The sequence below is a fragment of the Fundulus heteroclitus genome, chromosome 13 (assembly GCF_011125445.2).
Source record: "Fundulus heteroclitus isolate FHET01 chromosome 13, MU-UCD_Fhet_4.1, whole genome shotgun sequence".
In the NCBI taxonomy this organism is placed as follows: Eukaryota; Metazoa; Chordata; class Actinopteri; order Cyprinodontiformes; family Fundulidae; genus Fundulus; species Fundulus heteroclitus.
The window spans coordinates 8,974,066-9,076,064 of NC_046373.1; the positions used below are offsets into that span (position 1 = coordinate 8,974,066).

Sequence of the window (101,999 nt, forward strand, 5' to 3'; positions counted from 1 at the left end):
CTCGAACACCGGGCGAAGGAAACATTAACACAACAACGGCACTGTTCTGGAAAACGAGTTTCTTCAGTGTTTGAAAGTTGTATATTTAAAGGCTGCCCTATGAGGGAAATATGTGCATGCATCTTTACATTGTGTCTTATTTTTCTCGCTATGTCAAAACTTTTCTTTTTAAGTGATGCATGGCTCAGCCCTAATATATTGCTGCGCGACTATAGTCTTAGATAAACCCACAACTTTCTATTGAGATATGATGAAAAAAATTAAATGATTTGCTGGACGTGCTGTGGTTAAAATCCTTTTTAATCGTGTCAGGGTAGGTTTTATTCCTAGAAATAGGCGTGCAGTTTTTTTTTTTCGTTAGGGCTATATTCGCACCTGTTGTAGCAGAGCGCGGGCGCATAATTGGTCCAACAATTATCACATCGATAACAGAAAGTTTCTCTCTGCCACCGTGTCCTCTGGCTGTTTCCTGCTCTGCAGCTGCAAGGCTTCAGCTTCCTCCCTCCTCAACGCACGCCACTGTACAACGGGTGCGCGCACGGCGTGCACAGCTTCCCGGTCGGGGTTCGCGTAGTGCTGAGTTGACTGGATCCCTGCCTGCCTGGTGGTTCGCGCAGAGCTTCGGCAGCCTTTAATGAGAGCGCCTCACGCATTCGCACGACTTGCGCCCTCTGTGCAGTAACTTTGATGGGGACCTCGACATTGAGCAGGGAAAATGCCTGTGATGAAGGGATTATTAGCCCCGCAGAACACGTTTCTGGACACTATAGCCACACGGTTTGATGGCACTCGTAAGTTTGATCTAAACTGTTTATTTTTTTAACTAACTACTTGATTCATTTTTTTTCATAGCTGGCTTGCTGTGTGTAGTTTGTGAAAAGGTTGACAAAGCAGACTTCATCTCGATCAATGGTTATACAGACACGTTTCCAGTAGCCAGCAGAAAAGCTGTGGTGTGCACACATGTGAAGAACAACAACCTTTTGTTCGCTTCAATTTCAGTTTTGTCAAATTAAGGCGGCATATTTATTAGCTCATCAACTGAACTTAATACAAGGCCAAAGCATGTAATTGTTTTCAACATTAAGTCATGAAGAAGCTGAGGACAGTCTTTGATGTGGAGCTTTCAGCACCTCGGACAGCAACAAAAAGGGTTAACTGGGCGCTCTCTCCGTCTCAATGGATTTCTTCTAAAGTTCCAACCTGTGTTATTAATAAGTTACATTTAATTTTCAGCATGTCCTGGTAACTCTTTTCTGATTTCATATCCAAGCTAAGATTCATTTTCTCTTTTTTTAACTTGAGTTATCTGTTGGGTATTGTTTTCTGTCATGAACGGCCTAAAACAGAGCCCACACTGATCAAAGTTTACCATTCGACAACAGGAAAACAAAAGCACTTCCCTTCTTTTATCTTTCCTGTAAACTGCGGAGCTATTTAACTAAGAATCATAATTTTATTGATCTGTAAACTATTTAAATTCCTTCAAATCTTCTGTTTCTGCTGGTTGAGTAGGACTTCCTCTGATTTAATTTATTGTTTTACTTCAAAGAACAGGCTGTACATCTGCTTTAAAGCTTAGATATTTGTCTGTTTGTAATTTAGATAAGGTGTCTGAAATAAAGTGCAAATGTATGTGAAAGATGTGAAACATTTTTACATGGTGCAATGATACAATAATATTTCAGTGTATCTTTTTTTGTTTGTTTGTTTTGGATCTATGCAACTGACACATAGCAGTTACTAATTGTGAATTGTCTCATTCTGTTTGTCCCAAATTGCTTTTTACATCTAAACAAGCAATAATCAATCTAGTTCAGACAGACTGATTGGAAAACATATTTTAATAGCTATTTTCAAGTTCTTCCAAAGATTTTCAAATGGACATAGGGCTGGACTTTGACTTGAATGCTCTACACATGATTATGCTGTGATCTAGATGATTCAGTTGTAGCTCCAAGTATATCTGTGGGATGTGCAGTTCTAGTTTTCACTACAAATACAGTGTTTAAACGTTGGTCAAAAAGTTCAGTTTTGGTCTCATCTGACCCAACTTTAAAGTGATAAAACTTTTAATGGTTTTCTTTCTAGAAAGATTTTCTTCTTGCCATTTTTCCATGAAGCCCAGTCTTGTGAAGTGCATAACCATTGACTGATGGCTCATTTGAGCTGTGGCATTCTGTAGATTCCCAAAGTTGCAATGGCCTTCTTGGTTGCTTCTCTTGCTTTGCTCTTCCCATCTTCAGACACTATATTGTACAGTATTTGATGAGACTTTTAAAGCTAGGGATATTGTTTTATGACTTAACCTTACTTTAAACTGCTCCACAATTTTACCAATTAGCTGTGTAATTGGTTCCTTGGTCTTAATGATGCTGTTTATTCACTGATTTTCTCCAACAAACCTCAGAGGCCTTTAGAAGACAGTTGTATTCATACTGAGATTTTTTCCAAATTGAATGCCCACTAAAGGCAAGGGCACTTCATTTCCTTCAAGGGCATCAAAGAATAGAAATACACACACCGCTTCTCTTGTTTGTATTTGAAAAAAAAAAAACCGTAAAAAAAACATTTATCATTTTTTCTGTTTATATCAAATCTATGTTATCTTGTATTGTTGTATCACATGACAGGCCAGTAAAATATATTAAGGTTTGTGGCTGTGATGTGAACAAAATATGGTAAAGTTCAATGTGTTGGAATATTTATGCAAAGCTCTTCGAATTTACACTTGTCGTATGAATTGCTAATTGTGTCAAAATGCACAAAAAAGGTTTAATTTTTTCTTCATGAACTAGTTTAAATCTACCACAACCCCCAATTTATTTCTTGAAATCATCAACCGTGTGGCAGTGTCTTCTACTTTTAATAAAATTGTTATATTCATGATAATAACAACACTGTTTTCTTACCCTTACCCTTTTGTTCAACCTTCCAAAACATGTTTCTAACACCCAGAGAAGCTTGATAATAACCGGAGATACCTATTGAGACTTCAGCCCCTATATCTATTGATCCAGCATCACTGTACAAGTAAGAGCAGGCTAGTCTTCACTACTGTATATCTAGTGGCAAACTAAAAGAAAGCCTCTGCTGCCAGCATAGGCACGAGCTCTGCTCCTACACAACAGAATTAGAGTGGTTCTGTGCAGCACAAGTAGTTTGTCAAGCTCCAAAGAGTAAGCTGCTGTCCTTGAGTTGGCGAGGTAGAGGAAATTAACGCTGGAACTGAAGTGCTAGATAGCGCGGACCTGGAGTCAGTAGAGCCTGACGATAGAGATTAAGTCTGATAGCCTGGTCAAGAGCAAATATTAGTGAAGAACTGGGGTTTTATCACTGTGGGATCCCCTTTGAGGTCATTCATTGCCCAGATACAAGTTGGAGAGTGTGATAAACGGATGGCCATTCTGGCAGGCAACTTTTTAATATGGCCTCTTTACCCCGCCTCTTGCCCGGTGAACGCTGGAGATAGGCACCAGCAACCCCCGCGACCCCATGAGGGATTAAGCGGTTTGGAAAAGGGATGGATGGATGGATGGTATTCGGGGAAAGAAAGGTTTATATATATGCTGTTGGATTGTCAATGGAGAGTATTTGGTTTCATGCTTACAGTAGGTTTTATTGTTCTCATTTTTCCCACCTCACCTATTCATGTTGTATAAAATGAGTTGCCATCTATGTAATCAAAGTCTACAGACACAGTTTGAAGTTCAAGTCTGTTCATGGTGTTTAGAATACAGTGGATTTGAGCCTACCTCTAAAAAATATTTTATTCAGGAAATGTATTTCCTATATTTGGAATAGGTAGGTCATTGTATGTTATTTTGCACATACAAACATGTGAAAACTATGAGTAGCTGTGCTATGTGGAAACTGTGTGAGAATGACACCTCCTGTCCCCCTTACAACAGTGCACCATTCAGGTGACTAATGTCACCACCTGTATGGTGCAGGAGTGATGCTTGTCACAAATGTTGTCACCTGGCAATTACAATAGTAATTTGAAAAGTGTCTCTTGTTTTGAAGCATTTATGTTTTTGATTTTGTAATGTCACAGGTAAAGTTTGAATGTTTGTATTAAAAATGTTTATGGAATTAAAAATTGCTGTTCATTATGCAATTGGGGAAAAAGTTGATGAGGTTGATTTTAGTATAGTCGTTGATTGACGAAGATAAAATAAATCCAAAGACTAGGTAGTGTGTCAAATATTATTGATTTAACATGGGTCAAACAATATCTACATCTAATTAGAGTGTAAAACAAAAATCAAAACAAAAGAGCAGACAGTGTTGTCAAAATTAATGATTAATCCTAGTGATTAATAGCAAAATAACAAATAATCCTAAAAATGCAATGTTCTACGTTTTGTTCTTCTTCTTAAGTTTTTGTTGGGGCGTCTGACAAACAACTCGGTGTAGTACTGCCTCCAACCAGAATCTGCTGTAAATAACACTTTTTGGTTAGCTATTTATCTGAATATTTTTCTTTTTTATTGACAAGACAGTACAAAAACAAGTTAAAATAAAATATAAGTAATTAAACTATTTTAAAAATGTAAGGAGCATAAAGTACGGATGATTACATGAAAATGTAAGGAGTAAAAGTAAATGTGGCTAATTTAATATGGACCATATAAGGACATTGCATAAACCAGATGCATTATTTTTAAGCGTTGTAGAAAAGTAGGCTTTTATCTATCCAAAAGAAAAGGTAAAAGAAAAAGAAAATAAATTAATTAATGAAGAGAAAATTATTAGATCAGTATTAAAAGGAAATTCATTGCATTTTTTCCATTAGATTTTTCCATTGCTTTAGGCCTCTATTAAAGATTTTCATGCTCAGTTTTAGGTAAGTGGGGAGAGAATTCCAGAGTTTGTGTTGCATTGAAATAAAAACAAGAATGTTTTAAAGTTCTGAACTATACAGTCCCCTCCGACAGAGGCTCAGGTCAACGGTCAGAGAAACTTTAACGTTAGGTGGTGAGAGCAGAAAACAGTGGCCACGCGTAATTATTCAGACCAAAATTCATAAAAATTTCAAAGGTAAAGAGTTTGTATTTATTAACAATATCACAATGGTGTCATCTAATGGGCTTCTTGTCCAAGACCTTAATTACCTGATTATACAACAGGCTTTAATATAGAGGGGGAGGACTGCCACTATGACATGGTACTAACAGGATCATTGCATGCATATAATGCAGCTTGGAGTAATAAAATTCTGATAAAATGAAATTAGTTAGGATTTGTTTTGACCCTCTTACATACAACCTCAATTTCAATTTGAAGCGTCAGGTTATGATCAATAATCATTCCGAGATATTTTATTTCTTTGACTTCTTGTATGTTGGTATGGGCCGTTGTGTTTGTTTCAAACAGATTTGAAAATGGTTAATAGTTTGCACATTTTGATTTACAGTCAAAATGTACAAACTATGATGCATTTAAATATGTAAAACTATTCAATTGGTACAAAGTTTTTGTTCTTTGTTTTTTCTTTTTTGTCTGGCAAGTTTTCTGTGCACAGGAGAGGCACTGCTAAGTTACTTTTCTTTTATTGGTTGTTTTGTTTTAAACGCGGGGAAAATGGTTACAGGCGCACTCAACATGTATGAGCAGCAACGAGTATTTACGTCCACCTGCACACAGGACACCCCTTCAACCAGATGAGCTGCCTTTAAGCTCTGAGAACTTTTTTTTAAAATACTTCCTGACTTGACTTTTCAGAGAACTGGTGATGTTCCTTACTAAGGAGAAATGAGCCAAGATTAGCTGTCTTCTTGCCAAATTTAGCAGACGTTTTAGGATATAAGTTACTAAGGGCGGGGGGGGGGGGGTGTTTAGAGCCTCACAGTGCGCTGCCTTCTCCTGATTTGTCATAGCCGTTCAGACTGTCACTTTCTAACTTCCAATGCAAACTAGTTCCACCTCAGCAAAAAGAAACGAGGGGAAATGTGTCGAGAATGTGAAGCACTTCCTGCTATTTACGTTGACGTGAGCATGTGTGTCTTTTGCCTGGTGTGTCTCTGTGTGTGCACAGCTGTCTGATAATAGTAAAATAGTAAAGCAGCTGTCCTGACTGCTTATTAACTCTTTTATGTGCTGACTTTCTCCAAAGTGGCCTAACACTGTAATTGCCGCTTGCTTTGGAACGGGCGTTTAAAAACCCAATTAAGAATGTCACACAATAGAGGAGAATCAAACTACAGATCGCACAGCGTCCCTGTAGCTTTTTGAAGCATCAACCCTTTGACCCTCCAGGAGGACAGAAAGAGAGATAATTACTAAGCATGAAAGACCGTGGAGGTGGTGCTGTCACATGTGTTTTTTAGCTAGGTTTACAGGAATAAACGTAGCCCAAACTGAACTGCAGTATCTTAAAATCCCTAAATCAGAGTTTAGTAGTATTTTGTTATTTAGAAAAATGATGCAAACTTGTGATGAGTCCAGTGTGTTGTTGATCACCATCAGAGTACGAGTCTGGCAGAAATAATGAAAGTAGTTATAAGATTTTGACGGCGTGATCAATCATCATTGACTGTGCTGCTGCAGGGTGCAGGAGGCCTCTCGCTCATTGGCAGTGAAATGCTGCTACTGGTCCAATTTTCTCCAAAGCTCAATTAAGCTTTTCAACGTTTTAGCCTAGGTAAAAAATAAAACCTTGATGGTTTAACTAGCTGCAATGCTATGGCCTCCTGAGATACTTTGGCACAAAATTATACTTATTTTTTAAAGAAATTCCTTTAATAGAACTGTAAGAATTAATAACAAAAAGTCTTTACTGTCATTATGTAACCTTAATGAAATATTTTGCGAAACACCAACTCAGAATTCCCATAATACACAGACACAATTCAACACCATAAAAGTTGAATGTACCAACAACACATCCTGAAAGGTGGAAAAAGTTTGCAAATGCTCTTTAGCATCTGATAAGATTTAAATATTCAAGTTAATTGATGTCCAAGTCAATAAAACACAGATAGCAGTCAGTTTACAGAACAATGTAAAACACTGCGATTGCACCAGACAAACAAATTAAAAAAACGCAAATAGTCAATAGCAAAAATTAAAATGTCCAAGTTAGTTGAAATGTTCTTAGAAACACTGTGCCATTTACATGAATGTCCAAACAAACACTCCTATACCTCAAAGTAAGTAGTTAATTTATATTTCAACAACAGCATGTATCCATTTTAGCAAGGTTTTATGCATGTTCACATATTTGATGTATACAGTAATTTATTTATTTGTAAGAAAGTGAATTAAATTGCAATAAACAAGAAGAATTCACTTTTTTCACACACTCAACAAATGATTTCAACATAAAGTTCTGACATCTTACCCACTATTACCTGCTGCTGACTGAAATAATTTCAGTGCAATACTTCTTGTTATGTTTAGCTATTTTAGTCAGGAATACAGGGCCCTATTGGCTTTTACCCTATTTTGCTACATTCCAACATGTAATTTAAATATTTTTTTAATTTTATTGTTTGCAACAGATCTTCACAAAATAGTTTTAGTTGGTGAGGTTAAATATGACAAAGAGTGCATATAAAATAAAAAATAAATTAAATAAAACTGAAAATTTGTGTACCATATATAAATTGTGTACCATATATAAATCCAGTTCTGGTTCGACCAGTTACCTTCAAAAGTCCCATAATTAGTGAATTTAAGTGCCACATGAGCTGTCAGTACAAACACACATTTTCTGCAAGGCTCTAGAAGCTGCAACACCACTAAGCAAGAGCCTTTACACCATGAAGACAAAGGAGCTCTACAAACAAGTTGGGCACAAACTTGTTGAGAAGTATAAGTCAGGGTGGCATTATAAAAAAATATACAAATCTTTGATACTCCCCTGTAAAACGATAATCTTAAAAGGGAAAGCACATGGTACCACAACAAAACTGCCAAGAGAGAGCTTCCCATCAAAACTCACAGACTGGGCAAGGAGCGCTTTAATCACAAAGGCAGCAAAGAGGCCAAAGGTTGCCCCGAAGGAGTTGCAGTCAGCGTCAGATTATTGAAAGCCAAGTCTGAGTTCATGACCTGCGTTCTTTGCCGCCTTGCCAATTTTGATTATGATCAAGCTTCTGGATTCCTTGTCTTGTCGTGAACCTGTCGGACACCTCATCGGCTTTCTGATTTTCTGGACATCTACATGTACAGTTTTATGACCACAAACCTTGCCACACCTTTTGATTATGTCTGCCTGCCAGTTATCAAGCCTGGCTTACAGATGTGTCTCAAGCCTCAGCTCATTTTGCCAGTCATGTCCTGCAGGGAGAAGCCTGCTTTTTGCTCCACCTCGGTCTGAACTTGAACAGACCCATACCAGGTCCTGTCTGTTTGTTAATAAAACTTTTAAACACAAACACGATGCCTGGCTTAATATTGGCTTCTCTGTCTTCTCTGGAATTACTTAGTCAACGTCAAGGCCACACTCTGTGGTTAGACGTAGTTGTCCATTCCTGAACATGAAGGTTCAGGAATGGACAACCATCCCAAGGCAAGATGTAGTGACCTCATAGAGACTTAAGCCAAAGCCACGTGCATCTGTAATTGTTGCAAAAAGTGGTTCTACAAAGTATTTATTTTGGGGCGCATGAACACTCATGCATGTTGAGGTTTTTTAGTCGTTTTATCCTATTTGTTAATTGCTTCATCATTGGACAAGAGATGGAGTACACCCTGTACAGGTTGCTAGTGTAACGATTTTGGAGGAACCCTTTAAGAGCCAGACACGGAGCTGATGCCAAAGATTTATTGATGCAGAAGATGGGCAGTCCAGGAAAAAGCAAAAGGGTACAGAGCTGGCATCCAAGTAAACAGGAGAATCTTGGGCAGACTCAGGTAACAGAAACAGGTTAAAACAGGTGACGGACAGGTAAACAGACGGATCAAAAAATACTGGACTGTTCTTACCACTGGCGGAGTGAGTGGAAGCAAAGCAAGACATCCTGGCAACAAACAGAAAACTAAGGTGGGCTTAAATAGGTGAACGGAACAGGAGAACAGGGCGGGACTAATTAACAAAAACAGGTGGAGGTGATAAAGGGAGCAACAGACTGATAAACAAAAACTTAAGGTAAGAAATGAGACTAAACAGGCAAGGGCTGAAATAAACTAACAACAAAGGCCAGATAACAAAAACAGGCTAAGCATAAATCTAACACAAGAAACAAAAATAATTCTAGACTGAAAAAATAACCAAAACCACAACAGAACATTACAGCTAGTTCCTAATGAGGCTAACAACCATGCTCTCACCCTCAAACCTGAGGGCAATTTAGAGAAATAATTTTACCAAACAGTGGGAGGAAGCTGGGGTAATTGGAGAAAACCTGTGCATGCACGGGGAGAAGATACAAACACCATGCAGAAAGACCCCAGGCCCAGATTCGATTTCAGGACCTTCTTGCTGCAGGACACAGTGCTACCAACTTTGCCACTGTACACAAATCTTGGCCAATTCCCCCTTGGAAAAGAGGTTTTTAATCTCAGTGGGTTATCATCTGGTTTAAATAAAGGTCAAATCACAGCAACGGGGCAGCAATATTATGGAATAAATAGGACTATAAATTATTTCCCTAAAAATACACATCTTTTGACTTTAGACTCAGCAAGCAATTTTTTCCTCCCTCAGAGAAGTGTTACGGTGAATTTAAAAGGAGATCAGCATCACCTTTCTCTCCATCAAACTTGCAAAATGTTTGAATGAGAGCCCGCCCGTCACCAAGATTGTTCTGCCTTGTTACACTAACTAATTAGCGAAATTCCTCTCCCAATTAGCATGTCTAATGGACTGTCCAAAACGATCGACAAATCGGGCTTCACCAGAGGTAGTCTGGGCCAAGCCCTCCCATTTTTAGACCAGGTTAATTATAGTTTTGTGACAAAGCGAGGGAAGCCCTGTGATGGGAGCTCTTCGGGGAAAAGGAAAAAAGAAGATATTGACAATAGGAAAGGGAATAGCTGAGTGCCGCCTGCAAATTACAGGAATTTAATGGCCGGTGTAATGTTTCATTTGGTGGGAGCCTTGGGGAATGCGTGATGAAGAGCAGAGAGCAGTGATTAAAGCTGTGGGTTTGAGTAATAATTTTCTCTTTGAGCTATACAGTGTGAAAGGATTACCACTATTCACAGTTCTGTGAAAAATTACTTGTCCTATTAAAGAGGGCTTCTGTTTGTGTTTTCTTGTCACGGTTAAACATTTTAGATCTTCAAACAGGTTTTAATGTCAGGCAAAGATAACATACGTAAATGCAAAATGCAGTTTTCAAATGCTGATTTATTAACTAGTTAAGTTGTCAAAACAAACCTGACCCCATTCGAAAAAGTAATATGGCCCTAAAAATAATAACAAATTGTATCACCTAAGTGACAACATCTGCCATCAAACTTTTGTCTTCATCATTGTTCACCAATGTTTGTCTGCTATTCTTTGAAGGATTGTTGGGCTCTTTTCCATTAGACCTCAATAGACCACCGTGCGTTTCTTTAAGGGAGATTCCAGTTTCTCCAGACTTTACTTTCACAGGAAAAAGGTCCTGGTCTGATGATAGGACTTTCCAACAAGTCTGGAGCTTTGCCTAAAGGTAGAGTTGCCGATATTTCCAGAACTGTAGACAAGAGACACCCAAGTCCCTTTTTGAATTACTGCGCATGCACAAGACCATCTTACCTTGCTCTTCTGCTTGTCAAGGTGGATCACATGAATTTTTTTCCCCCAAATCCACTCTGGTCTTATTTCTTTCTACTGATGCCTTCCTCTTCTTCTCCTAAAGTTGTATGCGGTTTGCTTCTTCTGACTCCTTTTTAAAAGCGTACGGTGAGAGTGACAGAGCTGAAATGAATGGCTAACTTTGAAGCTAACTGGATACATAAACATTAGAAGTGTGCAGACAGCAAGCGGAAACTAACAAGGGAAAGCCCCTTTGCTGCAGTGTTTAGTCGGCCAAAGTGTCCGTGATTTCCCACAGACTGGATCTGTTTGTCACTTTTTTTGGGTGGAGGGAAATTGTGAGACAGAACCTTTTTTTTTTGGTCAACAGTGGTTTTGGCCTGGGAACTCTCCTATTGATGCCATTTTGTCCAGTCTCTTCTTTTTATTCCAACCTTAACTGAGGCAGACAAGGTCTGCAGGGCTTTAGCTAGTTGTCCTGGGTTATTTTGTGCCTCCTCAAAGAGTGATTGTTGCTATCTTGAAGTAATTTTGGAAAGCTGGACACACTATGGTTTGCATTAGTTCCAAAGCCTAGGGAAAAGAACAACTTTCCCAGACTGATAGATGTCAATTTCTCTGTTTCTCATTTACCGTTGCATTTCTTTACATTCAGATGTTATGGTTTTATTTGTATTAATTAGCCTATTTCATGTTGCCAGACGGGTTTTATTCAATTTATTTTTTTAATCAGCTGATCTGGAAATTATCAGGCCTGGGTGTGGCTAGTAAAAGTGAACTTCAAGAATCTGGTTACTCACAGTTAAAACATGATTTTACAAAGGGAGTGATTATATTTTCCCATAGAGAAGGATTGGTTTGGATATATTTTCCCACCAAACAAATCATATTTTGAAACATGCCTTTCACTCAGGTGAAAATCTGAAAGGGGGCAAATATTTCTTCATGCCAATGAGCTCCTGTGACAGTTTTGTGTTGACGTGATCCGTTAACGTGTGTCCGACACAGAATCCAGGCAATTGATTCATAAACTTCAACATGTTAGTGATTCACATACAGTGATACATCTGCTTTTTTTTTTTTTTTTTTTTTTTTCACATGTTACTGTGACTGTGTATGCAAAAGGAAATTTGTACAGTTGCAACCTTGGTTTCCATGGTGTGTCGATGGTTACTGTGGCAACTGAATAGTGACTTGTGGTTATGTAACTGCCTTGTAGCTGTTTTCTTTGAGGACCTGTAGAAATTCAGACAAAAAAGGGGGACAAGGTCTTTCTATCCACCCCCCACCCCCCTTTCTCCACAAATTTCTATCACACTTTCCCTCCATCTTTCATCATTGTCCTGTCATCTGCTTCTTTTCCCGCTGTGTGACTCTGCTGGTAACATTTCCTCATCTCCTGTTCACTCTTTCTCTGTGTCCTTTGCTTCCCAGCGCTTGGTCACAAACCATAGGAATTATTCCTGTTCCTTAAATAGCCCCAGAGTGCTTCAGGAAGTGAGGGATGCTGTCAATGAGCTGGAGAATGTTTGTGCCTGTCAAGTATTTATTTCATGTGTCAGGCATGTGTAGCAGAGGCCCCTGGGAAAAAACTGTGTAGAGAGGTTTAAATGTAAATGTATTGGTACTGTATACTTTTAAAATGATTGAAAATGGGTGTGATTGTCTTGTACTGAGCTAAATTGGTTCACAATTGATTTGGCAGACAGGGATTACTTTGGGTCATCTGATATTTATGCAAACATTAATGAATTGTGGGGTGCCTCACAGGACAATTGTTTACCATTTAAAATATCCCACTAGCTCTGAATATAGAGTAATATAGCATCTCTTACTATATGTATGCCAATGTCACAACTTTATATATGTGTCATCGTACGATCTCCGTTCACTACACTCAATGAGGCAATGTGTCTATGATGAAAGTGAGTGGATAGGTCAGAATTTCCTCCAGATAAGTAAGAAACCATCATCTGTGTCTTAATGGGGCTACAGACCACGGAGCATCCAAAGAACCTGGGGCTATTTTTGGGCTCTGCTCTAAATTTTGACAACTTCATAAATAAATAAGCTAAGGATAAAGGGTTCCTGCCCAAAAAGGACAGAAAAACAAAAAACGGTTGTATACCTTTATTTTCAGTAGACTAGATAACTCCAATGCTGTATTTACTGGTCTGTGTACAACATCAATCAGACAGCTGCAGATCACCCATAAAGTGCTGGCAGAGTCCTGACCGACGCCAGGAAAATGGATCGTATCATACCAGTTCTTTAAACACTGCACTGGCTCCCTGTTGGTCTGCAACTAGATTAAAAAATTTTACTATTGGTCTACAATGCAATTAATGGCCTTGGACAAAAAATTTTTTTTTCTGAGCTGCTTGTCAATATAAGTCATGTACTGTAGACCTCTCTGGTCATTGCTTGATCATTGTTCTCAGGACTAGAAGTTAACAGGATGACGCAGCATTTAGTATCTATGCCCCCTCAGTCCTGGAACGAACTTCCTGATAACCTGAGATGTTCAGAAACCTTTGGTTTAAGTCAAGGCTGAAAACATTTCTGTTTATGGCAGCTCTTGATAAAATAAGCTGATAAATGTTTCTTATGTACCTGTAATATCTGTATTTTAACATCTTTTTCATTTATGCAATGCTTTTATGCTTTGTTCTTTACTGTATTTGCTTTGATGTCCTGTAAAGCACTTTGGATTGCCTTGTGTAGGAAAAATACTATATAAATAATCTTGCTTTGCTTTGCAAAAGTATTTTACCACTTGGATTATGTGCCACATTGCAACCACAAACTTCAATTTATTTTAACGTGATAGAATAAGACAAAGTAGTGCATAATTCTGAAGTGGAATAAAACTAATACCTGGTTTCTTTTCCTTTTTTTTTTACACATAGTCTAAAAAGTGTGGCATGGATATGTATTCAGCCCATTTTATTAAGTACTTTGTAGATCCACCTCCTGTTGCTGCTGCAAGTCTTTTGGGGCTTTCCTCTACTAGCTTTGCACATCTTCAGCATGACATTTTTCTGCCTTTATTGTTCTTTAAAAATAGCTCAACCTCAGATTGGGTGGAGAGAATCTTATGGATATAAATTTCCAAGTTTTATCGAGTATTTCAGAAACACGTGCAACATCCTCTTCCTACAGAAGGACATGTAAAATGTCACAATCTTTAAAATAAATTTGATCACTGCTGCTTTAATGTGACGTGTCAGCAGCGTGAGCACATGTTGAGATGATCAATGGGCTGCTACTGTGTAGCAATTGACCAAATGAAAATCAGAACGGAAGGAACAGGACAAAATTTGAAGTGGTAAATAAGAAATTGAAGACAAACTGATGGAAAGTTAAGTACAAAATAAAAAAGTCTGAGTCAAAGGTTCTGTGTCTAAGATGAAAACAAAGTGTAAACACAGGTGGATGATGTTATGGGGGCAGGGATGTGGGGAAGAAGGTGAACACCAGCAGGGAGTGAAGCAAACAAATGGAGTCTGGTTGAAATCCAAGGCTTAAAAAAGATGAAGAGAAATTAGGTGCAGAGATCCAAAATGGTAGGAGGGCACACGAAGAACAGCTGTATGGGGATGAAGAAGGATGTGAAGGTTGAAAGGTGAGAGAGTGAATAGTTGTAAAGATTGAGAAAAAAGGGGATATACGGAGGAACAAAGGTTGCAAACGGATAAAGATGGGGAGTATAGTCGGACATCTTACCGATGGGGTAGCACGGTAGAGAGGAAAGTGGAAGGAGAGAACAGGACATGCTGGAGCAGATTATCAGTCTTCCTAGTGTTGAAAACTACAACAGGCTTCGACTGAAGGCAACCAGACTTTCACTCAGAAAAATTGAGCAAAAGTCTGGTTGCCTGTAATAAAAAAAAAAAGTAGGACAGCAATGGGTAAGGGGGAAAGATAGATGAGAATATTTTAGAGTAAGGACAAAAAAAAGATACAAATAAAGGTTTATTAAGGTTATGTTTCATTTAGTAGAAGTGGACGGTGCACTTCTAGGTATCTTGAAATGCAAACACAGAATACATACTCTTACCCTTTTTTAAAATATTTAAAAATCCAATTAAGGAGTTACATTTATATTTAAATTAGCTCAAACCTCACAATCAGGCTGCATAATGTGTCTGAATCTATAATTCTGGACACAAAATCATTGCTGAGTAGAGGTCATACAACAACATATATTTTACTCCAGGGTATATAATAACGGTACAGAACCTTTAAGGATGACACAGTGGCATAATACTGACACTAATACCGTAAAACTAATAAAACTGTAAACATAATATATATTATTTATTTTATTTTTTATTTAGGTTCTGAAATTCTTTTGAGGTGACTTGTCTAAAGTACTTTTATAAGAAACTTGCCTTTATGAACAAAAACCCATTGGCTAAACCATAACCTTACTTCACGTAACGTGTTTTGGATGTGTTGATAGAAAAATTAGTTTTTAACCACCTGATATGCCAACATATCCTAAAATTGTGGTTTTAGAATCAATCTAGAGACACAAATGTTTCTTTATTGTCTATGTAGTCGTTTAACAAAAGAAAAGACCTAGAATTAAACCGGAAATCCACAAGATTTCAAATCAGTATAGAAAACATAATATTAGTAAACACAAATTCTTGTTGTTGTATACTTTTAAGCACAAAACATAAAAACATAAAATTATCAAATTTGGGCATACTTTTCCAACTGGACACTATTATTAAATTGTGACCTGAGTGAGTCTTTGAAACCAAGGACAGGATATTACACTATGATGATTGTCTTAAATTCAGTTTGCACTTCAAAATGGTCCAATTCACTAAACAACCCATAAGCTATGTGGTTATATCTTTGAGTCTCCTGCTTCCTCCAAGAACTATGAAAATGGAAATGTCAATATAAACTCCCCTGCAATAAATCCAATGCTGCCTGTATGTCTTTGTGAAACTTAGCTTTCTGTTGACATCGTCCTCCCTTTTCCTGGGAGTTGTTACCAGACATGGATGGTTCTAGACAGGGGCCAACAGGGGCCAACAGGGGCCGGTGTCCCTGTAGAACTGGCCCTGGCCTCTGTTATGGCCCATGTACTGAAAACATGATACTAAATTAATTTCTTGTAATAATATGCACTGGCACAGAAACTGTCACTGACTGGTCCCTTATGCAAGTAAATTTTACCTTTACAGTTTTACTTTAATAATGATTTAAAAATGAAGGTGTTGCACTTTTAGCTTCTGTCGTATTAAGGTAGGATTACATTTTTCACCTGCCACCACGAAGAAGAAAAAAAAAAAACACTGGCCCCACCTTAGCACCCCTAGCCCCACCTAGATTTGGTCTAAAACCACCACTGGTACCAGACAAGCATTTGTTAAATACTACCGTGGCTCCAGTAACGTTACCAGTCTCTCTTTCTTTCTGGAACCCTCAGACAGCCCGTCCCTGATCTGAGATCCACTCTTGTCTGCTTCGTCCTCTCGAAGCATCACTGCTTACATGACTTTTATTAGTGAGTTTTTGTGTCTGAAATTGATACAATTACAGAGTAAGCTGAGTATACCTTACAACGATATAACAAGCTTCCCTAAAATACAACTAAAACAAGAGTTTTCCAGTTCATCTTCAACAGACGGACTGAATGGAGATCAAGAAAACAAGCGTAGTTCTGATTCCTCTTCAGGACTGGGTACAACATCTTTGCTCTCTGATTTGGTATTCCTAGTTCAACTCGAAGGTGGTTTTGACTCAACAAAGCTTGACATGCGACATGAAGCAATTTAAACAACCAGGTTGCTGGGGGAAAAAAAAGGAAGTATTGATGTAGAAAACCGATTTTTGTAATGAAGTGTAATTGAAACAAGTCCTCCTGCTGGATGTCTCGTCTCGCTGTGCCTGCTTGTGTGTCCGTGAACGTCTAGAAATGTGAGCGTGACACATTCACTTACTGTAATTATACAAATGTCTGAAAATGTATGCCTGTTCCGCAATTACTGTGTCAAATGTTCCAGTGTACTTGTTTAATTTATTACCGAGGGTTTGCTGTTTGGCTGCTTATCAAATGGCAGCAGGATGCACTCAAATCCACAAGCACACGCTTCACACAATCTATCAAACCTTCACTGTCCACTGTCGTGTGTAATGAGTATTGTGCTGGAAACATTAGCTTTCTATCAGCACAGCTCAGCATTATGGCACTGTGAGTGTCTGTTGGTATACTGCATCTGTGTGCCATCATAGATAAAGGCAGGTATAAACAGCTGCTTAGCTTTGACTGGCTATCCAGAATGAGACTGAATCGGCTAATTAACTGTGATGAACGTCAGCCCTCATGTGGGTTTGCTTTTCTTTCTCTCGTCAATTCAGGTCATTTCTGATCATCAACTTCACTCGGAATCAAAGTTCCTAGATTTAAAAAAACAAAAAACAAACATTGGATTAGATGCAAATCTGCCAAATTGTTCGACACATATAAGGTTGGGTTCTTAGTGAGAGGAAGTATGACGTGCTGGGCTCCATTGGTCTTCGGTGGGCAGATAAATCAGGAGCTCGCCGAAGCACATGACCTCTATTCATTCAACCCACGCGGGCCTTCATCTGCTTGAGCAGAAGATCCCATCACGCTGCGTATCACTGAGTTAAAAGTCATATCATCGGTCCGGCGTCCGCTGAGAGCAGCTTGTTCGACGAGCTAGAGAGGCGCTACTTGACCAGATGCATTTGTTTCCATTTTTGAAGTTTTAAAAGCTGGTGTTGGGTGATTGGAAATGTGAGGTTAAACCATGTACGTCTCAAAGCCGTAGTTTTGTTGGCTGCTCACTCTAAAGACCTACTGGTTAATATTCAGTTTATGCACGGAGCTCCTGTAATGCAGCTTCCATGGGCTGTAGCTGAAAAATCACCACAGCTGCATTCTTAATTTTTCCGACAATGAGTTTATAGGGAGACAAAGAAAAAAAACAGCTTTTACAAATTCTCTTTTTTTCATCCTCAAACTATATTTCAGTCATTAAAATGACGCGATGTTCAGAGAAACTTTAAAGTAATCTATTAGAAACTAAATACAACCTCAGCTTGCCAGCTCCAAGACTGAATAAAACTTTAACACCAGAGTGAACATGAAACAAAAACAGCTTTTAGAATGACAGCGTAATGATGGCGATAAAACTGTATCAATCCCCACAGACACCGCGCTCAAATGCTAACCTTTTAGCACTATTAAATGTCAAAATTTATTGGACAACTAAACATGTTCAAACATAGCAAAAAAAATGTGTTTGTTGATCTATTAATCTATTTTTAGCCCCATTGTGTCCTGTTCTGAGCCGTCAACACCACTGCTTTAGCCCAATATGCAGGAGTCCAGTCTAGCTTTTATCATTTGAAGTTGATTAGCAAAATCAAACTGTGTCTGCCCTTTTGTGGCCTTGAAAGGGCGATACGTGCTTCTATTACCCCTAGACTGGTCTACTGCAGTTCTCTATATGCTGGGTTGGAAGACTCTCTCCTATGACGACTGCAACTGGTCCAAAACACATCTGCCCATTTGCGAACGGGTACTTAGTAAACTTTAGCCCCATTTTGTTCCCTGCACTGGCTGTCTGTCAGAGGATTGTTTTTCAATTTTGGCTTTCAAGTGTTAAAATGGTTTGGTACTCTCTTATCTAGCAGAGCTTTTACGCAAAAATGTTTCCAGGAGAGGTCTGATGTCTGAACTCCTCTTGCTTGTAGATGTTCCCAGGAGTTGTCTTGTGACCCGAGGACACTGATCCTTTTCTGCTGTTGCTCCTAAACTCTGGAACAATCTTAAATATTTTACTTGCAGTTTTCAACCCTTCTTATTTGATTTACTGTTGGTGTTTTAATCTTTTGTAGTGCTGCGCCGATGCCATTTTTTGGCCCCGATACGATAACCGATACCTGGCTGTGCAGTATTGGCCGATACCGATTCCATACCGAAACCATCTGTTTGAAATTGATGTGTGTGTATATATGAAGAACTGCATACTACTTGTCAAGCTGCTACCTTTGTAAAGCAGGAAAAAGACTAATACAAAGTGAATCCAGTAGAACTAGTGAGTGTCAGGAGAGAAAAGGCTGCATTCAAGTGACATACAAACATCAAAATGGTATCGGTGCCCTATTTGTTGGTACTCGCCGATACCGATACCACCATTTTAGTGCGGCATTGGGGCCCCGGCCGATACTGGTATCGGTGCAACACTAGTCTTTTGGTCTATTTTTTTTATGTATCGTAAGCTGTGGATTGTCACCTTGGGTGTGTAAAGCGCTCTATAAATAAAGGATGATTGATTGAACACTGTTGGTCTAATGACTAATACTGGAGAACCCGATAATCAGCCAAACACGGAGTGCATTTTTTTAAAAAGTTTATTGCGAAGATGAGTTGGGGTTGACTAGGCATGCAGGCAAAACCAGACTGGTCAGAAGAGTAGCAGCAGGTGAAGCAGGCAAGCAGAACCAGACTGATCAAGGGTTGCAGGCAGTGACAGGACAAACCAGATGAAGAAGACAGGGGCTGACCAGAACAGGCGATGTGTACCAAGGATCCACCAGAATGGGCAGAGCAAGCAGCTGGTACTCACAGGGAAACAGGCAGACTTTGTGCAACAGTGTGGGACTTAGAGGACATCAACTAGGATTAGTATTTGTCATCTGTAAGTATCTTTCATCATATCCATCATTAGGTAATCTTTACCTGCAAATTATTAGTTCAAAAGCATTGAATACCAGATTCCATTCTAAGAAGTTTATAGATTTCCTTAATGTCTCCAACAAGCCGCATGTTTGAAGCAAATTTTTTCAAAAATTCTTTATTATGGAGTAAATAGAGTAAGGAACATTTCATTTTAGATGAAGATAGACCCAAACCTGTATTTATATAAAACATCAACACAGACTTCAGTTCAAGGTTAAACTCCGCCATCTCAGTAAAAAAATAATATAGCTTTTTCGTGTACCTAACTTTTTCATTTTAGAGCCACGAAAAAGAAGCTCAAACATCATCCACTGCTTGATTTTCTGCTCGGCCTTCTGTGGTCAAAAGAATGCCAGAGAAACACGTTATACTTCCATTTGCTTCATGGCCTCAACATTACAGCCTCCTGAAAACGAATCAGGACAAAACAATTAACATTTACTTATTTATACATTTGTCATTTAGCCATTATTGCTACCATTGACTTTTATTTTGTGAATCTGTGTGTGCTAGGGTCTGTTCATTTGTGTTGCTTTATCAATTTAGTTTCAGTCGCAAAACTATTTTCTTGCATCCATTATGAAACTCTAAAAGCAATTAACTGAAGTCCCCAGTTATTTCTTTGAAATATGCTGACCAGAAATGTGAAAATAATGTTCACGTTCACTTTCCATTTTCTCTCCTATTGTTTTTTTTTTTGTTTTTGTTTTTTGTTTTTTGTAGACAGTAACTTCATCCTGGCCAATGCTCAGATGTCAAAGGGCTTTCCCATTGTCTACTGCTCTGATGGCTTCTGTGAACTCACAGGCTTTTCTCGGACCGAGGTCATGCAGAAGAGCTGCGCCTGTAAGTTCCTGTACGGGCCTGAGACCAGTGAAAGCATCATCCTGAGCATTGACGAGGCCTTGGAGGAGCGCAAGGAGTTTAAAGATGAGATCATGTTCTACACAAAAACAGGTAAAATGTCATGTTTGTTTGATAAGATTTTTTTTTAACTCCTTTTATTCTCATGTTGTCTTATGCTTACAGAAATTATGCCTTTAAAAAGTATTTATAACCCTCGAACATTTTCACATTTTGTTGTGGCCCAACCACAAACTCCAACTTGGTATTTTATTGGCATGTTATGCTGACGACCAACGCAAAGTAGCTCATCTTTAGCTGGGGACACACAGCACGACTTTGACAGTCTTGACAGAGTTTGAAAAGGCTGGGGGTTCACACTAACAGGTTTGGTGTCCTGACTGAAACACTGAGGATCACACACTTAAAAGTTTTCCCTGCTAAGGGATCATAGACTACAATTTTTTTTTCAGGCCAACTAAGTTCAACAGAGCCTATTGAAGTCTCGTGGAAACTTTGAAGGAAAAAATAAATATACTTATAGACAGCAATAATGGAAGGTATCTTCAAAAATCAGGTTATATTTCTGTTACTCCATTAAATTAATTAGAAGCTATTTAAAATATGCCAAGGTCATCCCACAAGTGAATATGATTCGTATAGTCTTGAGCGTATTTGTTACACTCATCTTGAGAGGTTGGGATTTTTATTTAAGGTTTGTGACTTTTGGAATGACTGTTAATGTTAGCAGCAATCTAAATATGTTTTTTGTTTATAGCTTATAATACAATGGTATCATATTTGGGCAGAATTTAGCAAATAAACACCAAAAATATATACTAAATGGGTTTGCTCTATGTGAAAAATGTTTTTTCAGAAATGTTTTTTTAAATGAAATATTGCATTTATGTTCAGTATGTGAAATACTTGTTTCAAGTTATTATCTTTTCTCACTACCTAATTGTAAATATGTTGTTGTGCTAAATGCTCTTTTGCACGTAGGTTCATAATGGTGTTTAGTTACAAATAAAGTTTATTTGTTCTTTTAAAGGTTTGCTTGCAGCTGTTGTTTTGTTCCAACCGCTCTTTTTTTACGTATTGGCTGTCAGCAACACGTGTTAGCAGTTGGGTCCCGACTACTTCTAGATTTGTGTCAAAAACCTGAGGTGAAACATGTTTGTTTGGTTATGACTGAAGTTGGCCAACTGACCACAACTAGCTAGATTGGCACATACTTTCCCGGACTGAGAATCGGGGGTGAAATCGGACATGTTATTGTCTAGTGTGCTCCCTGCTTTAGTGAGGCTGCAGCAAAAATAATACTAATAAGTATTACCTAATAATAAGTTTTTCTTAATTCTTTACAAAATAAAATCTGAAAAATGTTCTTGTGTATTTGCGTTAATGCCTTGACTTATATTGTTGTTGAATCTTTTCCTCAGTCTCAAGTGTTATGCAGCTTTTCAGAGCATTTCTTCTAATGTTACCCTGTTTTCAGTTTTATCCATCTTCCTCTTATCTCTGACCAGGTCCCCTGTCCTGCTGCGGTAAATAATCCCAACACATGATGCTGTCACCACAATGTTTTACTGTGAGGATAGTCCAGTCAGGCTGATGTTCAGTGCTAACTTGGTGCTGCACAACACCTTGCTTTTAGGCCACAAAGTTCTTTCATGTCTCATCAGACCACAGGGTGTTTCTTCACATGTTTTCTTTTTCCTAAATGTTTGTGGCAAAATGTAAACAGGGTTTCTTATGGCTTTCTTTCGACACTGACTTTCCTCTTTTCCATTCCTGAATGTCTGGAGTACATGGTTAAAAGTTGTGCATAAGTACTTTTTCAAGGCACCCTACAGAATAACTATTGCTCTATCATTTATCAAGTAGCAGACGGAGCCAAAGCCAAGCGACAAGCTTTAAGATTTATTAGAGAATATGCAAATAGTGGCTTTAATGTTGGACTTTATCTTTTATGTTCCTTATGAATGTGTTCTCCTGTATCTCAGGAAGCTACATTTAGACTAGAATATAGGTTGATAAATGGATGAAATAATGAATACAGAGATGGAAATAAAATGCATTTTATGAATATGTGCCCATTTAGCAGCGATTAACCAAAGTCATGAGTGAGAAACATCCCGCACTTATGGTTTAACTCCCAGAAACATTGCAATTGAAAAAGCTGTCAAGCCCTGACTGCTCAGCTTCCTCTCTATCTGTCACATTCAGCCCTGCCAATTGTGTGTTGTGTGGGTGCTGTGTGCCTCTCTGATTAGGCAGTGACCCAACGAGCAAAATGAAAATAATGAGCACATCAAGGCGTCATTAGAAACGTCTTGATGCATCTCAATAATCCAGGTAAAAAAAAAAAAAAATTGAGTAGGTCTTCTGGATTGGTTTTTAGTCGAAACGTTTTACCTCTTCTCCAAGAGACTTTTTCAGTCTAAAGAGTTACTGATAAACTCTAAGCCTTTTAAGCAGTACCTTTGTACTGTGGCACAAAAAAGTTAAGTGGGACAATCAAAACTTTTGCTCATATGCAAAAGAGGTCCATCAGGCTTGTAACCAGTCATTAGTGTGCTGATGCCCGTCCATTGTTTCCAGGGGGCTGAGTAATGCTTGCAATAACAGCGTTGTAAGGGACGGGGGAAGCTTCCTTCACTCCCATCTTAAACCAACGTTCCTCTCTGTCCAGGATGCAAGCATCTTTATCCCTAAAGAAGTGACTGCTGGCCTGCAGATGAGCGAAAACTGTAGAATCTTGACCCAGTGATGTTACTAATCTGTGCTGGGCCATCCTTTTGGCCAGTGGCTGCTTCGTTTCCCCGATGTATAACTGGTCATAGTCCTCCTGGCACTTATCAGCACACACAACATTGCTCTGTTTGTGCTGGGGGATTGGATCTTTGGGGTGAACCAGTGTTTGCTTTATTTGTATATTTGGGGTTTGAAAGCCACTGGGTGGTCATGTTTAGAAAATAATCTACTCAATTTGTGAAACACAGAAACAATGCAGAAACGACATAAAGAAAACAAAACAATAGTAAACTCATCAATCAATACAGAGTAACTAATATTAAATAAATAAATGTAGTAATAATAATAAAAGCAGTAATTTTTAACTACACTTTGCCCAACAAAAAAACATTTCTTAGATGGGTGCCGTTCATTTTACGTCCTTAAATTTGGCACAAAAAAAAATTATGCACTTTTTAAAATACAAAACCGAGCCGTCTATCAGCTGATGTTTTGACTCAGTTTTACATCTCAGACTTTGAACTGATTTCCTACCATCAGCATATAGTATGCTGTAAATATGGTTTTGCCATTCCAGTAAATATTTTCTACCTGCAGGAGGACCCTCGTGGCTATTTTGGCTATCATTCCTATTTCTTAAGATTTGATTGGCTCAAACCAAAGTCACAGCTACACTATATAGAAATAACACAGATATACTGATATTATCGTACATAAAACACTTAACTGCCAAAACAAAAATTATAAACTAATTTGCATTGATTAGGTACATGGGCACAAATCGGCTTGTACAAAAACTTAGCAAGAAATGACAAAAACCACTGTGTGGTTATAAAATGTGGGTAAATATAGGCAAATGAATGCTTTTACTCACGGGGCCTATTTTGTATGAAAGAGTAACACCCTAACCAGCAAGAAAATGGTTCCGGTCATTTTGTTCCATTGCCATTTCATGCCTCTGTAGTTTTGGCTGCATCACACTTGTGTGCATGTAGAGGGTCATTGTCAATCATCTGTCTCTGAGTGACCCAAATTAATTTCCATATAAGAGGGGAAGAGGTACTTCAAATGCTACACTGACCTTAATAAATACAGTCGGCAAACATCTGTAGCAGCCTGGGAGTTATGTCAGGTTATGATTTATTGATTTTAGTTCAGCTCTTCATTACATGCAAATGCACACATTGCTCACAAGGCTGGCAGCCTGTTCCCTCTCAGCCCTGAGATTTCTTTCTTTTAGATGTGTTATGTGTTTTTTTTTAGACTTGCTTGTACACAACATAGGGCTTATCGTTTTGTGGAAAATTGTTTTTTATACCGTGTTTGTAGACAACGTGGGTAGACAGGCTACCATTGTTTACTTCAAATATCAGTTGTTTGCTCTCTGTAGCTCCGCTGTGCAGCCTCCCACCAAGTGACCCAACATTCCCTGTGAGCTGAGCGGGAGCTGCTCGGGCATGGGATGTTGCAACTGGAGGATAAGGTCCGGACCCGTCATCCCATCAATCATTTTGGGAAATGGGAGATCCCTTCATAACAAAGTGGATGAATTGACGGCTCTAACCGATAATAAGCCTCAATGGGCTCCACTAGAGACAATAAAATACTGGATTTACTGTATGCCAACACCAAGGAGCCATACAGCTCACCACCTTTCCCTCTCTTGAGGGGGCTGAGATCCCAGACTGGTTCATATCCAGCCTGTGTATAAACCCCTTGTACTCAGAGAACTAGCTATGACATGCACGTTGAAGAGATGAAGAAGCCCTCCAGGCCTGGATGGCATCAACTCCAGGCTCCTGAGGTTCTGTCCAGATCAACTGTGTGGCATCATAGGATATATGTTCAACATGAGTCAGAAACTAGGGAAAGTAAAGCTGTGAAAGACCTCTTATGTTGTACCAGTGCAAAAGACCATACACCAAAAGGACCTCCGCAGTTACAGGCTGGTAGCACCTATCTTGTATCTGATGAAGGCCTGCGAGAGATTGGTACTCAATCATTCTCTCTGTTTCATGAGGTCTTCGTCAGATCTGTTGCAGTTTGACCACCTCCCTGGCTTCAGGGATTATGATACCATCATTCACCTTCTGCACCATCTGACCCACCTTTCAGTCAGGATCTCTGAAGAACAACCTGGAGTTGTCAGAAGTGAACCACCACCTGTTCAAGTGAATACTGGATTACCTCACTGGTAGAATGACTCAGAGTACTCAGGACTTTGTGAACTGGTGGCAGCTGAACCACCTCCTCATCAACACGGGAGCTGGAGGTAGATTTCTGTAGGCGCCTACCCATCACACTAACAGTGACAAACATCCAGGGAACAGACATTGAGATGGTGGATTCTTATAAATACTTGAATCTTCACCTAAACAATAGACTAGACAGGAGTCACAACACTGTTGGTCTTTACAGGATGAATCTGTCATGGCTCATAATTCTGGACTAACATGCATACACATGGGAGCAGCATGGTAAACTTGAAGGCTTTTTATTATCAATAAACTGCTATCTACAGTGAGGAAGAAGTTTGGGCACGGAGAGAGGAAACAAACAAAAAATTGTGAATACAAAGGCTTAAATAATGGGGAAAACAGGTGCAAGCTATTGGCAAAACGAGGTGACACGTGAACAGGATCAGCTAAATACTGTAACTGTTGGCTCTGGCAGAGGGAGAATGATAAACCGCCGCAGAAAGGGAGGAATGCAAGGAAGGAACTAAAGGAACCTAGCGAAAAGTACAGAACAAGTAATGAATAAAACAATGACACATGGCAACGCTGAGAAATACACAAGAAAAAATGGAGGCTAGAAAAACACCTGACAATAGTGAACATTAACTAATGTGGAAAACCTCAACGGGCAAAACTAACAACACAATATGGCAAGTATTATTGCACATAATGAATAATGAGGAAAATACTGAAAAGATAGAATGAAAACCAAAACCAAAGACCTTAAGATCATGACAGGATCAGAGTAGACGCCACCTGCTAAGGAGATTGAGGCCTTTCGGAGTGCAGGGGTCACCCCTGAAGACCTTTTGTTCTCTGTGGTTTTCTTTTGTGTTGTAGTTTGCAGGAGTAGCAGCATATCTAAAGCTAAGAAAAGTTACATAAGCACATAAGGAATGTCAATGGTGTCCTGGGATCCCCCCTCGTCCCTGCGCAGGTTGTCAGAGACAGAAGGATGCTGGCAACAATAACGTCACTGTTGTACAGTGTCTTCATATCGCAGATCCTTCCTCCCAGCAGCTTTAAGACTTCATAACCATCACTACTCCCGAAAGACACAATAAGTGTCAATAAGCTGTTCTTTCATTCTTGGAAAAAGTCTTTCTTTATATTCATAGATATACATGCACATTTTTGCACATTTTTAAAGTTACCTTACTCCAATACACTATTCTTTAACCTGAGTATCCTGATTTTAATAACTTCACAGCCCAACAAAACAATGACTTTCTAAGAAAAGACAACTGCCCATGAAGAAGAGGTTTCTTCTTTTATGTATTGTTGTATTTTGCACCTGGGGCCCACAGTAGTTCCAAGACAGCTGTTGTGGAGACTGTTAATGATGCTGTGTGACATCTGAAAATGGCTAATGTCCTTTGTGATAATATTAAATGTGTAGCTGTGATTTACTTGTGATTTACAGTTTTTCTGTGTATGTATTTGATTAGGCTACTTTTTAAATAAATTTAATTTAGCTTGCAGCTAAGTGTTGTTCTCTCTCTCTCTCTCTCTCTCTCTCACACACACACACACACACACACACACACGCACACACACACACACACACACACACACACACACACACACACACACACGACTTGGCTAGTACCATCGCAGAGGATCTGCTTTCAATCACTCCTGTATCACTCTGGTTTTATTTTTCGTGTTTTATGGTTCGCACCTCCACATGGTTCTGCCGATTCATCTATCTGCCTCCCACCATGCTGCCTCTTATGCCTTCTAATGCTCTTTTGTTTCATCATCCCCTTCTTTTTCCATCGGCCACAGCAGAGTCCTGAAGCAAACGAGGCTGATTGAATCAGTTTGTCCTCTGTCTGTCTGTGGGTCTAAGAAAAGGGAGCTCCGCATGATCGCAATCAGGAAAGCTCCTTCTCGTGCTGTGTGCTTGATAGTGCCGCCTTCTCTCACAGACACGCAGACTTTCCCTCTCGCATCAACACATTCAAAGACCAAAACACTGTGATTATCGCCTTGCAAGGAGAAGTTTAGTGAGTGGGAGTAATGAGAGGAAACTCCATGGGAAATCCCTTCTGATCAAGAATTCAATTAAACCTCCTGAATGAAAGAATTAAACCATGATCTTGTTGGAATGAAATGTCTTGTGGACACCCTATGAAAATGTGTTTAGTAAAATATTTGGACTTATGGACAATACTGATTTTAACAGTGTTATTGCATTCAAGTTTCATAAATATAAGATAAAACTTAAATAAATACTTTTCAAAAAGGCAGTTTTTGGTGAGAAATGAATTTGGAAACACACACATTTATCCCCACTTAAAAATATTAAAATCAAACACAGGTCTACCGCATTATGTCCACATAATAATGTTGTACTAAGGTGCCGTTTAAACCTTATGTTAGTTTGGTGTGCAAATGAGAGTGAACACATTGGTAAGATTGAGAACTGTCCGAGACCTGCAGAAAGCTAATTGTAGCAACATATAAATCTGGTGAGAAACTTAAAGAGGTCTCTAAAGAACAAGTGCCAACATGCTCAGGTCTGGCCGCCCTGAAAGCAGACCACAAGAGGCTAAAAAGCTTTAAAATGTCATCACAGGACCCAGAAGGCTCTTGGTACTTTTGATATGAAAGTGCATGCCTCTGTCATGAGAATGATGCTGCTCAAGTTTAACTTTGATGGAAGGTGTCCAAGGAGGAAACCTTTGTGTTTTCATAAAACATGAAAGCCAGAGTTGTCTGATACAGGGAATGTAGACAAAGACCATGACTACTAGAACTTTATTCAACGTCTTTCTTTATGCAAAGGATGAACATACCATCTTCTTATATGTCTCTAACTCTTTGTTTATTTCTATTTAGCTGCCATAGACACCCAAACTGTTCTTTATGATTATTTACAATACTGCTGTCGGCCATTTTGGGTGTGTGACGTGTAACTGTTTCTTCTCTTGTTTACTGTGTTTCCACTGTTATGTTGAGTACTGCCCCCTGAGTTGTTAGAAAGTATTGCACTTATGTCCGCATCAAGTATAAATGTCTACAGCGCATCTTTGGGTTCAGGTACCGTCCGCACAGGTCTACACAACAACCAAATGGACAAGCATAAGTCAGTCTTGACCCATCTGTTTTCTGATTGGGTTGTTACATTTGTGATTGGTATGACACTGACCAATCAGAGAGGAAAATAAATCCCGGTCAACATTTATACTTATAAGCTGAAACTCACAGCAGAATTTTACATTTTGCTTTGCATCTTTAATCAGACCTTTAAAAATGTGTAATTATTTTAAAGAAATGAAAATCTTTTTCACACACATAAATTCATATCTATGGATGCACTAAGATACAATTCTCAGACATTTTGGTTTACATTGTGGAAACCTTGATCTACAACTACACATTCTGATTTACAAGCAAGACATATATATGACTGGGATTAGAGCCCATACAGGTGAGTCCAATCAGGTGAGCAGGGGAACTGAGGAGATTAATAAACACAGAGAACAACCAACCATAATGCACACAGGAAAGTATACAATAAATTAGTTAGAAACTAAACACATAATATGCAAATAGTCTAATGACAATAATACATAACTGAATATGGCAAGAAATAGATAACAATAATATTCATTGCACAAACACAAATTAAAACCAAGACCCAACATTAGCTGACCATAATGTTAAAAAAACAAAACTTTTATTTCCTCTGATTTTTTTTTTTTGGAAAATACATTTCTATGCTGATAATACTATCTAAAAAACTGTATACTATGTGTATTTGTCCAAAATGAGCTTGTTACCTAATATTATGTCTGCTGTTGGTCTTCCATGGCTCTTACAGGAGCACACAAAAGCAATCAATTCGACAAAAATCTCAGAGATAGGTTCACTCCTGTTGTGTCTGGCAAACACTGGCTTGGGCTATTTTGGGCTATCAACCTCCCTCTAGTGAGTTCCAGCTGTAGACAGGCTCATTAGCCAGCACAGGAATGTATAGAACTGTAGGTTTGTGCGGGCACACACACACACACACACAGTAGATCCATTCAGAACATAACCAGAGATGGTGTTTATTAGTGTTAACAAGGCTGTTCTTCCCTTTCAGCTGCTCTTTTCTGGTGTCTCCTGGACATTGTGCCTATTAAGAATGAGAAGGGGGACGTGGTGCTGTTTCTGGCCTCATTTAAGGACATCACCGACACTAAAGCCAAAACCACCCAAGAGGACAAGAAAGAAGGTAGACATAAATGTGGATGCCAATACTGTTGAATGGATTTCATTTTTCTACACAGAAGATGGAAACAGTAGTATCTATCAATGTAAACCAAATCTTACAGTAGTAGACACATGTTTGGAGTGGATGGTTGACTGTAAATTGCTGCAAATACTGTACAATCATGAGAAAAAACAAGGTTTTAATGAATGCCAAGACAAACTTGGCTTTCATGGGCCATTGACACACAGTCATTATTTTCTTGTAAAGCCATCATGTTGTAGCCTTTCCGGTGTGCTTGGCTACATGTGGCAGCGTGGATAAAGCTTTGGCTGTTGCATGGACAGCATTACATTAGACTCTAATACGTTTGTTATTCAGAAGAGTTCCTGGCTAACTAAACAAACACAACGTGTGCACATCCTGTAGCTGCAAAACGAGCTCATAGTCTGTCATAAGGAGACTATCTTGTTTTTCAATGTTTAAAATATCCTATATGTGCCTTTTCTAATCTTGGATGAATGTAATATGTTCAAAATTGACAGTGGTTGTTGTCACAGTTCCCAGGTCTTTGATTGATTTTAGGTTCCTGGGGAGCGTGCAGTTCTGTTAGTGTTTTCACTTCTTTATTATTATTATCTGTAGTTTTGGTTCCTTCATTTTGATCCTGTGATTAGTTATTCTTCTGCTCTTTATGATTTTAGTAAAGTAGTCTTTATGTCAGAATCCCTAGAGGTTTGATTGCTTTAGTTTTAGGTTCCTGGGGGTTGTGCAGTTCTGCTTGTGTTTTTACCTTTTAGTATTGTTTATTATCTGTAGATTCACTTCCTGTTAGTCAGTTTCTGCTCATTATGATTTAAGTGTTGTTTTTTTCTTGTTTCTGTTAAAGGAATCATAACCTGGTATTTTACACATACTTTCGGAAAATGTCTTTAAATTTATGTCTAGTCATTTTTAGGAGAGTTTTTTTTTCATACCCCTTTTCTTTTTCGCAAGGGTACCCTCAAGAATTTGACTTGCGTGTATGCGTGTTCATGTGTTCCCATGGAGATCTTACTGGTTAGCAGCACGATATTAGCACTTTATGTGATAAAGGTCCTTTGCTCAGGCACACACAAACACATGAAGCAGTTTACAAAAGATACATTAGTATCTATCAATGTAAACCAAATCTTACAGTAGTAGACACATGTTTGGAGTCGATGGTTGACTGTAAATTGCTGCAAATACTGTACAATTATGAGAAAAAACAAGGTTTTTATGAATGCCAAGACAAGCGAAGGCAAATACGGCCAACACCAACACACAAGTTTTAACATGAAAAAGTCCGATTTCCAGGTGATGACTCCTTTAAATCCTTAATTTCCTGCCTGTCCTCTGTTCAGTCAGTGAGTTTATTTCATCCTTATCTCTTCATTAACCATCTTTTCCTGTGAGATTCTGCTCTCCTGTCAGATCATTGCAATCTCTCCTTCAGCTTATTTACAATTACACCGTTCATCTGCACTAATTGCTCCACCTGCCTTTCCCTCTGTCTCCTCCTATATTTATTCTGCCAGTTCTTTCACACTCATTGTTAGATCCTCCGTTGTGCTACCCTTGTTCTTGTTTCCACCTTGTTGTGTTCCTGATCCATGTCTCTCCTGCCTTCCTTGAAGTTTGTTATTTCCGTTACTAGTAAACCACCTTTCACCTCAAAGCACGTCCTCCTACCCCTTGTCTGCAATTTGCTCCATTTCCAACAACCTACATCATGACAGTTGTAATATATTATATGAGGTTTAGAACATGTGTCATGGTTGAGTTTTGGTTTGGCTTTGTTTTTCTGTTATTTTCATTTTTTCATCTCTTTTGGGTTAGGTTTGACTTTATTTATTGTTAGTTTTCAGTCATCAGTTATTTTCTGTCATTTTTCACTTCACCTCCTCAGCAGTCAGTCACACCTGTTATCATTTACCAGTCAATTAGCCAGATCCTTGTTCCACCTGTGAAGTGCTCTATTTAAACCTCCCTCTGCCTTCAGTTCAGCACTGGGCCGTCATCATTCCTCACCTATCCATGCCAGTCCCCGTTTTGCCTTGGAAGCTTGTTTTGCTCCTGTTGTTAAGGTTAGTCCTGCCAGTTACTCTAAAGACTGTTCGTTTCACTGTTTGTTCCTGGAAAGGCTCTGCTCTGTGCCTTGGTGTCTCTCTAGTTCTGCTAACCTGACTAGCCGCCCTGGAGAAGCTCAGCTCTGGACATCGGTTACTCTCTAGTTCTGCTAACCTGACTAGCCGCCCTGGAGAAGCTCAGCTCTGTGCCCTGGTGTCTCTCAAGTTCTGCTAACCTGACTAGCCGCCCTGGAGAAGCTCAGCTCTGTGCCCTGGTGTCTCTCAAGTTCTGCTAACCTGACTAGCCGCCCTGGTGAAGCTCAGCTCTGTGCCCTGGTGTCTTTTATGAACTGCTAACCTGAGTGCTATGAGGCCTGCTAGCCGAGCAGCTCTTAGCAAGTGTGGACTCTCTGTCTCCGGGCCGTCAGCTCCTGCCATCACCTTCACTCAGTTTCTGTGCAACCAGCTCCTCATCAGACCTCCACCCATCAACCTTGCAATAAAGACTCTCAAACTTTTAGTCCCGTGTGTGTGTCCTGAAGTTCATCGGTAAACAAAATCATGACAGTACGGCCCAGTCCAAAGGTGAACTCAGGCGCCATGCGGGGCTTACCTGCTGGAGTTGACGACCCGGAGATCCTCGCATATTTGGAGATGTGCGAACGCCAGATGAGGGAGAGGTATGCCAAGATGGCTTCCGCCCGGGACCCTGCGCCACCCGTCCGGACTGACTCCACTCCCCAGGTGGTTTACGTGGGCGTTGTTACGGCTACCCCGGAACCCGGGAAAGGAAGCCGCTCAGCCTCTCGTCGTCTCGGTCATCATCTCCATGACTCACAGCTGGCCCCTCGAGTAAGGCACATCGTTCCACCTAGCAGACCCCCACGCATCGAGGAGAGCCAGCTGTGGGAGTTCTACTACGGAGACCGAGACGACTTTCTGCCCTGTTGGCCAGCTGCCACCCCCGAGATTGCCTCAGATTCCTCATCTGTCCCCTCCCGGCGAAGACGGCGTAACCACCGGCGCGGAGGGTCCGTCAAGGTTCAAGAGGAGGATCCGCCTCCAACCTCGGCGCTCTCCGAAGCCTGTAGCCCGGCGCCGCTCTCCGAAGCCTGTAGCCCGGCGCCGCTCTCCGAAGCCTGTAGCCCGGCGCCGCTCTCCGAAGCCTGTAGCCCGGCGCCGCTCTCCGAAGCCTGTAGCCCGGCGCCGCTCTCCGAAGCCTGTTGCCCGTCACAGCCCGAAGTAGCCGAAGAGTTGGTTCAGTCTCCGCCCGAAAGCTTCGAGCTGCCTAAAACAGACCCGTCGGCCGACGAGGTAGTTGTTTCGCCTCAAGCCGAGGCCGACGAGGGAGCTGTTTTGCCTCAAGCCGAGGCCTCCGAGGGAGCCGCTTTGCCTCAAGCCGAGGCCTCCGAGGGAGCCGCTTTGCCTCAGCCCGAGGCCTCCGAGGGAGCCGCTTTGCCTCAGCCCGAGGCCTCCGAGGGAGCCGCTTTGCCTCAGCCCGAGGCCTCCGAGGGAGCCGCTTTGCCTCAGCCCGAGGCCTCCGAGGGAGCCGCTTTGCCTCAGCCCGAGGCCTCCGAGGGAGCCGCTTTGCCTCAGCCCGAGGCCTCCGAGGGAGCCGCTTTGCCTCAGCCCGAGGCCTCCGAGGGAGCCGCTTTGCCTCAGCCCGAGGCCTCCGAGGGAGCCGCTTTGCCTCTGTTCAAGTCCCGTGAGGAGGTCCAGGAGGACCTGCCTCCGCCCAAGTCCCGTGAGGAGGTCCAGGAGGACCTGCCTCCGCCCAAGTCCCGTGAGGAGGTCCAGGAGGACCTGCCTCCGCCCAAGTCCCGTGAGGAGGTCCAGGAGGACCTGCCTCCGCCCAAGTCCCGTGAGGAGGTCCAGGAGGACCTGCCTCCGCCCAAGTCCCGTGAGGAGGTCCAGGAGGATCCGCCTCTGGCCTCGGTTTCCGCCGAGACCTGTAGCTTGGTGCCGCCTCAGACTGATCTGTTTGGCCGGAGCCGCAGATTGCGGACTTCGAGCCGCTCGACTCTGCCTCGTCGGGGCCGTCCACCACGGCGCCTGCCTCTGACTCCTCAGTTTGGCCGGAGCCGCAGACTGCGGACTTCGAGCCGCTCGACTCTGCCTCGTCGGGGCCGTCCACCACGGCGCCCGCCTCTGACTCCTCTGTTTGGCCGGAGCCGCAGACTGCGGACTTCGAGCCGCTCGACTCTTCCTCGTCGGGGCCGTCCACCACGGCGCCCGTCTCTGACTTTCCTGTTCGGCCGGAGCCGCCGACCGTGGTCTCCGGGCCGCTTGACTCTGCCTCGTCGGGGCCGCCCTCCTCGAGGGTTTAATCGGGCGATGCTGCTCCGCCGCCTGCCTCGTCCAGGACGACCTCCACGAAGACTTTTTCTTTTTTTTGCTTAGCAGCCGTTTTTGCCTGAGCCCTTAAGGCCAGTGCCTTGTTGTTTTGTTTTGGGCTCGATTTCAGTTTTTGATTTACTTAGGATTTTTGGGGTTTTAGAGTTATTTAGGGGTTCTTGTTTTCTTAGAGTTCTTAGTCTCTGTTTTGCTTTTGTTTTTCCTGCTCCGTTTTAGGATTCTAGGTTTTGCCTTAGTTTCCAAGCTTTGCTTTGTTTCCTCATTTATAGCCTTAGTTCTCTGGTTTTCTCGTTAGTTTACTTATTCATGTTCTAGTTTTCTTGTTTTGCCTTAATTTGTAGTTTAGCCTTAGTCTCATAGTTCTGCTTAGTATTTTGTTTTGGTTTTGCATAAGTTTTATAGTTTTTCTTGAATGTCTTGATCTTTTTCCTAGTTTTTTTGTTTTATTTTGATTTTCTAGTTTTTTGCTTCGGTTTTTCTTTTGTTATTCCTACCCTAGTTCTTCTGGTTTTGTTCTATAGGTTAGTTCATGCCTGGTTTTCTAGTTTTTGGTTTAGATCTGTAGTTTCCCAGCGCTCTTTAGGTCCCAGCGCTTCTTAGTTTTGTTTTGGCCCCCTAGCTCTTAGTCCCCTGGCGTGTTTGACGCTCTCCATTCTCCGGAATTTAGACGCCCTTAGTTCCTGGTATTTTTGTTTCCTGGTGTGTTAGGACGCCCTCTGACCCCTGTAGATTTCGTGTTTTTCTGGCGTGTTAGAACGCCCTTTGTCTCCTGCCGTATTAGGATGCCCTTTGTTCCTGGTTCCCTGGTGTTTAGATTTCTAGCGTTTAGATTTAGTGTTCCCGACGTGCTTAGACGCGCTCTGTTCTCGATTCCCCGGCGTGTTAGGACGCCCTCTGTTTTCGGTTCCCCGGCGTGTTAGGACGCCCTCTGTTTTCGGTTCCCCGGCGTGTTAGGACGCCCTCTGTTTTCGGTTCCCCGGCGTGTTAGGACGCCCTCTGTTTTCGGTTCCCCGGCGTGTTAGGACGCCCTCTGTTCTCGGTTCCCCGGCGTGTTGGGACGCCCTCTGTTCTCGGTTCCCCGGCGTGTAAGTACGCCCTCCGTTCTTGTTCCTAGGCGTTTTAGATGTTCCTGCTTCCCTCATATCCCGACGTTCTCTTCCCCAGCCCCGGCGTTTTCCTCACGCCCCGGCGGGTTTCCCTTTGGCGCTAAGTACGCCCGTTCCTTCCCTTTGGCGTTAAGTACGCCCGTTCCTTCCCTTTGGCGTTAAGTACGCCCGTTCCTTCCCTTTGGCGTTAAGTACGCCCGTTCCTTCCCTTTGGCGTTAGGTACGCTCGTTCCTTCCCTTTGGCGTTAAGTACGCTCGTTCCTTCCCTTTGGCGCTGTCGTGCGCTCGTTCCTTCCCTTTGGCGCTGTCGTGCGCTCGCTCCTTCCCTTTGGCGCTGTCGTGCGCTCGCTCCTTCCCTTTGGCGCTGTCGTGCGCTCGTTCCTTCCCTTTGGCGCTGTCGTGCGCTCGTTCCTTCCCTTTGGCGCTGTCGTGCGCTCGTTCCTTCCCTTTGGCGCTGTCGTGCGCTCGTTCCTTCCCTTTGGCGCTGTCGTGCGCTCGTTCCTTCCCTTTGGCGCTGTCGTGCGCTCGTTCCTTCCCTTTGGCGCTGTCGTGCGCTCGTTCCTTCCCTCTGGCGCTGTCGTGCGCTCGTTCCTTCCCTCTGGCGCTGTCGTGCGCTCGTTCCTTCCCTTTGGCGCTGTCGTGCGCTCGTTCCTTCCCTTTGGCGCTGTCGTGCGCTCGTTCCTTCCCTTTGGCGCTGTCGTGCGCTCGTTCCTTCCCTCTGGCGCTGTCGTGCGCCTGTTTCTTCCCTCTGGCGCTAAGTACGCTTGTTTCTTCCCTCTGGCGTTGTCGTACGCCTGTTCTTCCCTCTGGCGTTGTTGTACGCCTGTTTCTTCCCTCTGGCGTTGTTGTACGCCTGTTTCTTCCCTCTGGCATTGTCGTACGCCTGTTCTGCCTGGTGGCGATGTTCGCCTGTCAACGTCGGTTAAACGCCTTTTGTTTTGCCTACCAGCATCTGTTAGACATCCTTTTTAGTTCGCCCTAGTGGGTAGTTTTGGTTTGATTTTAGCCTACGATCCTACTTTCCCTCCACCCACCCAGGATAGATCAGCTTGGTTATGACTCTTGCCCGCCATCCTGCCTTCCCTCCACCCACTCAGGTTAGATCAGCTTAGTTATGACTCTTGCCCGCCATCCTGCCTTCCCTCCACCCACTCAGGTTAGATCAGCTTAGTTATGACTCTTGCCCGCCATCCTGCCGTCCCTCCACCCACCCTGGTTAGATCAGCTTAGTTATGACTCTTGCCCGCCATCCTGCCGTCCCTCCACCCACCCTGGTTCGGTCACTTTGTAGTTTGTTTTGTTTGATAGGCCGTCCGGAGTCCGGCCTTGAGGGGGGGGTAATGTCATGGTTGAGTTTTGGTTTGGCTTTGTTTTTCTGTTATTTTCATTTTTTCATCTCTTTTGGGTTAGGTTTGACTTTATTTATTGTTAGTTTTCAGTCATCAGTTATTTTCTGTCATTTTTCACTTCACCTCCTCAGCAGTCAGTCACACCTGTTATCATTTACCAGTCAATTAGCCAGATCCTTGTTCCACCTGTGAAGTGCTCTATTTAAACCTCCCTCTGCCTTCAGTTCAGCACTGGGCCGTCATCATTCCTCACCTATCCATGCCAGTCCCCGTTTTGCCTTGGAAGCTTGTTTTGCTCCTGTTGTTAAGGTTAGTCCTGCCAGTTACTCTAAAGACTGTTCGTTTCACTGTTTGTTCCTGGAAAGGCTCTGCTCTGTGCCTTGGTGTCTCTCTAGTTCTGCTAACCTGACTAGCCGCCCTGGAGAAGCTCAGCTCTGGACATCGGTTACTCTCTAGTTCTGCTAACCTGACTAGCCGCCCTGGAGAAGCTCAGCTCTGTGCCCTGGTGTCTCTCAAGTTCTGCTAACCTGACTAGCCGCCCTGGAGAAGCTCAGCTCTGTGCCCTGGTGTCTCTCAAGTTCTGCTAACCTGACTAGCCGCCCTGGTGAAGCTCAGCTCTGTGCCCTGGTGTCTTCTATGAACTGCTAACCTGAGTGCTATGAGGCCTGCTAGCCGAGCAGCTCTTAGCAAGTGTGGACTCTCTGTCTCCGGGCCGTCAGCTCCTGCCATCACCTTCACTCAGTTTCTGTGCAACCAGCTCCTCATCAGACCTCCACCCATCAACCTTGCAATAAAGACTCTCAAACTTTTAGTCCCGTGTGTGTGTCCTGAAGTTCATCGGTAAACAAAATCATGACAACATGAAAATTGCACAGATATTTTTTTCATTGGTACTTGAACTCATGTTCTGATGAACATATTTACGGTTTTACTGGAGAAATGGGCAACTGAACCAAATACTGCTCTAAAACTTAGACAGGCTTCTTGTCTTTCAACTGCACATTCACTTTGTACATCTGAGTGAAATTTTGTTGCAAGGCTCCGAGTAAAAACAGATGACAAAAGAGAAACATTCTAAATATAAGACATTTTTATAGATACAGAAAAACTATGTCTAAGACAGTATGAACAGTGCAATGTAGAAGCAGGAGGTATTGCAACAATGACTGGACCATATCATGATCCAGATAGTACATAAAAGAAACAGAAATTAATCAATATATTGTGACATTTATCAGGATGTCTACAACACTGGATTATCTTGATTTTCCATAGGAAAGTTTTTAAGAAGTTTTTGCTTTTGCCAAAGTTTTTTTTTTTTTTTTTACAGTGAACTTTAGTCTGGCTTTCATGTTTTTTCTTAGAGAGCAAAGGTTTCCTCCTTGCATACCTCCAGTTGCAGGTGTACTTGTGCAGTCTCATTTTAATTGTACAGACATGCACTTTAAAATCAAGAATAGGAAGAGACCGCTGTAGGCTCCGTGATGACAGTTCAACATTTATCAAGACTTGTTTTAGTAACTTGTGGTTTGCTCTCGGGGTGAATTTTCTTGCATGACCTGATCTGGACATGTTGGCAGTTGTTGCAGCACCCCCACTTATAGACTATTTTCCCCACAGTCAAATGACAGATTTTAAATTATTTTAAGATCTCTTTAAATCCATAGACTGGACTAACAAGTTGTGATTTGAGCTATTTTAAGTGGGAATAAAGGTGGGGTGTACCAATTTATTCATCACCAGGAATCATTTTTTCATATAATGTTGCTGACAGATTTCCAGGTTTTGTCATCAGATTTTGGATTTTATTTACATTGCTTGAATTCTTAAGTATTGTTAAAATTTATATAAAATATCTATAGGCCAAAGTATGTTGGGAAAATACATTGTAGACCATCCTTATTTTTTCACCTGACTCACCTCACCCTAATTCATCTGAAATTGATGAGCTTGTCTAATGATGGGAAGCAGACATTATTGTGATTGATGAACTCTGGTGTCGCAACGGCTGGCCATTACGATTTGCTGTTCTTCTTCTTCTTCTTCTTCTTCATCTTATTGTACTTCTTAGGAAAATAGAACAGAAAAACCTCAGTTTGATTGGTTGTGGTTTTACATGCTGCAACCTCAGACGAGAATTTTAGCTGATACATATGGGAAAAATGACATTAGTGGGGCATTTCCACCCAAGCCGGGGATTCCTCACATGTGACCCACTTAGCTATCCTTAAACAGAGTAAAGGTAGGAAACTCAATTTCTGAAGTCAGCTACCATTTGTTATTTATAAAATAGCTTACATTTTATATCTTCTGATGGTTGTTTAGTTATTGTCGGTTGTTTTAACCACTATCATGTGTGCTGCTGCCTTTCTTGACCAGGTCACCCATCTGAAAGAGGTCTTGACCTCAATGGGCCTTTTATACTGTTGCTAAACCTGGTACAGGTTTAATTGTAAACAATTTGCTGTATCAGCTTGATTCCTTTTCTGTCATACATTTTCACTGTTGTCTACCCAATTTTCTGCTATGTTTTCCCCCACTGCCCCGTTCCTCCATGCCCTCTGTTTCTCGTCTGCTCCAGCTGTTTTTATCAGCAGATGTCCATTCTCACCTCTGCCTTCAACTCTTAAATGCCTTTGCCCCCTCATACACAACACTCACTCCTCTCCTCGACTCCCTGAATGTGAAAGGGAGTGCAGGGAAATTCATTTGATCTAAAAATAAGCATGTCTCTGTCTCCGTGCTCCTGCCGTGTCGCTTCCCCCAAGGCTGTGCCTGGTTATGGATGGGCCCTGTCCGCCTGCCTTGTCTGGGGTCCACACAAAAAATGCAAAAGGAGCACACAGACTTTCCAAAGAGACGCTTGGAAGCAGTTATCACTTTTACTCTGCGGAGAGGAATTTGTGTATAAACCTACTTTCTTAAATCAATCAGGTCTTAGTCCCTCCTGTTGGTTCATGTCAGTAAAGAAGTGAAGCAGGACCCCACAGCAATAATGTACTTTCTGTAATTACCTAACTCCTCCAACTGAACTTATCCCTACTGCATAATCTGTCTCTCTCTTATTGCAGTACACTGAAAAGAAGACACACAGGTGCACATTTGCAAAATCGCACACCTGTAATTACACACAGCAAATATAACATCATATAGCGATATATAGACTTTAATTTTTTTCATGATATATTGTGGTACAATTGTGATAACCATAACAGAAATGATAAAATACTATTTCCAGCTGTATGGCTGTGACTGCATGTCACAGCAATTACAGTTCCACAAACTCAAATACCATCATCAAAAAAACCATATTTAATTGTGTCTCATATAAAATATTGAGACAAAATATGAAATAGGCTTCATCAGGACACACAGAGTGCCGGTTTTGTCACTAAACTGCACACAGTAACTGCATTTACTTAATTTTTGAATTTATTGATAGTTCTTGATGCTCTTGAGCAACCAACAGTGGAAAAGATTGCAAAAATAACAATCCTGACAATGCTGGTTTTTGGCCTTTTCAGACATTATCAATTTGAATTTAAGATAAATCCAAATTCTTCTTGGAAAAAAAAATTCCCAATAATGATAAAACTGTACAATAAATGCCCACCGCTAACATCATACTGAACTGTCTCCAGGTTAAAAGCAAAAAACGGAGTTAGGGTATTATTAGCATTTACAAAAAGTACTGTGTGATGTGACTATTAAAGGTACTTTTGACTGTACAAAGGTAACCTCTCTAACACATTTTTTTGCGGCTATAAACAAACTGCTCATTCTCCTTTTGCATATTCATGTCTTCCTATTTAGGACAGAATATTATGTGTTTTTCATCAAGCATAATGACTGATTCAATCAACAAGAGTTAACCTTGGGGGGTAGATGTTGCTGTGGATGGGTGTGTAGCAACATTTCGTGTGCATGTGTTTACAGAGCGACGACGCGGCAGGGTGAAACCCGGGTCTTCGTTCAGCTCGGCTCGTCTGCGGGGCAGCACCGTGCTCTACCACATCTCTGGCCACCTCCACAGCAGGGAGAAGAGCAAGATTAAAATCAACAAGGTATCATCCCGTTGTTCAAACAACAAAAGCGGGGCAGGAAAAGATCATGCAAACATGGGTGAGGGTCACTGTGTGGAGAAAAGGGAGCATCGGGGCTGTTGTTGAAGCACAGATGACAAAATCAAGGGCAGACAGGTGAGACAGCGGAGGAGGGAGAAACATGAGAGCATTAGCTCTTCCACAAACAACAATTAAGCATTTGGATGCACAAACTGTTGTACTAATATGGATGCCTTACTTAAAGCAACAATAAAATACTATACATTTTTAATTTGCCTGTTGCCTCAAAATGGGATTGTGCGGATTAGTTATGAATAGTTAATATCTTAGGATGTATTCTTGTTTTTAAACGGCCTTCCCCGAAGCTGAACTTTAAGAAATACAATAAGAACGTCCCCAGAGGTTTGAAGTTCAACTCGGAAAGCTGAACGTCGTTGAGACACATTGAGGTTAATATCAGAAACACATAGAGGCCCCAGCAAATGTTCCAGGCATAAAATACATATTATCACTTAAGACGCTTTTTATTTCACTAAACTATGGCACAGATGATCGGGGAACCTCTGTTTTCCGACATGTTACGACACAACAGGCAAAAAATCTACCCTGGGAGTCTCCTCATATACCAGTCTTTTGAAAATAATCAGTGTAATGATCCAGTTTTTTGCAAAGAAAATGCAAAAAAAACAGGATCCCCCACCGCCGCAACGTTCCCTTCCTTAAAACTAGATGGCAAACATACGATTCTGCCCACCTTGAAATGTTTTGTGAAAGGCAGCAGAGAGGGCTTAATCAGGAAAATAATGCAGAATGTCTCATGAAGGGGCTAAGCAGACAGTAGTAGAGCTGGGCCTAATGAAAAGCAAAGAGCTGAAGAGATGTTTGAACAAATACAAAGTATTAAGGCAGTATTAGTTAATGGTACTGAGTATTTTACTTTCTATTACTGTGTTTTGATGTCTGCAGTTATTTTTAAGGAATTGGACTAGGGTTCTGTTCCCTCTAAAGCAAATGTTTAGCATAACCAGCCTTATCTGTCTTTACACCTCTTAGATATGGGCGAAGTAAGACTCTGGAAAACACTTTACAAATTGGACATTTTAAAAACTTACTATACATCTGATAAATTAAGTTTTTTCTTTTTTCTGTTACAATTAAAGTACCTTACAAAGGTGAGCACATCCCTCTTGTAAATATTTTATTGTATCTCTTCATGGGACATCACTGAAGATATGACACTGGCACAATGTAAAGCAGTCAGTGTGCAGCTTGTATACCAAGGTAAATTGACTTTAGACTTTAGACAAACTTTATTGTCATTTTGTATACACAGAGTGCGTACAGAAAGAAATTTCGTTGGCATACAGCTTGAGAATTTCAGTAAATTGCAGTGGATTTCAGAATAAATTAAATTTGCTGTCTCCTCGAAAAAACTCAACGAACTAATGTCCAAACCACTGGCAATGAATGTAAGCTCCTCCACCTTCCGTTTGAGGATACCCCACAGATGCTCAATAGGCCTTAGACGGACAGACAGTTGATTTCCATTCTTTAGCACTGTCTTTACATTATCACTATCACTTTATTTTAGATCTATAGTTTTATATATATATATATATATATATATATATATATATATATATATATATATATATATATATATATATATATATATATAGCCTGTTGCAGTTTCCATAACTTGCATGATTGAAAATCTCCACAAGCACAAAATGTAGATGATTTCACAATGAGAATTTCTCATCTCATCTTGTTCAGAGATGTGCTGCATTTTTATACATCTGAATTATATCTCAGAAAGCCTTTGTCTGCAAGCCTGGGTCTGTTTTTATTGGGTAACGAATAAGTAAAGCAACTACGGGGGATATGTTTTTGCTTAGTGATGAGCTGCTGTAATACCCTATTGTAAAGCATTGTAAAGTACTAATACATATTGTATTCTGCAATTCATACCAATTCAACCCAAGTTAATTAAAAATGGAGAAAAAAAAGGATATTAATCTTTTTTTTTTCTTGTCTTGTTCAGAATATGTTTGGAGATCCACCTGCTCTACCGGAATACAAGGTTGCAGATGCCAAGAAGTCCAAATTCATCTTGCTTCACTACAGCACATTTAAAGCCGGCTGGGACTGGCTGATTTTGCTTGCCACCTTCTACGTGGCCGTGACCGTGCCCTATAATGTGTGCTTTATCGGCGACGATGACGATCTGACTCGCAGCACCACCGTCAGCGATATCGGTGTGGAGATTCTCTTCATTATAGGTTGGCTGCAGGTTTTCAACCGTTTCATTGTGTATATAGACAATATAGTGTCCAGCTTTTAGAATAACCAAACACTATTCTGTTTTTTTTTTTCTTTTTTGTTGTTGTTGTTTTTTATCAGACATTATTTTCAATTTTCGCACCACTTTCGTCAGCAAGTCAGGCCAGGTAATCTTTAACGCCCGGCAGATATGCATCCATTACCTGACGACGTGGTTCATCATCGACCTGGTGGCTGCGCTGCCTTTTGACCTGCTCTATGCTGTGAAAGTCAGCGTGGTGAGTAGCCATCTGGATGCTGTTTGACCCGTTTATGTTCTGTTCCTTCTCAGATACAAACAAGTGACTCTGCCCAGTAACAAGCAGCCTTTAACTGTACCATCCCTGAGGAGAGTAACACACTTTCAAGAATATTCATCTGTGCTGTTTCCATATCTGCCCCAGAGCCTTTCTTTTTTTTTTTTTTTTTGCCGTATTGATGCTGCACTCTACTCGAGCACGAGCATCAGCCGACCAGCACCGTATTACTCAAACTTTTTTCTGTCCTGCCTTAGTCAAACACATGGCCCCCTTAAGAGTAGCTGAGAGCAGGATGAAACACGGGTCTGTAGCAATTAGGAAGAGTGTTGTGTCTTACCCCTGGATGACGGATATTAGCTAAACGAGACATAGTACTACAGGGAGCTTTTGAATCGTTGCCTTTTGCAGTTTCTGCTGTCTGGTCCCTAATTTAGAAAAAGCAGGTTTTGACACTGCTGTGTGCCACTGTTTACTTACTGTAGTGTGAATCAAAAAGTGAGACAGACCTTTAAAACTTGTACTGTAAGGATGCACACAGGCATCCAGTCCTATAGATTATCTGTTTGGGTTTTTTCTTGTAAGCAGGAGCATTTTTTGTATCTATAGTGCTCTATGAAAATACAGTTTGGTAGTCTGAAAAGAGGCAAGCCAAAGAAGCTTCATTTGGTGATTGGATCAACTTTACTGTTCTCCATGTTTTTCTTTATTTAATCCATTTCCTAATCCATTTGGGCTTTTGGATTTGTAGTCCAGATGCCTATTTTCTAGCATTTCCTACTCCTCACCAAGCCATGTTTGATGTGACTTCTGGATCATTGTTCTGTTAGAATGACTAATTGTGTCCATCTGACTCAAACTGTCCCTCTCAGAGGAAAGGAATGTGGTTAGAATTGAAATTAAAATAATCCATGAATCAGCTGGCCTCAAGCAAAAGCTGAATGAAGCATGGAGAGCGCTGTCAATATCCACATTAAAGTGAGTTTAATATAAATGGTAAATGGCTTGTACATGTATAGCACTTTATCAAGTCGGATGACCCCAAAGCGCTTCACTCTAAAGTCAGTCATTCACCCATCCACGCACACATTCACACCCTGATGGTGGTGAGTAGCCACAGCTGCCCTGGGGATGACTGACAGAGGCGAGGCTCCCATACATCAGCGCCACCGGGCCCTCTGACCACCGCCAGCAGGCAATTCAGGTGAAGTGTCTTGCCCAAGGACACAACGACTGAGAACGGATTGATAAAGCAAGAGGGCCCTGCTCAAAATCAACACCTTCAAGTACAACCGAAGTATGCAGTTGCCCACATTAGGAGACCAAATGCCGTCTGGGGAAAGGTATTATGATCAGATTAGTGTAAGATTGAGCTGTTTGGCCAATTCACTGCAAAAACGGATCTAAAATAAGTAAAATGTTCTTAAAGTTAGTGTATTTATCCTTGATTTGAGCAGGTAAATAAGATTATCTGCCAATGGAATGAGTATTTTGATCCCTAAAATAAGATAATTAGACATCCTACACTTGAAATAAGATGATGGAGATGAGTTGTTCCTATTTTAAGGGGCAAAAGTCTTATTCCATTGGCAAATCATCTTATTTACCTGCTCAAATCAAGAACGAATACACTCATTTTAAGAACATTTAACTTATTTTTAGTTCCGTTTTTGCAGTGAAGAAGTATGTTTAAAAACACCAAAATAACGCTTTTAAACTCTACTAACGGCCAAGCATGGTGGTGACAGCGTCATGCCGAGGGTCCGTTTTGCTGTCAGTGCTACTGGTGCATTACACAAAGTTATAATGAAGGGGAAAAAAACAACCTCTATATTTTCTAGCTTCATTTCACAAAACTAGACATTTGAAACATGAACATAACCCAAATGCTCCAAAAGGCCAATTGTCTCAAACACATACATCTGATTTTGTATTGGACAGAGCTAGCTAACATTGATCTAGTAGATTGACCTTTTCCCAAACATCTTTCGATCATGATCAGGATTCAAAGCCATGGTCCATGCCACTTTTGCCACGATAGATCTCAGTTAAATTTTCGGTTGTTTTTCTTTTTGAGCCCTTTTAGCCTACTTTATATTGTCACACATGTTCTGTTTGACTAATCAGGTCTGTTGTGGATAGTGAAATTGTGCATAGCTTTCCAAAGCATGTGGTTAATTACTGTTGATTCTGGCTAGTTGTTTTTAACTTAATTAATGAAATTGTCATTTGAAAACTGCCTTTTGTTTTTAAACAGGTAAGATTTTGTTGATATTATCCTTATTTGATGCTTTGAAATATTTGTTTGACATAAAAACAACTACATAGCCCTGAAACACTGTGTGGATGCTTAGCTGACATAGTTATACAGGTGAAAAACAGGTTTTATACCAAAGAATTGAATTATGATCTGAGATAATGGTTAAAGTATTAAGAATATTTGGTTGGGCAAATGGTAAGTGGCAACACTCCAAAGTACTGAGGGTTAAAGCTGTAGCAAAAAGCTACAAAATAAACAGAGACTGTTTGATAGTCCTAACAAAATTCAGAAATATTGCACCTTATCTGCCTCTTAAGATGTCTGTCATGTAAGATGGACTCAGTCTTAAACCTAACTGCCTCTACCTGCTGAGTTTAAAATCCAACATCTGCGATGATATAGGAGGTATTTCTGCAGATGGCACAGTTAACTGTGCAGGCAGCAGTAATTCTGAATGATGCATGCAGTCAGGGTTTCTAATTAGGGGGCCCAGGAGCGCACTTTGGAAAAAAGGCAAAAAGATTAAGAATAAATTAGGCTTTATCAAACAGACAAAGAGGCTGCACAGGAAACATAACAGCTTGTATAAAAATGCAGAATAATCCAATTTGAATATTAACAAAATAAGTTTTGTGCTGTGGAAATTCCATGTGAAATACCAACAGGAACAGGTCACATCAGGTGTAAAGAAAACAAGGCGAGACATTTGTGGATATTAACTAAGAAACTGTTGAAAATTAAAACATAAAGTAAGGCGTCTATAATGTGGCAACCCCAAAGCTAAGCTGTAAACAAAAAGCAGCAAAACCACAAATCAGCGCATGTCCAAGTCCAATAGATTTTGTTCGTCTGCCTTCACACACATAAAAACTTGGGTAACATCCTGTTCTTAATCCACAGTAATATGATGTGGGCTTACCCTTTGCACCTAGACCACATTTGAATAGTTTGGGATGGCTCTCCACAAGATTTCGAAGAGTGTTCATAGGAATTTTATACTCATCCATGGGTACATCTGTGAGGTCAAACAATGATGTTGGAGGAGAATGTCTGGCTCACAGTCAACACTGTAATTAATCTCACAGATATCAGATTGAGGTCACGACCTTGTGTAGGCCAGTCAAGTTCTTACACAACAAACTCACTCGTTCATGTTTTTATGGGCCTTACTTTGTGCAACGGTGCAGTCATCATCAACCTGTTCCCACAGAGTTAAGGCTGGTTTATGCTTGATGTACATACGTTCCGCAAGGGAATGAGACGTGCTGGCAAAAAATCTGCAGCATTTAGGCTCCGTGCGACTTTTCCTCCGAAGTTGCACTACTATTTTAGACTCTAGAGGGCAGTGTTGTACTCCTACATCAAGCGTACTACAACCACAGAATAATCTCCAGCCATTATTAACTATTTGTTGATCACAGTGATTTTTATGATCCAAAGATGTCCATATTAATGAACCTCCGCCAGTAGGAGCGCTTGCTCGTCCGTCATGTTTGCTCTGCACTGGACTATCTGTGTAGTTAGGATTTTCCTAAGTGCAAGGAGCAAAAACTTTTTGCTGCATGGAAGGATGTGGTACCAAAAATGATGTAATATGGCCGTGCGGACTTCGCGGATGCATCAAGCATAAACCAGGCTTAAAGGGCATTAAATTGTTCAAAATGTCTTGTTATGCTAAAGCATTTAGTTCCTTTCACTGGAACTATGGAACCAAGCCCAGATCCTGAAAAAGAACCACAACTCCGCCAAACTTTATGCTTGATGCAATCAGATAACCGGCGTTCTCCCTGAAAATGGCAAAACCAGTCTCCTCCACTAGATTAGATGTATGATCCATCATACAGGCTTTCACTGCTCTACAGTGAAGTGGCAGTGTGCTTTGCATTACACTTGTAGAGATCTGGCTTGGCTGCAGCTGCTTAGCGATGGAACCCATTCGATAAAATTCAAACAATGTGTGTTGTTTTTGAGATAATCTGAAAGCTACATGAAGTTTTGGTGTCTGTAGCTGTTGAAGCAGCAGAAGGTTGTCTGCACTATATGTGCCCTATTACCCATTGTTCCCTACCCTTTCCAATTTGTTATGATACCACTTAAGAGTTGACAGTGGAATATTTGTCAATACAAAAATTCATACAATTCATTTGCAGATTTCTTAAGAGAATGAGTATTTTGTGCTGTTTGGATGAAGTATTTTTTTTTACGTATTAGAAAATCACAGCATACTGATTGCATTTTACTAAACAACGGTGAAACCTTGCAGGGGTTTTATATTAACGTTGTTATGTAACATTAATTTAAAAATATTCAGAGGCCTTAAGAATTCAGTTTATTTTTTAATTAAAATAACTTCTTAAAAGAAAAAGTGTCTGGTGAACAAGGAACAACATGTTGTTTTCACTGTTAAAGGCAGGGCTACTGAGACAGGCTGCCCCAGGCGAAGGAACCGGTTTGGTTCCAGAATCTATTAATGGAAATACCACTCAGTCCCAGTGGAGCAGGGTTTAGGTGCCGGGCTACTGGGCCGTAGGAATCTCTGCTGCCACGGGGGAAAGCAGGGATGTTGGGTGTAGTCGCTGAAGGTTGTGCGTGATGTCCCCTCACAGGATGGAGCATTCAGAGTGTCCTGTTGGAAAGCTGAGGCCATCTTTCTCTCACAATGAGCTACGGGGCCTTGACACCAGCCAACCCTCTGTGATCTCTCCATTTTGTCATTTCTGCTTCGTGGTGTGTTTCATAGTCTGTCACTGAGTTTAATGCCACCCCAAGTTGTTTTCTGCTCTTCTTTTGCCTTAAACCAATTCTTCGTTCGTACCTTCTATATTTGTTAATGTCAGGGTGAGATTTGCTTAGCTATGGTTGTCTTTCTGACTACTGATCTAAACTGACGGTCTCACAATCTGAAATATTTCCATGTAAAACAAAAACAAGCAAAAACAGAGAACATCTATAAGTAGGTAAATACTTTTTCGCAGCAATGTATATGTACACCTCAGCTAAATTGCCCATAATTAATGGAGCCATAGATATATTAATCTCGTAGCATTTTATCAGTAAGATCGTTTGACGCTTCCTGACTGGTTTGAAGCAGTAACAGGTATTTTATTCATCGGTTATGCCAAGAAATATAAAGTTAAATTGTTATTAAGCTCTAGTTTGTGACCAACACACTTATCCAGTTGTTTTCATGACTGCTTTCCATGGAAGTCGTTTAACAAAGGGCAGCTTTAGTGATGCAAACATATTGGGTCTTACAGTTAGTGAGCGTACTTATTGTTTTGCCCCCTGGGTTCTTGAGAAACGCATGAGTCATTTCGAGGGGTTTTTGGCCCAGTACAGCTGCCATCATTGAATAAATAAAAACAAACCGGACCCACAGTGCTGCAGTGACACACCTGAATGGCTAAAGGCATAACCACAGGGGCAGAAATAATGAGACTTTCTGTAAAATTGGAATCTCGAGAATGCAGATGCAGACTTAAAGAGCACAAAATAAGAAAGCAGCCGGGAAGCTAAGAGTAAATTTCACACTGATGAGCATGAAAAAAAAAAAAGAATGAATGTGTGAATAGTGAGGGTGGGATTGAAGTGACAGAGGGCAGAAGTTGAAGGAGACTAGTCTTACACAATGCATGTTTGGTACATTATACAGCACACTTGTCATGCTACTGGAAGAGAAAGGGATGTGGCACAGCCTGCTCCCTCCATAGGTGGGATTCAGAGTGGTGATAGATGGTGGAGGAGAGACGGAGATTCTCCCCACGGCTCAGTAGGAGGTTTCATTACCTATTGTGCACCACTTGTCTTTTATTTCTCTCAGCAAAAGTGTGTAAAAGATACCATTAGGCATGTTGGAGACTTGTGAGCAAGCAGCTCTGATAAAAACCCTTCACATCAGCTCATCTTTGCTCTGTGGCTAAAAGATGGAAAATACTAATCTACCACAGGCTCCAAAGTAACGGTTATATGGGAGGTTATATTTGCACTTCAGAGCACTTTTTTATATATTATGGCAATGCAAACAGGCCAAACAAGTATTGCAAAACATGTTTACCTGATGACGTGACCAGCTTTCCTGTTCCCATTGAAGAAAAGCGTCCCCACTGCACCAACGTGCTTCACCCTGAGGATCATGTGAGGATCATTAGTTCCTTAGTTTTCCACCACACACTGCTTTTTCATTTAAGTTAAATAGGTTCAGACTTGGTCTCATTTGACAAGAGCACCTGTTTTCACATGGATGCTTGGTCCCGTACATGCCTTCTGGCAAACTGCATACCAGAGGTTTTTTTTCAACAGTGGCTCCTATAGAGGACAGATTTTTTCTTTGAGAGCACGATTAATAGTTGCCCTGTCAAGGACCTTCATATTTTCTGTCTAAATCATAAGAAGGTGTCGGAGCACTGCAGCCAAAGTAGCTTGATTAAATAATTCTGATGGGTGAGGATATAAAGTAAAAAAAAAAAAAAAGAAAATAGCAACAAAACAAGCACTTCTGCAAGCAAGTGCCTGATTGCTCTAATTAGTGCTTTTATAAGGGTCCTCCATCAGAAAATAGTCTTCATATGGATCATGCTGTGGGAATGTACAAGCATTTGTCAAGTTCTGATTAAAGATCCAGGTAACAGTTGTTGATGTTCTCACTGAGCTGCTGTTGTGCTTCAGCTCAGGCATTCAAAAAAAAGTTGGTTTTGTGCTTTACTTGTCATACTTAAACAGCAAGTGTCTGCGCTCCGTCGATAAGTGTGGTATATTTTTTAGAATATTTGGATTAAATGTTTGCCATGAATTTACAATGTGATACATTTTTAATATCAATAATTATTGAATGAATTGGGTAAAGGGATATTTCCGTTGTTTTATACATGGTTAAAACTGTTATTTGCATTTATCAAGAATCAAAAAGTTAATTTGAGCTGATTTCCCCATGTGGAAATCTGTTGTTTCTGTCTTCCGTCTAAAGTTGTAAAAAATGAATGTGTAATATTTGAGTTGTCCTCAATAGGACTAAGGAAGGTTAATCAGTAATTGCGGGTTGGTTTTTGTGAAACATTTTGACTGACATATAATCGTTGTGTAAAAACCATCATTAGCTCACTTGCATGTTCAGGTAAATTCTCCTTGGTTTGTGCCTTACCATCACACACAGGTGTCCGTGGTGCACTTGTTAAAAACCGTCCGTCTGCTTCGTCTGCTGAGGCTCCTGCAGAAGATGGACCGCTACTCGCAGCACAGCACCGTGGTCCTCACCCTGCTCATGTCTATGTTCGCCCTTCTGGCCCACTGGATGGCCTGCATCTGGTACATCATCGGCAAGATGGAGATGGAAGCCAATGCCTACAACTGGGATATCGGTAATTGCGGGGAAAATCTTGCTAGACTTTAATGAAGCCCATGGGCTCCCAAGATGTTAAAACAAGCATAATTTGTTGCGAGGCTTAAACTCCTTCCTTTCAGCTGGGACGCTGTTAGGAGCTGAACTGCAGTCAGCAGCAGAGCGTTTGTTCTTTTTCTTACCATGGCCCGGACACTCATTAAAATACTGTTTCTGTGTATTTTTCAGACTTATGTAAATTCACTTCCAAACGTGAGAAATTATGACATTTTAAAAAGTTAGAAAGGAATATAATTTGCAGTGCCTTCAGTTGTTTTCACACCACAACCATGCCTTTTAAAAAAATTCTCTGGGATTTTATGTGGCAGACTAGCACATTGTACATAATTGTGAATTTGAAGCCAAATGATACAGAAAAGAAAAAAAAAAAGAAAAGAAAAAAAAGAAATGTGGTGTGAATTTTTATTTAACCCTCTTCACTTTGATGCCCCTGATTCAAATTAACACAAATGAGTTTATCTATATAGCACCTATGCCATCTCAAGGCATTTCACAGATTCAATTCAATCAAATCATACAGATTATTCAAACGTTTCGTATGGAAACACAGTTTAATCAACTGGTCTCAGAAAATAATATTTTTTTCATCATGACACCGTTAATTCATGTGTGTAGGTTTGTTTTTCTTTCACAAAACATTAGAGAACAAACAGCATCACGAAGAGCAAAGAACACAACAGACAGGTCAGGGTGGAAATAATAATAAAGGGGAACATGTTTAAGTTCTGTGCTGAGGATTGTAGACACATTTTATCTGTAAAAACATCAGAATTTAATAGTTTTGGAAAGTATTTTAAAAACTGTGACGTATGTATGTATGTATGTATGTATGTATGTATGGATGGATGGATGGATGGATGTATGTATGTATGTATGTATGTATGTATGTATGTATGTATGTATGTATGTATGTATGTATGTATGTATGTATGTATGTATGTATGGATGGATGTATGTATGTATGTATGTATGTATGTATGTATGGATGGATGGATGGATGGATGGATGGATGGATGGATGGATGGATGGATGGATGGCTTTCACATTTAAATGTGTTTCTGGGCAAAAGTCTGCACTACGTGATTCCTGCAACGCTTCAATAAACTGCATTTTAAAAACCGTAATGATGCCGTCACATGGCCATTTAGTTAAACCTCTGAGTAGCTATTGAATGGAAATGTGTGAGAGTGTGAAACACATGAGAATAACAGCTCTGTTAAGTGTGGTTTTCCCGACTTTTCATAATTAATGACAGACCCTAATGGCTCTGCCCTCGGCCTCCAGGTCAGTCATGTAATGAGCCCCACAGAGCTGATCTCTGGTCAGTATTGATGCGCTGCAATGCTCGTAATTATCTCATTCTCGCTGAGCAGCTTCGGAGATTTCTCTAGACCAATTACTGCCTTTCAGTGTCATAAAGTAACGGGCCCATGCATGACGGAGGAGTAATGCTTTGCGTCCTAATTATTTACTTCTGCCACTGAAGTTAGTGTCGAAGTGAAGCAGGAATAAGGTGTTTCCTTCCAATTACCATTCATCAGTGTCAGGGAGAGAGTCCCGTGGGATCAGCTGCATGGATTCACACTGTACTGACCGAGATGAGTCTCCGGTTTCCAAACATCTGCTTTGTTTCCGAAATGCACTGGGTTTGTTCTGGAGACTGCATAAATTAAAATTACACATGGTTTACAAACTTCCAAAGCTATGCTTTTGGGTCAGTCTGTATCCACGTTTAGCTCTGCTGCAAAAAGCCTCTCGAGAGGTTGGAGCGCGTGGAACCTCTTATGAAACATGCACTCGTATTGTTTTAGCAGTGAAAGTCAATTGTCGTCGTTTCCCCCAACAGGGTGGCTCCATGAGCTCGGAAAGCGCCTGGAGTCTCCTTACGGCGGGATGGTAGAAGTTAACGCCACTGGCAGCGGTCCCTCCATCCGCAGCGTCTACATCGCTTCGCTCTACTTCACCCTCAGCAGCCTGACCAGCGTGGGCTTCGGCAACGTGTCCGCCAACACCGACGCGGAGAAGATCTTTTCCGTCTGCATCATGCTCATTGGAGGTACACAATTATGCACAATTACTCTACGTGCTACTTTCTCCATGAAATCCCAATATATTACTGTTAATATGTTGGGAAGAAAATGTGAAAAAGTTAAAGGGGTATGCATTCATTGTGTCTTCAACGTTAATTTCAAAGATTAATGACTAAAGCCACGTTAATAAGACTAATTCGTTGGTCTTAGTTAAAATTTCCAATGCACAGTTTTTCTGACCCATTGTAATGCCATCTAATGCGGGACTTTGCAGGGTGGGCTGAACCCGTTTGAACCAGACAGAGTAAGTTTGGTTTTTGGCAGTGAACAGAAGTCCCTTTTGCAAGGTTTTCCCGGTGGATCCTCCCGCCTGTGTTTCAGCTAAATGCTAAATGTCCCCGGCTGCCGGAGGGCAACAGCGAGAGAAGCTACGGACACACAGCACATCCACCAGTTTGCTCACATACATGCCATTCCCGGTGGGGCGACATGCAGTGAAAACTAATCCGAAGCGCCTGCTCTTATTTATTGTGGAGCAAAACCAAAATGAACTTGGTTGAAAAACAGGTTCAACATGTACGATTTTAAATTTGAAAAACAATGATCCCAAAGAATAAGACTTCTACTTTTAATTCTTAATGTCTGCTACAAAAACCACATACCTTAGCTTGAATAGTTTCAAATGACCCCGTCATTCGTTATGGGACACAGTCTGAACCACTAATGCCTGACGTAGAATCAAAGGTGTGTTCAAATGAGGCAAAAAGAAACAATTCCCGCTCTATTGTTAGAATTAGAAAACATCATCAGATCAAGAAAAATGTGTGGTAAATAAAAAAAAATGAAACACGGTGGCACACTTGTATTTATTTGCATTACCAAAACCAAAGTTGTTAAAAACAATAATCCAAAAAAAGGTGGTGCAGATTCCCTCTCATTCAGGGGATGGCAATCTTACATGCTGGTGTGGTGATTTTTGTGTCAGCAGTGGTGGTGAAGTTGGACCCAAATGCAGGTAGGCAGACAAGCAGGCAGGGTGATGCAAAAAAAACAACAACATTAGCTTCCAAACATGTCAGTACAGTACAAGTACAGGGATTGCAGCAAACAGGAGACTAACAGGTACAGAAACCTAGGTAAAAGCATTAGAAGGAGGGAGGCAGGAAAGATTACGGGATTGGAACCAGGTTAGATGAATTGACTAATTGCATGGGGACAGCTGAGAAAGGAGCAGGAAACTGAAGTAACTGGAGGAAAATAAGAAGCAGCCCAGGAGGAACAGCAGACAGTAAACAAGTCACAACAACAGAACACAACCTGGCAGGTGTTGTTCATTTTTGCCTTTTCAATATTTTGTTGTTTTTCCCATTTTTTGTCTTTTCATGTCTGACTTTTCCAGGTATTTAGAAGAGTTGTCTGACAGGAGCCATTTTATGCTGACCATAGTTAGGGCCTACTAGCCTCGGGCATGTTTAGTACCCATCTTGACACCTGAAGCGTTAAAGGAATTTCCTGTAACATACTCGTAGTTTACTTTACAAAAATGTGCTACATGACTCCAATAAATAAATTCTCCTTGCAGGAGGTCAGTCAGAGTTATTTGGCTTTGATTAGGACAATAATCTGCCACATTTCATGAGAGCCGACTGGACCAAAGGGGAGTCAGAACCAGAACAAATGGAAATACATAGTAATGTCATTTTTTCAACCATTCTAACTACATCAACATAACTGCGAAAATTTTTTAACAAAAAAAAAAAATCCTCTCCCAAGAGAAATAAACTAACATACACAACATTGGTTCAAGTTCTTGGGCACAAAATCATGGTAGCAAGAAAAAATTGGGAACTTCTTGGTGCAAAGTCAGGGAATTAATTGGTGAACAGATACATTTTGTGATCATAATCTTTCTAAAAAAAAAACTAGGATTACAGAACAAAACTCTCAGAAAACAATATGTTTAATTTAACAACACAAGAGATTTAAGCTTCATTATGCTCATATTTCTTTCAATGCATAGGTAAAAGGTTTTTGTTTGTGGGCACAAACACACAAGTAATACCCAAAATACATAATGTAATGCCTGAATCCAATCACAGAACAAAAACAAACTCAAGTGGAACAAAATAGTGTTTGGCATTATGACAGATTTAGATTAAAAACAATTGTAATGACCCTTCATTTCTTTGCACTTTGCTCCCACAGTTGTAACCTTTTCAATTTTGGCTTGATTGACATTTTTCCAGGCTTTCTGAATTTCTTTTTGTTGGTTCTTAAAACTTTCAGTGCTTTTTACTTTGGTTTGGACTTCAAACTACGATGACACCACATTGTGCGGTGTGTGTGTGGAAAAAGTCTAAGATTATTAGAAGAGCTACAAATTGTCAGGTCTAAAAAGCCAGGTACAACAAATGACTGGTGTCTAAGAGAAAAGGAAAGAAATCGAAGACCTGACACGGGACCCGGGAGTCATTATTCTTCAGCTGGTCTTTAACTGTATGGCAAGTTTTCAGCTGATAGCTCTTCAGTACATTAATACTTTTTTGTGTGTTAAACTGGGTTATGTTTACTGTTTTATATTTATTTGGATAAATAAATGGTAACAGCGTGACTCATTGGTCAGAAATAAGTGACCTTTCAACAACAATGAATCCAAACATTTCTCTGAAAATGATAGATTACTTTAATAAATATATCTAAAAGCAAAATGAAAAACATTGGAACATATTCACAATACCAGAAAAAAATACTGACTGGGATCAAATTAAGATACTCCAAGTGTAAAGAGTTAAAGTGTATAGATAAATGTGACACAATTAAAGATTACATAAAACAGTTTTTTAGCATTATTAATTTAAAAAGAACAAAAAAATAGTCATGTGTTTGTGACAAGCAACTTATATCATTATTTTGACTTATTCAGACAAATGAGAGATGGATAATAAACATAACTGTGCATGGTTTTAAAAGTAGTTGCATGGAGATTACAGAGAAACGTGTTTTCTTGTGCAAAAGGAGAGATTAAAATCGCCCTTTTTAGTCGTCTTTAGAGAAGTTAAATAGTATTTTTTAGAAGCTGCCAATTAGACATGTCTGTGTAATTTCACTCTGTAAGAAAACTGACCAAGCCAAAAAGGATGATTGCTTAATGTCCAGCCTTCGGTGACACAGCTGTGGAGCAGCTGAAAACTCGATGAGATCAGGAGAACAGATCACCTGTGGGTGTGGAAAGGGCAGCGATCTGTCCATGCAATCTGATAAGGTCCCTGCTGTGCTGACATCAAGCTTCCTGTATGCAAGACATAAATGTAAACTTAATATTTAGCTTCTCTCTCATTTGATTTTATTGTAAAAAATCAACTTAGATACATGAAGCATGAACGGTTACAAGTGGCTGATTTATGTTCTGGGGTTCCAAATAAGCTCATCCTGCCATGTACTGGAGTGCTGTGAATATATATATATCTATATATATATATATATATATATATATATATATATATATATATATATATATATATATATATATATATGTATATATATGTATATATATGTATATATATATATATATATACCTTTTTTTAAAGTGTCGTTATATGAAAATGAATCGCTTGTTAAATTAAGAGTTGACTGAGTAAATTTTCACTAGTCACACCCAGGCATGTTTACCATCAGCTCTGTAGAATCTAATCTAATGCACTACAGGCTTTACTTCCTGCAGTTAAGGACAGCATTAATAATGTTCAATAGTAAGAAAGAGACTAGGCAGAAATGGCAGTAATAGCAAAGATCCCAGAAGAAAAAAGCTCTGACCAAAAGCAACACATAGGACTGTGACTACGTCTTAACGATGCCCCAGAATTTTGGAAAAATTTTAAGTGGATGGGTAAAACAGACATGGACCTTTCTAAAATGTGTACTTCATGTTACATCAGTCATAAAACTACCAGTTCAAGAAAATAAAAAACATACTGACAGTAAAACATGGTGGTGTAGTGGGATGCTCCGGCAGTGCTTTGCTGCTACAGGACTCAAACAACTTACTATAGTTGATAGAACCATGACTTTGGCTAGCTAGGTGAACATCCTGAAGTACACTTGCATTACGTAGCAGGAAAATAATCTGAAGCCCACCAAGTCATCTTCTGAATAGCACAAAAAAATCTAAATGGAGGTTTTGGAGTGGCCTAGTCAAAGTCTGTACTTAAAACTGTTTGAGTTGCTGTAGCATGACCTCAAAATGGTTGTTTAGCTTAAAAAAAAACTCTTCAACGTGGCTGAATTAAAATTATTTTACAAAGAAAAGTCTCATAATATTCCTCCATGGTGATTTAAAAAATGCTTTACCAGTTATTGCAGATTGTTGCAGACAATTTATTAGGCTTAGGGGGTAGTTTCTTTTTCACATATAGCCAGGATGGTTCGGATAGCTTTTTCCCCTTATAAAATCTAATTATCATTAGAAAACTAGATATATTTTTATTTACTCAAGTTGTCATTATCTGATATAACAATCTACTGGATGACCTAAAACATTAAATTGTGACCAAACCACATAAACAGAAAACATTTGCAGAACTCTGTGGCAAGTGCTAATCATAGCTTCTTGCAAATATTGAACAAGATAATCATCATATTGGTGCCGAAATCCTCATCTGTGGTTCCCCTTCTCCAATTTTAAATCAGTCAAGAATAAATTTTTAAAAAATCTAAGAAATGTTTCCATGGTTAAAATAGAATTGTGATATTTTTTTCAACTCAAATGAAAGTTTCCTGATGTTTCAATCATTTTTGTTCTCCATCCTCTGCTCTCTGTCCATCGTCTTTCATTTTTTCCTCCCCTCCCTCCTCTTACCCTCAGCGCTGATGCATGCCTTGGTCTTTGGCAACGTGACAGCCATCATCCAGAGGATGTACTCCCGATGGTCTCAGTACCACACCAGGACCAAAGACCTCAAGGATTTCATACGTGTCCATCATCTGCCGCAGAGCCTCAAGCAGCGAATGCTGGAGTATTTTCAGACAACCTGGTCGGTCAATAATGGAATTGACTGTAATGAGGTATTAAACAGGAACAGTCTCACTCCCTTGTGTCATTTATCATAAACAAGGATGTTATAATATGAAACCGAAGCAAAGTTGCTGAAAACTGTTTTTACGTGTGGCTTCCTCTAGTTTTGCTGCTTACAAAGTAAGGATTTCAGAATTACACATCTTCTTTTTACAGGGACCAAAAATAGCTAAACAATTGACTCAAGACCCAGACATTTTCAGAATATTCTGCAGTAGCTGAGTCATTCTCCTGATCTGTGCCCGGTCTCTATGCATATGAGTCACCAAAAGGGAAATTAAGGTCAGAAGACCCCCACAAAAATCTATCAGCTGCAAAACAGTAGTCAGTTGATCCCAAACTTTAGGAATTTATTGTAAGGACAAAGTTTGGACAAAGTATAAGATATTTACATTCTTTCCCTTTCAGTATTCAGTAACATAATACTTAAGTACAGAAACCCTGAAGGTCATTATCTGACAACCTCATTTTCTACAGTATGTCTCATGACCTTAAAAGTTACAGCCCGGTGAAAAAAAAGTTTCTCTGAAGCCAAAATTATCAGTTTGTTTTGTTAATATAATTTATATTGCAGGAACTTTTTACTTAAAAGTGAAGCAAAAAATACATAAATCAAAAAAAGATGTATCATATATGATCAATTATCCTTTTGTGTCATGTTTCAGAGTCAATAAAATACTTTTTTAACTTTCAAAACGAACCAAAATCTTTAAATGACTGTTCATCCCTTAAAGGCAATTGAAACACTGCTTGTATCTGTCCATCACTCTTTTATCTTTTCATTTCCCCCTTCTTACCTACACGCTGCCAATTCATCTCTTTCTACTTACATTTTGTACCTGTAATCAAACCACTGCATATCCATTGTCTGTACCTTTATTGTAGCCCTGAAACTCATAACTTTTGATACGTTGAACACCTTCGTTGAATCCTAAACACACTCGTTTTATCTTCACTAACAATGCCAATGCTCGCCTGCTAAAAGTTCACTGTAGGATAATAACACCGGAAATGCTCAATATAACACATATCAACCGGAAGTTGACAGAAGATGGCTTGAGTTTGTTTATATAATACTCTCCTTTGCCACAAGAGGCACTAACGTGGACCACTGGACTTTACCTACCCCTTGAGAAAGAGTTGTTTCAGAAACAACTGAGGCATGTTCTAAAAAAAAAACATAGATAGATAGATAGATAGATAGATAGATAGATAGATAGATAGATAGATAGATAGATAGATAGATAGATAGATAGATAGATAGATAGATAGATAGATAGATAGATAGATAGATAGATAGATAGATAGATAGATAGATAGATAGATAGATAGATAGATAGATAGATAGATAGATAGAAGAATGCACAGAAGGGAACCACTGGTCTTAATTAATTAGTGCCCACTAAAATAGATTGGACTCTTCATTCAGGGAAAATTAGCCCCATGTTAAAAATAAAACTCTCCAAAACTTTTTCACTTGCTTTTAAACCAGAAATTACTTTCATAATTCATGAAAGTCTGTGCCCTGAAAGTTAAGAAAACCAGTAAAAGAAATTCTAGTGATGTGCTAATTATAATCAGCTGTGTTTTTCTTGTTTTTTCTTCCTTTTTTCAGATGTCTTTCTGACTTTCTGCCATTCTCTTTTTTTATTACAAAAAATACTTCTTGATTTTCTTCAGGTTTAACAGACAAATGAGTGGCATATTTTCTAAGACTTTATGTTTCTTATATTCCTGGGTTACTAAAATAGATGGTCAGAGGGATGAATTTAGGAAGAATGGCACTATGTTCTTAATATATCTCCAACAAATAAAGCCTTTCTCACTTGCTTTCAGAGCTAAATGGAAAGTGCATGTTTACATTTACCTCTTTAAAAAACAAAGAATAATAGAGAGAGACCCAAAGAAGAGAAACATGTGGCAAGTAACTTTTAAGGTATTGACAAAAAATAAACATTAGCTCTGACTTGAAGAGTGATTCCTAAAGATGAAAAACAGTTTGAAATTTACTTTTGGGGCTATGTACCTGGTCTTTGCATATAAGGGTTGAAATAAGTCAACATCTGTTGTGGCAGTTTTATGTAAATCATGAATTTAAAGTGAAAAACCATCCTTGTACAAAGATCTCCAGGCTTAATTTTAGATATAGGCTGCATAAATATATCAGGGTTGGTATTTAATCAGATAATTCACTCAATTCTTACGCAGAGGTCCCATCAAAGCTAATGAAAAAGGGGTCAATTTGATCAATACGTCTACAGAGGAAGGAGCATGTTGTTCTCATCACAGCAGCTGGTGCAACGTACATTGTCATCCAGCTCAAATGGTCTTATTGGCACATTTTAGGCTGGGATAACTTTACCCAGCACTTCAGTCATCACATCTTACTTGTGACAGGTTCTGCTTAGAACCCATTTCTAGTTTGTTTTAGATTTTCCCTGAACAAAACGAGTTATATGTCATTTCTATCTCTCTTTCCCAGCAAACCATAGGCGTAAATAAAGTTAGATAGCAAGTGTGGCTTTTCGCAGGAGATCCCTGCCCCCCCCCAGCAGTAAATAACACCTTTACTTGTCAAGTGTAGGGAAACCTGTCAGTTGTCTAATCTCCACTCGTCTCTTCAGGCTGTGTAGGACTGCGAGACAGCTGTCAGACTCCAGACCAGAGCTTAGATTGGAGGGATGCTGATGAATCCCAGACAGATGAATTATAAATGGGCCTCTTGATTATAGTAAGCCTGGCTCTGATAACTCATTAAAGAAATCTATGAGGTTCAGCGCTACGAGTTTTTGTCCCAGAGCAGACAATCGGCACATAGATGCGATGCAATTCCGTGGCTGTTCGTACACAAGCTATCTCTACGTTATGTGTTTAGGAGCTGTATAAATTGTGTTCAAAGGTGAGGAATCCAAGAAAGCGAAGGTTAGAAATTCAATTACCGAGTTGCAGAATAGTGTTTTAGCAACTGTCACACTTTTTTTCCCCCTCCTCTCTCTTGTTTTCCACTCTTATTTTCTCCTACTCTGCCTTTCTGCGCCCCATCATCTCCACAGCTGCTAAAGGACTTTCCGGATGAGCTGCGATCCGACATCACCATGCATCTTAACAAGGAGATCCTGGAACTGTCATTGTTTGCCTCCGCCAGTCGCGGCTGCCTGCGCTCGCTGTCACTGCACATTAAGACCTCCTTTTGCACCCCAGGGGAGTACCTCCTCAGACAGGGCGATGCTCTCCAGGCCATCTTCTTTGTCTGCTCGGGGTCCATGGAAGTGCTGAAAGACGGAATGGTGTTAGCCATCCTGGGTAGGTTGAAGGGAGTTGTGAGGGGTCTGAGCACGGGGAGAATGAGCAAAAATCTCTTAGTGGAATTATAAAAAAAAATCCTGACAAATGGATTTATAATTAACTCTAGATTCTGTAAATAAGCACAATATTTTGAAGGAAAATCTCTATAGTACCCCTAGAGACTAAGCTAAATATTTACAAAATAATTATCGGCCTACGATAGGAAGACTAACTGCATTAACTATGTGTAATTGTTTAAGAAAAATATTTTCTACAGCAAATGCTCAAAGAGGGCTGCAGAGTGGCACAGTTGGTTGCACTGTTACCTTGCAGGTCCTGGGTTCAACTTTCTGCATGCAGTTTGCATGTCCCCCCCTGTGCATCCAAGAACGTGGCTGTTAGGTTCATTGGTCTCCCCAAACTCCAAACACTTGTGTGTGTGTGTGTGCCGGCGTCTCTGTGTGATTGACTAGCGTCTTGTCCGGGGTGTTTCCTGCCTCTTAGCCAATGACTGCTGGAGACAGGCACCAGCCCCCCTGGGCCATGCATGGAAAAGGTACAGACAATGGATGGATGCTGTTACAGGAAGCAAAAGATGATGCAATGAAAATGGAATAGAAAAAACAAACAAAAGAAGAGCTGCAGGCCTTCTACCATGTAATCTGGAAACATAATTAAAGATACTTACTGTCTATTACCCAAGCACTTTTATTGGGGATCAAAATAAAGTTAGTTTCGACAACAAGGTTGATGTCATCTGAAGCATGAGTGGCATCTTTTTTAAAACTGACCTTAGAAGAAGGAAAAAAAATATTTTAGTTTTTTATTTTTATTGAAAAAAAATAAGCATAAATAAACAAAATCTAACAGTTTGATAAAGATTAGAGGGATAAATATCCCATCGAATACCAACCAATCACTATTTATCTATGAAGAAAGTAAAAGAAGGAAAGCGTTTACAAATTTCTGAAACAAACATGACAAAAAAAAGTCATGGGATGCTGCACAATATAAGACAAAAGCTGGTAAAAACACTTACCCAAGAACTTGGGTAGTATCTCTTTATTTCTCAGGTGTCAAGAAGAGAAGATAATGTTTTCAGGTCTAATTAGAAGTTATAGGAAAATTTTGAAGAAAAGGGAAAGACTTTGACATTGGGAATGAAAAGCCACCTCGGCGTCCGATGAATTAGACCAGAGAAAGGTAGAGTCGTTGTTGGGCTGCAGGGTTAAATAATAGGGGAGCAGTTGCTCCACTTGCTCCAGAATTCAGGTGTCTTTGTCTCCGTCTCATGATAAATCTGCAGAAAAAAAGAAGTCCTCTCCTGAACTACTTCCATTAGCTGTGTTACACAACCTCTCGTCCTGAGTGACAGCGTTTTGCTCTCTGACCTTTTCAGCAGAGCCACAAAGCAATCTGGCAACAGTGTGTGTATAAACTCTAACTGGGAGACTCCCTCCATCACTATCTATTTTTACTCTTTGCTTCCCATATTCGCTACATCCTTTTCTGTGCATTTCTGACAGCATGTTTGTACACCTGTGGGGGGGGGGGGGTTGCACTTGTTTCTGGATGTTTGTCTGAACCCGGTAGGTGTATTTGTTTACTTGTCCACAAAATGTCTTCTGGTAGTGTCTCCATGTGCTCATTTGATTGGGTGGGTGGAGGCGTATATGTGTGTCTGTGGGTTTGACAGGCAGGAAGCATTGTGTGCTGACTGTGCAGAAGGTTGGAGTGACATTGAGTGTTTCCCTGCAGGACAAAGCAGCTCCTTTGTGTCTCAGCTTGTTTAGCTTTGGATGAGTTTGTGTCGGTTTCTTTTAACCTCCTTCCCCTCCAGTTTTGTCCAAAACAAAAGTTTTTAGCTCCAGATCTATCGCCTGTAACGGAGACAGAGTGAGGACAGGCGAGTTTTGTGGTGATACGCAGGGCAAAAGAGAGATGAGGTGGAGATTCATGAAAAAGCAAAAAGGTGTGCCGTGGATCAGGCGGGGAAAAAAATGGTCCGACATAATTGATGAGGAAGGTAAAAAATTTAATAATGGGAGAAAAAAATGAAGAAATGTTTTGCCTGGAAGGGAAGTAAGGAAAAACTGATAAATTGAGCGCAAAACAACAAATAAACCATTGAAAGCAGTAATACATAGACAAGGAAGACAGAAAAGACAACTTGCATAAAGAAACGCATAAAAACACCAAATTAGTAGATCAATATAAAAAAACATTACTATGGGAAAGATCCATCCGTCTATCCATTATCAATACCCACTTATCTGTGCGGGGTTGCAGAGGATTATGGGAAAGACAACAATGAAGTCACCCCAAAAAAGATGAAAAAACAAACAAAACAGAAAATGGAACAAAGCGGAAATTAAGAATAAAACATGTAAAATGTAAAGAGATAGGAGACTGGAGATAATCCGGAAGGGAGAAAGAGAAGAAAGCAGGAGAAGTTTTAACAATGATGTCATCGAAAGGAGGAATGAAGAAGTAAAACAATTTATGTAAGAAAGCAAGGGTGGCTTAGATATAAGAAAAAGAAAACAGAATAACAAACACAGTGGAGAAATAGAGTAGGGCCAAAAACAAATATAGAAAAAAAAACAGAAATGCTGGAAATGAAAAGAAAGCAAACGGAGGAAAACAAGAACGTGGAAGGTAAGGAGGGAGTTATAAAGGATGAGAAAGGAGGAAAGAAAGGAGGAATGAGTGAAGTAATATGACAATAAATGATCTGACAGACAGGAAGATGGAGACCGAGAAGCCTGAAATAAGAACAGTCACGACTTTTCGCTCCTTCGGCTCCGCAGTAATTTAACAGCCCTCATAGTTCACAATGACCCTAATGAATCCTTTATCACTTCTTATGGGACATTACTGCCGACGGGGTGCCGGGCTTCAGCCCATTTGTTAGGAAGCAGCTGTCACAGCCACTTCCCCCAAACTGTAAAATTTCCTGAAAGTATCGTGGATGAGTGTACTTTACAAATACTAATTGAAAAGTGAAAGTAATAGTAAGAATTTGTAATAATTATCATTAGTAATTTCAGACTTACAATATCTAAATGTGTATCTGCTGCAATTAATAAAGTCAATATTTTATGGTTTAAGTTATTCATTCTTGATCCGCTGGGCTCTAAATATCAACCAACAGTTATTTGGCAGATTATGTTACGTTACTCATCCTTATTAATAAAACATTTACATTAGGCTCATATCTTCGGCTATAGTGTTGATTTCTGTCAGCTTATGCAACGAAAGACCTGCAGACATACTCTAGATGAAAAAGAGACAGAATTTTTGTTGATTTTCTTAAATGTAATGTTTACAACATATTGCATAGATGGATTAGTTTTGGTTATTTTTTAGCATCTGACATCAATGTAATTTTTGCTGCTTTAATCCTCCTTCCATTGTACATTGTTTGGCCAATGCTCATATTCTTTTTACTTTTTTTTTTACTTTTATCATGTTATAGCCACAGGTATCAATGTTTTATTTATTGGGATTAGACGTTAAGGAAAGTTATATGTGACTCTCTAAATGTCAAAAATCTGAAGTGTTGCATGCGTTTGTATTCAGTCCCCGAGTCAATACTTTGGAGAAGCACTACAATTGCAGTTATAGCTTCAAATATTTTGGGATACGTCTGCCAGCCTTAAAAAAAATGATTGAATAAGCTCAGTTAGAATGGGACGAGGGCCTCAACGAAGAGCAGTTTTCCTCTCCCATCTCTGCTAAAGAAAAACATCCCCACATCATGATGCTGCCAACACATTGCAGGACCATTGAGACGGTGCTTCCAGGATGATATCTTTCTGCCACATGGCGTATTGCATACTGCGCAAAGAAGTTACATTTTGGTCTTAACTGAAAAAGGCACCATCCTCCTCGTTTTTGGGCTGCTGAGCTCTGAGCGTGATGGTTTTGCACAGAATTTCTTTAGGGGCATCCAAATCTGCATTTTCAGATTTTTTTTTTTTTTTAATTCAAAATGTTTTGGAATTATTTGAATGTGCGAGTGTATGTTTGTTTATCCTGTGTTGCCCTGTGGCCGAATTAAGACCTGTCCAGGGTGCCAGCCACGGCCTTGGAAGAGTAAGCAGTGATGGATGGATGGATGGATGGATGGATGGATGGATGGATGGATGGATGGATGGATGGATGGATGGATGGATGGATGGATGGATGGATGGATGGATGGATGGATGGATGGATGGATGGATGGATGGATGGATGGATGGATGGATGGAGAGTTTAATGTGGAAAAAAGTTGAAAGACTTTGGATCCTTTAAACAAGGCACCGTAACTCTGCTTCCTTTTTATTTTGTGCCCACCAGTGTGTTTCTACTTCCTTATTTTTAATAACAAAGCATTTTCCTTTATTCATTTGTGTTGGTGTTGCTGTCTTTCCTCGATACTAAACCATTTTTATATTCGTTTCTACAAGCCACACCCGCTGTTCCCTCATGCTTAACTCTCCCCTTTTCCTTCTGGGTTCATTTTCTTCTCTGGTATTGCCTTGTGTTATACTCTTTTTTTTAGATTCTAACTTCTACATGCATAATTTTACATTTCCAGCAAGCTCTGCTGTTTCGCTTCATTTAAGTAAACTCAATTGAAATGTGTTTTTAGTCCCTCATGTGCCTGTGAGCCCTGCATTGAGGTACACTCCTCTTTCCACTCCATACATCATAACCAGAACATATTGCATGCTGGCATGAGGACCTCAGTTGAATCTTGAACATTCAGTAAAAGTGGTCTTCATGGTGCCTCAACGTCCCAACCTCTTTCAACCAAAATGTTTCCCTAAAAATACATATAGAAAATGGAAGATATGAAGCACAAGTGTTTGCATTAGCGCTAGAGAGCCTGCATCTTCAACCCCTTTTATCAGAGTGGAAACATTTTCAAGTGGCCCCCATTCCTAACCCTCTTTTATGTCTTTCTGTGAGCAGGTAAAGGTGACCTGATTGGAGCGAACTTGTCATTAGACAACCGTGTGATCAAAACCAACGCAGACGTGAAAGCCCTGACCTACTGTGACCTGCAGTGTATAAACCTGAAAGGACTCTACGAGGTGTTGGACCTTTACCCTGAATACTCTCACCACTTTGTGCAGGACATCCAGCGGGACCTCACATACAATCTGAGGGAGGGACACGAGGCGCATGTGAGTGCGTCCAAGCTGTGGGGATTTCATGGAAAAAAGCGCAAGATGCAAGAGAGATTTGTTTATAGGGCCTCTGCTGGTCATAAAATAGTTAAAGTTAAATATGAGGCATTGTAAACAGGTTTTATGTCATGCCAATGTTAAGTGTAATGCGCGTCCTAGCTCCAGCTCATTCAGGCTCCTTAGAGGACCCTAGAAAGGTTTATATATGTACACATACACACACACACACACACACACACACACACACACACACACACATATATATATATATATATATATATATATATATATATATATGTATATATATATATATATATATATATATATATATATATGAGCTGAACGTTGATGCGATAACTGTTTCTAATACATATACACAAATATGTATACACTGTATATATATGTATGAGCTGAACGTTGATGCGATAACTGTTTCTAATAGCAAATGAGAGGAATTAATGTGGCAAATTCATAAAGCATGTAGTGTCTTGACTTGTCAGTTCCTTATAGTAACAACTCATAAATCTATAACAACAAGATAGACAAATGCTTTCAGATAAACAACGGTGTGTGCGTCTGGTCTCATTAGAGCATTACTCTATCCTTAACAATGATCTTGCCTTCTCTTTAAAAAGCAAACTGTACTTTTAAAGTCCTGGATTAACCTTGCATTTGAACTGGGTTCGTGTTTAAGGTAGGCTTAGGCAACAAAATGTAAAGACGATTAAGGTTTGGGTCTCTGGCTGAGCCCAACGGACAGAAATTAGGGCAATATCCTGGTTAATATAGCTGTAGTAGAGAGAGGGCAAAAGTAGCTTCGGTTCTGCTGCTCTGCTCCTGTAATTACTGTCAGGTGTTTTACGCTGTTGCACAAACACAACTGGCCCTCGCCTTCGCGCACACACACGAATACACACACAGACGATACAAGCCGCGGGGCTTTTGGGTGAAGCTCATCTGCGGAGGGACAGCCTAAATCTCCACACTGAGTAAATGAAGACAGGTGGAGACACCAGAGGACGCAGCACTGTTTGAGTTGTGGTGCTGAGTCTGCTGCTCAGATAGGCTATTACATAACGACACAAGCATACAGTGGAGAACAAATTTCCCTGCGTTGTCTCACTGTAGGCAGTGCTGTTATTTCCAGGGGACCCAGCCAAATTGCTCCGCTGGAAAGAAAAGCTGTAACACAGGCCATCATGTTGTTTGCATTGAGCATTTCTTCTTCTTCGGCTGTTTTCCAGGTGAAGATCAGACTGTCAACAGCAGCGCAGGAGACTCAGGTACCAACTCGTCATTTACAGCACCTCGCAAAGGTGCTCACACCACTTGAATTTTTCCAAATTGTGTCACTTTACCAACACCAACCACGATGGATTTGTTTGAGATTGCATACTTGTTACGAGAAAGAAAAATAATGCATGGATTTCAGTTTTTTTCAGTCTAGACGTCCATTTGCAATTAGTCTCTTGAAACGGCCTCAATGAACAATAAAAAAGTGAAAGTTAGGTTTCTGAAATGTGGCTCTCTCAAGAATTCTCTCATAGAGGCTTTTCAGAGCTTAATTATAAATTAATGTTGAAAACAATGCATCATTGTCCTCCAACTTCACAAATACACACTACGTTATGTTTGTCTGTCACAGAAACCCCAATAAAATACACTGACGTGACGTTGAAGGTTGTAACACAAGGGGCGTTAACAGTTCTGTAAGGCCCCGCCCAAGCTAAAGCTAAAGCTTTGAATAATTCAAAAGACTTGTCATGCTCACACGTCCATGCTGATCTTAATCAGTTTTCCTCTCCTACAAATTGCCCGCAGGTGACTCTCAGCAGAATTCCTCCATCACTCCTATTATTAGCATAATCTTCCTGTTATAATAGCTTTTTTGGGGGGGTAGCTTATAACAGAAAATTATAAATTCTTTACAATTTTGTTGCAGTCATTTGCAGCAGCGGAACAGAGAGCTGTGCAGTGCTCGATGCAGGGAAGGTGCCGAGATATTTTATTGGAGAATCAATTCACCTGTCTAAGCCATTAACTTCCTGATAACTGTATTATTGCCTGGGAAAGATTTGTCGGTTTAAATCTTCTAGTTTAGTTATTACTGTGGTATTTCAGGGCTTTCATTCTGTTTATGGTTCTCTCGGTTAGAATTGGTTGTTTCGCTTCTTTTCCAGTCTGGGGTGAGGAGAAATGGCCGCGTGGTTCAGGGCCAACCCAGGGTTACGGAGGCCCAGGAAGAACAGGACGGGGACGCAGACGAGGAGGAACCTGACCACGCCGAGTCCGTGTCTCTTTTGACGGAGCACAATCGAGCGGAGAACCTCAGGGGCGCTGTTGGGAAGTCTCCTCTATGCCAGCCCCGCCAGAAGACCATCGCCCACTGCTTGGGGCGGTCTCAGACAAAAACCCACCAGGAAGTTACGCCAGCTGCACCTGACCCTTCCGACCTCAGCCCCAGGTGGGTTCAGTTGGTCAAAGTTTTAACATGTACCTTTACTTTTTGACCATGTCTCCTTTGAAAACGAGATGTAGTAAAATCTGACAGAAATAGCAGCTGTAAAATGCGTAAGGGTCTGTAAGCTTTACCGTTGGCCTTTCTGAGGATACAGATTCAAGTATTTCCAAGAACCAAGAGTCATTATTGTCATTATGTGGCCACAATGAAATGTTGGTGAGGCGCCGGCTCAGAACTCACACATCACACACAGAAAGAAATCAAGACATAATGTTCGAGCTGAAGGCACCGACAGCATCTCCAACAGAAGCTAAAGAGCGTGCAACCAGTCCCGAGCATCTGATAAGGTTTAAATGTTCAGGTCAAAAAAGAGATAGCAGATAACTGTGCTCATTTCTCATCAACGGAAGTAGAAATCTTTAATGAAGTCATGAGGAGAACATCAAGACATAATTAACAAAAAGAAACAATGTTGTTGCTACTGAAAGAAGCCAGAGTTGTTGGCAGAGATTTGCTTAACAAGTCAATGTGTTAGTGATATTTAACGGAGAAAATTTAAGCTGTATTCTCACACTACATTCATTCAACACGACAGTGTGCAGCCCGACAGACACAGAAAGGACACGGAAACACATTAAGATGAAATATACAAATACAGTTTAATCAGGTTAGGACCAGTTAAAAGCTAATATGATGTTTAACCTTAATCAATTAAAGCATTAATTGGCTATAATCAACATTTGCAATTAATGATGGGATGGTGTGGTTCTTTTTGCCTGAATTTGGCTTCACCCATCCTTCTAAAAAATTAGTCGATACTGATTTTCCTGTTGGTGTATAATTTGTGCCAACCTCCCTTTATATTAACTATATATCATGTGGGCGATATTTATATTTTAAGTTGAGGTAAAAGTAGTTTTATTTATGTGAAGAAATGTGCTGTATTGGCATTGTTTATATATATATATATATATATATATGAATGGAAACTAAAATATATTAATGGAATATTAGAGCTGGAAGTCTCAAACTTTGATACAGAGCAAATTATTGCTTTCATTCTGTGTAGTGTTTTTTTTATTAATCTTGAGATTCTCTGATTAGGGAACACCATTTAACTCTACTATACAGTGCAACAGTAACATTGCTGACAGCGTGACATACAGTTGCCTCTGAAAGATTTTCTGCATCTCCTACATTATTAAAAAGCTGCTGTTGACACGAAAACAAAGAGCAGCAGCACAAAGAAACTGTTCAGACGTGAGAGCGTCCCCTCATTGTGTTAGAAAGCGATGTGCAGGGTGAGAATATTAAGATAAAACATTGACAGCGGTCAAAAACGATAACCTTTGAAAATATATTAATCCAGAAATTATGAAACATTTAATCGTGGTCTGATCAGCTTCTTCCACCAGAGATTTCTGTGGATTTCTCTCCTGCAAACAGGTTCCTCCAAACAAAGACACCCCTTTTTCGACACTTTGTGCAGATCTCAGCTAAAAAAGAAGGAAAAACTCAGACTTTGCCCTAACAACTCTGCTCAGTAGCAGGGTTGTTTCACGGAGTAATTTTTTGTCATACTTTGACTCAGGGTAAAGGCTTCAGAGCTTTCTGAAACAGAAAAGCCAGAGTATGCAGGATTTTACCCTAGAAATTACTCTGAATATCCGTAAACCCAGCTTTCATCATTACTGTCTGTGTTCCCTTGGTCAGTATGGAGTTAGGAAAAACAGCCTTTTCTTCCACTGCACCTTCAACCTGGAATGATCTTTATTACTTTTATTACTACTTTTAATAATCAGAAGGTTTTTGTGCTTGCAGGTTTTTCTTGTAAACTTGTGTCTCAATAAGACCACCTGTATAGATAAAGGTTTAAGAATAGTGACAAAATGTTAAGTCATCACAGAAATGCTGAAACATCGAAACAAAAGTTATATGTGAATTATGTACATTTCTGTTTGTGGGCCATTCACCTCTTATCATGACTGCCCTTCAAATAAAACTTACTTTGATACTTTGCTTCACATTATTTATTGGGGTCACATAAGATAAGATAAGATAAGATAAGATAAGATAAGATAAGATAAGATAAGATAAGATAAGATAAGATAAGATAAGATAAGATAAGATAAGATAAGATAAGATGAGATGAGATGAGATAAGATAAGGAATTCCTTTATTGTTCCATAATGGGGAAATTTGGGCACATAACCACATTCCTTTAGTTTAATCCATCAGTAGATGTTTGGGAGCAACTTAATCATCGAGAATTAAATCAGTAGTTATCAATGCGGGTACTAAACATACTGAAGGTGGGTAATTGACACATGGCAGGGGGGAAAAGACAAAACTGTAAAATGTATGAAATGCTGTATGAAGAAAATTATCCTCACCCTCAAAATAAATCCCCTCAAGGACCTATTGGCCTTCATGTTCATAGAGTGTCTTTACTTCAGGGCCATACTCTTCTTCATTGTGTAATATCTGCAGCAATCTAATGGCACAAATATGATAATAACTGTGTATAATGATTATAGAAATGACATTTCATGTTTATGATGTATAGTCATGGTGGTGTTTTGGGTAATCAGGAGCAACTCTGTAGGCTAGATGCTACTCCACCGCTTCCTTTGTGTCTTTCTAGGATAGTGGATGGTACTGAAGACAGCGAGGGAACAGAAACCTCCCAGACGTTTTCCTTTTCCACCAGCCTTAGCCGTGCTGTCAGCGAACCAACCAGTGCCTCGCCGTTGACCGCAGGTTAGCTCTACAATCATTTACAATCCTTCTTGAAGGGCCCATGCCCAAAAACTTTCAGCTTTTTCCATATATTTTCATGTAACTTGAGGGCTAAAGTGTGTGTTATTTTATAAAAAAAAATGTAACTCCCTGATTTAACACAGATACGCTGCATATCAGCACAACAGGATTAGCAGCAAAAGCAGAAGAGACCAGGGGACAACTGCGACACCTGGACCAGCAGGTACGGTTTAGTAACATGCATATTTTTGGATTCTGCTTATATTTCTGGCTATCGAAAAAATTCTGTTATTAATATAAATGATTACAAATTGCAGACTGAGTTTGGATGGTTGCTCTTAGGGGAGGATTTAGACAGAAGAAGTTGGAAAGGGGTGCAGTTAGGCCTCTGGAAATGAAAGGCAGCCAATCTGACGACCTAAAAAAGGAAACGGCTCTGTGAGAGGTGAGAAATATTCAGAGAGCTGAGCTTAAGTAGGAAGAGGAAGAGGGAGCCATGCGGCTGTATGAGAATCTCAAAACGGAGCTTCTGGAAACCTGAGGTCGGAAATCAGACCTTAAAACTCATGGGTGTGCAAGACAATGGCAGCCCTTTGCTGAGCTCTGTGTCTCTGTTGGTGACCAGTGTTTGAAACTGACTTCCAGCATGGTCCTTTGGTCTTTTAATCCACACTTGGATCCGAACACACTGCTCACAGCAGGATTGGGGAGAAAAATGTTGTTTGATGTGGGACGTACACAAAAACACACCAATCATATCAATGCATGACTGAGTGCATCACTTGTTTTGGGGTTTATTGTGGCACCAAATTGTAACACACAGTAACGTAATTATTCTCGCTCTAATTATTGCTCTAATGAATGCTCTAATTATTGCAACTGGTGCAATCACCAATGAAAGTTTGATGATCAAAGGGCAGATTTTGTTGTTTGCTTCGCTCATGAGCGACGGTGTCTAAAACGCAACGCAGATTTTCAATTCAGTGAAGAACGGCGTCAACCAAAAAATGGATCATGTACACGATGCTGGGTTTTAAACCACACGCAAAAGACAAATAATTAACTGACCAGCTACAGACGGCAGGAAACTAGATCTGCTTCCCTTTTTTTTAATTTATATCAATGAAAGCAGATGAGTTGCACATGGAGAGTTGATGTATAAAATTGCAAATCATTAGCCGCACAGCTATGGAAATGGGCACAGTACCTTAACAGTTATCACATCAGGTTGCTGATCTGCTTTGACTTAGTGTCTTTAATAGTTTTCTGCATCAATTTAAGCTTCCGCTAATTAACATGCCTTTACTGTATCCCGTTAACACGTTTGTACAGGGCTTTTTCTGCTTCGGTTCAGCTTCAACCAATTCAGCTTGCAATTCAGCTGTGTGTTTTGCAGGACATGCAAATTCACCAAGTTATATTTCTACTTCTCATTTTGTACAGCCATGTTTTGCCATTTTAGCGCATTTCAACAGCAAAATGTATACCTCACGCTTTGTTGTTCATCAATGCAAGTTAAAGAGTAACTTCGTAGTGATAGTACTTGCATCTATTGATGCATTCTTACGTTAAATCAGAATACTCCTCATATGTAACGAGGCAATTTTCTCATGAATAATTAAAGTAAATTGATTTCAAACTCTTTTGAATAAAAAAATGTAAATTAAAAAAAAAACCTGAATTTTCCAAACAGTAGAGACAATAGAAAGTTGTGTTTAAAAAATTACAGCAACCGGATTTAGATGTGAGTCAGCATAGGACTGGTCAGACAGTCTCATGTTTTGGCCATAAAAGGCCTATTTGGTTGAGTTTTGCCAGCAATAACCACCGGTTATTATAACGGGTCATGGCTGCTGATCAGTTATACAACATATTTAAAAAGAAACTGCTATAGACCTGAATACACTTTGGCATGTATACATAATTAGACCTGCCATTAAAAAAGTTAGAATTTTCAGATAATTAGGATTTTGATACTATTTTTATAATATCGTGTGGCTGTGAGGTTCTTCTGGTCGTCTGCTGCTTTCTCCCTGGCCAGGACCACTGACGGATGTCTCAAATGTGGGAGTCCAGGAATCATGTTGACAGCGTGTCAGATTGGACTGTCCTGCCACTCTCTGCTTTTCTATTTTTACCAGAGCCACGGTTTCGACCCTGGCTTTTCACAAACCACATGAGGGGAAGAGAAAAAGAGAAGCCTGTCGGGGGGAAAAAAACCTGAATGTTTTTGCCTGTTAAACTTTCGGCCGAATCGTTCGGCTAATTGTTAGCCTACACATCTTTATTTGCAAATCTATCACGTGTAGCATGCCTCCCCTTTTATTGTGTCTCCTTAAAACTCAAACAGGGAATAGGAGTGCCCAGCCTGATTTGGTCGGCTGCAATCATAATACAGTTCCACACTTTGCCTGATCACCTCTTGACATATTCGCGCGGCGGCTGGAGCACTTCCCGTGTGGAGCTGCGTGCCCTGCTGAGAGCCGATGTGCATCCAGTTGTAATGATGAGCGTCATTGCCCAGATGAATGGCCATGAGCGGCGTGACTGGCAGAAACAGATGGCGCACTGGCAGGGCTTCGCGGCCATGCCCTCGATGGACTCGCCACGTGCGGGGAGCAGCTAATCACCAGCCGCCATCTAGATAATGGACGATCACAGCAGCTCGGTTTTACTTGCAGATGAGGTGACAGATCCACAGCTCCTGGGTTCTTTCTGGGGTTTTTTTTTTGTTTGTTTGTTTTTTGTTGTTTTTTTGGCAAAAGTATTGGGGTGACCCAAATCTTAAAGTTATAAAGTCATCAGTCAGAAGGATTCCAGCTGTGGAGCCTTAGTTAAACGATGAGCTAATAATAAACAAGTATCTCAGTTAAATACACTATTGTTTTTATTTATTCAGTCTACTTCAACATCCTCTTAAATATAAATGTGAACATAAGGGGTTTCTCATGTTATTCAGTGAGTCTTAGTGCAGAAGCTTTGAAATGAACGACTCACTGGTTCAGATTTGATTTGAGCCACGGGAAAATACAGCTTTTACTTCCCATGAAGACATTTTTCTGTTTTTCTTTTTCTTATCTATTTCAGTTTTGCACTGTTAACTAGATAACGCAGTAGGTGTGCCCTGCTGTTGCTGCTGCAGCCTCTGTGTTTGCGCGACAGAATATATCGAGAGCACATTAGGCATCGAAGCCAGTTTGTTTGCCGGGGCCGTTAGACGCCGAGGTCATTCAGCAGAGTCACAGTTTTCATTTTCTGCATGTAAGAAAATTAGGTGGCAGCACTGATAGAGCTTCTATTTGGACTGCTGGGTAGTTACAAAAGTTGAAAACTAGCATAGCAAATACAAAAAAACTAAATTGTCTCACCTGTGAGTTCACAGGCTTTCCTCTGATAACAAGATAGATTGTTTGCTTCTCTAAGGGAGGCATAAGTAGCCAAAAAAGCAGCAGCGATGTTGTTGCTTTGTGCTTTAAAACATGCCCGGCAAGGAGTTCTACACTGCCCCGCTTGTGACCTCAAGCACAACGTGTTGTGTGCCTTTCCATTCAGTCAGCTTGCTGCCGCTTTGAGGCTCCATTCACACAGAGACAAGATTAGTTGTGTATCCGCAGGTTTTTTTGGGGGTTTTTTTGTCTTTTTTATGTGTTGCATCCACACAGATCCGGCGATTTTGGAGACCAAATATTATCATTTTTGAAACTGGGTGTCTTTCCTGAAGCGATGGCGTCGTAATGTCTCCTCCCTCTGTGAGCCGCATGCGCCTCATTCTCACAAACAACAACAAATATGATGCAGTTCGGTGTTGCTTTCATGCCAAGATAAATATTGACTTTGTTATGGCTGTTCCAGCTGAATCTACTGCTCCTCTCCTACAACCATGAGTCCAACTTGCTACCTCGTAGAAGAACGAGGAGGACAGTCCAGAGAGAGTTTTAGAAAAGACCTGGCAGATTTAGTTGTGTTTCTGTGGTGGTGTCAACGCCCCATCAACGAGCCCAGCATAACTACCTCCAGCATTTTCAGTGATGTTGTGTCCTCTTGTGTGGCCACACATTGTTCCTAATAATTTCTGAACATTTACCATTTTTTTCCTGAGGTGGACTAGGCCCTAGTTGAGAGCTGTTAGGTCCCTCTTCATGACAAAACATCTTTATTCTTTATTACACCTCCAAAGGTTTATTATTGTGTCCCTAAAAAGGAAAAACCTGCATTGTGGTGCTTATCACTTGGACATGGACCATGGACACCCCTTGGGTAGTTTAGCTAGTTCCCAGTCTCCTAGTACACCCTTAATGTCCACTTGGCTAGCTGTCTGTCTCTTCAGATGCTGCCCATGCCCCTCATCTTCTTAAAAACATTCTTGCAAACAATCAAAAATCAGCATAAAAGCTGCTGACATGAGAAGGGAAAAAAGCAACAAAAAACAATCTGGAGTTTTCTAGGAGCAACGTGAGTCCTGTTTGAATTTGGCAATTTTTAAACCACCCTTATACTGCCTTATTTAAAATTTCAAAAAAAAAAAATGGAATCCGTCAAACAAAACTGCAAAAACTAAAACACAAGGTACCAATTGAAGCTGCTTTTCATAGAAAATAATTTTCCTGTATCTGTCGCTCATGCATGGGTGACTGTTCTCCTTTCTGTGTCCTAACTACTGCATTTAACTTCTTCTTATCCTTGTCTGTCAAATCTCCTTTTAAATCCTCACAGTCTTTGAATTATTGCTAGAACAGGACTCTTGCTCATTGTCTTGATTGCAGGAAGCAATTGCACAAATGTGTTTGTCTCTGGCTTTGTATCCCCGATGCAACATCCTCAGGCATCTGCAATCATCAGTTAATGCTCAGCTGTTTAACATGTCAGAAACATATTCTATGACCAAAAATACCCTACATATTGTAAGAAATACATTTTGGTGGGATCTGGGCTACATAAGACAAACCATGCTAAGCAAACTTTATCCTTTCTGTTGTGTCTTACAATGTCACTCTATGTTACTTTAAAGAGAAGCAGCAGAAAAAGTTTTCAGTTTGCATCAGCGGCAGCTGAAGCTATGATGTAAACAAATGAAATGGCAACGACTGAGGTGGGATTGTTTCAGATTACAAGGTTCTGTGCTAAAAACCTTTCGTGTAGATGAATCCAACAAAAACTGCCATCCAAAGTCAAAACACATTAATTGTAACACAGAAATAATAATTATTATGGATATTAACTTTAAATATAATATTTCGTATGTAACGTATATTTTAGAGCCAGTTGTTCTTGTAGTTCAAGGCAGAAACTGCAAAGAAATCTATCTATCTATCTATCTATCTATCTATCTATCTATCTATCTATCTATCTATCTATCTATCTATCTATCTATCTGAACATTTACCATTTTTTCCTCAGGTGGACTAAGCCCTGAGGATCTATCTATAGATAGATAGATAGATAGATAGATAGATAGATAGATAGATAGATAGATAGATAGATAGATAGATAGATAGATAGATAGATAGATAGATAGATAGATAGATAGATAGATAGATAGATAGATAGATAGATAGATAGATAGATAGATAGATAGTCTACCCTTATTTAAGATAACTATGTAACACCATTGCATCTTCTATCCCTGTAACCAACGATTAGAAACTGGAGGTTTGCTGAAAGAAAATCCTATTAGTTTATGTTATAAAACACTGTACAATGCAATAGAAATACCTCAAAATATAGGTAAAATAGGGCTGCACAGTGGCAGACTTGGTAGCACTGTCACCTTGCCTTGCAGCGAGACGATCCTGGATTTGAACCCCAGCATGGAGTTTGCATGTTCTCCCTGTGCATGTGTGGGTTCTCGCCGGGTACTCCGGCTTCCTCCCACAGTCCAAAAACATGACAGTTAGGTTAATTGATTACTCTAAATTGCCCTTAGGTGTGAGTATGTGCTTGTCCTGTGTCTCTGTGTTGCCCTGTGATGGACTGCCGACCTGTCCTGGGTGTAAACCGCCTGATGCCCAATGACCGATGGATGGATGGATGGATGGATGGATGGATGGATGGATGGATGGATGGATGGATGGATGGATGGATGGATGGATGGATGGATGGATGGATGGATGGATGGATGGATGGATGGATGGATGGATGGATGGATGGATGACTGTAGGTAAAATATCGGGCATGAGATTTAATTTAGGATATCATTTCTGTTTGTGTCTACAGGTGAGCACCCTGCGGAGGGAAGTAGCCGACCTCGGGCAGGTCATGAAGAGAATGGCCACACTGATGGAGACCCTCACGCCGTCGGTGCCGCAACCTGCAGTGATCTGTCCTACGCATTGCTCCCCAGCTCACCACACATACCTGCACTGTCCCTCCCCTCCTCAGCCTTACCATTCCCCGTCTAAGGCTACCTCCATCTGGACAGACCCTCCAATGCCGTTGCCCTGCTCAACTCTCACGATCTCCCAGCAGCATGCTGCAATGTGCTACGCGGACTCTCTGGTGCACAGGCCGCAGAGCCTCCAGCTAGTTTATCCAGCTATCCCCAGGTCAACTCCCCCTTTAACTCCCGACTTATCGTCTCGGCAGCAACAGCCGCCCTCCGGCATCTCAGAGCCTCTGATGGCCCATGGCTCTATCACGTTAAGGGTACACAGTCCACCTCTGCGGGACGGAGGGGATGAGGACCCCCATAGGAGCCCTGGATGCTCTTCTCACACTGGGCCTGTAAGACTCTACCCAAGCCCGAGCCAGGGTTTGTAGCAGACCTCCAATAGAACCTCCCTGGACTCTGCAGGACAATTTCCAGAACTCTTTTTTTTTTTTGGGATATTCCTGAATTAAATATGGGCCTGTTTAGCTGTGGTCTTCAATATTGCAGCAAGGTATCAACAGTAGGAGAATGCAACAAGCAGTTCTTTTTGTGTCATATGCTTTTGAAAATCCAATCGCATGAGGACAAGAACTGAGTGTTTAGCTGTATTAGCTTTACCATATTAAAAACTTAATGTTCCTACGTGGCATGTAGAGGCTTGAGTCACTTTGGGAGTTTAATTGTGGTACATCTTGAGGATCACTGAACTGGACCCGTCATGGAGGACTAGATATCGACGTTGTAGAAGAGCGCTATGGTCTTGGCTCTCCTTTTTTTCTTCCTCTTCTGCCAATTAACGCTTCTTTCCTTGTACACTCCACCACTGTTGGATGCTTGAGGATGTGATGGAACAATGTACGACTGGTTGAAATTGGAAAAGAGGGCATTGTGGGAAGAGAGATGGGTGGCGTCTTGTACTCTTTACCAACGTGCCCAAGGGGAGAAAGGGGGTAAAGGATGGAGGAAAATGTCTGCTGGAACAGAGCTGGTGGTTGTGGGGGACTCATGTTATGCCTTGGGCAGCAGAACCCCTGCTGTGGTCTGTCATGCTGAGAACAGGGACTCTTTGCCCCCCTACTTTGTCTCCCCCCCCAACCCCTCTACCCCTGTTTCTCTCTGCATGCCTTTCCAAACCTTTTCAGTAGTGCCTGTAGACACACATTAACATGCTGCATGTTGCTCCATGGAGATCCAGCTTGCCATTTACCTTTCTATTTCAAGGAAACACGGTTTGGTATTTTAACCCGTTAAACCTGGCATTTACTGATGCATATTTAGCATAGTTCACCTCTGTTTAAGCCAGGTTTATTTTAGGCACAAGGTAGTCTCTCCAGTTGTAAAGTGGCCCGGAGCAAGTGCTCTTCAATTGGCTCACGAGCACGCTGTAATGCATTTAGCTGATTGGCATCCAGGGTCAGCACCGCTGAGATTCATTTCATGCAGCTGCTAGGATGAAGGCAATATTCCCACCTAAAGCACAATGGGGACATAAACACACTTTTATATATCTATGAATGTATCCAGACTTAGGATGTATTTTTTTTTTCTACTTCAGATGATTTGGTTGTGTGCAATGGCCACAAACAATGCAACTGTACAGGAAGCCGTGGCTGTGCTGTTTGCTGGTATCATCCGGTAGATCTGCTCCTGTCTTTTCAACTCCTGTAGGTTTGACTCGGCCAATCTGAAAATGGAATGTACTGTAAAGGCCTTTTCCCTTTTTTACATTTATCAGATAAACTCATATGCTATTAAAAAACAAATATGACTGTTATGAGATTGTTTTCTTGTCTTTAACTCACCAGAAAAAAATACATCAGAGGATGGGGAGTGATGGCTGGAGTGCACTGATCACTTTTTAAGCTTTTACTGAGCATATGGAAAGTCAGGTTAATAAGTGTTTATGAGTAGCTTGAGGTGCTGTTTTGCTGTGTATTTATCCTTTGCAAATATGCGCTTATGAGGAGACAGTGGGGGATGGGAGGGGTAAGGGGGGGGGGGATTCTACACACAGTGTTCAACAGAACACCTAAAGGTGAAATTTCTCTTATAGAGCCTTTAATACATTAAACTATTAAATATTCCCCTGTTTTTTTATTATTCTTTTGTTATGAGCCCCCATGAAAAAACACTGGCCTCACCCGGCCCTCCCAGTGAATTTGGTGTAGATCCACTACTGAGAGTGGTCAATCTATCAAGCTACTCCGAGAAATCATTGACAACTCATCCAACATGTCCCCACATCATCCAAAGCACTTAAGGTCTCACTTGCCTCCGTCACACTCGGTGTTTATGATTCAACAAAAAAAAAAGAGAAAACGGTATCCATGGAAGACTCCTGAGGCCAAAACTATCGTTGACCGAAAAAAAAAAAACACAAGGTACTGTTCCACATTTGCTAAGAAACATCTTGATGATCTCAAAAACCTGGTGGAGGTGGTAGAATGGTCTTTGCCTCTTTAGGACCCAGATGAAAATCCCTATGTGTTGCCATTGAGCTCAAGACTTTTGCAGCAGGACAAAGATCTGAAGCAAACCGTCAAGTCGAACTCAAAACTGGGTCTAAAAGGGGGAAAAAATGTTTTTTCCCAAATTAAGCTTTTGTGGTTGTTTAATAAAAGTCCAGAACAAAATCCTATTCAAATGCTGCAGCATGACTATAAAAAGCTGCTAATACTTCAAAATTAGATCTTCTAATTAGCTTATCTATACATATGGTGAAATGGTGGTGATTTTTTTTGTCTGTGTGTCTATTTTCAGAAGTGTTAAAGAATTGGACTCATGCATAGTCCTGTTTAAAATGTTCTCTCCACAGCTTTTGTTCCAATGTTGGGTGTCCTGCAGTTTCAATGCACCTCAGAGTCAACCTTCATTCATCAATCTCTTCTTCAAGCTGTTATTGTCACCTTGTGTCCAGCAGTCGTTCTGCTATCCTGACCAGATCGAAAATGTCCAACTAATCTAATCTAATTGGCCTTATTTCTTTTCATCAGTGTAGGTAAGAGGAAAATCATAAAATAATCTTGGACTAAAAGACCCCTGGGCAAAGAGTTGGTTAAATTCAATATTATGTTTAGTCTTTCATAAGGATGTTTTAACATTTTGTTAAAAGGAGAATTATTTAGTTATTCGTGTCCGAGCGGAGGGATATTAAATCCCATTAAACCTTGCAGGTGACTCCATATAATTTTACCTCCTCCCATATGTCCATTATAATCTTTCACTGTCACTTTAATCCTCAATTTACCATTGTTACTTAATATAATGAGTAATTACGCTAATTTCACAGTTTTATCCATTTGAGCCTGTAACCTGTGTGGTGCTTTATTGATGTCTACCCGTGTGGCAGATTTTAGCGGCATCCTAATTATTTGCTTCTTATTTGTGCCTCTTCTTCAAGACATCTAGTAAATGCAGTTTCTGCCATGTCTTCTTTGTCTGCAATGTCAGCAGGTAGTGTAGAGATTCAGAGTTTATTGTGGTTATAATGAAAAATTCATCCATTCATTAATTTATCTTACCTGTTGATGTAATGTCAACTTCGGCGTCTTCACTCACATGTTTTTCTTTTCCTTATTTATTGTTTATTCATTTATATTCTTTTTTTATCATCTGTATTGCATTTATTTTTCATACATATTCTCTTTTAAAGCTTAGACGGCCTCGCCGTATTTATCACTCCTCTTTGTTGTATTTATACTACAGCATTCTGACTACATTCACTCAACCAAAACAGTCCCATAAATTAATTTGATTAAATCAGCCTTGTGATTGGTTAAATAAAAAATAAATAAAAGTGTAAACAGGAAAAATCTAAATTCTTTAATTATTTGTCTATACTGCCCTATTGCGGACAGGTTTGCTCGTTCCATTTCAAGCTGTCAGGCTGAATTAGTCGCCGTTCAAACTATTTTGATATAGTTACCTCTATCTCAATGCCACAGACAGCAACATTTATACGTTGTCAAACCTGGTTATCATAGTATTTATAAAGCTGCCCTATGCTTCCATCACGTAAATGAATATTGTAGTGCAAAACAATTTTCTTAGCAGTTTTCCCTATTTCTTCTCATGCACGTCTTGTTTTGTGAAGCTTATTACATCTTAAAGTTGCATCTTCCAAAGGTTTCACCTTTACACATTCATCAATGTGTCATCAATTGTGTATTTTGTTTTTAATTGTGTACAAGAAAATCTGGTGAATGCTAAAGGTGTGTTTGCCGAACTCATCTTTGTTTCTGTAGCTGACAGGTCAGTTGAAGGTTCTCCAACGCCTCTGTCTTAGTTCCTGCCATTTGTTATCCATTTTCAATGTTCTTTTCATGGCCTCCATGTCTTAATTCTGGTCAGCTGCACACCATCCTTCCAGGAAGAGCAATTTCAGTGAACCCCCATCCTCCAGTCCTGATCTCTGAAAGCAGAATGCACTCCACCAACATTCTTTGACAAAGGAAGTTTTTGCATTGTCTAATAAAAACATTGACCATTTGTCTAATAAAAACATTGTCTAATAAAAACATTGACCATCTTCTTCATCCGTAGTGCAGTGTTGATAAGTTTGAAAACAAATGACATGAAAACAGTCAAACAAGCATTTTAACCACAGTGTTCCCTCCAAAAAAAATTAGCCATTAAAAGGTCTTCCACCTTTCCCCAGGTGTGAACCCCTTCAAATTTTAAATTAGCAGAATTATTTTACAGTGATCTTGTTTTCTTTATATAAATACATTTAAGGATAAAAAATAATTTTTATCTTTAACCTCATAGCATCACATTTCCACATTAAACCTTTTCACAGCCTTTGCAAATTTGTTTCAAATTTTAATCAAAAATTGGATTAGGCAGAAGTCAGTGACATCAACGTTTCTCAAATAAAAATTTAACAAAGAAATAACCAAAACACAAGAAAATAAATAAACAATGGAAACTGTCTCCTAAGGAGCACAAGTCTCATTTATACAAAGACTATTGACTTATTTCAGACTGTTGATTTCTTTCTGGTCCTTTTGACCAAGTGAATTTGCTGCTAGTATTGCCTTTAAACATATACAACTTTCGAAAACTCAGTTTGTCTAAGGTAAAACTTTAAAGTGAACTGATATACACTTTGTCCAACACAATTATTCATCCAAACAAGCAATGATTTTCCCTTTAATTTCATGAGCATCTTGCGGTTTTTGCAATGATTACAGTTTTCCCCCAGTAATTTAGCACACCAAGAACACTGTCTAAACCAAAGCTGAGATCTATATTTGAGCTATACAGAAAAAACAAAAATTTAATTTTAATCCTTCAGATCTGAAGCTTCCATCATTTTGCTAAAGACGGAAACTCCGCCCTTGAACATAGTTTGACCATCATGCTTAACAGACCACAACTCTATAAATAAAACACAAAAACCTGATTATCATTATAGTCAACTTTAATGATTCTGGGATAAAAATACTAACTACAAAAAGGGAACTTTGAAGCAGTAATCCTTACAGTGTATTTACAATCTAAGGGTGTACATATTATATGAGCAGGCCACATTTAATTGATCTGATCACAGACATTTTGTGTCATTTAATATTTCTTCCCTTTTACTTCCCTTTTACCCCCTGTGAAAATCATCTGATACGCTTTTCATGCTCCGGTCCCTGACAAGGCCAGGACACACCGACCCAGCCGAGCAATCTCTTTAGTTGTTTACACTATGGTTAGATTTGTCTCAACATATCTGTTTGTCTCTTTTCAGACTAAACTGTCCCTCTGGAAAGCCTTCAAGGTTTGCCTCAGCCTAGCACAACCAGATAACAACAAATGCTTTTGTAATAGATGACATGTTTAACGTGGCCTTTTGAAAACCTGAAGCCCCTAAAATTTCATTTTAGCTGTATTACAGTTTTGCCAAAAGCCTCCCTTAGAAAAGCACATCATATTCAGTTCAATTTCATACAGTTTTGACCAAAGCCAAAGCCCACATTCCACCTGCGTTTTATACATTTATGAAAATCAAAGAGCCGTGCTCTTAATTTTCTCATAACCTCATATTCTTCTCATGTTTCGCTTCTCAAAGTCTATTTTATGCATTGCTTTAAATTGACTGGTTTGTGATGAATCATTATTGTTACAAACAATTTCATGCTCTCTGTTATTTTTTACTTTACCTTTGTTTCTGTTTGCTGTTTTAATTCAAGGTAGTTCCAAGGTTACAGTATAAGAGCTTCCAATCTGGTATTTCTACAGTTAACAAATTGTTATGAATCCATTTTTAATCATAACCTCTGTGCAATTTTATAGTGAAATACCCTGAATACAGGGTATTCAGGGTATTGATCTGGATGCTTTTGCACTGAGAATGATTACTTGTGCATTTAGCGGCACATCTGTGGGAATGTTGTCATTTAGCCTGGGGTCATCATGAGACTTGTTCATATTTAACGGGTACAGAAAATCCCATCCTTGTTGTTTTATCCACCTGCCAGCAAACTCATCTTTAATTCAACGCTTTTCCCACTTTATCCGTCATTAGCCCAACTGAAGCCCACCTGGCATGCTGCTTACTTTCCTTCAGTTTTTTTTTTTTTTTTTTTGTCTATATTTTTATTTCATTTTTTTCTTTCTTTAAATGTTTGCCCTGGGTGGAATGTTGGACAGCTCTCCAGAAACGATTCTTTTCAACACCTGAGCTTTTATGTTCAAGCTTAACGCACTTTTCACCCTATCTTTCATAATCCACATATTGCTTTTGGACTGTGTTTGACTTTGATCCTCTCGATTCACGTTATGTGGTGATGGCCCTGGCCCAAATACAACAACAATTCTTCACTGTCTGCTTCTTTTCATCTGAATGCACATTTTATTCTGCCATTCAAATTAGCATTTTATTCCAGTGAAAGGAGCCTCTTCACTTGTCCCTTGACCTAGATTTTGGTGCTAAAGAATGTTGCTTTGTTGAAGGGGAGAACTTCTCTCTCTGTAATAAACAGCAGCAATGCTTTCATCTCCACGGACACAATAGATATATGCTGAAACCTGCTAACCTGCCACGGTCCTTACATTCAAATTAGGCTCTTCAAGTTTTACTGTTTGTCTGACTTGGTATGCTTCCCATAAGCACTGGGCCTTGAGAGACTCTCAGTGTGAGGACTCACATTTATCCGCCCCGCCCCAGGTGAGACAACAGCCACTATTTGCATCAGTGTAAGGTAAGAAGAAGGGTGGAAATGGCCTTGCAGGACATGCTTTGTTTTGATAAATGACCGTCTGCACCTATAGGTGCTTCTACAAAGCATTGGGAGGGGTACCAGAACAATGAGCATGTCAGAAGGCGAGATTAATGGCAGCTTCTTACCTTAGATGGGTAAAAAGAAAAACACTGGGATGAAGGCTAAATAGCCTCTTTTGTTGCTTGCGTGTCTGACAAGAGTTTATTGCAGTTTTAAGACGAATGTTGGAGAATTATCCTCACAAGGAGCTCTCGGGGTAGAGCTGTCTTCTATTGTGCTGAGGTAACGCTGATGTAAGTGTCCTTGTTGAGAAGTCACTGCCAGAATGTATACAGTGAGAAAGAACACTTGGCACTGTGTTCTTGCCTTAAAAGACCTTGTCAGAAAGTTTTAGATGATGCTTTACTTTTTTGTGTTGTGTTTTTTGTGTCTGCTGATTTTGAGGTGCAAAAATCGGATTTCGTGACAACTCCTGTTCTCCATTCTAATGATCTTTGCCATTTCAGGGATTTGAACGGTCCTAACCGGATTAGTCTCAGGGTGGTCTCTGTGTTTGCTTGACCTGAAAACCCAAATTTAAAGTCTATTTTAAATCCTTTAGCTATCAGGCTTCTCTCCTGTGGAACCAACTCCCAGTTTTGGTCCGTGAGGCAGACACCCTATCTATTTTTAAGACTAATGTTAAAACTTTCCTTTTTGACAAAGCTTATAGTTAGAGTGGCTCATACCCTGAGCTATCTCTATAGTTGTGCTGTGATAGGCCTAGGCTGCTGGAGGACATCAGGGTCTAATTTTCTCACTCTACTGATTTCTACTGTTCTCCAGTTTTGCATTGTATTACATTGAAACGACTGTCGTCATTTCAACTTTTAACTTTTTGCTCTCTCTCTTTTTCTTCATAGTAGGTACACCTGGTCTGGCGTTCTGTTAACTGTGACATCATCCAGAGAAGACAGATCACCCGCTACTTCCATCTAATGTAGAACAGATTACTAGATCAATGTGTGCTTCTGTGCTTTTTTGTTTCTCTTGTTGTGTCTCTGTTCTGTCTTCTGTAACCCCAGTCGGTCGAGGCAGATGACCGTTCATACTGAGCCCGGTTCTGCCGGAGGTCTTTCCTTCCCGTTAATGGGTGGTTTTTCTTCCCACTGTCGCTTCATGCTTGCTCAGTATGAGGGATTGCAGCAAAGCCATGTACAATGCAGATGACTCTTCCTGTGGCTCTACGCTTCCCCAGGAGTGAATGCTGCTTGTCGGGACTTTGATGCAATCAACTGGTTTCCTTATATAGGACATTTTTGACCAATCTGTATAATCTGACCCAATCTGTATAATATGATTGAACTTGACTTTGTAAAGTGCCTTGAGATGACATGTTTCATGATTTGGCGCTATATAAATAAAATAAAATTGAATTGAATTGAATTGAATTGAATTTTCAAGGGCTTGTTAAAATTACATTCCACAGTTCTTTATTTTGCAGGATTGTCAGGAATTACTTTAAATTGGAAATCTTTCTTTTTATCGGGACAACACCGGTTATAAGTGTAAGCTCTCAGACAGTTACTAGGATTTGCTGACGAGTCATTGCCTGTACATTAGGGCTACAGCTTTAGTCTGAAACATCATTTGTCAGAATTTTAGGAGGGTTTATTTGTTTTTCTCTGCCAGGTGAAAAGTCCTCTGCAATGCTTTGTCCACCACAAATCTTCCTGGATTATTATGTCAAACTAAAATGATCATAAAAGTTCATATGAGAGCACATTCAGTTGTGCTGCTGGGAAGAAAGTCATGTTAAAGCTTTCAAAATATAATTAAAATCATTTAAAAGTATATTAGATTTTAGAGGTTTATTCATATTGTCCCTAAATTTTACTGGTGACTCACAAAAAATATAGGCATATTTAATAAACTACAATATTATTCAAAGGTTTATTTCAAATTAATCAATTCACATGATAATGACTAAATACACGGAGACTGATGTTTTAAAGCCTTTATCTCTGGTAATTATTGGTATTTTTCCATTTACAGTTAATGAAAACACAACATTTAACATCAGAATGTTACATCGGACCAATAAAAAACATTTGTAATACACAACTCTGGGTTTGTCTACGTAAGTATTTTTACAACCTTCTCAAAGGTTATTTTCAAAAGGAACATTTAATCTGACAAACAAGCTTCATGGTAAGAAATTTTCACATTTATTAAATATAAATCTAGTCCTTAAACTTTGTGTCGGTCTCATTTAATGTGGGGAGATACAGAAAAAATATCTATGTCGCAAACTGATTGGCGTTTCACTGAGTATAAGGATTATTTGTGTCCTAACAACAAGACAGAAGTGTAGCTGCCAGAATTTTTTTTCGTGTGACACACAAAGATCAATAAATCACTTACACATACTACTGATCTCAGCTTATTATGCTTATAAAGCATACCTGTCCAAAGAATCAATTTCTCCCAGTCCAACCTGTTCAGCACCATGGACAGAGCAAGGGAACTCTGGGACATTAAATGTTCCAGTATCACGGAGGTCCAAAACATTAAGGCTATGGATTGGTAATCCTGCAGATGATCTATAGAGGAAGCTGAATCTTTGAGTTCCCTTGCGGTATCCAACAATCCTAAAGGAATCTTCTGAAAGCATGTTCTGCTGAATTCCCCCTACGATATGTCCAAAAAGGTTTTTTTTCTTTATAGTTGAACAAAATAAGACGTCAATGTTTTATCTCTTTTAACAAGAATTTCTAAGATCACGAGATTATTTGATACTGATGTGCGAAAAAGATTTAGTATTTTTATTTGTGAAACCAATACCAAAGTATAACTTTACAAGATGTTCAACATTCCTCATTTTAAAGCTGGAAGTCCTTATAAAAATTTGACTTTACTCTAAAATTTCTACGTCTTTATTCTCATAATTTCGCCTCAAAAAGGAAAAACATCTCACACACCAAAAGGGGGTCATTTAGAGGGTCTTAGGGTGAACTGTTTTGGAACTTCTGTTTGAAATGTGAAATTCTTTGTATAAAAACCGACAAACATCTGTGTCAGGTCATAACTGTTGCCACAAGTCAAGTTTTGTCTCATTTCACTGCAGTTAATCTCACCTTTATATCAGCTCTGCTCTTGAGGCCCATCCACAAAGATTTAACTTCACATTAGGAATCACTGAAAAACAGTACTTTCTTTGTAAAAAAAAAAAAAAAAAAAAAAGACCCAAAGCTCTCAAGCCTGCACACAGACATGTAACACCACCTCTCTCTGCAGAGATACCTCCATGGATCTTCATGATGAGGCTGACCACCCCCCGCTCCCCCACCACCCTACAACTCGACATGCCTAGCAGCCATGTACATTTGTGGTTGTTCCCTGTGTTCATCACATCCACCTCAGCATGGAGAAAAGATGGAGGATGCTATCGAGGGGGGGTGGGGGTGGGGGGAGACAGCCATGAGAGGAGGCAACAGGTCATACCCAACATCAGAGGGGGAGGGCCAGTGTCAGGAGTGCCGGGAGCACATCAGTGGAACGCTCCGGAGGTGAGACATCTGTCATGAAATAAACAAAACAAAGTTTATACATCGTTTTTTAAAGACATCTCATGGCTGTTGGGTACATTTTTGAACTGCTCAAAATTATTTCCGCCGTTGCAAACAGTTATTTTTCACTCATATTCTCTTCCACTACAGCAAAACTCTATTAAAAACAATAAAATGTCATCTGTACTTATTGCAACACTCTTTTCTAACCTTGTATTGTTTATGGTTGTGTGCTTTCTACCTACAGCTGTAATAACCCTACTGCCATTTGCACTTCATCAGTATTCTTTTCACTCCCTGCTTGCTCTATTCGCACTGCTTTCCACAGTTTCCAGCAGCTACTGTGGTATCAGATCATTTTAGTTTAATGTATATTTAATGTGTGTATGTTTTGTGTGCCACTAGATATTCAAATTTCCCTTGGGATAAATAAAATAATAATAAAATACCCCTCCCTGGGTTGCCACCTTACTGTGGTGGAGGGGTTTGAGTGTCCCAATAACCCTAGGAGCTATGCTGTCAGGGGCTTTATGCTCCTAGTAGGGTCACCCACGGCAGACAGGTCTTAGGTGAAGGACCAGACAAAGAGCAGCCCTTAGACCCCTTATGATGAATAAGACAAATGGATGTTGTGTTTCCTCACCTGGACGCGGGTCACCGGGGCCCCACTCCGAAGCCAGGTACATTGGTGAGCGCCTGGTGGCGGGGCTTTTACCCATGGAGCCCGGCCGGGCACAGCCCGATGGGGAGACATGGGTCCCCCTTCCAATGGGCTCACCAGCTATAGGAGGGGCCAAAGGGGTCGGGTGCATTGTGAAATGGGTGGCAGTAGAGGGCGGGGACCTTGGCATTCTGATCCTCAGCTGCAGAAGCTGGCTCTTGGGACGTGGAATGTCACCTCTCTGGTGGGGAAGTGCCACCAGAGAAGTACTGAGCTAGTTCCAACTAGAGATAGTTGGACTTACCTTGACGCATGGCTCTGGCTCTGGAACCAATCGTCTTGAGAGGGGCTGGACATTCTTCCACTCTGGAGTGGGCATACTTATTGCCCCTCATCTTGATGCCTGGATGTTGGGGTTTACCCCAGTGAACGAGAGGGTTGCCTCCCTCCACATTCGTGTGGGGGAATGGTTCTGACTGTTGTTTGTGCTTATGCGCCAAACAGCAGTTCGGATTACCCACCCTTTCTGGAGTGGTTGGCAGAAACGGCCCACCTGATCTGAATTCGAGTGGTGTTCTGTTGTTGGACTTCTGTGCTCGTCATGGATTGTCCATAACGAACACCATGTTCAAGCATAAGGGTGTGCATATGCACTTTTGGCACCAGGACGCCCTAGGCCGTAGTTCAATGTTGTGGTGAAGAGAGAGCTGAGCCAAAAGGCAAAGCTCTCGATTTACCAGTCAATCTACGTTCCTACCCTCATCTATGGTCATGAGCTTTGGGTCATGACCGAAAGAACGAGATACAAGTGGCCGAAATCAGTTTTCTCCCTAATGTGTCTGGGCTCTCCCTTAGAGATGAGGGTGAGGAGCTCAGTCATCCAAGGAGAACTCAGAGTAGAGTCGCTGCTCCTCCACATCGAGAGAAGTCAGTTGAGGTGGCTGTCATGATTTGTCTTTGGATTAACCCGGACACAGCACGCACACACAGAGCTGGTCAAAGAGAGTTTATTGCAGACAGTTGATGATGACGATGACATGAACCAGAGTCAGTTACCGGACAGAGTTGTAGGGTGCAGGGGCTGACTGACAGGAACAGAGCGGGGAAACTGACCAGGAAACGGAGGAGCTGGGCTGCTGCAGGATCGGGAGTGAAAACCAGAGAACAGGATGACAGAGACGAGGAAGCAGAGTCCAACAGCGCAGCAGACAGGTACATAGTGATTAGACGGAGACCAAGACGTGAGGACTGGAACGGACAGGCGTGGTGTTGGTTTGACTGAATACGAACCGGCGACAAGGAACAGACTGAGGTGAGCTTATGTAGGGGTGTGAACAGGTGGAACCAGTCATTACATGATTGCAGCCTGACAGGTGCTTCCAGTCAGAGCTGCACAGAGAAAGGAGGTCCCACCGGGAGGAGACCCAGAGGAAGACCCAGGAAACGCTGGAGGGACTATGTCTCCCGGCTGGCCTGGGAACGCCTTGGGATTCCCCCGGAGGAGCTGGACCAAGTGGCTGAGGGGAGGGACGTCTGGGCCTCCCTACTGAAGCTGCTACCCCCGCGATCCAAGCGGGAGAGAATCGATGGATGGATGGATGGATGGATGGATGGATGGATGGATGGATGGATGGATGGATGGATGGATGGATAAAATATCTATCTATCTATCTATCTATCTATCTATCTATCTATCTATCTATCTATCTATCTATCTATCTATCTATCTATCTATCTCCTTGATTGAGACATTCCTATACTCTTTATTACGGTGGCCCTGAGGTGCAAAGCGCTACAACAATAAGGAAAGCGCTACAACATTTAGGAAAGCGCTACAACATTAACGAAAGCACTCCAACAATAACGAAAGCGCTGCAACATTTAGGAAAGCGCTACAACATTAACAAACCGGAAGAGGTACGTCCCAGTGGGAGACCTAAGAAATCGCTGATTGGACTACAGCTCGTTTTTACTTTTGAACCGAAAGTTATTCTGGCTTTACTGTGTTTTTAAAAACCATGAATGTTCTCGGTGATCCAAACCGTAAGATGCAGTCTAAAACGCCACTTAGTCTGTTTATAAGTTTCGCTTTTATTAATTATGCTTTTTTTTTTTTTTACTACGTGCGCTGTGTTTCTGTACCTCAACGCTCTGGTCTGCTCCTCTCCCCTCCCTCCCCTCGGACACAGGGGCTTTTATCAGCGGCAGCCTTATCACTACGTTTAATGTCTCTCCACTCCTACCAAAATGTGTGTGTGGGGGGGGGGGGGGGGTTGTTGGGCGTCTTTACGCATGATCCGCAGCTGCTCTATTTTACCCTGGTGCGCTGCGCGCGAGGGATAACAGTGGGGGAAAAGCATAAATAAAGACTGTATAGGGATCCTTTAGAGGGAAGAGAATGAATATTGGGTCTGAACTGAAGCTCCTGATGTTACAAGCTTGTTGAAATGACCCTTAAAAGTGCACACCTAAATTGTAACGTAATTTTGCGCACCTGAATTCAAGCCAAGGCAGCACGCCCACCGAAGCGCCACTGGTTCTGTGTCGTTAAAAAGAAAATAGCATGAAACACAGCTACGGACTCTCCTATTGATTTTAATTAGGACATATTGGTAGGAGTGGAAAGACATTAAACGTAGTGATAAGGCTGCCGCTGATAAAAGCCCCTGGGTCCGAGGGGAGGGAGGGGAGAGGAGCAGACCAGAGCGTTGAAGTACAGAAACACAGCGCACGTAGTAAAAAAAAAAAGCATAATTAATAAAAGCGAAACTTATAAACAGACTAAGTGGCGTTTTATACTGCATCTTACGGTTTGGATAACCGAGAACATTCATAGTTTTTAAAAACACATTAAAGCCAGAATAACTTTCGGTTCAAAAGTAAAAACGACCTGTAGTCCAATCAGCGATTTCTTAGGTCTCCCACTGGGACGTACCTCTTCCGGTTTGTTAATGTTGTAGCGCTTTCCTAAATGTTGCAGCGCTTTCCTAAATGTTGCAGCGCTTTCGTTAATGTTGAAGTGCTTTTGTTAATGTTGAAGTGATTTTGTTAATGTTGTAATATTTTTGTTAATGTTGGAGTGCTTTCCTTAAAGTTGGAGTGCTTTCCTTATTGTTGTAGCGCTTTCATTAATGTTGGAGTGCTTTCCTTAAAGTTGTAGCGCTTTGCACCTCAGGGCCACCGTACTTTATACTTACAAATAATTATTTGAACACAAGAAACTGGCATCTGGAAGCCGTATACAAGGATGAACCAGATTCTTGGAGATCCACAGTTCCTTTCCGATGCTTGGCCCGATTTACTTTGATTCTTCCATGATCCATGATCAAACAAGGAAGCAGTGTGTTTGATTTCAACTCTATCTATTCCCTGTGAAATGCTAGAGAGATGTTGACAGAAGATTTGTTGGTTGTGCTAATCGTATACTCCACAAACACATCTGCTTCAAATGGAAAACAACAACAATAAAAATATAGATATACAAAACTGAACTCCATTTTGTCTGGTTTTCATTTTTTTTCTTGTTGTTGTTCGTTTTGTTTTTTAGGAAAGTAAAAGCAAGACTTTGCATATTTGCATATTTCCCTTCTCAATTAAAACCCTGAATTGGTTTTTCGCAGGAAATTGTTGCCGACCATTTATAATTACCCCTAAAACACAGCAGTTGTGTAGCCTTTTTTATGGTAACCTAAAAGCAAACAGACATTATACAAAGGTAATATTGTAATCGATAACATTGTTTGACCTGTGCCTGACAGCTGTGGATGGCTTATAAATAATACATTTCCAAAAATTTCTGAATTTAGGGCAAAATGGTTAAAGACGAGCATTATTCTACACACATTACTGTGACTGATTAGCTGCCTCTATAGGCAGCCTGTGCTGCTCATGATGATTTGTTTCCCAATTTTTTCTGCTTTCTTTCTTCCCAGCTCTACTAACTCACTTACCTTGATGCTATTTCAGATAAAACAGTTTCTTCATCGTGCAGTTATCATTGCATATCTCTTCTTTTCACGAGTAAATGTGGTTGTTTGTGTGAACAATAACAAAGACACAGTAAGCGTTTATGGCACTGGTGATTTTGAAGAACGATGGTTCCCTCTGCTGTTAATAACTGAGAAGGCATAGATTTGCTTTGCTTTATTTTTCACAATAATGGAATTTTACTTGATACAGCAATTCCCCAAGCATATAACAAATATTAATATATTATTTAGTAATGCTGTGTAACGACACCAAGACTCCTTTTTCAGACAGGCAAACAGAACAGATCAATAAATAAAAGTACTCAAATCACCTCTGACTCCTTCCTGACAAATGATTCAGAATATCTGTTTAGAAAGTACTTTGATGCCCTGGTGTCTGTTGTTGTACTGCTCATCTGAATTAACCTGGTAAATTTGTAATATTCTGACTAATGCATAAATAAATCACGAAATTTAATTAATCAGATTTTAAAACGTGTCCAAATGGGATGTCTTGAATATATGAACAAATGATAATGTGAAATCCTAGAACATTTAAAGTAATGGTAACTTAAATGTTTGTATCCATTCTATAAATTAATGGTTTCTGCGCAGCAGAGCACCCTGAAATAATCTATTTTATGGCCATGCCAGCTAGACCTTAGCATCAGATTGGTTGACCTGAATAGAGATTAAGTCTCAGAACAATTATCTCCACAATAGTGGTGTTAGCTCTGCCCACAGACTTTAATGGTAGTAATAAAAGTTTGCGTTATTTTTAAATTTCTCATTATAAAATACTTTACTCTTGTAATTAATCTTCTAGATATTGGCTTAGAACTTTATATAACAAATCATACATTTTAATAATCATCTAGTCATTTGTGTCTGCATGATATTTCAGCCGTTTTGGATCTCCATGTTGATGTAGATCAGATATATGGTGTTCAATATTCCTTCCTTTTAAATTTTAATTATGGGAGCTCGTTTTTGCAGTTGTGTAAACAAATATTATCACAAATGCACAAACTCTATAAAACAGGATTTTAAAAAAAGTCGAGTGGCAAACTATTGAAATGTTTGCAGTGTTTGGTAATCACAGGGCACAGATGTAGGCATTACATCACATATTATTTATCTGATGGGGCTGGCTGACGTGCTGAGGTTTGATGTCTTCTGGGGTTCCCGCATCAGACACCTTAGTAGTGACAAGATGCTTAAAGTGTCACTGGTGTCTGGGATGATGATGCACTGGCACAGGAAGACACCTAAACTGAGACGGGTACCAGTTCCTCCGTCTTCCACAGCCGCCACACACAACAGGGACTGTTGCTGAATGAGCCAGCTACTATGCTGTGAGCAAATGTAAACAAAAGTAGAGAATTAACCTAAAAGCATTCAATGAACATAAAAATTAAAGCAACTGTTCATATGAGCTATCACATTTTGCCATCTGAGTTTAGCTCACAGTTCTGCAACATCAGAAGAGGTCAGCTCTTAAATACTCCCTGGCTCTTTAGTGCTTGCATTGCTGATGGAGGTGTTGCCAAATTAACCCGACTGCCTGTTCTCCTGCATGGTGCTGTCTTCATGGCTCCACCCTGCTGTTCCTGCCCCATGCTGTGATCCGCACAGCTGCCCGGGCCCACACTTTACAGCTTCAACTAGATATACGTTGTGTACATCAGTCTGAAGCATGATGCATTAATGTGTGTGTGTGTTTTTTTTGTTGTTTTTTTTAATAGTGTCCTGTCTGGCAATGTGGCAATAAGAATTGTCTTAATGCCAAAAATAGCCCAACAGATTTTTACTTTGACAAGTGGAGCCTTACCGCATTCGCCATATTGCTCCGCTTGATTTATACGTGCAAGAACCTTCATTAATGCAGGGAATATTCCATGTTATATGGACACTGAAACAAAAAGGTAGAAGAGAAGAGAGAAAAAGAAAAAATGGAGAAAAGGTGAAAGAAAAAGAGGAGAGAATGGGGAGAGAAGAATACAACATCCTAAGTCTGCTTCTTCACCTGCACAGAGAGATGTAAAAAGAACAGCACAACCAGCAGATAAAGTATTACAGATACAATCAACCAAGGCCTTGATACCATCCCTGAAGAATATACAGTATTTATCAATACAATATGTATAAAAAGTGACAGCTGAAGATAATAGTGTGTGTGTGTGTGTGTGTGTGTGTGTGTGTGTGTGTGTGTGTGTGTGTGTGTGTGTGTGTGTGTGTGTGTGTGTGTGTGTGTGTGTGTCTGTGTCTGTGTGTGTATGTTTTACAGTGCAGCTCTGTCCTAGGAGATGTGGTGCCAACAGGCTGCAGACAGGAACCAATGGAAGCTCCAACAACTTCTCTCCATAGAACAGCCCAAGTCTCTATTTAGCCCAAGTCACTCAGATGATTTCCAGGTTATGATACACTCACCAAATATACAACAATCTCCTCGTCCCATTCTCCTAATCTCACAGACACCTGCCTGATGAAAGGAGCAAGTGTGTCCCTCCTTTAGAAGATCTTCCTTTAAGCGACCATCCACGGATCAGCAACTCGCGTCTTGTTTCGCTAAAGACCAGTGCCTGTTTTCACAAAGAATCCTAAGACTAAATGTAGCTCATACCAATGTCATTTTAGGAAAAATCTTAGAATATCGCGAATTCTAAGATTTTTCTTAGCATTTCACTTCGGTAATATAAAAGTTATTCACAAAGAACCCTAGCCCTTAAGAGAACTCCCAAAGTGAAAAAATGTTGGGAGTAGCGAGGAGGACTTTAAGCGAGTCTAAGAGTGTCTTAAGCAGGGAAGAAGGTGGAAACAGAGAGAGCTGATTGGCTGATCCACCGCCTAAACGGTTGAGAAAATGTACAAAGAGAGGATTTTTTTTTAGATTATTTACAAAAAATGCTCTCAATTATAAACATTGTAGAAGAAATGGAAAAAGTTGCAGAAAATATACCATAAATACACACTCTAGACAAGATAAAACAGTAAATGGCTTGTACTTGTATAGCACTTTAACTAATTCAACGATCCCAAAGCGCTGCAGTCAGTCATTCACTCGTTCACACCCTGACGGTGGTGAGCTTTGTTAGCAGCCACAGCTGCCCTGGGGCAGACTGACAGAGGCGAGGCTGCCATTCATTGGCGTCACCGGACCCTCTGATCACCACCAGCAGGCAATGTGGGTAAAGTGTCTTGCCCAAGGACACAACAACTGAGACAGTCAGAGTGGGGGGTCGCACAAGCAACCCACCCGTTACAGGGCACTCTCCCTAACTCATTTGTTGTTGTTTTTTTTGCCTTGTGCTATGTACCAATCATAGCTCTTTAAGGGCAGCATAAAATTGTCTGTCATGTCCTTGCTCAGAGTCGCTCTCTGCAGCTATCTGAATCACTCTGAAGCTAAGACTCCTATGTAGGAATTTTCAGGCTAACATAGGAGCTCTCTGGGAGAATTCTGAACATCTTTGTGAATACGGGCACTGCTTTTTTGAAGAAGAACATTTCATCCACACAGAAGATGAACTGAAAGTGGTCTGAGATGTGCGACGAACCAAATCATCAATGAGTCGCATCAAAACAGAACGTGGAAGTTCAGAGAAAAACTTAGCATTTCGTGACATTTCTTTACAAAAAATGTATTCCAGCAGCAGCAAGATATCAACTTTATTTAGACTGTTGCTGTATGTATGTATGTATGCGTCAACTCTGATGTTTAGAAACACAAGACTTTAAAAGAAAATATCAGAAACAGGGAAATTACAACAGCGTAAACGTCAGCTGTAAATGGGACACAATCACTACACTAATTCCAACAATGTTATGATAGCTAAATAAGTTATTTTACTGCACTTTAAAGTTATTATGTTTGCAAGCATACGTTTGATTTTTTTTTATCTTTAATGCAATATTAGATTGGAACTCGAGTATCGACAGAAGCCTCATCTCAGATTAATTTGATCAGTATACGAGGAATATTCCTGAATATTCTTGGAAACTGAATATTGTTTTTTCTTTCTTTCTTTCTTTCACTAATTTGCAGTTATAGTATTTTTGCCTTCACCTGGTAGGTAAAGCTTTTCAGACTCTTGTTTGCATATTTAAAATATTGCATCCTCCGATAACAGAGGACACCTGAATAAATGTCAAAAGCAAAAATTTGAAGCAAATTAAGTCGTAACTTGAAGGCAGTGTTAATTTCCTGTTGATCTTTTTTTTCTTTTACCCTGATTGAAAGCTCAGTTTGTTCAGGCCTCCACTGCAGCATCCTTGATTTGTAGGCTTCCACAGTTAGGAAAAAAATGTCTGATGATGGCCACCACTCTTCCTCAGGGAGCAGGGCTCCTGTTACAGGCAAAATTACAGAAAATACAGGAATGTGTTAGAATGCCCTGAGCAGGGGGGAAAAATCTTAAATTACAGAATAAATGTTTGGTCAAATGAGACCAAATTTCTACCCTGTAGTCTGTGGTAGAAAACTAACACTGTACGGGTTGAGGGGAAGATGGATGGAGGTAAATACTAAATGCAGGACAAAAGAAATGTGACAGAGTCCGAGATTAAATTTACAACCAGAGCAAAAACACAGTGGTATGAAACAAAGCATATTCATGTGCCAGAATGGGTAAGTCAAAGTCCAGAGCTAAATCTAATGAAGAATGTCTTTCAGAACTAAGAAATTGATCCTCACAGACATTTCCCATCCAATTTGACTGGACTTGGGCTGTTTTGTAAAGATGAATGGACAAAACTTTCAGTTTCCAGAACAGAGCCAGTAGGGACATCTCCCCCAACGAAAGCTCTAATTGGTGCAAAAGCAGCTGTTTCTGCAATGTATTGCTTCGGGCCTCTGAACACACATTCACACCACACAACAGATTTTAATTTGTTAAAACAAATAGGAATCCCATGTCTCATCTTTTTCCCGCTTCACGATTATGAGCTACTCTGTGCTGGTCGGTGAAAAAAAAAATCCTCCTGAAACATTTGCGGTTGTTGAGGGTCTACACATCGAAGAGCACTTTCATGAAAACTTTTGCAAGGCAGAGCCGTCATGGAGCAGCTTTGAACTCAAGGCGCAGGCTGAACAGCCAGGTCTCCAGCTTCAAGCTCAGGGTTTGATTCCCAGTGAGAGTTGTCTCCAGCCAAACACTTCTCTAGCCGGCCACTGGGTGGCATCGTACTGAAAGGTCTGCCAGTGCATCATGATGGGGGAGGCGACTGCTGACACACACACACACAGATAGATAGATAGATAGATAGATAGATAGATAGATAGATAGATAGATAGATAGATAGATAGATAGATAGATAGATAGATAGATAGATAGATAGATAGATAGATAGATAGATAGATAGATAGATAGATATTTTATTTATCCACCCATCCATCCATCCATCCATCCATCCATCCATTCTCTCCCGCTTGGGTCGCGGGGGTAGCAGCTTCAGTAGGGAGGCCCAGACGTCCCTCTCCCCAGCCACTTTGGCCAGCTCCTCAGGAGGAACCCCAAGGCGTTCCCAGGCCAGCCGGGAGACATAGTCCCTCCAGCGTTTCCTGGGTCTTCCTCTGGGTCTCCTCTCGGTGGGACGTGTCCGGAACACGTCACCAGGGAGGCGTCCAGGAGGCATCCTGACCAGATGCCCGAGCCACTGACTGCATAGATAGATAGATAGATAGATAGATAGATAGATAGATAGATAGATAGATAGATAGATAGATAGATAGATAGATAGATAGATAGATAGATAGATAGATAGATAGATAGATAGATAGATAGATAGATAGATAGATAGATAGATAGATAGATAGATAGATAGATAGATAGATAGATAGATAGATAGATAGATAGATAGATAGAAAACATGTTGCTAAAATATACAAGCGGCTGCAGATTCGAGGCCTGAGAGTTCGGCCTAATTACCCGGTCTAATTAGAGGCACGCTGCGGGCAGTCTGACAGGAGACCACAGCCAAATCATGAGAGCCAAGTCTTAGATACACAACATACGCAAGTCCACCCGCTGCTTCAGTAATGAGTAAGGACAACTGAAGACTCCTTATCCTCTCATTTTTCTCTTGTCAAATACCATAGAGAGTAGAGTTTAAAAATATTGAACCGACAGAAGGCAACGGAGAATCATAACCCTGGAACAATGGATGCTAAACGTTGTTCTTGTCAAATTGTAGAGAACAGTATCTGCTCTGTGCAACTCTTTCCAGGAGTGGATCCGGCCAACCTTTCTGACATTCATAGCGCGAGTCCATGAATACCAGGACCTCCCCTGTTGCCTGGGTGGCACCCACTGTGCGGCACCCTCAGTGGGACCTCCTGCACACGCAGCCTGGGTGTGGCATTGTTTACAGTGTGCATAGTCTGCAGGAGGGTGGACCAAGCTTTGATATGGAATCACTTAACCAGAGTAGCTTTCGGTATCGCTGTATTGCTTGCCCAAACACCTATGGGGCAGGAAATCAGTGTCACTGGCACACAGTTATAGGAACACTCTGTCATATTCAACACAAATAATTGGGAGTGTTTGGTTAACCTTTTTTTTTAACCTTTTTCCTACAATTTCAGGTTCAGGTCTTTAGATGTATGATTCAGCGTTGTCATGCGTCCAGAGACTGAAACGCTTTTCTTTTTTCCAGAACCCAGGCAAAGTCTGGTTGGATGGAGAGACGTGTTTGACATCGCTTTTCGAGTCCCTTGCAGATCATCAGTAGAATTACGGTCTGGACTTTGACTGGACCGTTTCTGACGCATGAATATGTGAAATGTTGTACTGCAGCTCTGGCTGTGTGTTTAAGGTCGTTGACCTGCTGGAAGGTGAACCCCTCATCCAGTCCTGAGTCTTTTGCAGCCTCGAACAGGTTTTCTTCCATGATTACTCTGTAATTAGCTCCATCCGTTTTTATACTCTGACCAGCTTTCCTATCCCTGCAGAAGAAAAGCATCCCCAACACCCGATGCTGCCGCCTCTAATGTTTTTCATTGGGAATGGTGCGTTTAGGGTTGATATGCGGTGCTGGTAATCCACCATATAAAATATTTTACATTTAGACTAAAATGCTCAATTTCGTTCTCCTCTGACCAGAGCATCTTCTTTGACATGCTGCCTGTGTCCCATACAGAGCTTTTGACAAAATGTAAAGAAATCTTGTTTTTGTTTTTTGGGCTTTATTTCAGCAAACTGCTGTCTTCTTGCCACTCTTCTTTATAAAGGTACATTGCACTAGATTAATAGCTATTCCATCAAGATTATCCCACCTGAGCTGTGGATCTCTGAAACTCCCCCAGAGAAACCATGGGGTGCTTGACTGCTTCCTATGATTAGTACTATTTTATTAGGTGGATGGCCATTTATTGGTAGGGATTAATTTTTTGATGATGGATTGAACAGTGCTGACTGGGATGGTGTTTGACAACCTAACTCTTTTTTCAGACCTCCCCCTGACTTTGTTCCTCATGACCAACAGCAGCTGGTCCTCTTGTAAGGATTTGCACGGAGCCACCATGAATTCCCAGTCCGCTGGCTGGAGGGGTTGCTGGCCAGGAGGACCAAGTTTTTGAAGATTCTGGACTTGGTTAAATAGCTCAGACAGCCCATTTAAAACTAAAGCGAGACCGTGGAGCAGCAGCCAGAGGCAGTGCATCCTCCTTCTTCCCCCGGCACATCCTCCTCCTGACAGCCTTCATGTCAGCCTTGGATTTGAGCATGCTTTAGGTTGACTGGGTATTGAAAAATTGAAAAGGATGTTCCTCAGAGCAATGGATCAAACTCACATCAGAGCATCAGCTTCATGTGAGACCTTTTAGCCATCTTTGAGGGGTAAATTGCATTATACCCCACGCTCTGTAGCTGAAGTCTGTTATCTCCATTCTGCTATGGAACCCAGTGGCTGCCTTCACGCTGTCTTTTCTTCACTTTTCTACATCTTCCTAATTAGGTTTTCTTTTGTTTTTTTACTGCTGTCATAACACATTCTTCCTCTGTCTGACTGTATTAAAATAATAATTTAGAATGCATGCAGAGCATGGACCCAGGACACGCTGGAGGGACTATGTTTCTCGGCTGGCCTGGGAACGCTTTGGGATTCCTCCTGAGGAGCTGGCCCAAGAAGAACGTCTGGGCCTCCCTACTGAAGCTGCTGCCCCCGCGACCCAACCCCGGATAAGCGGAAGAGAATGGATGGATGGATGGATGGATGGATGGATGGATGGATGGATGGATGGATGGATGGATGGATGGATGGATGGAGAGTCAAAAGCTAAACCTGCATGGATCAACATAACTTGTGTAGAATAACATGGCTATCTAGCTCAGAATGTTTCCTCCGCCGAGGAACAGAATTTGGTGTTATTTTATTATATATATATATATATATATATATATATATATATATATATATATATATATATATATAACTCATTTGTCAAAAATAGCATGATCTGAAAATTCTGAGAGTTATAAAATGAGTCTCTTGCATTTTCTAGATAAAATATTGAGATCGTTGCGATTGTGTGAGCACACAAAGACACAGCTGTGCGGGGTGCCTCTGGCTAGGTGGGAAGAGTAGTTGTCTTGTGATCCAAAAGCTGTGGGTTCAGTTCCAGCTTCCTCCTGCCACGTGTCAATGTGCAATGACAATGCACTTAACCCAAAGCCTCTTACTGATCCCCGTCTCAGCATGTGCGTGTTTGTGAGTTTGATTTCATGACTGTGGCTCAAGTGTAAAGCTATTTGATTGTTCAGAGTGAATAGAAAAGCTTTAGAAAATAATTAGTTAATTT

General features: G+C 40.4%; 1 protein-coding gene across 2 annotated transcripts; it reads left to right on the forward strand.

Moving 5' to 3' along the window:
• Positions 1 to 574: 574 nt before the first annotated feature.
• Positions 575 to 79,588, forward strand: kcnh8 (potassium voltage-gated channel, subfamily H (eag-related), member 8). 2 transcript variants are annotated; one of them, XM_012874267.3, is made up of 16 exons: positions 575 to 791; positions 20,151 to 20,384; positions 29,358 to 29,489; positions 40,302 to 40,429; positions 42,474 to 42,711; positions 42,833 to 42,990; positions 50,418 to 50,622; positions 52,510 to 52,719; positions 57,555 to 57,754; positions 60,818 to 61,067; positions 66,009 to 66,223; positions 67,471 to 67,509; positions 68,407 to 68,690; positions 71,332 to 71,447; positions 71,591 to 71,670; positions 77,661 to 79,588. In XM_012874267.3, exons 1-16 carry the CDS (start codon positions 716 to 718, stop codon positions 78,201 to 78,203), a joined length of 3,108 nt encoding a protein of 1,035 aa, XP_012729721.2. In that variant the 5' UTR covers positions 575 to 715; the 3' UTR covers positions 78,204 to 79,588. The 2 variants fall into 2 exon arrangements, with proteins under 2 accessions (XP_012729721.2, XP_036000901.1); XM_036145008.1 differs by having other exon boundaries at positions 20,235 to 20,384.
• Positions 79,589 to 101,999: the final 22,411 nt, after the last annotated feature.

Coding starts and splice junctions, on each gene's coding strand:
- kcnh8 (XM_012874267.3), top strand. CDS start 716: ATGCCTGTGATGAAGGGATTATTAGCCCCGCAGAACACGTTTCTGGAC. Junction 792..20,150: donor CACACGGTTTGATGGCACTC/GTAAGTTTGATC, acceptor TGTTTTTTGTAG/ACAGTAACTTCATCCTGGCC. Junction 71,671..77,660: donor TGCGACACCTGGACCAGCAG/GTACGGTTTAGT, acceptor TTGTGTCTACAG/GTGAGCACCCTGCGGAGGGA.